The 144179-nt window shown below is 45.6% G+C and overlaps 2 protein-coding genes and 1 pseudogene across 5 annotated transcripts; 2 read left to right on the top strand and 1 right to left on the bottom strand.

The window, feature by feature from the left end:
• Positions 1 to 16346: 16346 nt before the first annotated feature.
• On the top strand, positions 16347 to 79899 carry Pard6g (par-6 family cell polarity regulator gamma). Its single transcript, XM_051163714.1, has 3 exons — positions 16347 to 16569; positions 46559 to 46781; positions 78456 to 79899. Exons 1-3 carry the CDS (start codon positions 16498 to 16500, stop codon positions 79307 to 79309), a joined length of 1149 nt encoding a protein of 382 aa, XP_051019671.1. The 5' UTR covers positions 16347 to 16497; the 3' UTR covers positions 79310 to 79899.
• Positions 79900 to 88484: 8585 nt separating this feature from the next.
• On the bottom strand, positions 88485 to 113450 carry Adnp2 (ADNP homeobox 2). 4 transcript variants are annotated; one of them, XM_051163715.1, is made up of 4 exons: positions 113108 to 113450; positions 104215 to 104335; positions 101139 to 101228; positions 88485 to 92903 (listed from the first exon to the last, which is right to left on the bottom strand). In XM_051163715.1, exons 2-4 carry the CDS (start codon positions 104320 to 104322, stop codon positions 89592 to 89594), a joined length of 3510 nt encoding a protein of 1169 aa, XP_051019672.1. In that variant the 5' UTR covers positions 104323 to 104335; positions 113108 to 113450; the 3' UTR covers positions 88485 to 89591. The 4 variants fall into 4 exon arrangements, with proteins under 4 accessions (XP_051019672.1, XP_051019676.1, XP_051019675.1 ...); XM_051163719.1 differs by having other exon boundaries at positions 113104 to 113450; XM_051163718.1 differs by lacking the exon at positions 113108 to 113450 and adding an exon at positions 109545 to 110222.
• Positions 113451 to 125205: 11755 nt separating this feature from the next.
• Positions 125206 to 125665, top strand: LOC127204490 (60S acidic ribosomal protein P1-like; annotated as a pseudogene).
• The last annotated feature ends 18514 nt before the right edge of the window (positions 125666 to 144179 follow it).

Here is a 144179-nt window from a genome sequence, read left to right on the forward strand (position 1 = left end):
AATGTACGCACAGCTTATAATCTTAAAATTGACCTCACGGCAGATATTTTCATCTCTACAAGTGTATGCCCATTCTGAACTGTGGAGGTTGCACACCACTCACAAACAAAACAATCATTATGAAATTCTTGAGGAAAAGAGGAAATGAGCACTGCAGGCTACCTTTTTTTTTTTTTTACAAATAAATTCACAAAAGACATGGCTTGAGAGTTAAGAAGAATCCCTATTCACACATTTAGGAACCATTCATTCCCTAGGTAAAATAGTGCTCAGTTAACTCGACAGAGGTGTTCCTTAGTGAACTGTTCCCTAACCCTGAGTTGACCTTGCTCTCCTCCTCCTCCTCCTTCATACTTTGTTTCTTTGTTTTTTCTTTCCTTTCTTTTTCCTCTTCTTCCTCCCCCGCCACCTTGTAGAGTTGGGTGACTGCTCCAGGCAAGTTAGTAAAGTGGAATCCACAGAAGATGCAGGTCTGCCAGGAACTCTCCTTTGGGACATGCTAATGACAGGGAACTATCCTCGAGGACCACAGGTCCTTGCAGATAGAGCTCACGTGAGAAACTCAGTTACTGTCACTTCAACATTCTCTCGTCCTCAGAGTCATCATTGTTTCTATATAACCTACTTGAACAATGCATGTGGCTAAGTTTAAAGGACTATTGGAAGCAGTTGGTGCTTAAATAAGATATATCAAAATAATATAGGATCTTGCTGTTGCCCTTAGTTGTCTCCCAAAAACTGAATGTCAGCCCCTATTGCTGAAAACACCGTGTACTTTGGACACGGGACCCAGAGGAATCAAACTGGATCTGACCCACAAGCCTCCTACCTGAGGACTAACTTTCCTAATATCAGAAGGTGCTATGTGAGCTGCCAGTGGAGGAAATAGTTCATAATCCAGCTGTGGCACCTGTGAGCCACAACAGTGCATAAGATACCCATGAAGGTGTAGTAGTGGCACTCATGTCTTTGTGGTGACCAATAGTTGTCTACTTGAATTTAAGGGCTGCTTAAAGGAGGACTATCATGCAATCATGCTTGATTCTGGAAACTACATAGTCAACTAACTGTGACTAGTGACGTCATCAATCTTACTATTGCTTTTCTTTCTTTCTTTCTTTCCTTCCTGCCTTCTTTCTTTTTTGGTTTTTCAAGACAGGGTTTCTCTGTATAGCCTTGGCCTTCCTGGACTCCCTTTCCAGACCAGACTGGCCCTCGAACTCATACCTCTGGCTCCCTGAGTGCTGATATTAAAGGCGTGTACCACCACACGCAGCCTATTGTTTCTTTCTTAAACCAGCAAACCTCATAACTGCACCCTAAACTATATCTTTATACCCACAGATAGGCAAAGCTTCCACCCCTTACCAAAGGGCTTTCTTTTCGCTGCAAACGGAGATGATTATATAAAGGCACAACTAGTGAAAATGCAGAGAACTGGCCATGTAGCGTCCAGCTCCGGCAGATACATCTACAACACAGCCCTTACACGTAAGGCTCAGGATCATCGCGGAAGAAGCGCAGGAAGCTCGGAAGAATAAGATGGTCAGGTGCCTGACTAATTCCAGAACATCTGAATCATCCAGTATTCAAATTGTTGCCAGGATCGGAAAGAAGTCGAAAGTGGCAGTGACTTACTCCAGCCTCTTCCAGGAACCTACGCTTTTTCTAAGATCCGTCTGTCCTGCACCTGATGGATGAATTATTAAATTGTGGAGGATGAGCCCGAGCCAGCGCCACTGATCAGTGAGATGGCTGTGACTTCCTGGAACAGCTGCATTGCTGAGAAGTTCAGCAAACAGCGATGTCACTCTAGCAAACAGGCCTCTGCTGTGAGACTATCACCACACCAGTACATTTGGGAGTCTAGAGCCAGAGACTCAGGATAAAGTTTGTTTTACAAACCTTGTGAAACTTATTTATGATACCTGGCCAATTGTTTCTCAAAATAATACAGACATTAGAACTCCAGAACTGTTATCAAGATGTCAAGTCATTTCCATGAATACTGGTCTGAGGCCAAGATTGAACTCAAACATTCTCAAATTAAATATTAAGGTAGTTTTTATTTGCCCTCTGAGAAACAAAACCTAATTCCCCAAATTTAAATTTCAGTTAAATTTTGTTTTACCAACTTTACTTATTCAGAGCTTGTGTTTACTCTTTATTCTTCTTTCTTTTTCAAGAGGATTTCAGTCCATGGAACTGGTTAAAGAGCCATAGACATCAGTAAGCAGCTAGGTGTGGGCAGTCACTGAGCCACAGGGTCAGGCCTATGACATGAACAGAGGGAGTCTAAGCATTGCTGTGTGTTCATGTCCATGGGATCCAGACACCAGACTCCCACTGTGCACGCATGAGCACCGCTAGACTGTGTGGATCCAAGTAATGCAGCAGTCACCCCTAGAAGAGGCTTAGGCATGCTATTTTAATCTGAAGAAACTAATAATCTCACATTGGCTACAAGGATTGAACAAGTTAATGTATGAAAAATACTTTTTTTTTTTTTTTCCTGAGACAAGGTTTTTCTCTGTAGCCTTTGCTGTCCTGGAACTTGCTCTGTAGTCCAGGCTGGCCTCGAACTCACAGAGATCCACCTGCCTCTGCCTCCCAAGTGCTGGGATTAAAGGCATGCGCCACCACCACCCGGCGGAAAATACTTTTGATGCTTCAAGAATACAAGAAGTTTCTCATGTCTGTTGACTCACCGTTGCCGTTCTTGTCCTCACTCTTACGAGATCTTACTGTCCATGATTTTTGTATGAATATCTAAAAACTGATAATTTTGCCTTTAAAGATTTTAATCAAAATGGTAAGATATTTGAATGATAATGCTTGGAACAAAATAAGACATACACAATGTGAAGTAAGTCCTAAGTATAAGAATACCCTCAGTTCCTAGAAGGCTAAGGCTATTTCTCCATTTCTTCATCTCCAGGTTGGAGGACGCATTTCTTAGCACACAGCTGAAGCTTCAGTAGTTGCAATGGCTGTTCTTGGTTGTCAATTTGACTCCATCTGGAATTAACTAAAACCCAAGTGGCTGGGTATTCCTGTGAGGAAGTTTTGCTTTTGTTTTTTCTTTTTTTTTTTTTTTTTTTCCTTTTTATTTTATTTTATTTTATTAATTTATTCTTGTTACATCTCAATGGTTATCCGATCCCTTGTATCCTCCCATTCCTCCCCCCCCCCCATTTTCCCATTATTCCCCTCCCCTATGACTGTTCCTGATGGGGATTACCTCCCCCTGTATATTCTCATAGGGTATCAAGTCTCTTCTTGGCTACCTGCTGCCTTCCTCTGAATGCTGTTTTTCTTAATTAAATCTTTTGAGTTAGGGCAACCTGCCTTTAATCCTGATCATTTAAGGTGGAAAGGTCCAACTTTAACCTTCTGGTGGCAGCCTATATGAAGGACATAGGAGAAGGAAGCATGCTCTCTCTGCCTTTGCCTGGCTGCCCTCACTCTCACTGAAGAGCAGCTGAGACATCCAGCCTTGCAGACTGGACAATTACTGGCTTCTTTCCATTGGTAGACAGCCACTGTAGACAGCCATTGTTGGATTAGCTGGACCCACAGCCTGTAAACTACTCTAATAAATCGTGTGTGTGTGTGTGTGTGTGTGTGTGTGTGTGTGTGTGTGTGTGTGTGTATGTGTGTGTTTATATGTGTGTCTGTGTGTGTGCATGCATGAGTGTATGTGTATGTGTGTGGGCATGCATGAGTGTGTGTATGTGTGTGCACACATGCATGTGCATGTGTGTGTGTGTGCATTTTATCAGTTCTGTATCTCTAGAGAGCCCTGACTCACACAGAAGTGTTGACTGAAAGAACAAATGAAAGCAGATAGTGTTTGCCTATAGAGAAGATTTTGTTCAACAATTTACAGGATGCAATCCAAGAGCACAGTTGCAAATTCCCCAGTGTTTGAGAATCCAGAAACAGAAATTGAGCACTTTTGGCCCATTGAACACATTAGCAGATCTCAGGAGCCTGAAGGTCTAAATACAATTCCTTCAGGGCTATCGGTGACATGTCATGACGTCCTTCTGAAGTGCATGCCTGGGCAGAAGCTGCTAAGAAGTGTCCCAGTTATTTTGGTTTGGTATGTCTTGAGTGTTTTGTCTTTGACTATTTAAAAACTGATCTTACTAGGCATACTAAACTCAGTTTATTAGGCCCTTTAAATATTTATCTGTTTTTGAGGAGGAAGTTTGAGAATTCAGCAACTAAAATCAAGATATACAGATAGTTAGAGTTGGAAGGACCTTAAATGAATTAACAAACAAGGCTAAGTGATGGACTGGGAGGCATGGGGTACTCCACTTGACCTCATTGGCTCTAGGTACAAATGAAACTGACAGAGCACTTTAGCTCTGCAGAAAGGTTTGGGGTGCCACGCAGGGCCTCCCCCCCTCCTCGTCATCATCATCTTCTTCTTCTTCTTTTTCTTCTTCTTCTTCTTCTTCTTCTTCTTCTTCTTCTTCTTCTTCTTCTTCTTCTTCTTCTTCTTCTGACTTGCATTGAGATGATAGCCTTTAAGATATGTTTCCCCTTTAGCATTTATTTATTCTATTTTGATGTTTGGGGGACCACAACAATTACCATAATAAAACAGTTATAATCAATAATGCAAAAGAGAACACAAAATGAACTAAGATACACTTGGAACATTCCAGCAAAGACAGAGAAAGAAGAGCAAAAGAACAGAACTCAGAATCAACAAATATAAAAGAAAGAGTAATATAATAGATTTAAATCTAAGCATATCTAAAGCTATATTAAATTAATATAATCTCAACACTCTAATGAAAATACAGAGATTGTCAAACAGGACAAAAAGCAAGACCCAACTATATTTTTATTTTTTTATTTTATTAATGAATTTATTTATTTACTTTATTTACTTCCCTGCGGGAAGTTCCCCTCCCTCCTCTCTTCCTGTATCCCTCACTCTCCCCTCCCTTCCTCTCCTCTCAGCCCCTCCATCTCACCTCCCCTCTCTTCCTCCTATGCCCCCCTTCCTTCTCAGAGAAGGGGACACCTCCCATAAGCATCAATCCACCTTGGCATATCAAGTAGGATTGTGTGCCTCTTCTTCTGTCAAGGCTAGACAGGGCTGTCCAGTTAGAGGAAAGGGATCTAAGGGCAGGCAACAGTGTCAGAGGCAGCCCCTGCTTCTGCTGTTAGAGGCCCCACATGAGACCCAACCTACATATGCGGGTTTGGGGCGGAGGAGCTACAACCATCCTATAGATGCCCTCTGATTGGTTCAGTCTCTGTGAGCCCCTATGTGCCCAGGTGAGTTGATTTTGTAAGTCTTCTTGTGCTACCCTTGACCTCTCTGGCTCTTTCAGTCCTTCCTCCCCTCTTCCATAAGATTGCCTGAGCTCCACCTATTGTTTGGCTGTGTGTCTCTGCATCTGTTTTCATCAGCTGCTCTGTGAGACTCCTCTCAGATGACTGCTATGCTAGCCTCCTGTCTGTATGTCCTGGGTGGCAGTGGGCCTCTGGGAATGGAGGTTGAGCTGTGGGCCAGGAAAAGGGTTCACAGGGGATGAGCAGCCATTAATATTTTGTCATGTGAAAGTGTAATTCAGCAGCAGTTTGGGTATTTTGCTCATACCCCAATGGATGGCCATACACTCATGTGCATATGGGCAGGATTCATTGGATTCCAGGCTTTATTAATAACAGCTGTTAAGTAAATAAAAGAAGGATATGAACCAGGAGAGAGATAGAGTGGAAACACCAGGGAGAGTGGGTGGATATGATCAATATACATTGTATAAAGGTATAGCCCTTTCAAAACTATTTTTAAAATGTTATGTATTTAAAGCCAGCCTTAATTCTCCTGGCTGACACCATCCCTTTTCTCACAGCAGTCACCTTAGTAACCTTGTGATTGTGAGTGTGTAGCTGCCTGCTGAAAGGGCACGCAGATCTTCTGGAAGTTAAGAAGCATCTTGGCAGAAGGTTCGTCAAGCACTCTGGGAACATCTTGACGTGTAATCAAGATGGCTTCTGCTCCTAACTCCAGCTTCAGTGGAACGGTAGAAAGTCAGTTTTCCGGGCTCCTGGATTCAGCTTACAGGAGTCCTTTACTAAGGGAATGTATTTATGTGGCTGGTCAGCATGGTTACCACGACAACTGGGGGTAAACTGTATGATGGCAGGGTTGCCAAGTCCTCTTCTTCAAGGACTAGTTACTGTGTGTGTGTGTGTGTGTGTGTGTGTGTGTGTGTGTGTGTGTGTGTTGAATTATATGTTAGACCATATAAAAAAATGAGGATTCTTTCTCTATGATTGTTTAAAAGACCACCTTTGATAAAAGGTACATTCCAGTTTTATGGTTATTCAACATTCTTGCTTTCTGTTTCTTCCTTTATGTAGCATTTTATGGATTTGGGGATTTTTGTATTAAACTCTATTTTTCCCTAAATCATAAGACAATCTTGACACTATCTCTCCCCCCAGCCATGATTTTCAGGCTTCCACTTAGGCCATTCCCACCTGTTAATGTGGCCGACCAAACAGCCATCTGCTCATCCTCTGATTCACACATCTGGACCTGCTGTGCATCTGTCTGCCCATCCTGACCCTAGACTTGCCCTTACCTGCCCTTTCACCTTTCACCTTGCATCCAGATTCACCTATGCACTTTCTTCCTCAGATTTTACTCCACAGGGGTCTGACCACACAGAACCAGTTTCTTCCCTGCAGCTGGTTTGTGTTGAGGCTATTACAGAGATCCAGAACTGGTCAAAATGCAGATTACAATGTCCCAGGGGTGTTCACCACCAACTGACACACCTGCAGTACAGTCCCTACACTCAGGCTCAGGACACATCGCGGAGGTGGGGATAAAAGGATGGTTAAGAGCCAGAGGTCCAGATTGCTGCTAGACAAGTGTGGCAGGGAAAATGAACCTATGACTGACCGTTCAGCAATGTGTTTGACTGAATAAGTCAAATACAATCTCAATATCAGTTGGCAAACCAACATGGATGGGTTCAGTCCCCCAATGCCCTGAGCCCAGATGAAGAACCACAGGTGCTCAGTAGTGGCTAAAGGGAGGAGAATCATTTTTTCCAGGGATGAGCTCCCATATAAGTTTCCCAATCTCACGTGGTCAGCCCAGGGCACATGTACATATGAGCAATAATAAGTGGACTCGGTAGTGTGTGTGTGTGTGTGTGTGTGTGTGTGTGTGTGTGTGTGTGTGTGTGTGTGTGTGCACGCGCGCATGAGAGAGAGAAAGAGAGCGAGAGAGATCAGAATAGTAATCTGTTGGATTCAGGTGTCTGAAGGATGAATGCTTTCTAGTGTCTCTTTTTGTTTACAGTATTTTCTAATTTTTCTTTTTTTGTTTGTTTGTTTTTTGTTTTGTTTTGTTTTTTGCTTTGTGTGTTTGTTTGTTTTGAGACAGGGTCTCTCTGTTAGCCTTGGCAGTCCTGGACTTGCTTTGTAGACCAGGCTGGCCTTGAACTTAGAGCGATCCACCTGCCTCTGCCTCTGCCTCCCAAGTGCTAGGATTAAAGGCGTGCACCACCACATCCGGCTCTAATTTTTCAACAGTAAGCAACAAACATGAAAATTACAACATAAAAAGTTCACAAGTGAATTTAGCCTTTCATATACTTGCCACTAAAAACAAATAAGACCTGAAGTTGGGAGGAGATGTTATATTGGGTCTTGGGAGAGTTAGAGGGTAAGTAAGAGGTAGGTATGATCAAGACACATGGTACACATGCATGAAAATTTCAAAGAATAAATAAAAATTAAAAGAAGAATTTTCATTTTTCAAAATAATTTCTAGCTGGGCTCAGTGGCACATACCTGTAATCCCAGCACTCAGAGAGGGATCTCTGTGACTTCAAGGCCAGTCTGGTCTACAAAGTGAGTCCAGGACAGTCAAGGCTACACAGAAAAATCCTGTCTCAAAAAAAAAAAAAAAAAAAAAAAAAAAAAAGTAATAGTAGTAGTAGTAGTAGTAACTATTATTATTGTTGTTGTTGTTATTATTATTTCTAATCTTAGGTCCTTAGAGATTTGGGTGGAATCTGTGTGAGTTACTTTAGGGCACAGTGGTCTGGGTTCCCCCATTGCTTGGCTGAAGAAAGCTTTGTTCTCTGGAGAGTGGAAATGAGGTGAAGAGCCCTGGCGGAAAGCAGCCTGGGTAAGTTGGACAGGGAAGGAAGTGTGTGCTATCAAAGGCTGCCTGCATCAACACAGGCTTCAGAGCAGCAGGGACAGAAAGGACCAGTAGCTGATGGAGGCAGCTTCTAAGGGAACAGACAGCAATAGGCTCTGCAGTCCTCGAGAAGTGTGAGCCTAATGCATGCTGGGAACCTGCATCCAGACAGGAGCAGGTGAGAGGCTTCTACATGGGAAGCGTCCAGGATGACATGCTGACACTAACGACCAATCCAGGACGGCGTGACAAGAGCCCCTTCACTTATTTGCAGCCTCGGCTGATAAATATCTAGAAAGACCGCCTGAGATTATAACTTAGGATCTGTTACATACATTTGTGTTGAAGAGAGAGGAGAGCCAGGCTTCTAGTCCTTTCTTAACACTTGAGTTTGCAGTTATTCTCTGCAGCTAAATAACTCATAGACACCAGAAGAGGATGCAAAATGTGGAGACGACAGAAAGCATAGCAGGAAAATGAGTCGGGGCACGGAAAGTTCTCAACATGTCCTGAGACCGCACACCACCCTTGGTGTTCATGGTCCTCACTGTGCTGCTGGCTTTGCTGTGTCCTCGGTGTTACACTTGCCCTTTATTGTCCCTGTCACAGTAGTACTTCATGCTAGAAAGATCTGCCCCAGCACTGCCCCAGATGGGCTCTGTATATATAGAGTCTGATGCATTATATAAAGGACAAAAGGCCCTCTTGGCTAGAGGACTGGACTGAAAACTAGTTATTACTTCACTTCCCTTGGGTTAAGAATGGCTACCGAGGGGCTGCAGAGATGGCTCAGTGGTTAAGAGCACTGGTTGCTCTTCCAGAGGTCCTGAGTTCAATTCTCAGCAACCACATGGTAGCTTACAACCATCTATAATGGGATCTGATGCCCTCTCCTGTAATGCAGATGTACAGGAAGACAGAACATAAATAAATAAATCTTAAAAAAAAAAAAAAAAAAGAATGGCTACAGAACGTCAGGCGAGATGGTACATGCTCTTAATCCCAGCGTGCGGAGGCAGGCAGATCTCTGTGGGTTCAAGGCCAACCTAGTCTACAGAGCTAGTTCCAGTACAGCCAGGGCTACACAGGGAAACCATGTCTCAGAAAACCAACCTCCCTCCCTAAAGCAAACAAACAAACAAGAATGGGTACAGAAAATTTTTCTTGGTCATGTCTTCTGGCTGTAGAATACTAGCCTTACAGCAAGTGATTTGGTAAATTCCAGGAGGCTTCTGAAAGTGATGAGGTGAGGAGTTGGTTCTAGAGTGAGTGGCCTCTGCATGCCTGGCCACAGGGTTACTATTCAGCCAAGAGCCCATTGCCAGAGGGCACGAAGGATCCCATGGCATTTGTGTACCCAGCAGATAGCGCCATAGCAAAATCTGATAACTCATACATGCCAGAAGCGGACCCACCCCAGAGCTGTGCTGATGTAGACAAGAGGGAAAGCATCTCCTACAAGGCCTGCAAGGAGTTCAATCCTCCAAACTACCTGGTAGGGGTGCCAAGAGTTAATCAAAAGCTCCACCACTGAGCTGGCCACTTCCCTCTGCCAGGTTACTATACTCAGCTGAATTTCCAATTCAGCAGAATAAAGCTTCATGAATCAACCTCCCCTACACAGACACACACACACACACACACACACACACACACACACACACACACACACACACACACACACAACCTGGAGATTTTAATGCATGGTAATGTGATCCTTGGGATGAGGACGTCATTTCACGCCCTAGGTACCTTTGTTTACATTTTTGAATACTTGCTTCAGAGCCTCAGTGCAAAGCCACAGCGATGAGGGTGATTTCCTCCCTGCCTTTCACTTTCACATACAAACAGCCCCACATGGATCAGTAAGGACCTTCCAAACTGAGGTGGGAGTGCACACTGATTGGGGGTGGGGTGGGACTGGGGGTTGTATGCTGATTCCGGGTCTGTGGAGTGCACGCTGATCTGGGGGCTCCGAGCAGAGCCACTTCGGAGGTTGGGACCAGATGTGAATAACAATTTCCACATGGCTCTGGAATGCGGGGAATTTATTCTTTTGTGGCTGAGAGCGATGTCTGCAGGAGGAGCTGCTCTAGATCTTCCACACAGGCCAAAGCATCATCTTCATCACAAAGGCAGAAATGTCCTCTGTGAGCAGATAAAGAGCAACACCTGGGAAGATGTGTACAAGGATGGTGTTGCTATGACACTGGCTTATTTCAACTACAATAGTTATCGTTTATTTTCTTGTCTCATCCAAGGAACACACATCATGCCCAATGCACACAACCGCACATGATTCAAGCACTGTGAAATGCTTTTGAAGAAAAAAAAAATCGTATCTTAGAGAATAATTTCCCGGGAAACTGTATCTCAACAACCTGAACGTAAAAGACCCCCCCTTAGCCCCCCCCCCCCGCTCTGCCGCCGCCGCCGCTTTGTTAATTGTCAATGACAGTAGATTCTATGAGCAATTAATAGAAATGGAGCTATTAAATAATTGTATTGCTCAAGATCCAATCATCCCATACAGATACTTCACATTTGGGGGGGGAAGTTCAGTGAGATCTGGGGTGCGCATCTACGTGGTTCCTACAGTGGCTTTGGAAGGCCTTCTTCTTGGCCCTCAGGCCTGCAGCAGGAGCTGGAGAGAGGTCTACTCCCGAGCAGCAGTCATCACTGCCTCTCTCTGCCACCTCCTTCTCTCGATGGGCTTCAGAAGTACGATGTGTGGGTCTGTGTTCTGAACTGCTTCTTTTGGGGGACAATCCTGCTGCATCTTCCCTCTGCCACATCATACAATCGCCATTAGAACCTGTTACAGCTGAAAAGCAAAGAAAGAATGAATCTTCATTTGAAATCAGCCGCTTACTCTGACGCCTATGACACATCACCTGCTTAGGTGGGGAGATTGGACCGTATCCACTTGCACAGAACATGCCCCCCATTAAGGAAAGACCCCTCCCCCAAGTCCTAGATCCACTTTGTCTCCTGTACTTTCTTTGATGACCATTTGTGGTATCATAGAACCCTGTTCAACAGGCCCAGAACATATTTAGTTACCTGCCAGGCCACTGGTCAGTCCTTAGCATATCAATCTAGGGTGAAGTGCAGTAGACAGAGAAAGAATACAGTGTGACAAGTGTTGGCACAGGGGACATTAGAGACACTGGGGAAACACTGGAGATAGAGCTAAGGCAACAGAGAATGGAAGGCAGGTCTCCAAAATGCTGTTCCTGGTGTTTTCTTAAAACACACACACACACACACAACAACAACAATAAAAAGCAGAAGCCATCACTTCTTTGAAAACTCTATTAAGTACAAATGAAAGTGCATGGAAATACAACAGACACAGAGCAAGATAAAGTAGACAATCAAGACTAGGGTGGGGGACAGGAAACACCTCAGGCAGGAGATGAGCTCAGAGAACAACCAGAGGAGAGTCAGTGACCAGATGAGGAGACAACGGGAGGCTCAGCAGCACCCACTGTTCCAGGTCGCTCCCATGAAACATTCTCCCTGGAATAACAGTGCAATAGGCTCTGGGCAAAGCTGGGGGTGGGGCATACTTGGATTTAACCAAATGCCATGCCCCACCCCCAGGGCCTTGACTGATCTCAAGCCTTGGCCAGAACCCAGAGCACCCGGGATGTCCAGTGTCCTCTCAGTTGTGACCTCCCAGGCCCTCCCTACATATGCTGATGCCTGATTGGACTCAGTGGAGGTCTGAGTGGAGCACTATGGGTCCTTTGCCTTAAGAGGAAATGAGACTTAAGCCACTGAGTGGATGCCTTGTATTTATAATTTTACTTTCTCAGGAATTCTTACACCAAAGTACTCATTTGAAAGGAACAGTTCTATACTGAGATTTTCAGTGTCTAATCTTTTGTACACAGATGTGCCTTGCATCGTTTGCTTTTCTTTGAAGTGCTGAGGAGCCCAGAGCAGAGCAGAGTCTGATATTTATTTTTATTGGTTTCACAGCAGGCTGACTTTCCCATCTTTATCACCAGACTCAGAGACCAAAAACAAGAGCAGCACATGTCTGCACACTTCAAGCTGTGCAGAGTTCTGCAAACTAAGGTTCCTACAGGGGCCTGAGGTAAAGGTGAAGGAAGAGTGTCAGGGAAGGGACGGTGGGAAACAACAGTTCTTGGCTGAAATTGTGGCTGGGTTGAATCTCTTTTTATAATAAGGGCGGCCCCTCTTGGCACCTCTAGCCTCTGCAGTCAGTGGCACAGCCTGCTTCCCTCACAGTGGATGCCTCTAGACATTGCCAAGTTTCTCAGGGCAGAGGGATGGGCACGGCAAGGTGGTTTGCTTCAGAACCACTGCGCATACCCAGCGCCAGCACTCCTGAGATCTCTGGTGGGCTGCTATCTCCTACCCAGGCCTCTTGGCTGGCACCAACTTTTTCAGTATAGGCAGTAACATGAGCCCCACGGCCTGGACAATCAACTGATTCTCAACACTGCTTCTGTCTATTATCAGTGATCCTAAAAACAGCTCCTTTTAGGGGTGATGTTTATTTTAAAGGCTGACCATCGAGGCTACCATCTCCTTTCTTTATGCTAGAATGTTCTGAGCTGCCACCTATCTAGCAATCTGGGATTTTGAAGCTCTCTGCCGTTTCACTTTCAATGACTGACAACTTAGAGAGTGGCTCTCAACCTTCCTAATGCTGCAACCCTTTAATAGAGTAACTCATGTTGTGGGGGACTCCCAACTATAAAACTATTTTCATTGCTTCCTCACCAATGTAATTTTGCTACTGTTATGAATCACAATGTAAATATTTATGTTTTCTGATGGCCTTAGGTGACCCCTGTGAAAAGGTCATTCAACCTTGCTCAAAAGGGGTCACGACCCACAAGTTGAGAAACACTGACCTAGAGCCTAGAGTCTATATTTGGAATCTACCAGGGGTGGATACGATGTTTGGTTGGTTTGTGACCGTTTCACTGTGTTGCTTTGAGCTCGCAATCCTCCTAGTTTGACCCCTGAATAACTGGGCCTACGAGGCATGATTTGATGGATTATTTGAAGCCATGGCTTGAGAAAGATTAGGCCGGTCTACCCTTATTTTCTTTATCAATCTTCAACTAAAACCAGTCTACCAGTAAGGGTTCAAAGGTTCCTGTGACCCCATTGATATGCAGAAAGCCAGACTGCCAGGCCAGGACCTATAGAGAGTGCCTTGAGATTCTAAGGCTTAAAACACCATTCCCAGGCATGCCCTGGCTATGCACAGGGAAAACAGGCACCAGCAGCTTCCTCCTGAGACTGCCTGCTCCTTAAGCCACACTCCATGGGCAACAGGTGATTAAGATCTGAGTGCAGCCCCTCTGCAAAGCCGCCATGCTCACCAGTTGCCTGGGCATCTCATTCAGGTGCAGTTTTGATTGGGCAGGTTGTTACAGAAGGAACAGGTGAGCACGCAGGCCTTAGTCCCTCCCGTGAAACACAAGATTCACAAAACTGTCTCACTCCCATCTGGCTGGCCAGTTGCCAACCAAGGACTGCTTGAAGCTTGGTTCTTCTTCAGCTTTTCTTCCCAGAGTCCTGACCCTACCCCTCTACCCCCAACAGGGTCTCTCTGTGTAGCCCCGGCTGTCCTGGAACCCACTCTTTATACCAGCCTGGCCTTGAACTCACAGAAATCTGCCTGTCTCTGTCTCCCAAGTGCTGGGATGTAAGGTGTGCACCACGGCCCAGCTGAACCTGCTCTTGGCCCTTCATCCCTACCCTCCACAGGATCTTACTCACCTGTTTTTGAAATGTCTGGCTTACAGGTTGTGTTAGTCCTGCCTCATCTAAAGGACCAGAAGCGGTAGAATTGGTGAATATGAATGAACACATATGCATGAATGCATACATGCACTTTGCACGCACACAAAAAAATTATGAGATTGGTTTATGGGATGTGGTCTGGGTAGTCACACAATGGCTGTCTCACAGAGAGGCAAAGAATCCAGTAGTTGCTCAGTCGCGTAAGGCTGGATGTCTCAGTAGTCCCATTTGGCACTGAAGGCCTAGAGGATCCCTAGAGAGCTGCTGGTCTTCAGTCTACATTAGAAGCATAAAGAACTTGGCTCTAGTACCCGCAAAGTATGCTGCAGCAACAGGGTAGATGAACATGCCAGTGAGGGTGAGGGCGAGCAGGCAAAGAGCAAAGGTTTCTTTTTCCATTGTCCTTTTATCTATGCTTCCACCAGAAGCTGCTGTCCACATTTAGGGTGGGTCTTTCTGCCTCAGATAATCAATCAAGAGTCAATATTTTTTTTTAAAGGCCTCAAAAAATAGGTGAATTTAGCATTTTGGAATAAGTTTAACATTTACAATATCCCTCACAGGAGTGCCAAGAGGCTTGTGGTTTAGTTGATTCCAGATGGAGTCAAGTTGACAACCAGGATTAACCTTCAGGTTACTCAACCCTCACCATGCTCCCGAGCCTCCCCCACCCACAGAACAGCCCTCTGGGATTGAACAGTAAGCCATGCCTGTCGTCCCGGCACTATGGAGGTAAAGGCAGGAACATGAGAAGTTTAAGGTCGGCTTCAGTTGTGTAGCTAATTTGAAGCTTGCTGAGGTTATGCAAAGGCCTGTGAAAGAGGAAAAGAGAAGGGGAAAGGAGGCACTCTGAGCCTGGGAGGGGTTGGGAGAGAAGAAGGATGAAAGGAGGCAGCACTTGCTCAGGCTGCTTTCTGATGAGCATCTCTTGGTATCTTGGGGGCTTACCTCACATCTGCCTGTCTGAGGGTCTTCTGAACAATCTGGACTTTCTTCTAAGAGAAGGATTAAAACTCAAAGCGTCTGTGACCATAGGCACTGACGTCAAAGCCTGCCTGGAACAGAACAAATGCACAGCAGAAGAAAAATTAAAATTTGAGGAGTGCGATATGGCAATCTGTATTAAAAGCTTTAGATGTATGTGTATTTTATGGCCCAATAGTTCCATTTTAATAGTCACTATTTCTTAAAAAGCCTCAGAAATAAGGGAAGCCTGGAATTCAGCACTTATATTAGTATGTATAAAATGCAAACATAGCCAATAAAATTGAGCTGTTAGAAGTGACACCTCTATTCACACAAGCAGCTCTGAGCTGTTACATAGTAAGCAGCTTTCAGAACATTCTCTAAAAACAGCTAATGAAAGCATCCATTATAAGTCAGGTGGTGACGTAAACACCTTGCAAAACAGGATGAATTGTATGGTTACAATTCTATAAAGACTATTACAATGTACACAAAAAGAAATGAAAGGTACCCGAGTAGCACCACTTCAGGTGATTTCGCCTCAATTTTCCACTCCTGTTCGATGACTTATGATAAAGTTTTAATTCTTTGTTAACTTGCAAATTACAAAAACAAACAAACAATAACAGCAGCAACAACAAAAATGCTTAAGACATTCTAAGGTCGTTTTTTAAAGCCTGTCTGTCTCGCCCTAACAACTTCTCTACAAACTCTTAAGGAGTCAGGCTCTATCTTGGGTTTTCTTCTCCCCTCTTTCTAAGTGCTCTTAATCAACAAAGTTTCTATGATATAACTAACAATCAGTTCTGTCTTTTTCCAAACCTATCCTGTTTTCTACCAGCTGTCTTAGAAAAACCCTCGCGGCTCCTCAAACCCTCTTTAAGTGTTTTTCTCGCTTTTTTAAAGAACAATTTTAGTTCTTGTTATTAATACTACATATTAATTTTACTATTAACTACTTTGTCACAATTTGGCATTGGTTTACTACCCTGCCGCCTTTGTCCTGCCTGTGCTAGACTGGGAGTTAAGAGTTCACCACCTCAAGGGCGGAACGACCTGCAACCAGGCAACTAAGGCAGGCAGGTGAAGCCCAATCCGGTCAGGCCTGAGGTGATTCTCATTAGCATGCTTCCAGAGAATCAACGGAGAACCCCTTTCCCAGGCCTACCGCTGTAGGGAAGGCAAACCCTCGAGCCCAGAAAATGGCCCAGGGCTTCCTTTGGAAAGGCACCAGGTGGGGGCGTGGCGTGGGCGAGTCCTGATGGCGCTCTGGGGGCGGGGCTCTGGGGCGGGGCCCAGGAGGCGGGGCTCTGTGGGCGGGGCGCGGGGAGGCGTCCTGTAGCTCCTCCCGCGCGCGGCCCCTGGAGTCCCCGAGGCGCGCGGCCAGCCCAGCTCCGACCCGCCTCACACCGTGCAGCCCGGCGCCTTAGCAAGCGCGGGCCCGGCGCCGGGCCCGGGCAGACGGCGGGGGGCGTCTCCGCCGAGACTCTTTCTGTGGCCCCAGAGCGGCGAGGACGAAAGCGAAGCTGAGTGGGGCCGAAATCATGAACCGGAGTTTTCACAAGTCTCAGACCCTACGCTTCTATGACTGTAGCGCAGTGGAAGTCAAGAGCAAGGTAAGTGCCCGAGGCCCACCGTGGCGGACTGCGCTGGTTCCCGTGGCAAATGAATGGGGCACCCAGCGGAGGGAAAGTGGAGCGGTGTAGGAGGCGGCCGGTGTCGACAACTTTGGAGCTTGGGCTCTGCATGCCTCTGTGCATGTCTGTGGGATGTGCTCCGGGGCCCGGCAGTCCTCCCTGCTCCCTATGCGAACACAAAGCCCCGCGGCCGAGGGCCATGGGACAGTCAGTGCAGGCTCTGAACCCGCTCCACGAGAGCTGCTCTTTTGTTCCACGAACTAGAGACGACCCGGGCGCGCCACACGTTGAAGGGGGGGGGGGGCTCTGTTTCCGGGGCGATCTTGAAGCTGAGGACTGCTGGGATTCGGGTCGTGAAGGGGTCTTTGGGGGCCAGAACCAGAAGTGGGGGCCTGGCTGCGCCACCTATTTGCTTAAAGGAGCAGACTGGCGGTCGGCTCCTAAATCAGGGCCCTGGCCCAGCCTTCAGTTTGGCGTTGGGTACCAGCCCGGGAGCCCTAGGCGCCCTCTACCCCCAAGGCCCAGACCCCTTGATCATACACCTGGCCCAGGTCCAGTCCTCCTCGACCCAGCCCTGAGCACCCTTCCTACCCAGACATCTTTCCCAGACGCTCCCCTAGCTTAGATCCTCCGGGTCTCTAGTGTGCAGGGACCCACAAACTCTCATCTGGGCGAGTGGCCCCCAGACCAGTCTACAGTCCGCTACGGGGCGCGACCCCGGCGCAGACTCAGACCCCCTGGGCGCGCCCAGGCCCCTCCCGCTGCTTGAGCCTAGGCAGAGCGTGCCCGAACTTGCGGGTAGCCTTGTGTCTGGATAATTGGCTGATAGGATCTGGCGCTTCTCCCCTCTGCGGGGGCGGCGGCTTCTTCACTGCAGACGCTTTAGTCTAGGAGGGTCTATGATGTGGATGAAGAAGGAGCTGCTCTTGCCTCGGGTCGGGTGGGAGAAGTCCCTCGAGCCTTTTCCTAACTAGAGATAAGTAGCCTTGTTTCTGGGGTGTTCTGGGTGAAGAAGGCAGAGGCGCTTGAATGGTCCAGGTCACCGAAGGTTAGTTCTCCCCAGCGCTTCTTATGGGCCTAAGACCGGGGATCCATTTGCCTGGTCTCTGGGGTGGGCTGGGTGGGTGATGCCCTCGATAGACTACTGACCAGCCCCAAAGAGTCCTTTGGTGTAAGACTGTTCAGGGTGTCTGTAGAGTCCTGGTGAAGAGGCTGCCCCTCAGTAACAGTGGGGTATTGTTGCAGACCCACCGTGGTGAATTGCAGAGCCTCCTCATTAGGGAATCTCTTACTTATAATGAGACCATACTCTCTTTCCAAATAATAATAATAATTCTGTGACCCCTGCCCCACACCCATCGCTTCAGTTGTTCAGGAGTGCAACCAAATCCCCAGGTTCGTGGAGCCGTGAAGCCAGGGCCCTCAGTTACAGTGGGAGATTGAAATAATTGCCCATTTCTTCAGCACTGTAATATGGCAGCCCCTTCACTTCTTTAAACTGTTTTTGGATGGTTGTACATCCACAAGCAGATGTGAGAGAGAATACAGAAACCTGAGGTCACCTTCCCACGCCCAACTACCGTGTTGACCTCTTGTGTGACTAGAAGGGACCGTAGTAGGGTGTGTGAGCATACAGGCACGCTCACTTGTGTGACCACCAACGCAGCCACGGCACAGCCATGCGTCACAAGGATGCTTCCTGGCCACCGAGTATGGCTTGATAAGCACCAGCCACTGGGTTCTGGTGCTCAGTACCTGTGTGTGGCCCATTATCAAACTCACAGCAAGGCCATGGGACAGATCTGGAGGAAGTGCCCTCACCAGGCCTCATCCTGCAGTTCTGGGCTGTGGTTCACGCAGGCTTAGGGGAGAGTGGGCCACCTGCCTCCATTTCCTGGACTGTGAGCCCAACTGCCTCCTCCAACTCTGCTCAGTGGAGAAATGCCCCTCCGTGTGCCTTAGGTTTCAAGCTCAGATGCTGCTGCCTTGCATGGAGTAAATGCCAAAGCTGAAGTTTGTTCAAGCTAGGGAGACTTTGGAGGGCCCACACTGACCTACTGGCACGGCTGTCCTCCACTCCCCACCCCACCACTTGTCACACTCATTTGCTTGTCCAGAGTGTCCCATGTGGCTCTTCCTTCCATGCCCCACCCTCTTTGTAGTTGATACGTGTCCCTGCGGAGTCCATCTCTTCAGGGAAAGGCTTTCGTCACAGTGCTGGAGGCAGAACCTCCTATCAGCGAGGACTTCATGCAACTTGAATGTAGAACTACAGTTTTGCTTGGGAAAACGGTGTCTAGGGAGCTCAGTGCACCCAAGTTTTGCCACCTCTCTGCATTTGGGGGATTTGAGGCAAATCATTTTGTCTCCCTATCTCAGCCTTTTCATCTGCAGCATGGGTCTATAGCTGAGGCGCTCACCTCCTGAGAAGGAACGATGCGACGGATGTGAGGGCATGTTGGAAGCATCCAGCACCAGCATTCAGGGTCTCATAGCACTGTAAGATGCCTGGCCTGAAAAGTACCACACACCCTCTCAGAACTGCTATCAGTAATCAGCGTCCTGATTGGCCAGGTCCCTGTGCAGAGGGTGCAGGTTCTTGGCCTGGTGGCTCTGCTCATTTCATATCCCCCTACATGTCCCTCAAATCTTTAGTTCTAGCTCATGGTCTCTTCCTCTCCAGAGCCAAGTACACTTCCGATGATGTCCAGCTTCCGCCTGCCCTTCCTACTCCACTTCGACTTTTTGGCTCTCCGACCTGCAGCCAGGAGGGAGAGACTAGAGGTGTGTAGGAAAGGATGTTTCAGACTAAAGGAAGAAAGAAGGGCAGATGCCTAGGCCGCTTTGAAGGATAGCAAGGAAGAGGCCGCTGCTCTCGGGGATGCGCTGGGGGGGTCTCGAAGGATACAGTTTTCCCTCAGCAAGGCTTCTGGGGAAGCCTCTTCCACATCCCCAGCCATACCTTCCTCTTGAAGCACCTGAAAGGAATAACAGGTCCTCCCACCTCAGCAGCATTCCAATGCCAGAATTAACTAAGCTATGGTTCCAGGGCCTTTTCTACACCGTGCGGTGTCAATCCACACCTGCTCTGGCCTGTGCCCCTAAACAAGAGTCTGTGGTTTCCCCCACCCGAGAGTTTTTTCTAGGCTGTTCCCCCCTTCTGCAAAGCCGTCCCGAAGATTCTCACACCAAAGCAGGCTCACTCTGTCTGGCCCCTTTTCTACTCATTTTAAAGGCATCAATCACGAGGCCTACTCTGTAGTATTGAGGACGGAAGGTTTCTTTTTTGTTTGTGACTCCCTAAAAAAACTTGGGGCCGGAGGAGGGATAAATATCACTGGTGATTCTGTCTGCAGATGAGCTTCTCTTAATGCTGCCTCTTGGCCTTTTGATGGCATGTGCACACATCACATTATAGTTTCTAGAATAAGAATCACAAAGACTTATTATGTAGTCTACTTCCAATATGGCAGTATGTTACAAATGTTTCTTCATGCCATTAATATTTTAGAGGGCTTTAAAAAATGACTATATAGTATTGCATGTCATGTCAAAATAATACTTAATTTAATCAATTTTTTTTTGAGTTCCTGCCCTTCCTATAATAAATTGTGCTGTGAGCCATATTGAAGTATTTAAATAAAGCTTATGTAGAATATACAACATACGGGAAATGAAAGTTATTGGTTGTATTAAGTCAGGACAGACTTCTGTAGTCAAAATTACTTGAGATGAAGATGTGCACATTTTAAAGGCTTTGAATCCATAATTAGTAAGTGCTTAGGCAGGTGAGATGGCTCTGTGGTGAAGGCACTTGCCAAGCAAGCCTGACCTCCGGAGTTCAATCCTTGGAATCCACATAAAGGTGGAAGGAGAAAGCTGATTCCACAAAGTTGTTCCCTGACCACCACACGCACACCATGGCACGCACACCATGGCAGGCACACCATGGCAGGCACACCATGGCAGGCACACCATGGCATGTACTCACACACACATGTCATTCACACCCAAAACTTTTCAAAATGTTCTGTGAAATCCTTCTGCTATTTTATACATGCTATTTGATATCCATCCATTTTCCTCCCTTTTCCTTTTTTCCCACCCTCCTCCAAGTTCTGGGCACTTTCTCATTCTTTTCTGATTATGTAAGCAAGGCAATATCCTATTGTGCTACTTTGTATATTTCTTGAGTTGCCGATGAACTGCGCTAGCACGCTCGGTGTCCATCTCTTTCTAGCTTCCCATGTTTATCCTGTATCCTCTTCCCTCTCTCTTTGTGCTGACTTCTGGGAAGTGTTGACTATGAGAGTCCCAGCAGGCCAGGTGAGACTGACCTTTCAGGTTCTGAGGGGAGTTGCTGTCCTTTCACTAGTAGACCCTGGCTCAGACATTAACCTGGGCCCCCTGGGAGGGCTTGTGTGTGAGTCGCACCTAGGTGGCTTGGCTGATCATGTGCTGGCTGGCAAAGCTCTGCTGTGGACAGCTGGGCACACAGTGTCTTCTGTCAGCCTGTCTCCTCCGATCCCCAAGATCTTATCTCTGGCTGATCGAGTTGGCTGCCATAGCCCTGCAGGGACCCACCCTTCCATCTGGCATGAGGCAGCGGGTGGGATGGAAGCTGGGCCAGGCCTCCCTGTTGGATGACTGAGGACTTGCCTCCTGTGGGCCAGTTGAGAACTGCCTGGACACGGTTTGACTCACCTGTGTGTCAGCTACACCCTTTTGAGATTCTGGTTTGTTGTATTTGTGCACGTATGTGTTTCAACAGGTTCTGGGACTCGATCTGAGGAGGTGCGTTCAGAAGAGGCACTTGACAGGGACCCGGGTGGCATGTTAGTTTGGGGAGCATGGATGGTGTCACTACCCCCAGAAGGCTTTCCATTTTTTTCTGGGTGTATGGCCAGGGGCTACTATATCTTGCTAAGTAGTCAAAAGATTGCCTGGGAACTGGGGCATTCCAGAAACTCTGCTGGGGTTTTCCTAAATTCAGAGAAGGGAATGATGTCAGAAATTGCGAGATGGAACCTCTAAAAGTCTCAGACACTCGAGCATCCGTGACGTGTATCAGGATTGACAGAAGGGAGATGCGTCCCTGCTTACAAGGGTCTCCTGGTCCTTTAGGGCCAACACAAAGGGAGCACGAAGTGACGGCAGCAGAGCACGCAGTTGGATTTGCCCAGCTGTGCTCATAAGACAAACCCACACGCCTACTGGCTCCTCACTTCCCTTTGGGCTTAAATCAGGGACCCAAAGTGGAGGTGCTATACTCCTTAACAGTCACTTAACTTCTTCCCAGCACATTTCCAAACCCTGTTGGAAGGCTATACTGGACACACTGGGGATGTAAACGTGGAACAGATAAGGTACTGCCCTCTGTGTAAAGGCTCTCATTCTAAAGCAGGTAACAGTTTTTTAACATCCCCAATACATGTGTGAAATATGTGCTAGACCCGGTATCAAATACATTGAAATTGCAAGAAAGGATCCATCCATCCCCTTTATAAGCTATAAAATGGGCTCTCCTATCACTTCAATGATACACAAGGGGACACTGAACCCCTAGGGACATCTTTGCCCTGCCCAGGGTCTAATAGAGGTTCTGAAACCCAGTCAGTGCCACAGCAACTTATGGCTACTAGTGGGGAAGGCTCATGGCTCTTCGTAGGGACTGTCAAGTCATGAAACCCAGACCAGGACACAGACACCACATGCCAGCTTCCCCCTTTAGTACGAGAGACCCTGGGCCTCTGGATACTGGCATGGTGTTATGGTTTCCCATATGGGATGAGAATCCTGGTTCTCCAGGTCTGGAGCTCGTGGGCACAGCTGAGAATGGATCTTTTGATTTTCAGATTCCTTTTCCCTTGCATTGTGGAAGAAGGTTCTTGATGCATGTCGTCAAGGAAAACCCTCTGTTCAGTAGCTAGTTATAAAATGCTGGTCCTGCCCTCCACCTATTCATTTGTTTGTGGGGTTTTTGCTCTTTTACTGGGCAACTACTGTGTGTCAGGTGTGGAGTCCATGTTGGGGTGCAAAGACAAGAAAGCAGACATGTGTTCATTGTTTTCAGATGAGGGAATATTTGGATGAAGGGGCATGGTGTGTAGTAGTGTGTGTGTGTGTGTGTGTGTGTGTGTGTGTGTGTGTCCTTCATCCTATTATTTGACATGCCACCAGTCCACAATGTCACATTTATGTGAAGCCGGAGGTCAGCAGCCCAGCTGTCTTATCATCTGCAGGGTCAGTCACCATGTCAGCACCCCCTCAAATGCCTTTATCTGTTCTTTGCAACCGTGGGGGTTCCCTGTACCAGGGTGTAATGTTGGGGGATGGTCTAATGTATTTTGATGCTAATTAATAAAAAGCCATCCCACCTAGGCAGAGCAGATAAGATAGGTGTGGCTAAGGTTCCTGGGCTTGGCTTAGAGAGACAGAGGGGATCCTGAGAAAAAGGGCCTGAGGAGAAAGGAGAAGGCCGCCATGGATTAAATGGAAGAAAAGCACATGACTGGCATGGATGGGAGATTCCGCTCAGATGAAGAACATTAGCAAGTATTTGGGATTATGGATGGGAGGTATCTTGATAGACATTATTAGAAGCAGATGGCATGGGATTGGGGCAAGTATCATATACCTGCCCCACTATGGGAAGTAGTTTAGAGGATTAATGTCTGCCCTGCCCCAGGTTAACTAAGGCTATTTTAAAATATAACAGATGTTTGTGTCTTGATTGATTGCTAGCCAGGCATACTGATAATACAGATAATTTAGAAACAATAATAAACAATAACTAGCCCCCTATTGATAAAATAAAAACAACAAGTGGTGCTGATAACAAACATTTATTAGGTCATATTGATAATTTTTAAAACAACAGTGTATCTTCTAGAAGATCCACTAGCTGGGCTGTTAGGCACTGGTCTTTTCCTTGTTTGGAGTTCTTTAGTAACCTGCATCACATTGAGCATTCTAGAAGACCAGTCCGGAAAACCACTGCATTTCTCAATCAAAGTTCAGCATTATAGGACTATGCGATAAAGGCTCACTGATTCAGATGGAAAACAAACGGATTTTCCTTACAGCTCCGACTTCAGCCATGGCTTGTTAGAAACTCTCCACTTTCTGAAGGTGGAAAATATGTGATTGGCAGCAAGCTTTCTGCCCAAAGCAGCTCTCCCGCACCCGGACAGGACAAGATGAGAAGAGAAGCTAAACAAAACAGAGAAACTTGAAAAATTAAAAAATCATCTTGGCTATTGCTGATGTTGGCATCTCCAGGTTTCCATTTGGGTAGAACTGGGTCTCCAAGATTCAGCCAGACCCATGTGCCCCCAGCAGATCCACCCAGTGCGTCAGGCTCACCCCTCGGAGATAAGAGGGGCCTTGCTTCTCCCTGTGGCTGGCATGTTGGCAGTCATTTGTGGCTGCTTCCTCCTGACTTCTCCTTAGGCCTTTGGCTCTGAAAGTTAGGTTGGGTCTCACCCCACCCCTACCTCAACGCCCTGTCAGGAGATAGGGTGGAGTATAGTGTTTTACTTGGGTGAGGAGAAAGCTTGCTTTATTTACTTACAAAATCTGAAAGTACCCACTGTGTAACATCTCACTGTGACTGCAGGACTTCCTGTGTGGACCACCTACATCCAGTTTGTAGCTTGTCTGCTACCCTGACCCATTCTGTGATCTTCCAGCAAACCAAGGCAGTGCCAGGCAGTGTGGCACAGGTTAAGGCTAGGGTCCTCCAGATGTGTAAGATGGCCGTGCTGTGTGTGCGCTGGCGGGTTTTACTTCTCTTCAGGATTTTGTCTGAAGCACAGTTCAGTTCTGCTGCTCTGAGGAACTAAACCAGGGCTCATTACGTATTTGTGGGTTAATCAAAGTCAATCAAGAAAAGCCCCGCCTCCTTCCCTCCCTCCCTCCCTCCCTCCCTCCCTCCCTCCCTCCCTCTCTCTCTCTCTCTCTCTCCCTCCCTCCCTCTCTCTCTCTCTCTCTCTCTCTACTCTCTCTCTCTCCATCTTCTGAGAGTTTGGGGTACCCACTGCGCATGTGTGAGTGCAGCGGCTTGTGTAAAGCCTCGCTGTGGCTGAATGGTTGCTCCTGTGCTTACATTTCTTGGCTTCCCATTAGTTTACGGCTCCAGGTCATTCAGAGACCCCTGTGGTGGGCTGGGTATTGTGGCTGAGTGTGACATGAGATGACTGAGGATTAGACTGGGCCACACACAGTAGATCATAGGCCACCGCTGAGGTATTTGTTCGTCACATATGGGGAAATAGTGTGTGTGTGGAATAAAGACGCCATAGCAGCCTCATGCTTGCTTTGCCACAGAACCTATAGAGCCAAAATCTTGCACTCCACTTTTTCTTCACTACAGGGTGGAGCCTGGGCCTCCCTGGGCGTCTTCTCATTTAATCGCATGTGAGGTGGTTGAGGCCCCATGTCTTGTGAGTCCACAGAGCACTATGGGATTTCTCTGCTCCTCTTCAGAGTCCTGGCTGTTGAGTAAATACATCTGTTTTTTCATTTTGTCATATGGATATGCTTGTCAAAGCTAGATTTGACATTCCACAATGGCAGACCTCCCTCTCTGCCTCTGCCTCTGCCTCTCAGACCAAACAGATGAGACAAAGGTACCCAGGCCCCAAACTCTGCCAAGACAGGGTAAGCAAGTCCTCACAAATATGTCTGTCAGATATATCGGGCCAGAAGGCTGAAGATGATGCTCCAACGTTATAGAGAGTTTTGGGTGACTGTTCAGGTAGCAAACTGTCTCTGTCATCCTCTCATTTCGGAAGCTACTAACCTGCACTGCCTGTATACTCAGGTAATCAATTTTATTCTTTCTCAAGTCTCTGATGGGGTTGAAGGCCAGATAGTTTAGTTTTACAATGAAGCTTAGTTGTTTAGGGGTTAAGATGTTTTTAGGTCTAGAGAGATGTTTTAAGTTGATAATGATGAGATATGATAGATATTGATTTACACTCAGAATTTTAGATGCACCAAGATAGGAAAGATGTTTTCTTCAAGACTGCCAAATACAAATAGCCAAAACACTAAGAATGTAACATTTACATAATTCCTGATTGTTTCATGGTTCTTCTTGCTGTAGGTAGTTTGTTGTATATATGTATGATAATATAAATGTATATGTAAAATATAAAAGAAAATTAATTAAAAAAAAGGTACCCAGGCCCAGAAGCCTCCTTTCAGGTAGCTTTTTGAGGGGAGCATATGATACTATAAAAAGACGCTCAGAGGTGCTATTATGAAAGAGAACCTTGAGGGCCATGTGTGCTGTCATTTTCTAGGTGGTCAGCTGTTGTAGAGGAATTTAGCAATGAAAGTTAATATTAGTATCCTGCTCCCTATGCCTCAAGGGCCTAAGCTACTAGCTGCCCCCACCCCCAATAGGCAATGTGGCCTGACTCCCTCAGTGTTCTGAAATAGCAGGGTGTTGCTCTGGAGCAAATAAGCCTCTTTGCCTGCAGGGCAGAGGAGGTTCACCTGCTCATGACACCCCACCCCCTCGCCCCCGAGGCCTGTCAGTGCCATTGCTGACAGAGATGAGAAAGGAGAGGGGCAGATGCAGTTTCTCCCTGAGGGTGAGCCTGAGAAATTGATGCTGGACATCGGAGCCTGTGTGGAGCTGCCTTATGTGCCCAGTCTGGTGTAACTGCTGTGCACACATGCTCCTTTATTAGAGGTGGGAGTGTTCACTAGAAAGTGACCCTGTTGAGTCTGAGCAGGCAGTTGCCTGACCTACCGCTGTTTCCTAGGCTTGTGAGCCTGCTGGATGGAGCTGGGCAGGACACAGAGGTGCCTTTCTCAGTCCAGGTGGTAGTCACAGCCTGGCCCAAGACGAACACCTGTTGCTTAGGTGGATAAATTCTGCTCCACAAGCACAAGCAAGCCTGTGGGAGAAGCTGTCACACAGACATACCAGCATGTGCAAAGTATAGTATGGTAGCACCTTCTCACCGGCGTGAATGAGTCTGGTGGTTTAGCCTTGGGTAACATCTGTGCCAGGCCTCATTCTGGGCACTTGGCACACAGGGTTTTGTTGACGCTCGAAACACCTTACACAGTACTGTGTTTCCACTGTGGCAATGCGGACCCCGAGGCTCATCAAGGAGGACATGAACTCATGACAAAACCATTAAGCCCTGTGTGTTCAAGTCCAGAATTGGAGTTGCAACATCATCCTGAACCATCCAGTTCCCTGAGCCATGGCTCTCCTTCCTGGGAAACACACAGCACCTGCCTGCTGAGGTCGGTATTCACCCACCTCCCACCCTGCTGTCTCCCGGACATGTGCTCAGGGCTGGGCTGCTTCCTAAATGGCCTCCTGTATCCTGTGAGATCCCCATCCCTCGGCAGCCTGAGCCTTTGATCCTGCCTGTTAGCACAGCATGGGTGCTTCAGGCCTGTGTGCAGTGTGTCTGGCGGATGCAGGGAGCACAGACCAGGAACACAGGCTCGGAGCATTCACCCCTTTCCTTCAACAGTACTTCAGTGGACTCTGTGCAGAAGTGCTACTGCGAGTGTTACTGGGCCCTCTGACCCTGACAGAGTCAGGTCATTTAGCAGAGGCCCATTGAGTCACACAGCTGGGAGGAGAGGCTAGTAACCACCCAAAGCTGCAAGCTCCTGTCTCTTGTGGTATTATTTAAAAACTAACAGCAACAAAAAAAAGTTGTTTGGTTTTGAAAAATGGCCCTGAAGAATAGGCACTTTACAGCAACAGAGGAACAGGCCTAATAAGCCAGGGTATTCTTCAGACGTTAGGAGATGCAGTTCAGCTGATGGAGAGCATTGTCCGGCCCGTAGCACAAGCATCCTTAGGTGGTCTGTTCTGAATATTGCTAAAGTTCGCTGGTTTGGCTCATGAGGAGGGCTGAGTGACAACCCGGTGAGAGCCCGGAGATGCTGTACACCTTCTCAGGCCTGCAGCGTGCGAGCCGAGCTACTCCAGGTGTCTGGCCTCTCCTCCCACACTGTGAGCACAGCACGAGCCTTTTGAGTCCTCACACAGCTTGTACAAAGAGCAGTTCTTCATGCCATGCAGTATACTGGCCAGAGCTATGAAGCCAGCATGGGGAGCAGAGCTGAGAGCTGATGGACTCTTGAGTGTGGTCCTTTCCAACTCGACTCTATTGTCTGAACCTGTGTCGTGAGTCACTAGGACCAGCCAGCTCCCCTTGTGTAGCTCCCAGCCCCCAAAGGCCTGACTCTTCCACATTTCATAAGCATAGGCCAGACTGTTTCCTCTATAGCCAGAGTTCTTGCTGTAGATTTACAGTTCAGGAAAGTCCCGAGGAGGTGAAGACAGCTACATTTATACTCCACCTACCTAGAGTGTCTCTGCCCAGCTACCAAGCAACCTACCTCCTCGCTGGGACTCTTTTTACCTATGCCCGCCCGTTGCTTCAGACCTCTCTTCTCACCTTGTCTACCTTGTCTCAGACTGTCCCATTGCAATGGTAATTTGGCCTCAGCTTCTTTATTCCTAGGCTTGTTACTGAGCGGGTCATTGAATCCTTCTAGGTCAGCAGTTCTCAACCGTCCTAATGCCACGACCCTTTGATACGGTTTCTCACGTGTGGTGATTCCCATTCATAAAGTTATTTTCATTGTTACTTCATAAGTGTGATTTTGCCACTGTTGTGAATGGTAATGTCAGTATCTGCTATGCAGGCTGGCTGACATGTGACCCCTATGGGGGTCGAGACCTCCTGGCTTGTAAAACTGGCCTGGGCAGTGATACCCAACTGAGTAGACTTGCTGTCAGGATTGAAGAGTACACATAGGCTGCCTGGCAGTCAGTGTGCCATCTCTGTCATGCTCGTTTGTCTCTGGCCTCTGTCCCAGTCCTGCCTGCGCCGCGTCCCCAGTGTACAGTAAGTAGCTGTGTGAGCCTCAGAGATGCATGGCCTTCCAGACAGAGCCCACAACAGTGAGAAGTCACCCTGGGTAGTCTCATGCACCCTGTGGTGCTGGTCCAGGCAGTAAAGCAGGTGTGACAGTTTTGCCATCATCACCCTGGATGGCAGTGGGAGGACAGAGCACAGGAAAGGACCAAGCACCACCCTGCCTGACTCACAGACTTATGGCCTGATTCTAAGCTGTATCCCAGGATGTCGTCCAGAGCATCATCTATATTATACTATCTATTATCTCCCATCTGTCTGTCTGTCTGTCTGTCTGTCTATCTGTATATCAATATCTATCTATCTATCTATCTATCTATCTATCTACCTATCTATGCCTCTATCTCTATCGATATGTGTGTGTGCATCTGTCTGTCTGTCTGTCTGTCTGTCTGTGTGTCTGTCATCTATCCACCCAGCCATCTCACCCCCATTCAAGTTGGCCCAGGTTCTCTATCTCGCTTTACAAATCCTGTTCTGACCATGGTCTCTAACAGTCCAAGGCAAATGTCTGCCATAACCTGGATGGAGGCATCATTGGCCATGCCTAGCTCCTTCCTCTGCCCTTAGGTTGTTGTGAAGATGGGACCCATTTCCATAAATAGTGGGACCATCAGAGACAGCAGAGGCCCTCAGCTTGTGCTAGTGACTGCCTTCCTAGTCTATCCTTGCCCTTCAGCACCTAGCACAGGGCAGGGGCCCCTGTGTCTGACCCGAACTGCCCTTCTACTTGCACTGCAGATGAAATGTGTATTCTCCTATCTCCTTACCTGATGATTTACTTACTCCACACCCAATTTAAATTAAGGCCTGGGTTCTCAGTCACTCCCCTAGCATGTCTCAGTGTGTAATTACACGCTGCACGTGTGACTGCTGCCTGATTTCCTGCTGGTCAGCAAACCTGGAGCCACATGAAGGCAGGTGGGTCTTTCAGCACCGTAGACTCACCCCAGCTCAGGGCCAGCCCTAGCAGGCATTGTGTGAACTGTTCCCGAATGAACAGACGCTGAAAAGTAGACCGTAACTGTTGATGGTCCTGGTCTGCAGTCTCGAGTGGACACCTGAGGGCTAGGGACAGCTGGAGTGACAGAATGATTGCACAGCATTGCTGGGAAACCTGGGTCTGATTCTTAGCACCACCTAACCCAGGCATGGCACACGTCTGCAGTGCTAGCATTGGCATGTGGAGGAGGGAGGATTAGTTCTCCAAGGTCATCCTTGGTTATGGAGCAAACTCAAGGCCAGCCTGCGATCCTGACGTTCATCCTGAATGAAGAAGGAAGATGTACCTTCATTTTGACTCTTCGAAGCTGCATTGTCCCCTTAGACCAGGGTGCTGATGCTGTGTTCTCAAAGTCATATCCATGCAGGTACCCTAAAACCATGCCTGGGACCAGCGGGCCAACTTGCCTGGTGTGCTGGACTTCTCTCTCAGAGATCCTTAGGCCAAGCTTCGCTCCTTTGTTGTTTTGTGTCAAAATATTTTTGACCCAATCGGAACCACAGGGCAGATTCAGCGCCGAGTTCCATTGTTCTCACGTATTGTAAAGAAGTTCCTGAATTCTTAAAGCCTTTTTAAAACATCACTTCTCTTTGGCTTTATCTGGTCTTTCCGTCTGTGGCTGTGGCTGTGGCTGTTTTGGTCGGCTGTGTGTGTTTGCTCACTCACGGGTGCCATTTCTCATTGCTGTGAATATTTTGGGTGAGTGTTCTTTGTGGGGATTTCCAGTGCTCATTTGCAGGCCCTGTAGGAGAGTACCTGTGCAAGGCGGAGTCGACGAGGGCGGGTCTCACCAAGAGAGGCCTGAGGGAGAAGGGGCAGTAGAGCAGGGCCTCAGTACAGCTCAGCCCTACAGGGTGGGACCTCGCAGGAACAGGCCTTGTAGGATTGGGGGGAGCAGCCTGCCGAGGTGCAGGACAGATTTTGTTTGGTTACGGGGTTATTCTTGTGTAGAAAGATGGAAGAGCTTTTCATTTATAATAAACCTACTTGAAGATGGTGAGTCCAGCCTCTGCTCTGGCCTTGGCGGGGGGGGGGGGGGGGGGGGGGGGGGGACAGAATGAGAACTACAGGGGTCCCTCCAGGTGTGGGAGGGGTCTGCAAGGTGCTCCCCCATCCCTTCCCACCCAGTCCAGAGTAGATGGTGGCACAGTCAGGCCCTTTCCCCTCTCTCAATTACCTTGCACGCCCCTGTACCTCTGAGAGGCCCTGGCCTGCTGGGAGTCCCTCTGTGAGGTGCTAGAAGTCTCTGGATCTTAGGTGGTTGAATCAGAGTTTAGTTTCTAGGCCCTGAATGCCGGAGAGGAAAGAGGCCCAACCCCAGCGTATCCAGGCTGAGGTGACACATGGGCATTTCCACACCTGTCTACTGTAGAGCCCTCCTTGACCAGCTCACCTCCGCCATCTTATTCGTCTGATGCTCTGTTGGGTATCCAAGTGGGCAAGAGCCCAATGTCCCTTCTGCTCCATGGCTGGGAACAGAGATACAAGGAGAATAATTTCATTCAGAGAAAACCTATCTAGGACTCTCAGAGGTAGAGAGGAGGGAGGGTAGTGAAAGTGGCACTCCAGGCTACAGGGAGCCAGAGAGGGTGTCCACAAGCAGGCAGCATTTCAGCCGTCTTGGGCAATCCGGACATTGTGAGCAACACCCTGTCCCAGGTGGGAGAGACAGATGAGGCCATGCTTTACAGGAACAGTCTGCTGAGACCAAAGCTAAGGCTACCGGGAAAACAGGGCCAAAGAGCAGGCCACAGGTTGGGAGTATAGGCTCCTTCCTGGAGAAGCAGCTGTGTAGATCTCGGAGCCTAAGCCATCCCAGGCAGAACCAGCTTTAGGGGGTGGGCCCGACAGTGCTCTATCACATGTGACCCTGAAGACCAGAGTTCCCCCACTTCTGTTTTCTCCATGATTCTTTTTTTTCTTTTTTTAAAATATTTTATTAATTTATTCATATTACATCTAAATTGTTAGCCCATCCCTTGTATCCTCCCATTCCTCCCTCCCTCCCACTTTCCCCCTACTCCCCTCCCCTATGTCGGTGACTAAAGGGGAACTCCTCCCCCTGTATATGCTCATAAGGTATCAAGTCTCTTCTTGGTAGCCTGCTATCCATCCTCTGAGTGCCACCAGGCCTCCCCATCAAGGGGGCGACCACAGCAACTCTTACAAAGGAAAACATTTAATTGTTTCCCATGATTCTTACTGGCTCCTAACTCACTGCAGAGTTGGCTATTTTCTCCCACTTTCTGTAGGGTACAGGTATCCTGAGGGCAGGCATTTCCTCTGGGCCCTCTCATGTTCTGCATGTGTTGGCTGGAATCTGTACACAAAGATGCCTCAAGAATATTCATTGGAAGCCTAGCGTGGTGGCACACACCTTTAATCCCAGCACTCGGGAGGCAGAGGCAGGCAGATCGCTGTGAGTTTGAGGCCAGCCTGGTCTACCAAGTTAGTCCAGGACAGTCAAATCTACACAGAGAAACCCTGTCTCGAAAAACAAAGAATATTCATTGGATGAATGAAAGCAGGGCTATGTGGTGCATCATTTCTTATTTGATCATCCAGTAAATCTTTTTTGGATGCTGTTGTATACTAGGTCCTTCAGTGGTTAAAATGGAGACCGTGTTTTCTTGTGGGACTCTGAAGCACAACACAAGAAGAAATTGGTCCAGAGAGTAAGCTCCTACATTTGTTTGAAGTTCAAATAAAGAAAAATGTAGTCCCCACCCCACCCCACCCCCAAAAAAGACATTCTGTGATGGTGTCCTGGCCTCCCCTCAGCCCTGATGGCTCAGTAGTTCCTGAGCTGCCCTTTGATGACGCATCCTCAGGTGCTCTCTTCCTAATGTCTGCTCAGAAGGCCAGGACTGTGGCAGAGCCTCAGAGTTCTTGAGAGAGAGTCCCTGTCTGCAGCATGTGTATGATACAGGCCACAGTGCTTGGTGAACTGGGGCTGCCACTCGAGTTGGCCAAAAGCAAATAAGTATGCCAAGGTGATTGATTCACACCATTTCCTTCTTGGGTAATTCTTGGAAGCAAAGCCTTTTTTATTTTATTTTATTTTATTTTATTCAGGTGAGTACCCAGTGCCTTCGGGCAGCTAGGAGGTACAGCTGTAGTCACTTGGCTTCGTTTCTTATTCTTGAATTTACAGTTATTCTTTGAAACATTGCCTCTTTGGTTTTGCCAGGTGTTGGTTGGCATGTGGCTTTGGAAGGGTAGAGAATTTGGGAAATTCATGTGCACCCCGGCAGGGCTAGTGGAACCCATTGCCTGTGAGAAACGTGGACCTGCTTCACAACTTTATGACCTCCTAAACCAGAGCCAGCTTACAGGCTTATATTGACTTTTTGGATTAAAGCTTATTAGCAGACTTAATTCATTAGCTCAGTAAAGGCTTCTCATCAATGGTGAGTTAGGGCAGTTCCTGCTACTTCCTAATATAGATTAGCTTTTTAAAACTTGTGACTACTTGGGTTTGGCAGGTCCACCGGTCTCGGAGCCAGTTCTGGCTGGTATAGACTGTTCATTGACACCCACCTCTTCAGCAAACTTTCGCTACCCAATAGGAGACAGATGGCATCCTGCCCAGTGGCCACTGTAGGAAGCCAGCAACTAAGTAAAAGTAACCCTCTTCAGGTTGAAGAGCATCTGTAATGGGGTGTCTCCTCCATACACTATAACCCCAGGCAAAGAAACATTTTCACATGCTGCAGCCTTGTGGATAGATAGTTTGCCTCTATTGTGTAGAAAAGAAAACTGGGTGAGATGGCTGGTGCTTTGAGCCCAGGATTCCAGAGGTGGGGGCAAGAGAGTCACAAGTTCAAGACCAGCCAGGACTGTACACCAAGACAGTGTTGAGGGGAAGGGGAGGGAAGGAAGTCATGCAGTTCATATGTGTTTACCCTTCTTTGCATACACTCTTTGGAAGATCACATCAAAGCCACAATCATTGATTGCCTTGGGAAGAGGACATGAGTGGCAGGGGCTCCTGAATCCCTTTTGAGTTTAGAATTATGTGGCTGTGTCCCTACTGAAACCATAAAGAAAAGCAAACCACATACTACGTGATCTTAATTTTAAAGAGGTGTGCTTGTTAGACACACCTGGGAGAGGCATTCCTTGGCCATATCCGTTGGGCATTTCTGTATGGCATGTGATGTCTCCATCAGTCATACATCAATGGAACCCTTGAGAGCCAGCCTAGACTGAGGTTTTGCTCCAGCAGGGACACCCTGGGCTCAGGTACACATGAATCCTGTGGTCTCCAGGATGTGCCTGGGGCAGCACCATATACCAGACTGCCCTTCTTCAGAAGGTTTCTTCAATGAAACTGGTTTCTGTGAGTTTGCCCAAAACCATGTCTGGTTATAAGGCACGCTTTCGACGATCTGTCCCCCAAGCAGGGTTATGTCTGGTTATAAGGCATGCTCTTCTCATGGTCCGTCCCCCAAGCAGGCCCTTGTCTGGTTATATCAGTCATCTTTAAAAACCCTGTCAATTGGCAAATCAGCCTCTAACTCATGAACCTAAGGGGCCATGTTTAGATTGTTTTCTAAACCACTGTTTTCTATAGTAAAAGAAATGCATGGGTTGTTGGTGACCAGTGGCTGCAGCTAATGCCTCAGAAAGAACCACAAAGTGAGAGCCAAGAATTAAGGGCCCCACTTCCAGCCAGTCAGCCTGGAATCAAGTCACTTGGAGGCCTGGGAGAGTCTCTCACGCTCTCTGAGCCATCACTGTAGGGGCTTGGAGGCTTCCTCTGAGAGGCAGGAAGCTTACAATTTAATTGAGGCAATAAAGCTAGCTGAGCAGACTTGAAGAATGAACACACCACATTGCTGACGGTAAGACCCATATGAAGATGACTCTTTCTAGGGCCATCCGTGCTCTCAATTAAATGCGTTTCCACACAGAATGTGTGCGTTTAACTATATAGTAAATTTACATATCCTTTGAAGTATCAAGAAAAATAAAATCACAATAGTGTCTTTTAACTCGGAAAGTAAGGAATTGCAGTGGCAATGATGCTATATCTTAAATAATGAAAATAAACTTGAATGACCAGAGCCCTAGGACTCCAGAAACACCGTTTGTATAAATTTAGTTTCTGAATTAGAGAAGACCAGAGGAACATTTGCAGTGTGGGGTCAGGGTGGAGACAGGAGTGTGAGGGAAAAGGCAAGCCCCACCCTGTCAGAGCACCTGTCCTCTGACCTCCTTTCCGTTCAACACCTTAGGACCCATTCAGACTGGAAAAGCTGGCCTTGCCAGCTGAGCTGGCCCAAGCCTCACAGGCCATACCTCCTTCCAAAGCCCAGCAGTCACAGGGCCTGGCCTTCCCTGATCTTTTAACAGTACAACTTTTCTTTTTCTTTCTTTTCTTTTCTTTCTTTCTTTCTTGTTTGTTTGTTTGTTTTGTCTTTTTGTTTTTTTCAAGACAGGGTTTCTCTGTGTAGCCTTGGCTGTCCTGGACTCACTTTGTAGACCACGCTGGACTCGAACTCACAGTGATCCACCTGCCTCTGCCTCCCAAGTGCTGGGATTAAAGGCATGCGCCACTATGCCCAGCAATACAAGTTTTCTTTCTTTTTTTTTTTTTTTTTTAATTTTTTATTAATTTATTCTTGTTACATCTCAATGGTTATCCCTTCCCTTCTATCCTCCCATTCTTCCCTCCCTCCCATTTTTCCCTTATTCCCCTCCCCTATGACTGTCCCTGAGGGGGATTTCCTCCCCCTGTATATGCTCATAGGGTATCAAGTCTCTTCTTGGTAACCTGCTATCAAGTGCTAGACCCTCAGTCTCATGGGGCCTCCTGTTTACTGAATCAGAACCAGAGCCTCCGTGTGGGGTGCCTGTCCAGCGCCTCCCTACAGACTCCCATGTTTCTAATCATAGCTTCCAATGAGCCTTTCCAATTGGCTGTTTTACAGACATCATCTTTAAGGTGAACTCTTCTAAATAACAGCCGTAGACACTATAATTAATATGGAATGAAATTCACACCTATAAATTGTAAAATTCGGTGGTTTTTAATATAGTCTCAGAGTCGTACAGTCATTACCGCTATCTAATTTTAGAACATGTTCTTCACCCAGACAGAGCCCTACTCTTAATTTTTTCTGCCCTTCAGCCCACATCGTTTCCATAATACACTTTTTATCTGTACTGATTTGCCTGTCCTAGACATAATGTCTAAGTACAATGTGCAATAAATGGCCTTTCATGCCTGCTTTTTCTTCTTAATATTTTCAAGGTTCTTGATTGTTGTAGCATACATTGATGCTTCATTCTTCATCACTGAACAAGTCTAGATATAAGCATATAACATGCATTGTATGTATACCCTGTCGGACAATTGAAAACAATGTTGCTATAAACATTTGTGTACAAATTGCTTTGTCTTGTTTTTTTTGTTTTTTGTTTTTTGTTTTTTGTTTTTTGTTTTTGCATGGACACATGTATTTATCTCTTTGATTATACACCTGGGAGGGAAATGGCCATTCATGTAGCAAGTCTGTTCAACACTTTGAGGAACTGCCAAACTGTTTGCCAACCACGAAACTCTTCCAAAAATGTATGAGACTTCATACTCCTCCACATTTGCACTAGGATGGTGAGACCATTTTTTCTTAATCATAGCATCCAAATAGATTTGAAACGGTCACTTATTAGCTGGATTTCTACTACCACTGCAATATACCTGAGGCAAATCACTCAGAGGAGGGTTCACTTTGGCTTGTGATCCTGGAAGTTCTGATCCAAAATAGTGCTCTGAGCCTGTAGCAAAGCAGCAGTAATGACAGGAGCACCTGGCAGGGTAAACCTCTTACCTTATGAGCCAGAAAACAAAAATAAACATCTGGGGTCTCCTGAAGGTATTCCCCCCCCCCCATAACGAACTAAGGAGCCCTCACCGGACCTCACCTCCTTCAGTTCAGTGGCTCTTTGGAGGACCCCCTTCGGAACCATAGGAGTAACTCCTTATAGTCTTTTTCAAGGTTTGAGTTCACTAGTAAAGAGGCAGTGCATGCTTAGGTGAAAATGCAGACAGTTGGGAGAGATGTTGAAGAAAGGACAGCTGTGTGCTCTCCGGAGGACTCGGGCTTGAGAATGCGGCCCCGGGCTTTTTCATCCACATCTCCCCGGTGACTGGCAATGCCAAGCACCATCTGCTCATGTGGTAATTGGCCATCTGTAGACCTTCTTTGGAGAAATGACTATTCCAGTTTGTTGACCTTTTTTTTTTTTTTGGTCGTCTTTCTGCTGTTGAGTTATGTTGTTTTGTTTTATTTGAGACAGGGTCTTTCTATGTTGCCCTGGCCTGGAGCTCTCGCTGTAGACCAGGCTGGCCTTAAACTCACAGAGATCTGTCTGCCATGCACTGTCCTGTCAAGGACATAAGCCACCATACCTGGCAGCATGTTGTTGAGTGTTTAACATTCTTTATGTAATCTTGATGCAATCTCTTAATCAGGTATCTAATTTGCAAATATTTTCCCCATTCTGTGAATAACCTTTCTACTTCCTTGATAGTCTCTTTTAATGTACAAAAGTTTTAAATTTAAATGAAATCCAGTTTGTCTAATTTTTTCTTTCGTTGTTTATGCCTGGGTATGATATCTAAGTAATAATTGCCTAACCCATGTAATAAACATTTGATCCTATGTGTTCTAACAGTTTTAAAAATACCACCCCTGACGTTTACTGTGTGCTATGGTCTGAATCAATTTTCTTTGTTTTTTCTTTTTCTCTATATTCTTCTTGGTTTTTTGAGACAGGGTTTCTCTACATAGCCCTGGTTGTCTAGAACTGCTCTATAGACCAGGATGGCCTCAAACTCATGAAGACCTGCTTGCCTTTGTGTCCTGAGTTCTGGGATGAAAGGCGTTTGCCACCACCATCATCAGCCACACACACTAGGAGTCCAACTCCATTGCTCTCACGTGGATATTCAGTTGTCCCAACACTAGTTGTTGAAGAGATTGTTCTTAACAGAGATCAACTGGCCACAAGTCAAGTGTTTTGTTCCACGTGTTTGTCTTGATTCTGTCCTGTCAGACTTTGGGTCTCTGTGACAAAATACCTGCGTGAGCAACTAAAGGGAGGAAGATTTACTTCAGTGCAGCACTTCAGTCCACCCCCAGTACAGAGTATGTGGCAGGCAGGGCAGCTCACATCACAGTGGCCAGAAACAAGAGAGTACATGCCTGTTCTAGAGGGTTCTTCCCTCCCAGTACATGTGAGCACAGCTCGTGGCACGGGGCCGCCCACACCAAGGCGGGTCTTTCCCCACTTAGTTACGTGTCTCTGGACATGTCCAGAGTGTGTTTTAGTAACCTCCTAAGTCAGTGGTTCTCAACTTGTGGGTCACAACCCCTTTGCGGGGGGTGGGGGGTGGGGAGGGGTCAACTGACCCTTTCATGGGGTCACATACCAGATAGCCTGCATATCAGATATTTACATTGCAAGTCATAACAGTAGAGAAATTATAGCTATGAAATAGCAATTAAAATAATTTTATGGTTGGGGGTCACCACAACATGAGGAACTGTATTAAAGGGTCGCAACATTAGTGGGGCTGAGAACCACTGTCCTAGGTGCTTCTCAATCCAATACAATTGACTGAAAGTCATCACAGGATTAGTACCACTCCAGAAATTCTGAAATGTCAGATCCATTTTTCAGGATTGATTCCTTTGCATAGTCTGTGTCTTTCACATGCCCAAACACTTTTAGGACCTGACTTGCCTCTTACCATCCTCAAGCTGCCGATTTTGATAGGGGTTGTTTGATTCTGTGGAGCAACTCAGACTGCACTTCCATTTTAAGGAAACCAAGTTCAGTAAGCCATGAACATGAATTTGTATCTTCTTAAATTAGTCAACAATATCCTGAGCTTTCACATCTTTTATTTACTTTATTTCTGAATATTGCATCCCTTTACTATGCTATTCGTGGAATTGTTTTTTTAACTTTATTTCCAGATTGACTGTTCATTGCTATACTATAAAAATAAAATTTGTTTTGTGTAGTGACAGAGTGTCTTTAAACTGTACTGAACTCATTCATCAGCTCTAGGAAAATTTTAGATAAAATCTGTCTATGAACAGAATGTTAGGACAGCCTCCTTCTCGCCTTCTTGCCTGTCCGCAACTGTGAAAGTGAACATTCATGATTTCTTCTGACTGCCGGCAATTAAGCCATTAACTACACCGTGAGCTGGGATTGGCCTGGTTTGTTGAGTTTAGTTCGGATTGTTTCTCATGCTGTGATGATCTTGTTGCTTTTGGTCTTTAATAGTGTCTATTACAATAGCTTATTTTCAGCTGTTAACACCACTTTTCATGCCTGTAGTTCACTTTGCTGGCCCTGGTTGTATAGTTCTATTTGTACATTAATGGCTATAGATTGCTGCTATTTTTAATAGATTTTTGTCCTCTTCATGCTGAATTTTGATCTGTAAATTTATTCTGATGATTTTTTTGTGGGGGGGAGGAGGTTATCAGGACAAAATTGGCCTGATCAAATAAGTTAGGACGTATTTCCTCATACTTTTTTGAAGAGTCTGTGAAAGATTTTTGTGGTCATTTGGTAGAATTCATGAGGGAAGGCATTTAGGCCTGAAATTATCTTGGTAGGCGTTTTAGAAATTAATTCAATACCCTTGTTATAAATTACTCTGGGTTTCTTTTTAAAAATCTTTTCTTAAATCTATTTTAGATTGATGAACTATACTCACATTCACACCCATATAACTACACACATATAAAAATTAGAAGCTAAGGTTTGCATAGGAGAGAGAACATGTGGCATTTTTCCTTCTGACCCAGGAGTGCTCAATATAGTATTTTCAATTCCATCCATAAGACCTTAGAAAAGGAACCATGAAATCAAACAGGGGTAAGGTGTAAGGAGGGGAGGAGGGAAGTTAAGGAAACACAGAGAGCCTGGAAATGAAAAGCTGAGCACCAAGAGCGGAAGGGTGCGAGCAAGGGGAAGATGGGACATGGTGTGAAGAGCAAGAGCATCAGCAACACAAGGTAAAGGTGAAACTGCCACAAGGAGACTGCCACTCTGTAGACTAACATCAGAATGCTTTAAATCATTTTAGAACCATTTTAAATTTGCAGAAAAATCGCAGAGAGGATGCCGAGGCCTCTCAGTAGACCACACTCGTTCGCTCAGTGTGGGACATCTAATGTTATTGTGGTTCGTTTTTGCGATGAACGAGCCAATGCTGATACAGCATAATTAGCTGAGCCCCGTACTTTCTTCAAATTTAGTTTTTCCCTAATGTTCGTTCTAACCTAATGTTCCAAGATCTCATCCAGGAAAAACCATGCCACTTATTTGTGATGCCTCCTTGCATTCCTTTTGATTGTGATAATTCCTAAGGCTTTCCTTGTTTTTGATGACCTTTTTTTTTTTCTTTTGAGGACCACTGGGCAGTATTTTACAGGATGTCCCTTGATGGCGTTTTGTTGTCTGTTGTACTTTTCATCATTAGGCTAGGATTGTGACTGTATAACAGAAAACCACAATGGCAGTGTACCATTTCTATCCATCATCCCAAGAGTCCTCGCTGGCCACGGGACTTGCCACTGTTGATGAGAATCATGATGCCCACACAGAGAAGTGCGTCCAGATGCCCCACTGTGAAATCACTCCCCTCCTCTTCTACACTGTACTCTTGGGAGCAAATTGCCTGTACATAAACGATGGCAAACCATGCTGCCCCGCCTTAAGGATGGTGTATCCAGATAATGTATTTGGTATTATTCTGCATGGAAGCTCTGTCTGCCCACTTGTTTACTCTGGCATCTGTTTGTATCAGTGTGGGCTCGTGGGTGTTTATTTTGTGCTATTTTATTTTCTTGCTCAGATTGTCCCGGCTTTGGCCACTGGCACATTTCCCAGTTGGTTCCTGTCTCCTTCAACATGCTCTGTTTTTGTGGGGTTTGTTTTGCTTCCTGGCTTTCCGCTGCTGTGAAATGGCCAGGCTCATCTCACATGTTCCTTGAGCCATGTCCTAGCTCTCCCAGGGATCCAGGTTCCTTATCACAGTGGCCATTGCTATTGGGTCATTCCTAAGAACCGACGACAGCAGCATCCTCTCATTCGTGACCTGAGTGGTTTGGGTCTTCTTTTCTCCCTCTACCTAAAGGTTTTGTTCATCTTTTCAAAGATCCAACTTTTTGTTTTGTTATTTTCTCTATTTTTTTTTTTTCCCCTAAACTCTGGTCCATTTATTTCTGCTTGCTCGGGTTAGGTTTGCAGGTTTTTGGTTTCTAGTGACAGATGTTTATTTAAGTTGATGGGCTTCCCTTTTAGGTTTTTAGAGCTATAAGTTTCCCTGTGCACCCTGCTTTCTTTACATTCTGCAAGTTTGGGTTTAATATATTTTCATTAACCTCTAGGTGTGTTTGGATTTCTCTTGTAACTCATGTGTGTGGTATGTTTGTGTGTAGGCGTGGTTGAGGGAGAGTATTCATCTGGAAGCTGGGGCAGGAGGATGTCTACCTTTATCACTCTCTGGCTTATTGCCTTAAGACAGAACCTCTCCCTGAGCTGGAAGCTCTTCATTTCAAGGTTGGAGGGAGGAGAGATAAGATGGGTGAGGTAAATGGCAGATGGTAGGTTAGTTGAAATAATATGTACTTATAGTATACATATCCCAGGTAATATGTCTGTCTCCCTTTCTAACTATATAATCATCAAGTTGTTGTTGTTATTGTTGAATATGTGTTAAAGGGAATTGAAATGAATTTCACTTTTAGGAGAATATACCTTTTTTGAGACAGGTTTTTACTGGGTAGCACAAGCTGTCCTGGAACTTGTGGTGATCCTCCTGCCTCAGACTCTGGAGTACTAGGGTCAGAAGAATGAGCCACCATGGCCAGTTGAGGATAGTGTACTTTTCTTTTCTGGTCTAAGAACCTTCTCTGTCCCCTTCTCTCAATGTTTACCATCCTATTGCAGAAATAAAGATGGAGGCCACCAATGAAGTTAGTTCTATCAAAATGGTGGAACGACAGCTAAGAAGTTACACACTGTGAGTTTCCCAGTGACAAGTCCTCTTCCTTTAAGTAATACATGATTCTTTCTCTTATTTAACAGTTTTCATAATAATGAATAGATTCCCTAGTACTCTCCAGAAGAAAGTAACAATCTGTGTTTTTATAAGCCCTTGAGTTTACACACATTAGAAGAGGTCCCATCCGCCATGAGTAGATGGCTCAAGATACAAATGAGCCGTGGCTGCTGGGAGATTACTCAGGCCAGTTGCTCCTTTCTTTGACAGTGACGCTTCCGGAAAGGTGACCTTCAGCTCATTACTGTCTTTCCGTGTGCCTAGAATGGATTCCTCCAGGGGAAAAGACACTGCCTGAGTTGAGTGCTGCTGGGAAGAGGGGCTTGCAATATATATATATATATATATATATATATATATATATATATATATATATATATATATTTCAGTGTATACTAACTTGCTTGCTGGCCTAGCTAGACCCAGCAAAGCAGCTTTGGGAGGGGGTTGTGTATCCGTGCACGCACGCACGCGTGTGTGTGTGTGTGTGCGTGTGTGTGTGTGTGTGTGTGTGTGTGTGTGTGTATCTCCACATTCCTGCCTGTGTGCATATCACCACGCCCAGCTGAACTTTTTCAGTGTAGAAAATGAAATCTGAATAGGGTAGTTCAGTATTTCTATTAGACATTTTAGAATAGGAAACACAATCTTTTTTAATGATCAAATTTTTACATAATTCCTTTTTTCTTTGATTTCTTTTATCTATTATTATTCCAAGAGACATTTCTTCTATTCTTATGTCCTACTAATTTATGCTTGATTATCTGTCATTTTTCTATGTAATAAAAAATTTAGATAGCTTAAAGTTAAAATATTTCTCATATGGTTATAAAATCTGTTAAAATTACTCTTAAATTGTTGCTAATGTTATTTTCAGTTTGCAAAGTGGGACATGCTCCAGAGATAGGACCACTGGAACACACTTATAATCCCATCACTCAGGAGGCTGAGGTAGGAAAATTTCTTAAGTCCATGATTCAAGACCACCTTAGGCTACACACACACACACACCACTGTAAGGGGGAGTGACACGGGCATATTTTAGATGCATTGTAATGATCACCCTGAATTGTATATGTGACTGAAATGAGCCAGCTGTGGTGGCATACTTCTGTAATTACCTCTCACCAGGCTGAGGCAGGGAAATCAAGAAGTGAACTCTGTAGGCTCAATTTTCTTAACAAATATATTTTATTATGAACTTATTAACTGAGAGTACCCCACTTACAACTCAACTAACCTAAACAATAGGAAAAGAAGATTAAAGAACACAATAATGAAGCCATAAGAATATCAGTTTTGAGGAACGATTCTCCTGACACAATCAGCAGGATTTCTTCTGCTGGAACCTGGAGCAACCAGAACCGGGAAGCTCAGCAGGAGCCAGAACCCCGAAGCCTTCCCTCAAGCAGTTCTCTCTAGGAGAGTCTTGAAGTGGAGTGATGAACAGCCAAAACTATCCCAAGTCTCCAAAGGCCCCGCCTCTTGTTTTTGGCTCACATTTATACCTCCTCTCAGCATTTGTTCAAGGATGTTTTTCAGCTGCTTAATAACCAATCTCTCCCACATGGTGGTTCGACTTCTAAGGAGATAAACATCGCCTGCTCTCTCACAAGTCTTTTCTCATTCCCCACTTGTGAGCTAAACAAAAAAACATGTTTATCTTTCCTTCAGAATTGAGTCCAAACTGATCTACCTAGCAAGACCCTGTCTCAAAACCAAACAAATAGGAACAAAACAAAACAGTGGCAGATGTGAAGAGTGGCCGCTGATGGGTTGTCTGTGCTCAGTGAATAGTCACACACATGTGCATGTGGCCACTGCTTGCAAAGGAGGAGGACATAAAGGGGCGTGGTATGAGGAGGGAGGCTGGAGGGGTGGGAGGGAAGATTTAGGCTGGATGTGATCAAGATACATTATACACATGTACAAATAAAATTATATATAAGGAAGAAGGTATAAAAGAATTAAAATTTTAAAATACAAACAAAAATATGGGCGATATAGAATTTACCTTTTAAAAGTTCTAGATTGAGTTGTTATAATGTTCATCAAATTATGTTGAGAAATAGCTGTAGGTCATCCAGAATAAGCATCTTACACATCCTTATTTAACAGAAGGTATTGATTGCTCAGTGACCAGGACAAATGTCTTGTTTACTGCTATAGATGTCAACACACCAGCATAAGGTTTGTTTTCGTAAACAGCACAAATGCTATGGAAGTGGAAGTCAAGCCAGGGAGAGTGGAGGCTCCTCAGTGAGCACTGAGCAAAGGGCTCTTTGACCTCTCCTGAGGTCACGTGCCAAAGGCCAGTCAACCATTAGAACCAGTTAGTCTATCTGCTGCAAGTTCGGTGTGAGCAATTTCTAATGATAAAGTAAATAACAGGAAAGCCCTTGGCATGCAAGATTTATTATCTGGTCATTAGAGCCATGTGGTTTTTGTTGTTGGTTTGTTGTTGTTGTTGTTGTTTTGTTTTTGGAAGGTAGAAAAATTCTTTGCATTACCAAGAACTCTATGGCCTTGAGTTGCACCTACTAAACCGTTGTTCAGAGAGGGCCCTTGTTTACTCTGATGGTAAGTGGAAAATAAAATGTTTTTTAAATAAAATTTTTAATTTTTAGATACCTTTTCACATCTCTGCTGGAGATGTGAAACACATATATTAAACACATGTAACAGGCTCTCTGATTGAGTGACAACCAGTCACATGGTCAAACACAAACCAGACTTTCTTCACCTCATGAAAAGTCTGAATTCTTTGTCTTTCAAAATTGCATGGGAAGGTACACATTTTAGGAAAATAGTGAAATATACATTAAATAGTGAAAAATACATTGAGCTGCATGCAGAATGGTTGCCAAGTGAAACTGAGATGGAAGCCTTGTTGGGGAACTTGGGTGTTTGGTGTGTGAGCCTCTGCATGCTGAGTCTGCACTGAGGGGTGTTGTGTGCAAGGAGGAAGGGTGTTTCCCAGGTGAGTGTACAGTCACCCAGCCTGCTGAGGATACCCAAACAAGGACTGGACATGAGGGAACTGCTCCCGGGGTTTCATTACTCATCATGGCAGCCTTTCATGTCTTCAGTGGGAAGCGAGGGGTGTGCTCACACAGATGGAAAACATGAAGGCTGCCTGCTTATAAAATGAGTGTCTTATGGTTTGATTGGGTAAATAAATGAGATGAAATCATATGGAACTTGGGTTGTAGGCTTTATCTCTTCTATCTTAGAATTTTTCAAGCCCTATGAATGAAGGCCAGAGTGCTCTACCCTGGCTGTCATCTGCTAATGGGCATCCTTTGTCAGGTGCTGAGAAGAAAGGACAGACTTGTCTGAGGAAGGGGAACTGGGGTGATAGAGTTTAATCTGCACCTCTGACACCAGCAGAGACAAACAGAGCCCTTTCCTCTGCTGTGTCCAGGGTATTAGTCATTCGTTAATGTGACTAGCCAGACAGTAATGCTGGGCCATACTTCAGTGTGCGTGAGGGCCATAGGTCTCCACTGACTGTGTGTAGGAGGGGACAGGGGACTTCTGACTGCCACTGAATGCAGCGTTTCGCCAGCATTTTGAATTGTTCCTATGTTGTGTATCCTGGGCGGTGCGGGTAGGTAAGAGGTTGGCTTTGTTTTGTGTGACCTGCATGAAGTGGGAACAGCAATTGCTTTTCAGGCAAGTGGGTCTTTCACACAGATCTCTGGAAGTTGATTCCCTTAAGCCACTGGTCCTCTCTCTCTCTGTGGCCCCAGACACCAGCACTGGTTACTTCTGGGAACTTAGTAAAATCATGAATTCCTGGCACACATCCCCAAATCTGAGAGCTTGTAGGTGATTGTTGATACAAGTGTCTTGAAATGATCTGCCCATTGGTCCAGATGTGATAACCGTCAACATTTAACCCTTGTGTACTTTAGAGCCCATTTGTTTACCTCTGAGTTATACTGAAGACTGTTCTGAGCTAAGACTCTCAGGCGGGACTGACTGTGGCTGTCAGTCTTGCAGCCCTCAGGAAGAGGGCCACATGTTGTCCTCCAGAGGTGACCTTCATGGACAACTAGCTCTGCAGAAAAGAAGTTGGCCCTAGGCCTTTGTGTTTGTGGAGCCACCAATTGATGTCCAAGGGTGGAGGGTTATTCTCATTTGAAAGGAAACCGGTTCTTTTTTATTTGCCCCCTATTATTCCTTTTTGTGTTGTTGTTGCAGTTTCATACAGTATACAGTGCACCCTGACGACTCCTCCCCCACATCTCTCTCCCATTCCTGTCGTGACTCTCCTCCTCCCTGACTGATGACTTTTGAGTTGGTTTTGTGACCCATTTAGTTTAAACCATCTGTGCTACCACTAGATTAGAAGTGTCCATTGAAGCCTGGTGGGGTCACCATTGGAGACACAACGGAAGGCAAAGATGCCACTGTTGCACAGTAGGCACATTTTGTCTGGCAGGTTGGTGTCTGAGTTTGTAAGATTCACAGTTAATGCCTTTTCCTCCCAGCACCCTCCATGGCATCTTTATTTTGTCCCCCATGTGTGGATCATAGCTTCAGATCTCTAATTTGTTGTGTTTACTTGGAAGCCAGGAAACTAATAAGAGGCCTTGTGTGGGGGTTGGGGGGTTTACTTAAAGGAAGAGAGTAGAACGTAAGTAATTTGAAAATCAATTCTCTGAGTCCAGGGAGGGATAGAAAATATGGGAAGGATTAATCAAAAACAAAGGGAGTATTTTTTTCTTTAAAGCCATCTAAAAACCTACTACTTTAAAACCAAAGTTAAAAACATACTTTATATTTTAAATAGAATTAGACTTGCTCAGTCATGAGACCACAGCATGGGGCTGCTCATGGCTTCATGGGGACTCAGTTATCACGTTGTTCCATAAGCACACTGTACCTTCTCTCTGACTCTCCCCAGCGTTCACTTACCTGTCTCTTGTCTTGTAGTTTGGGGCCGAATTCCGAAGGTTCTCCTTGGACCGTCATAAGCCTGGGAAGTTTGAAGATTTCTACCAGCTGGTCGTGCACACACACCACATTGCCAACACTGAAGTGACCATTGGTTATGCTGATGTACATGGGGACCTGCTGCCTATCAACAATGACGACAACTTCTGCAAGGCGGTCTCAAGTGCAAACCCCTTGCTTAGAGTCTTCATCCAGAAGCGAGGTAAGAGGAAACGGTGCCACTCTGCTCACTAAGCCGTCACTGAAGGAAGAAATTGACTCTGTCTGTTGGTATGGGACTCTGATATTCAGTTTTCTGGCCTGTAGTAGTGGACTTTCAAATTAATTATCGGATCAATATTAATTTGTTTAAAGGTCTTAAAAGTAGCCACACTGCCTTTTCCATCTCAAATAGCATTGACCTCTGCCTTTTAAAGATGTTTAAAAAACAATAATAATACAAATACTGATAGTCTTTTATGAAGAATAAATAATGCTGATATTTTTGGTACTTTAACTAGAGGCAAGTAAATTCAGTAGTAACAAAGAGGCTTTTGTCAGGATCTTAAGAATTGAACTTGAAGGCCCTAGTTAGTGTGCATTTTTCACATCTTTGTAAGACCAGGGGAAATAATAGCTTTAAATAGTAACTTTGGTTAACTTTAACCTCTAAAATCCTAGCATTGTTGTAAGCAAACACCATTTTGTACTGAAATAAGTTGCTGACATAGGTAGATCAGTGTTGAAGGCAGAGGCGGGGGTGGGAGTGGGGCTGTGCTCTCCTGTGAACCCATCCTGCCTGCCTCTTAGAAGCGCATTTCAGAATTTCTTTCCTCACATCTAAGCTTGACAGAACCTTGTCATTCAAAACTGTTATGCTAAAGGCAAGAACTGGATGCAGGAAAAGCTTAGAAGCAGGGCCAAAAAAAAAAAATTGTAATCAATTTATTACCTCTTCTTCGTGGGGCAGACCTACTTTGAATGCTGTGAGCACTGGCTGGGAGGAGGGTTTCTTTCCTCCTGGAGTGGACCACTGTGTACAGTGTGCGCAGACTCAGGCACCAGCAAAGACCCCTGTACAGCCACGCGGTAGCAAACCGTGGCTGGTGATAAGGGCCACGCCGTAGGTGTCTTTACCCCAGCACCCTCTCGGTATCATTTATGGCCCTTATGAGGCTGGCTTTCCTAGTGCGAGCACATCTGTCATCAGAGCTCAGACCCATCTTATGAGCTGCACAGTCCTTTCTGAGCTTCATGGGAAGAACCAGAGGAAGCCACTGCAGTGTGCTGAGTGAGGAAATGGAAGAGCCGAGGAGTGCAGCTGGCTGTGAGGCTCATTATGGTTGGCCAGGCCTTCTGTGTCCTGCAGAGTGTCTCTTAGTGTTGTTTGCAGAGTGGGGGTGACGGTGGCACTACTCAAGTGTTAGTATGAAGTAACACATTACATGTCAACGGACAGGCTGTGGCCGGTAAATAACCATTTGTTTTCTTCTTACTTGTAGTGATGGGGGCAGCAGAGTCCTGTTTTCTGGTACAAAATCAGAACATGTTGACATCTGTGTTAAAGTAAGATCTGTGTAGTAGGAGAAGCTGCAGGATGCTGCTCAGAGACCAGCAGAGCTGCCCCTTCCTCCTAGTGATCAGCAGGACTCTCATTTTCCCTACAGCCCTTGGTAGCCTACAGTGTCCCTCTTGTCCCTTCTCTATCCTCTGTGGCAGCCACAGCTGGTCCTGGTGTAAACACCTGCATCCTGCTAGCCCTTCCTAGAACCCTACACCGCCCCCCATCACCACTGGAACATCCATCTATTGACACTGTCTTTTCAGAAAGGCCAATTTCAGTCTGCTCTAATTAGCTCGTGTTTTCCTCAGCCCATCTGTCCTCTTCTCTGGGTGTTGCCTATTACAAGGTCTTGGCCACACCACAGTGACCCCAGCTCGTGGCTTCACTCACAAGGTTCTGGGGAGTTGGCACACAGGCAATAGGCCTTACTACCCATCATGAAGGAAGCTAATGTTTTTATCCTTCCTGGCAGTGGAGTGAGGGCTCTGAAGTCGCAGCAGAGGCTGGCTTTAGTGAGGTACTTCCCTCACCATGGAGCTGCTAAGCCTGGAGTGGGGCTGCATGAACACCCGCCACGGCTCAGGTGGTGGCTTCCCCCTCCAGCCTGCGAAGGTCTGGCACCCTTTCAGTATTATTTATTATTTTTCCTCTGCCGTGAGCAGCAACATGGCATTTGCAAAGCTGACTTTTCTAGTGTGAGCACATCTGCCATATGAGCTCAGGTACTTCTCATGGGCTCCACCATCCTTTGTGAGGTGGGAAAGTAACATTTGCTTCCTGGACTTTTGTTGGATTTCTGTATCTATGAACTCTTGGCTGGGCCGAGCACACCAGCCTGGCCCTTTATCACACCTTTGATAGCTCAGCGCCTCCTTGTCACCCTCCTCAGGGGTTCTGACTGGAGTGACTGTGTGTCTGTGGACAGCTGGGCACCTTTGTCTGCAGGACAGATTTGCTGGTCTATAGCCATGAGTATCAAGTGTTCATGGCATTGGGTTAGAAAGGCCAGTTATTATTGTGCCATCCTTAGGGTGCTACCACAGTCCCACCCAAGGCCACTTCCCATATTGACACAACTTTTTAAAAAGTGTGTGTGTGTGTACTCATGTGTTCTTGTAGGTTGGTACATATGAGTGCAGTGCCCATGGATACCAGAAGACAGTGTCAAGTCCCCTGGAGCTGGAGTTACAGGTAGTTGTGAGCAGCCCAATGTGGGTGCTGGGGATCAGCCTCAAATCTTCTACAAGGCAGTAGATGCTTTTAAATGGGAGCCATCTTCCCATCCCTGACTGACATATTTTTTAAGTGAAAAAACTATATTACCATCACCAATGAAAAGTAAGCATTCTTCATAAAAGTTGAAATAAACTCATAACTATGTTTTAAACATTTCATCTGTTACTTAATGATAATTTCTTCCCTCAAGCCATGCAAGTACATAACAATAAAATGACAAATGAGTGTCCCTTTCAACTCCCAGCCCGGCTCAAGTGTGTGGGTACATGTCCACATGAAGACTTGTACACACAAGAGTGCACTTGCCAGTGAACAGATGACCAAGTGTGCATACCCATGCAAGGGAGTGCTACCTTGCTAAGTACTACCTCATGGCAGTGGAGATCAAAACGGGATGCTGAGGGAACTAAGCCAGGACACGGGGCCATTTATGGTCCCATTATTCAAAGGATCTGTAGCTGAGAACTTGTCTGCTTGCTAACATTTATTTGTAACCCTAAATCAATGCTCACGGTGGTTTTCGGTCACTGGAGAACACGCACGGTGGAGGAAAACCGAGTCACTCGATGTATATATCCCAGCAAGGTACTTCATGCTGTCTGAGCTTCCAGCATCCACTTCCCATGCACTCTGTCCAGTGCCACCACTGCCACTTGTTTTTGTTGTTTTTTTTTTGGTGGTGGTGGTGGTGGTGACTTCACTCTGTAGAGTGGCCTCGAGCCTAGGGCTGAATGCTCTATCTCATGTTCTTGGCTCAGGGGGTTGCGGCGTGCCTCATGGAGATGTTATGTTGCAGAAGCTTAATTCAGGCCCACTGGCCAAGAGTTCAGTAAATGCTAAACACGGTGCCTTTAAGCAGAAGCAAGGTGGTTCTTGCCCTGGCTTTACTAATTCGTTGTTCTTAGTGACTTTAAAGAAAGAAAGAACCCTTAGTAATGAGAGTCTCCTGTGTGTGAAAAGACCAAGATGATCAAATTCATAGAGACAGAAAGTTGATTCAGCCTAGGAAGACATGTCAGCCAGTGGAGCGCCTGCCACACAAGCATCGGGTCTTGAGTTTGGAGCCCTGGCACCCATGAAAAACGCCAAGTATGGCAATGTGCCCATGGCGCCACTGCTGGGGTGATAAAACACTACGACCAAAAGCAATCTGGGGAGGGCCTTTCAGCTTACAGTTCCACAGCACAGTCCAGGACAGGAACCCAAACAGGCAGGAACTGGGAGGCAGGAGCTGATGCAGAGACAATGGGAGAGTGCTGCTTACTGCCTTGCTCCTCGTGGCTTGCTCAGTCTGCTTTATTATATACCCCAAGACCACCCACCCAGCGATGGCACCACCCACCATGGGCTGGGCCCTCCATGTCAATCACTAGCCAACCCAAGGCTTGCCTACAGGCCAGTCTGGTGTGGGTGATTCTCACAAAGGTTCCCTCATCCCAAACAGCTCTAGTTTGTCAATTTGACAAAACAAATAAACAAAACAACAAGCCATGTCAAGGTGGATCCCTGGATGGCAGCCAGCCTAGCGGAACTGACGCACGCCGGATTCCGTGAAAGACCAGAGTCATCAAGGAAAGACATACAATGTCAGCTGCTGACCTGTGCATAAACATGCCTGTGCACCTGCACCCACCCACACTAACAAGAACATAAGCTACACATGCGCATCACAGGTGGTAAAAATGTTTCATAATTAGCGATCTCTGTGAATATGAAATGGTGCACTGTAATAAGTCAGTTTCATGCACTACATCACAGCAAAGCTGGGTACCAGGGTTCGCTGCTAACAGTAGTCATGGCACTCTCTGCTCTGAGATACAGTCTTTAGCAAGGGACCAGGTTTCTCTCCAGCCATTATTTCCAAAATTCAGCCATTTTTACTATGTGTGAATACTTTGACTTTTTTTTCAAGGTGTGCTGTCATGGAGACATTCAAAAACTCTAGTCTAATGTGAGTCATCCTGCCCAGAATAATTTGACTTTTTAATTAACATATTTTCTTGAAAGTTTTAAAAAATCATCTCTTCCCCCTATAGTCAGACATTCCCTGGGTGTTTCTTCGGGTGTGAGCCATGCCCAGGTGTGAGCCATACCCCAAATGTGTGCTGAGCCCAGCTGTGACCCTTGCCCCAGATATGAGCTACACCTGGGTGTGAACAGGTGTAAGCCTTGTCTGGTGAGTGTCAGCCATACCGTGGTGTGGTCTAGACCCAGGTAGGAAGGGGTGGGTCCCAAGTGGAGCCTGGTCCAGGTAGAAGATTTGACATTATTCTGAGAAAGTGTTCTTAAGCAATTTTATGGCATGGCGTATGGTACATACAGGTCCAGGGTCCCCACTTGTACAGTCCATCTGGGGCCAGCAATGAGCCAGGAACAGCCTGCCTTTTGTCTTCCTGGGTTCTGGTCAGGGGATGTTTTCTTGAAGACTATGACATAGCCTTTTTGTCCATGGCTGGTTGGGAAGGGCATATGGCAGGCCTTTGGCTCCAGACCCACCAGCTTCTTTCCCACTACTTCCTTCTACATTTGTCAGCTTCTGCTGTCCTCTTTCCTGGGCACCTCTTCAAACCCTGGTCTTCCCCTTTGGTAGCTGTTGGGTTCTGCTCTTCACGTTAACGCTCTGTCCATGTGAGCGAGGACTGTGGCAGGCCCAGAACAAAGAGGGCAGAGCGCATGTGTGCATGCCTGGCTTGCAGCCCTAGTGAGTTTCCGTGGCTTGTTTTTCTGTTCACCTGCCTTTTCCCTCCTGCCCTCCCTAGTGGGTAGGGGAGCGCTTGGAAGCTGCTGCTGGTAGTGAGAGAACAGGGGACTGAGGCCAGTAGAGATAGTCATAGTGTCTCCTATTTTTAGCAGAATAAACAGGAAGTACAAACACTAACATTATCACCACTAATGCATCAAATAAGTCCTTTAAACCCCAGTGACGCCCATGATCTTGTCTACCTCCAGGCCATGCCCAGGGCAAGGTGGGCTAGGGGGGTGATGGGGTGGGGGGGTTCCTAAAATAAGCATACACATCACACCTCTGTGTGCGGTTCTCAGCTGTTCTGGGCATTTTGGGTCCTCAGAATAAACAAAGCACACTGGCAAATGCTTGGGTTTATCAGAAATTGTGTGAGGTTATGTTTGTTTTATTTCATTTAATTGAGTTGCTTTAAAAATAATGGAGAATGCCCTTCAAAGTCAGTGGCACAGCTGTGACTCGGGTTCCAACCCTCCCAGGGTTCTGAAGCACAAAGCCTGAGGACTCTGCTCCCAGTGATTCCCTTGGGTGCTTATGTATTGGCTCTTGGTAGGAGGGTCGCTTAGCAGAACACCTCAGTGAGCGGCCTAACTCCCCAGAGGCCACCTAGTGCTACTTCTGAGGGACACTTAGCTGCTGGCCGCATTGTATCACTTTATCCCAGTGCTGGGACAGGTGAGGAGCTGGCTCTCGCCTCTCCGGTGGAAGGACCCCTCCACACACCATTGTACTCCATGGATTCTCAGAAGCTTTTGCCTGGTCAGGAGATTGCCTTTCTCTGTCTTTTCTTTTTTTTAATGCTGGTTTTTGTTTTGTTTTGCTTTTTAAAAAGGCCTAGAAGGTCTCTCGCTATAGTACTGTGGGAACAAGGAGAGAACATCAGGCCTGCAGCCCTGGCTCAGAGTAGGCGTGGAGAGAAAGTGCTGAGGCAGCATGTGAAAAGCACACAGCACAGGCGCCCACCACCCAGAGGAGTGTGGCTGTCTGGGAGCCCACGCACAGCCACCCCATAGCCTCAGCTTGTCATCTGCCTGTGCCCTTGTGTCCTCCTCATCTAGCCTGTCTGTGCTTAGCATGTTCTCTGGCAGCTCCAGCAGGGACCTGATGTGCAAATGGTGATATTTCACACTCAGTGAACTGGTGCTTTTACACGGTCAGCCCTAGTATGTTTATGATTTGGTTTCTTGCTTCGAAATGTGATATGTCAAAAATATACCAGATCGTTGAAATGCTTTATAAATTTTTTTTCAGGAGTTTTCTGATTGTAACATGACATGGAGTAATCCCCATGCCCCAAGACAACATTAGCATTTGGCAAAATTGTCCTAGACCTTAGATATGGTATCATATAAGCAGGCATTGTATCCACGCCACAGAGATGGCTCTGGCCTGGCATTGCATTTTTATCTTTTTGCAGCTGTGTATAGATGACCCTCGCCTTGTCATGATGAACATAGGTGCCACCAGCACCTTCGTAACTGATTTTCTCCGGTTTTCTTCATTCTAAGCTATGCTGAGCAAACTTACAGAGCTGTCAGTTTCTCTCTTGGGATAAAAGAATTAAAAATATTCTTGCTGGAATAGATTAGATTACATTAGCAGAGGCATGTGACTCCAGTGCCCCTGTGCTCAGTGTGATATTTGAAGCGTCTTTGAACACAGTTATGTCCTATGGAAAGTTGTGGTTTTTAAATTTGTCTTCTCAGACACAATGACAAAGGCCAACCTTCCTGTCAGAACGACTGAAACTACGCAGATGGTGGCTGTCCCTAGGCTTCCATGAACCCTGGGATCCTGCCTCCCCTGGCTCCTGATGTTATTTCCACAGATGTTCCTCTTGGGCTCACCTCTGTCAGTCTGTGGAGTTTGACCTTTTGTCACATGTCATCTGGCAGTGTGGATACATCTCATGTGAACAAGTCACATGATGGAGTAATTAATTTGCTGTCACTTGACCAGTGTATTAGAAAGCTGAAAACTGTCATCTTGTTCTCCTCTCCGACATTAGAATCGCTCACCGAGTGGCAGTAAATACAAATTTAGGCTGGTGATAACCTGGAGTCAAAGTGATTGGTTTTCAGACCTATTTCAAAGACAAGATGTCTATGACATAAATCTCTTTGAACAAAAATAATGTAATAGGTAATCTAAGAGGGCTGTGCTCCTCATCTTCCAGAGCATGCTGGGGTCGGGTCATGTGAGCTATTGGCTATTTTAGATCTGAGGAATTCTTCAGCCAGCTACAGTGGCTGCTGGGTAAACCTGCACCTCATCTGGGCTCAGAGGCCAGTGGGGTCTCGTCTGATGGTGAGCTGTCTGAGATGTGTAAAGTGGAGCGTTTATCCGTTTCCCCAAAAGCTTGGGAGTCTCTCCTGGGTACTGTGGTGAGCAGGTCAAGTACGGTGTCAGCTCTCGCGGCACAGGGCTCTGCTGATGGGACCACACGCTAGAGTAAAATGGGCTGTGTGAGTTCAGTACTTGTAGGGGTTGTGAAGAAAATCGAGCATACTGCTGTGCATCTCTGAAGGCCACCTGCAAAACGGAGGAGCAGGCCTGCGTGCTGGGAGTGAACCTCCCTAGAAGGGCATGCAGACTGTGCTGTCCAAAGGTGTCCATTGGGGCTCCAGAGCTAACCACGTGATCTGATAGCTCAGGGGACCCAAGTATACCTCCCACAGACCCCACTCTGAAAGGCCCTTCCTCCTTCACATTTAGAAGGCCAATGTGTAAGCTCCAGTTGGTGAGGTTTGGCAGAAACTCTTTACCCTGACAGGAATAAGTAACAATTCAGCATCCCTCCCTCCACCCTCAGAAGGCCTTTGCTCAGCCAGGGTGACTGAACCTTCTAGGTCCTTGCTGGGTCAGTGACCACAGGTGTTGGCTGGGGTCATTTGTTTCAGCACAGAGATTTTGGTAACAGGATATCTCAAAAATCACCTTCTTGTTTTGTCCCCTTTGACCTAGATGTCGGCTCCTAGGCCAGTGAGCTCTAACTGTATACCATAAAACCTAGAGCCCTACACACACACACACACACACACACACACACACACACACACACACACACACACACACACAAATCCCAGTGTGTAGGCCATCGTCATCACCGTAACAGAGCTCCCACTTCTTGCTCACCTATGTGGTCCACCAGCTGCATCCCCTGGTGGACTTGTCATGCCCTCTACATCAATACCCACATCTCTGAGGCTTCCTTTCTCATTAAGCACCCACTGTATGCTCAAAACTCTGCTGCCTCCCAGGGAAACAACGGCTGGTCAAGGCTCCTGCCCTTGAGTGGCCGATAGCACTTTGTCCTGGTGACAGGTGCGGTGCCCAGGATAAGTAGGGCATGTGTGAGGGCAGGCAGGGAAAGAAGGTGACAACATCAGACCAGCCCAGGAGGCTTCGTGAGGAGACAGTGCCCATGTCATTGGAGACTGGCCTATGGAGTGAGAACACCTGGAACAGGCACAAAGTCATGAGGTGAAGGTTGGCTTAGGGGTCCCAACAGAAGTGTGCACCAAGGCCTGCAGACAGTAGGTGCTCACTAAGGAGCTGGTGGGAGAAGTTCATCTTCACCAGAGGCTTCTGAGACAGCAGGGTGTGAGGCTCCCACGGCAGGCCAGCAGGTCACCAGGCCTCCAGGGAGACCTGCGTCTGAATTGCCTTGACCTGGGGGCGTTTGCGGCTTGTTCACAGTGACTACCTGAAGCTTGGCTTGTGAAGGGAGGCACGATGTGTGGCCATTGATCTTGCTCTATGTTCTATTGGACATCTGTGCCATCTTTTTCAGAACAGGGTACCAAATCCTCATGCTGGCACAGTTCTCACAGAGGCTCCCTGTTACCACACACCTGTGTGTGGCTCAGGCTCAGGAGCCGTTTACATACCAAGTTGCTGGTAATTCTGAATCCAAAGGCAAAACTGTTGGAGAAGAATTGGGTAGGTGCTGGCTCCACAGTTGGTCCCTAAGGGGAGAGATGGACACTGTCCCCATGTGGTAGCCTACTCTGTAAGCCCAAAGAGTTTATAGTGTCAGAAAGATGCCCTGGTCAGATGGTAGCCAAGGAGCTGCCAGTCAGTGGAGGTGCAGCCAGGCCCATGCACAGCTCACCAGAAAGGAGGAGGGCGATCATAAGAAGCCATGGGGAACAGGGAAGCTGCCTCGGACCATGGTTTCCAGATTCCCGCCTAAAGCCACCCGGGTGCCACCATTATTCCGTCTGGTGCTGAGCTTGACATCAAGGTATTTGCTTGCCTCTTCCCACTCTCCTTGCATCAGTTCCCAGACTCCAGCCTGTCTTCGAGCATCGTGGCTTTGCTTCTCTCGGTCTCCAAGGATAGTCCTGGACCTCAGCTAAACTGGACTGGTCTCACCGTGACTTCTTTATCCTGCTGTCACACAGCTCATTCCCGATGACAGTATCACAGCCTCAGTGGTCTCCCTCAAGAGAATTCACTGAGCATGCCCCAATGAAAGTGTCACTCTGAACCTCCACAGGGCCCTCAGACTACCTTACCTCAGTTTCTCTGTCCCATCTGTGTCCTTCCCAACTCATTCTCCCAAAAAGCTGTCACCTTCCAGAATTCTCCTCTGTAAGAACTCTGACTTCATGACCCCCCTCAGTTATGTAATCTGGGTTCACCTCAGCTCTCAGCCCCAGGAATCTTGGGACATAGCCTGCAGCCCATCTTCTCTATGACTCAGCACACTTAGGGTTGTAAGCTGAGAGCCTTCAGAACCCTTATTTCTGTGCATTACGGTAAGGATTTCACAGCAGGCATGATTTCCTTCTCCTGGTGTAGAGTCCAGGGACATAAAACTTTCCAACATGAACTCCTTTTTTCCAGAAACATAAGGGAGAGTTAGATTTCCTCTTAGGCAGCACTTTTCTCTTCCTGTTTTTCTTATCTGTGCTTCCCACCTCCCTGTGGGAAAGTGGTTCAGCACAGGGGTCACCACCTGTGCGCGCTCATCCTCCCGCCCTGCTGCAGCAGACACGGAGCGTAGGGGTGGGGGCTGGGGGACCCCTGGAGAGCTCAGACCTGTTGACTTCAGTGTTGTTTTTATGTGGCAGTGATCTGGGGTGTGCTCACCCTGGCTTTGTCCAGCTGCACTTCAGTATTCCCACATGGAGCCAGCTACAAGGATGTAAGTGAGGAAGGACCAGAGGGAGATCATGAAATTATAAAGGGTAGTGGTAATGCTAGCACGTATTGGTTTGCTTTTATAAAATATGTACTATGAATTTATCATGTTAGCCATTTAGATAGTGTCTCAGTGGTATTTAGTGTGTCCACAATGTTAGGTGGGCATCTCCACCGTCCACCTCAACTATCTTGGCTTTGTACCTCAAGGTCCAGATCCCTAAAAAAATATCAGTGGAGAGCATTTATAATTTATTGGAAACTCCGGATCAAAGACAGGAATGGCATTTTTCAATTGAGCTACCCAAACCTCCTAGAATTACATCTTTCAAAAAGCAAATCATTTGAGAGATGATTGTCTCATGCTAAAGAATTTCTCAAGACCCCAGCCATTGCCCACTGACTGTGGCCACTGTGTCTCATCCCCAGGTCCTGTGCACAGACACGGCATGGGGAAGGCATGGGAAATATGGTGCTAGTACCTCTGTGATTTGACAAGGTTCACAGTCAAAAGCCATGTGAGAACATGCAGAGCACTAGCCGCTCTCGCTATCATGTCCCTGGGCCTTTCTGAACCAGAACAGTATCCTCTCTAGCAGGAAATGAGTTCTGGAGAGTCCAGTATTCCACACTGAGTTTGCAAGGAACAGGGTCCAGAAGTGACAGCATTAACATCCCTGTTCCAGAAAGATCTGTAGGATCCATCGTCTACATCATCCTCCTCCCTCCCAGATGGGAGTGAGGGGAAGACCACACCCAGATCACAGGTCAAGGGCTCCAGCTGTGTCCTGTAGTCAGGCTTGCCAGTTCCTGTAGCTGGGGCTGGGACCTTGCCAGATGACTTCAATGGAGAGGGCAGGCTCGGAAACTACCCCCAAAAATGCCCTTAGTTGTGAAAATGGGTAGAGGATCCCCTTGTGGTACACGGCCCCTCTGTAAGATGCACTGCCTCAATTGTGACCTCTCCATCTGCCAGGGTGTTTTCCCCCAATACTAGGGATAGAACTCAAGTGGTGCGTGCAAGGTAGTTCTCCACCATGCAAGGGACTGGTCCACCATGTAAGAGAGTATGTCCCCATGTAAGGGTGTGCCTCATCATGCAAGGGAGTGCTCTACCATGCAAGGAAGTGCTCCACCATGAAAGGGAGTGCTCCTCCATGAAAGGAGGTGCTCCACCACTGAGCCAAATCCCCAGCTGTCAGGATTGTCAGTGATCCCTTAAAGATCAGATGGAAACATTTGTGTGGTTACTCTGACTTTGCACAAAACGATGTGAAGCACACGTCTTTGGTGTTCAGGATAGCCACTGGCACACACATTTACACAAAAATGACAGCGTTTAGGCTCAAGGCTTAGACGGCTGGGATGTACATGCTGGAAAACAAACCTAAACTTGAAGCAAGTCTTGCTGATACTGAATTCCACCACAAGCAGCTCTTCTATCCTCAGTGTCCAGTGTCTATACCTGTGCACATCTGCACTTATGATCTCACATAAGCACTGAGCCTCCTGCTAGTCATAACCATAGCATTGTGAGGTTTCTAGGAGGCTAGAGGCTATCTAAGACAGCTTTCTTGTTTCCAGGAGGCAGCTGAGACCTAATGAGGCTATGTAATGGCCTTCTGTCCCCTGGCAAATGTGGTCACACTGTACACTGGCATTTGTAGATTTGACTTTCTCAAAGACCATAGTCGAAATACTTTAAGTATCTTTAAGGCATATTATTTGAGCATAGACCAAAGACCCAGTAGGACTCCCTGCACCCTCATCCTGTGGCAGATGCTCACGTTCACAACACCTCAGAAACACTCGTGGAGGCTGCTGTCCGTGAGCTGCAGGATGCATCTGGGCCTTTGAAGTAATGGTTTGTTCTCACCTCTTCCCAGCTGGGCAAGGTTTTTCTGTCTGTGAAGCTCAAAGAACCATATACAAGGGAGGGAAAGCGAACATGAAACACCATCATGGAAGCAAGTTCAAGCGTAAAGTGCTCAACAGGGCCACCTCTTGGACTATGCTAAGGTGAGAAAAAGAGACATAGTGGTGACAGGGGTCTTAGTCCGTCGCCCACTTGCAGGGATGCGTGCAGCAGGAGCACTAGGCAAAAGAGTCATTCTGTCATCCAGGCTGGTGACAAAGGAAGCTTTCCCTGTGCCTGTCCCCAGCTCTTCCAGGAGGATGCTGTTTCCTCTGACAGGCTTCAGCTAGGGTCCCATGCCCCGCAGCTTCTTTGTAAGTCCTAGGGAGGAGGCCAGTGCAGCACAAAGAGGGCACAGATGTGTTACTATTCTTGGTCCTCTGGGTTTGCCAAAGAAATCCTTGGAATAAGCTTTCATAGACCTTCTTTCCTGCAGCAAGGCAGGTCTCACACTAAAACTACATGAGCTTTACTCTGTTTAGTTGTTCGGTGTCTATCCAGGCAATGCTTCAAGGCCATTTCTCACCCCCATAGTGTGTGGTTGTTTTCCAGCATAAGATGGTGGGGGGCGGGGGACAAAACCTCAGGGCACATGGGAGGCCCATAGGTGGCGGTGCTTCAGCAATCCTGTCTCATGGGAACGGGCACATAGCTACTGACTGTTGTCCTGGGCACAAGGGCCAAGGGATGGGAATGAGCTCTGCCTCTTGTACATGGATGAGTTCTGTTGGACAGCCAGGACCTCGGAGAGTGCCAAGGGCTCCTTTCCTTAAGAGGTGCCACGACCCCTCCCTGCAGGCTCAGACACACCCTGGCAATGCCAGCCCCCACCTATATTCTCCTTGAGTACAGGGTTCCCCCACGTAGTCTTTCTTAGAAGCGGAGTTGCTGCTTTTACACAGGACAAAACTGAGTTCCAGAGAGGCCATGGGACTTTCTAGAGAGACACAGCATCAGGTGATGAGCCAGGATCGTACCCGAGTCTGCCTCTGGGGTCTTCATTCCTTCCACATCCTCTCGATGCTGGGCTGACAAATTGTAGACTACTAGACATGTGTGCAAATGAGGCCACCTAACTTCACTGAACCAAATGTCTGTGGGTTGCATAGTGCCCTTTGGATGACAGTCTACACAAGACATAGACGTACAATTATGCCCAACCCTGCCACAGCTGCCCCTCCCTAAAGGCTGCCGCTCAGGACCTGTCCCCATGGATCCCTACACCTGGATCTGGATTGTCATCCTGCACTGAAGACCTCCTTGAACAGCAGGAAGAGGCTTAGTTAGGAAGTGAAGCCTGGGGTCTTTACAATAGTAAGTGGCAAGCACAAAGCACACTACCTGCTGACAGGAGGGAGACCCTGGGTCTACAACCAAACCAGCTCTAACTGTGTAAACAAAGAAACAAACCCTCTGCAACAGCCTGTCAACCAGGAAAAATCCCCGCCTGGGGTGGTTAGCCGAGGATAGGGAGGGGTGCCCTTAGTTCTGAGTTCCTTTTAGGGGTGATGAAAACCCTCTGGAATTAGACTGTGGTGTTAACTGAGCTACTCCGAATTGCTGCAAGCCACAGAACTGTACGACTCAACAAGGGAGGGTGGTAGCGAAGCCATGTTCTGTAACTGTGTGATAGCACAATCTGCCGCTTTCCACATGCTCTGTCAGCAGCATTTCTGAGTTTTCGGCCACTGAGGTTTCCTTCACTCTCCTCATCCTTGGAGAAGTCTGGTCTGATGAGAGATGAGAGAAGAGCCTGAGAGTGAAGGGTCTTCTTCGAGGACACACTAGAGTGTCTCTCGTGGGAGGGGGCCTTGAGCCAACAGGGAGTTGTTGCAAAGTACCACCCGAGTGCTGTAAAGCCAAAAGTGGCCTGAATTGACCCCCGGTAGTGCGTTTCAGATTGAAGGCCTTAAAAGTTAGCAATCTTCCTGAAGGAGAGAAAAAAAAGTGGAACATTCTTCCCACTATGTCCCATGGATCCAGAAAGAACCATAGGCAGTCTGCTGGTGTCGCCTATGTAGCAGAGCCTGCTGTCCTGCCTGTCTTCGTCTCACCTTATCAAAGGAGATCCAGGCTCACAGCTGAGGATGGGCGGGGCCTGGTGGCCTTATCCTCCTCGTTCCTTTGTGGGACTTCTGCAAATCTGTCTGGACTGGTGACTTCACAAAGCCCTGGGAATTACTGAAAGAGGTTTGCCCTAAATATGGGCTTTTCTGCCAACAGTTATTTTCAGTTTTTTCAATTATGGTTGTGCTCTCTGGTAACCACTGCAGTATCTCATAAATACAGACTGAATCACAGCCAAGCAGCAGAGCCAGCCCTAGGGTGGAGACAACATGTGGATGGCCTGGAGACTGTCTTCTGCCCACAGCCTGGGAGCGTCAGGTCAGGCAGCCCACCGAGCAGGCCTGGGCTGCGTGGTCCCAGCAGCCATACAGTGGCCACAGAATTATTTCTCATGCACTTCCTGTTCCTACTTAAAGTTGCAAGGGATGCATGGCCTAGCATCCCAGACTGCAGGGATACATTCTATCCTCCCCCTCCTGGGCCTATTACCTGCTGTGCTGTGTCCAGCAAACTTAGGAGGGCTGTTAGCCAAGTCCCTGCCTGCCTCTCCCTTGGATCTGTACAAGAAATGCAAGACCCATGTCTCCTTTATCTCTCCTCCGTGGCAAACATTTGAGGAACCGAGGGAAGCCACCGCTCTTAGACAGAGTGAGAGTCAGAAAGTGAAGATCTCTCTAGTGCTTCCCACACAGGGAAAGGTGGGTTGGAGAATGGGCTGCTGCAGCTCAGTTCTTAGGAGAGCAACTTGGGGAGACAGGTTGGCATGAGGAGGTACCTCGCTCTCAGTAACTTGCTTCTGGTTGACCTCTCTGTTAGGAAGAGGAACTGGGAGCATTCTGGTTGGAAGAAGCACAAAATCTGGCATCCACCTCCCCGTTCCCCAGACATCATGTGGGTGCAGTGTGCAAACCTGAGTACTCAACACAGTAAGGACCCTTAGGTGCCAGGCTGCAGGATGGGAGCACAAGGGTGTGTGCCCTGCCCTCCACAGTCCCACCAAGTCCTGTCATCTAATTAGACATCTAGTTAAACTGCAGTGGAGCCTGGGGAGGGATGGAGGGGAACCTTGGTGCCGCATGCTGTTAGTTAAGCAGATTACCTGATAACAGCACCCAGACTCACACCCTCAGAGCCACAAAGGCCCTGGCATCAATCAGTAGCCATGAGGCCTTGAACAGGTCATGTCGGCTCCCTTGTGCCTCAGTTTTCTCATTTGTTAGCTACAGTTCTGGGAAGATTGACTGAAGTCTCTCTCAAGGATCTCATGAGTGTCAGCTACTGTCACTCTGGGATGAACTGAACACAGTGAAAAGGCTGTGCTCACACAGCAGGTGTGTGGGTACAGGAAGGCACCTTCCAGCCACCGAGACGCTGGGTGTAGGCATACCTGGTTCTCAGCACCGAGCTGGAAAGGACTGGGGTAGCCTATAGTGCTTTCCACACTCTCCTGGCACTGCAGTCAGCCTGCCAGAGTGGAAGGCCGAGGCTGCTTTGAAGTAATTTTTATGTTTTCCTCACACTCACTCCCTGTGGGTCTCACTGCACAGCATGTAGCACCCTCACGCCTTCTGTCATGAAAAGCAGAAGCTACATTCATTTTGAAGCAAAAATCTAAAAGCCAGTGAAGCCTCTTGTCTCCCAGACTGGTCCTCACAAGCAAGAGCCTGGTGCTGCTGCTCACCTTACTGGAGCAGGAACAGGATGTAGGCCTTGCAGGGCCACACACAGTTGGGCATGGCCCATCTGATGTCTTTGTGGGGAAGCCCACTGGCCTCAAGGACAGTAGAGAGATTCTGCAAGGAAGCTCTTTGATGTCTTGGATTGCATCTACCACCAAGGTCTTCGTTTGCTTTCTATTGCTGTGATAAGGCCATGACCAAAAGCAACTTGGGGTGAAAGGGGGTTTTGTGGCTGACCCATCCCAGTCACAGCCCACCGTGAAGGGGAGTTGAGGGAGGAGAGCTCAAGTATAAGCCTAGAGGCTGCCACTGAAGCCAGTGCTGCCGGAGAGCACTGCGCACCGCCTCACCTAGCTTGCTTATTTATTCAACCCAGGACCACTTGCCCAGTGTGGCACTGCCCATAGTGGGCTGGGCCCTGCTGCATCGGTTATTCATCAAGAAAGTGGCCCACAGACTGGCCTGGAGGAGAGTGTGATGGAGGCATTTCTCCAATTGAGCATCCTCTCGTCCCAGATGACCGTAGCTTGTATTGAACTGACAGAAAACGAACCAACACAGGCAGGAAAGATAAAGATGTTGGTTGAGGAGGTTCAAGGACCAAAAGTAAGTTTTTAAATGTTACTTCTGATGTTTTAAGATAGGGTCTCTAACTAACAATCCTCCTGCCTCCATCTTCTGAGAGCTGGGTTTACAGTCACAATACAGTAGGAGGAATAGAAGCAAAGGGCAGCCAGAATCCTCCCAGCACGTGATTGGTGACTGGACTGAGAGCAGCAGCATGTATGCTGAAAGAGCATAGACGCAGCTGTTTATACATATATGTAAAGGTTTGTGTGTGCACACAAATGGTGAATGCGCGTGAGGTTGTGTGAGAATTAGGGTATGTACACGTGCATGTCTCACTGTGGATACCAAGAAGTGTTTGCTTGTGTACCTAGAATAACTGCACCTCAAGGTGCTATGATGTTCAGGCACTTTTAACTCCAAGTTTGCATAAGGAGGCCAATAGAATCTAGTGTGCTGTCATTAAAATGAGTTTTAATCACTTTACAATACTTTAAAATCTGTTACTTCTGAAGATCCAATTGGCTGTTGAGGGTGAATCCTTAAGAGCAAGGCCACACATTTGCACTCGCACAGCCCTCACCCATTCTTATTAGTCAGGGTTCAACAGTCAGTGTTTGACTGGGAAATGCCCAGGCTATGAACCTAGACTGCACAGTGTCACCCACTCACAGTGTGAGCTGCAAACTCAGCCCTTCTGCATGTGTGCGAGGAAGAATGCGTGTATGAGCATCACACTTGGATCAGGGAGCTGACAGCAGGTGTGAACTTCACTCACACATGTCTGTGCACAGGGCTGAACTGACCTCTGTTCTTGGTGTGCATCTGGCTTCCACTTGAAGGCCCTTGCTGCCAGATCCAGCTAGACAGCATGAGAGAGTGGCTCAGGAGACATGCCTTGCAGCCACTGGCTTCAGCTTTCCAGATGTCACTACAAACCCCTCTGGCTTGAGCCCCTCTGCACTGTCACCTGATTAGTTCTAAGCATAATGCTGATTGGGGGCTGAGAGTCTTTGAGCCAGTGTCATGGTCTCATGTCATACCCTATATGGGAGGAGTGGGGCCATGCACTGGCCATGTGGTGGGGAAAAGCCTTGTAGATAGAAGGTGAGTGGACACCACTCTTGGAGTCCCCAAGCTGCCAGGGCATCACTGAAGTGCTAGGTCCAGAATGAGTGAAGAGCTGATCTCTTCCATCTTGGATGTACATTTTTAATTCTAACCCTTTTTTTAAATTAATTAATTTATTATGTATATGAGTACACTGTCTTCATGCACACCAGAAGAAGGCATCGGATCCTATTACAGATGGTTGTGAGCCACCATGTGGTTACTGGGAATTGAACTTAGGACCCCTGGAAGATCAGCCCTTAACCCTGAGCCATCTCTGGCCCTGAATTCCGGCTCTTTCAGTGTTACCTTACCAGCTTGTAGCTTACAAGTCTTGTACAAAGATGATATGATTGTATTCATCAATGTCTGATAAGGGTGTGATTGGCACAATGAAATAGTGTTAGCAGATTCCTGAGAGCGGCAGACAAGAATGCCCCTATGTACACACCGTGTCATTGACATGACAATGGCTAGCAGCTCCTTTTGTTTCTCTTAATCATGTGCTCTGACTGAAGAGGCAGGCAAGGGCCTGGGGTTCACCCTCCTGACTGGGCAGCACTGTGTGCAGCTGGGCCCAGCAGTCTCAAATTGCTAAAAGGCCATTGTAACCAAAATAGAAGCAACTGGGAGTTGAAAGTATAAAGAGCCTCCAGCAGGAAGGCACAGCCATACTCAGTTTGACTAGAATTCCCAGCTAGATAGCCAGGCCCTGGGCAGCAGTCCCCTTGGGGACTCAGGCCAGCTCACGAGCCATGCTGTAACTCTCTCATGCTGGGAGACAGCAGACACAGACCTGCTTGGATGGAAGGCAGCTATCCTAGGCTAAGTGGCGTATGTGCAACTCCTGCTCACAGGTAGAAGGGTAGAGCTGATGCTTTCAGGTTCGGTTTGTTAGTGTTTAAAGGAAGGCATGTGAACTAAAAGCAAAGCGAAGGTTGGGCTCCCTCAATCTCTCAAAGGCATCTGACACTGCAACGGGTCAGAGCACACCACGCAAGCAAGAGCTTTCTGGAGACACAGTTCATACACCATGTCACTGGCCTGTCCAGAGTATCCTACTGGGTGGTTGTCAGTGCCTTCTCAGCGCTACGCAGCCATGGCCACAGTAAAATTTAGAGCATCTTCATCACCCTCCACAAAAAGACAGTCCACATCAACAGTCACCCTAACTCTTCGCCGGCCCCTGAAAACCACTAGTCTACCTTTAGACTGCATAGCTTTCCTATGCTGGACGTTTTATATAAACAGAACCCTGTAGCCCGTGGTCTTCCTTTACTCAGGACGTCGTTGTCAAGGTTTGTCCGCATTGCAGCATGCACCAGGGTTCTGTTGAAGTAATGCTGCTGTGGGTGGAGCGCTGTCTTTGTTTGCTCTTTTTGGTCGGCACGCATTTGGTCTGTGAGCATTCACAAGTGTTTGTGTGGCCCTGCGCACTCACTCTGGTAAGCTTGGTGGCAGTCAGTCACAGTAGAGCACACAGCCCACTCCCAGAGAGATTCACTGCCCTCTGCATCCATCTTCTTTCCTTTCCTTGCTTAGACACTAAGACTAGAAGGGTAAGGCGAGACACTCCTATCCTGTTCCCGCCCTCACAGCTTCTTGTGGATGCCCACCTCTGGTTAGAGGCCTGGCACCCCATGTCATCCATGTCAAGTAGACTGACTTCATTTTGTTTAAAAAACAGAAAAGGCTAAGGAAAAGGAAGGCGTTTGATCACTAACATTTATAAAGTTCACAAGAAACACAAGTTAGGAACTTTTCAGCAGTGCTCCCCCCCCCCCCAACATGTGGCCACTGAAGTCATAATTGCACCACCATCTGCATGTACGCCTGTGCATGTTTTGCCCTGTGTGTCAGGCTCTGTGCCCGGGGGGGGGGGCAGTCTACATCTACTCTCTAGCTAAAAGACTAAACTTCACTTGAACATTTCACTTATTTCTATTTCCCCTTCTTTACTAATTAGAATTTTATAGAAACTGTTACAGCCACTTTGAAACAAAGGGCCTATTGTGACTGGTTTTGCTCAATTTAGACGATTGTGGTCTGGAAGGCAGTGAGCACTGAAGCCAAAGGAATGCCTCTGCAGAAACAGCTGACCATTCTCCATGCAGAGAACCTGACAGAAGACAAAGCGACCCCCAGCCTGCTTGGCATCTGGAGAGAAAGCTGCTGTGGGTTGCAGTGAGCCGAGGCTTGTGTGCACCTTACCTCTCACTCTTCCTTCCCTTGCTGGCCTGAACCCTCAGGAAAACTTCTCTGCCAGTGGGAATTTTCAGGGGACTGATGTTCAGTTTTAGAGCAGTTGAAAAGACAGACATGTGGTCCTCCTCTGCCTGTGTGGCATTTCCTGCCCTGTGCTCACTTGTCACTCATTTGCAAAAACCTGACCCTTGTCATGCTCCATACTGAGAGTTCAGGTGGCATCAGGACACAGGAAGACTGGCTCCTCAGGCATTAACTAGCAAAGACTGTTTTAAAACCTTCTTTTGCCTGGGCAGTGGCACACACCTTTAATCCCAGCACTTGAGAGACAGAGGCAGGTGGATCTCTGAGTTCAAGGCCAGCCTGGTCTACAGAGCGAGTTCCAGGACAGCCAGGGCTACACAGAGAAACCTTGTCTTGGGGTGGGGGGGGGGCAGAACCTCTTGTCTTTTTATTTTTGCAAATGAGAGTGCACCTACTTCCCCAAATGATTCCAGGGTTCGGGAACCTGCCTTTCCCTGTATCAGTGAGTTGGGACTGTTGTCAGTGAACAAGGGAAGAGGCAGTGGGAGCCAGCATGAGGGCTAGGTGCTTATCAGGGACAGTGGGTGGGAACAGAGGGTCCAAGGCAGATGGCTCTGCAGTGGCGAGGGCTGGGAACAGGGAAGACACGTTCAGCCCACTCAGCCCTTGGAGCTGGGCTGTCGCAACCTCAGTTTCATGCCTAGCAGGAAGCAGGCAGCTGTGCAGAAGCAGCTGTGGAAGCAGCATGGAGTGTGGGGGCCTGTGGGGCAACTCTTCCAGTTTGCACAAGAGATGCTCCTCATGTGCACGCAGCCCTTGCACCTTCCCCAGCTGTGAAAACAGAGGCACTCAAGCTGACCTCTCCCGGGCCTTCAGGCCTTCTGGCAGGAGGGAACAGGAGAGCAGTTTGGACATTGGAAAACACGCAAGGAAGAGCGAGCTCTGGTGGGCCCCTGTGCGAACAGCATCCCCAGCAGACTCCTGGCTGAGGATTGAGCCTCTGGTGTCTGCATTCCCCTCCTACCTGCAGAGGCTAATTCTCAGCTATTTCCTGTCACACAGACTGACCCTGTAAGAGTTTGGCTTGTGAAGGGCCCTCTTTGTTGTCCGGCATTATAAAACAGTCTTTGCTTTTGCACAGCTTATCTGCACTCCTGGCCTCTCCCAGGGAGGTCCCAATAGTGCTCCTACTGTCACAGCTACCTCAGGACCCTGCCACTTGAGAGTCTGGCTGTGCTGTGCTGGCTCTCCTGAAGGACTGGGAAGGACAGCAAGGCCCCGTGCTGCTTTGTGACCAGCTCTCTTGCATCCTTGGGGTTGGCCCTCAGCTGCTGGCCCTGCACATTATTATCTTTGCACGGCTTCATAGGATGCTGCTTCCCTGCCGCCTGCACCCCTCCTTCCTGGGAGGAGTGAGCACTGGCCCTCTGGCACAACCCTCAAGGGGACACAAAAAGGAGCACACATTTGAGGAGACTGAAGCAGACCCAAACCTACTTCCTTTTGTTGTTCCAACTTTGCCCTTCTCTCCTCACCTGTCTCCACCATGCAGCTCTGCTGACCACTGTGTGTCACATGGGGAGACACCCTTAGGTCTCCAGGCACTGTCCTAAAGGGAACATCTGCCATCTGGCAGGCTCCACCCCTCGCAATCCTTGTGAGAACCACAGGCCATGTGCTGACTCATCTTGGGCAATCTGTAGGGAGGCCCGGGGCCATAGAAGGTGTTTTAACAAATTGCCATGGTAAAGACAACCATAAGGTTGGGTTGGGCATTTGTGGGGGCAGGATTGCAGCTGCAGCTCCCTGGGCTCTACAGGGACCCATGTCTCACACCTTCCTTGTGGAAGTTCAGTCCCCCAAATGACAGAACACTGGAGAACTTTTCCTTTCTTCAGAGGAACCCATGCTCTGACATATTACTGAGCGAACAGGCCCTGTCTACCCAGTGAATTGGAACTGACTCCTGGCTGGGGAAGATTTTTAGGGCAATAAATGCAGCTGTGAGGAATAATCCCATTTCCCCCGAAAGGAGTTACCACCAGAATTCACACAGATACAGTTCATGTCTCCACGAATGACCCGGATGACCAGACTCACTCAACTTGCCATCACGTGATTATTTTTTAAGGGACAAATCATGACTGTCTGGTCAAACTGAACCAAAAAACAAACAAAAAAAAGAAGAAGAAATAACTAACTTTTCCTTATAGGCAGTTGCTTATCTGGCATGTGCACACACGTTTGTATGGGTGTGCCCTACTTCTCCTGGCTAGTGAGGGTTAGATAAGTGTGTGCTCACGGCCCTGTTCAGCTTCTCCTAGTCTGTTAGCATTGCATCGCTCTGTGTAAGAGTCAGAGAAGCTGGGTCCTGCAGTCATATTGTAGCCTCCAGCCTCAGTTTCCCTTCTGTCAGAGGATGTCAGCCACAAAATCAGAAAGAACAGTGAGGAGCTGGATGGGCAGCTCTCACTGTCCTTCAGGAGCTCTGCTGGGAAGGGTTCGGCCATGACCTTGCTTCCATACAAAATACAAAGTGCCAGGTACAGACAGAAGTGCAAGAGGCAGCATAGCTAGCCTGGTCTCAAGTCATCCTTGTTATAACTGGGCTTAGACATGGCAAACAGTTCCTAAAGGCCAGCAGACTCCAGCACACTAGAAAGTGGCTCTTGGCTTGACCAAGCAAGAGGGCCTTTGTGCCCCTGGGGCCTAGGAGCGGGAGCATGCAGCAATGGCCTTACTCACCACCCGGGACTTTTGAATCTGTAGAGAACTTGGGGGCTAGACTCAAGATGTGTGACAGCACACTGGCTTCTGAGTACAAGTGGCATGAGCTTCAGGGGCTCACGAGAGCCCTCACCCCAAAACTCAGGCAAGCTTCCTTTGTGCAGAGAAAGTATCATCAGCACTTGGTACTCTTTTTACTTGGCAATTTTCAAGAGTCGTTTGAAGAAACGTATTTAATGGGGGCAAAACCCCCACCTATTTCTGCTTTCTTCCCCTTCTGCACATGAGCATCTCTGGGATGTAGCTGCCCTTCCCCATGGCTGTGGCCCACTCCAAACAGGTTGTTTCAGTGACATTCATATCCATGCTTCCTACCCCAGGAGTTCTGTATATTTCCATCTTCTACCTGCCTGGTAGATGTTTTTTCAGCAGCCCAAAGCAGCACCATTCCTGATGTGCAGTGTCTCTATATGAAGTTGGAGGCACTGATGGGTGTACATGGTGGCCCTGGACCTCTGAAACTGATCCATTCATTTTTTACATCATGCCACTTCTCTTAGCACTTGGCAGAGTGCTAAGGTCCCTAAGGCAGATGGGGAAGCACAGAGTGATGCTTGCATGTTTGTTTCTATAATCCAGGGCAACAATTGCGTGTTTGGTACATAACAATGGATGAAGCATAGCTTTGAGTCTGGGTGGTCCCTTACATTTCTAAGGGAGGAAGGGTTTATCTTGGTTCATGATTTGAAGGTAGTTCATTGTGCTGGGAAAGGCATGCTGGGAAAGGCATAGTGACAGCAGTTGCTTTAACTGTGGTAGCAGGTATATGAGGTGGTCGGGTGTATTTTATCCACAGATAGGAAGCAAAATGATGAATGCTAGTTCACTAGAGATGATTTCTTTAATACAACACACACACACACACACACACACACACGAAATCTAAATTGAACACCAGAATGTAAAACATGATTTATACCAAAGGACACTATTGAGAAAAAGAAAAGACATGTTAGAAAATGAAAGAAAATATTTGTAAATCCTCCATCTCGAGTGCTGTGATCAAAGACATGTACCACCGCTAGGGACTTGTATCTAGGATATGTAAAAACTATTCATATCAGTGATAAAAAGAAACAACAATGGAAAGTGAGCAGGCATCTGCCCACAGAGCATACAGATTGCCACCGTGCTCCTGAAAGATGAGCATCACTGGTCATGAGGGAGATGCAAACCAGAACCACTCCACACCCACTGTGCTATCAGCAGGCAGACCAAAACCAGTACTATCAAGAAGACGGAGAAGCCATGGCATACCCTCCCTCCCCTTGAAGAATGTTGCGGCCACAGTGGGGAACAGTCTACCTGGTTCTTAAGACATTAATCTGCAGCTCAGTGGCAGAGTACAATGTGCAAGGGAGTATGGTGTCGTCCCCACTATGGGGTCATCAGAGACCCTAAGGAACCCTGCAAGGGCCCCTGTCAGCACATACTGCTATGACAGGACACAAGGCGGGCAAGACCTTCCTTGCCATGCCATAGCCTGTCTTCTGGTACTTAGCATCACACACTGTACAGCATGGATGAGCCTCCTTCCCAAGGAGACAGAGGACTGAAATGCACATACCCTGACTATGACCTCCTGTTTTCACTATCCCGTGGAGGAGCACTGAGCAAAACCAGCCAGCTTCAGGAAAACTCCAGGCATGGCTTCCTGGAGAGACAGCCCTGCTCCAGAGGCTCCTCAGAAGAGCAGTTCTCAGGATGAGCGGGCACCTACCATGCTGAGTCAACTGGTCCAATGTTTTCAGCTTGGTGAGCCACCAACCTTCTACCACACAGCCACCATTTCCTCCCAGTCTGCCCTGGCTTTGAGTCACGTTTTTGGTCTGTGTTGTTTTGTTTTCTTTTTAAAGGCAGGTGGCCTTGGATGCTTGCCTTCCCCCCCCTCCCTCCCCCCCGAGCTGAGGACTGAACCCAGGGCCTTGCACTTGCTAGGCAAGTGCTCTACCACTTGATCCTGTCTCAGCCTCTTGGTGGTTAGGGCTACTGGTATGAACCACTGTACACAGCAGGCTGCTCCTTGAAACCCTTACTGTTTGACTGGACACTGCCCTGGAAAAGCAGCCACAGCAGTAGATCACTCATGTCTTCCCACAATCCCCAGCTTGGTGGCAGAGTCCAGCAGAACTGGAGGTGGTTGTCTGTCAATGACATTAGGGGTAGTCCACATCCTGGCCCACAAGAGTGAACCTGCATCATTGTTTCTTTTTCGTACTCCAGAACGGATGTGAAAGCAACCCTTGGCCTGAGCATTGTACTGCATTGCAGCTCTGAAACGGCAGGGTCTGTGTGCTGGTGCTCACTAGCCCTGCCCTGTGACTGGTGTTCAAGGCTGCCCACACAAGGGAAGTCCATAATGTGTCTTTCTGCACCCCTATCTTTGGATGCCCGAGGGGTTAGGGGTTGAATGGAAAGTAGAAGGAAGGCAAAGTTGTGGGGAAATAAAAACTGCCGGGAAATCTGGGCGGTTCCTTCTTAACATAGGGCACATTTTGCTTTTCAACTTCTGTGACAGGCTTTAAAAATATTGATGTCTCATTTTGTTGCTAGAAATAAGATCTTGTAGCAGCTTGTTTTGCGTGTGGTGGTGTGTCTCCTTTAGATGTTTCCTGTATGTCTACATTTGAGTTATGTGGAGAGAAAAGCCGGCTGGTCTCGGGCTGCCCACAGACAAGTTGAGGCTGGGGGACGCACATGTGTAGGCATGTTGGCCAAGCAACTCAAGTCTTGCAAGTCTCATCCTTCTGACGTCCTTGTGAGAACAAAAGGCATGCCCTGTCTTTCTGTTTCCTCCCTTCTGCCTTCCTTTCTTCTCATTTCTCAAAACCATTCCCTTTTAAGCTAGCAGCCCTCTTCTCAGCAGCCAGTACAGCTACCTCTGCTGTGCTGAGGCCATTTGCTATGCTACAAGCACGTAACAGGTTGACTCATAACTCCAGATTGCCCTTAGTATTGGTGACGTTCTCTTGAATTTACTTCTATGGTTGAATTAGGCTGTATAGGGCCCAGCATAACTTCAAATAGCTAAGATGTGTTACTTACACTGTCCACAAGGAGACTTATAACAGGGACTGGTTTTCAGGCCACACTCAGTAACATACACAGACAGTGGCCCCTGCTTCATCATCACTGTTAGGGCAAACTGAAATTTAACCAAGTGTCTGACAGCAGGGTGGGTTAAGGAATAGCCAGGTGCCGTGGTGCATGCCTGTAATCCCAGCACTCTGGGAGGCAGAGGCAGGCAGATCGCTGTGAGTTCAAGGCCAGCCTGGTCTACAAAGCGAGTCCAAGACAGCCAGGGCTGTTACACAGAGAAACCCTGCTTCAAAAAATGAGGAATTCCCATATGTTGGAATCTTAAAAATGTTTCCAGGTGAAATATTCACTGAACAGATAGCCCCCATCTAAGCATTAATGAGACAGCACTACATTGTGTGAGCCACATGCACACAAACACCAACATAAATCAATGCCTTTGTCCCAAATTGTGAAGAGCCAGGTGCTGTGATGTGACCTCGTGTGTGACTCGCTTATCTGACAGTGGTGAACATGCTTGGGGCACACACCTTTAATTTTAGCACTCAGAGGCAGAGATTGGCAAATCTCTGTGAGTTCAAGGCTACCCAGGGCTACACAGCAATACCCTGTCTGTTTGTTTTTTTAATTTAAACCAAAATTAATTATATCTAAAACAACTGCCACAGGACAAGTAGTTGTGGGAGATACAAGCCCTTCCAAACTAGGGCTATCCTGAATGGGCCAAGCACCTCAGGCAAGACAGGGGAGACTGGTTTCCTCGCCCTATTCCCCAAGATGTCCCCACACCTGCTCCTTGGTGCCTCCTGGTTAAAGTGTCATTGAGTGAGTTCTGTATGCAAACATATGGCAGAAGCCCCTATCAAAATCTGTTCGAGCCGGGCCTCCTAGTCTGCTCACAGGTACTCAACTTGTGCGAGCCATGTCATTCATGGCTGTAGCTCTCTCTGCCCCACCTGCAGTGTCATCTTGAATGAGTATCAGTGCTCAGAGCTCATATCTAGGGACACAAAGCCCCTTGCTTGCTTGTTCTTCTGTGTGGATAGTTGGTATTCCCAGTCCAGGGGACATGCAGACACATGTTCAGGCTGCTGCTCTCTGGGAGACTTAGAATAAACAAAAGGCAGAACTGATGTCATCCACTGTTCAGGGACCAGGTCCCCGGGATGGGTGTAGAGATCACAGTGTACCTGCCTGGCCTGCCTGTTGTTCCTGATGGATGATGAGAAACTGTTTCCTTGTATTTCTGTTTTCTCTGGGAATGGGAATACGAGAGATACAACTGTCCACAGCAAGGAAGCACTGGAAAGCATCCCAGAAGTATGTGACCCCATGAGCATGGAGCTCTGCCAAGAGCAGAGGTCGTGGGGCAGATGGTCCTGCTCAGCCACGGTGAGGCCAAGACAGCAGGCCCAGAGCCTGGGTCCTGGCCGGAAGCTCCACATTGCTTAGAAACAGCCTGTTCAAACATGCAGGTGCTCCAGGGCCTAGACCAGGATGGTTGGTGATTCCAGATAGTTCTGTCTGCTGCAGCCAAGAGTCCCAGGGCAGTGGAGGCTGAAGTGGTCAGGTGAGTCTCCCTGGGAGCCAGGCTCTGTAGTCCTCAGCAGCTGCACACAGAAGAGTGCTGCCTGGGGCTGCCAAGCTGCCACAGGCTGGCTGACTGGCTTTCATAGTGCAGGTTGTGGGTCGCCCCGCTGCCAGAGTTGGGACCTCACTACCACCCGATGTTCGACGTGGTATCCGTGAGTCACCTTTTCTTGAGCTTTGTCTGTAGCCATGGTACACATCAGTAATTTGAATTAGACTTCGATGCCCATTCTGATCCTCATCCAAAATGCCTAATGAAAAATTAAAAGGGGTCTTTATGCAGAGAGCTCAGTAGGCCCAGCCTGACACCAAGCTGTGGGTTCCCTGGTCCCAGAGCAAGCCCTCGCATTCCTAAAGGAAAAGAGCACATGAGGATAGGGCATCTTCCTGCTTCCGTCCTTTGCCAGAGCCCAGGAGCACAGCACCAGAGGCTTCTGAAGGATTTAGGCAGATTCCTCCTCACCAGGAAAAGGCTTGGCTCAGGGTGAGGGACAGTTTAACTTTGCCAAATAAGTGTATGCTATAAGGGATTGTCTGTAACAAAATATCTCTTTAAAAATCTTTTTTGAAGAGCTGTAGTGGCCAGAGTTTTACAGGGTCGAACTTCCATTTCCTTTTATGTCCTCTAATTGAAGACATCTTGAAACAGGAGTTTAAAAAAAGAAAGAAAGAAAGAAAGAAAACATGAGGGAAAACAAGACAACATTATATTCTACTCAAAAAATGAAAAATCTTTTCGTTGTTTGGGTGTAGAAAATGAAAGTTTAGCATGTTGTTTAGTGAACAAACTATGACAATTTTGCTCTTTTGAAAGGTATTTATTTCAGAAAGCAAGGTTGGAATTTTAGGAATGGGGCATTCCTTAGAACAAATTTTGTTTTTAGGAGAGTTTGGGATTTTTTACAAATAAAGTCCATGTGTGGTGGTTTATATTTAAAAAGAGATAGAAACACGTTGCTGTCTGAAAATCCTGTGTGCAAGTCTGTGGCTGCAGCTCACTGTGCTCCCGCAGTTGGTGTCCTAGAGCAGGCAGGGATGGGGTACCTCCACTGCAGTCGCTGGGGAAGGCCATCCAGGTTAAGTTTACACTGGACGCATCTCTCTATGTGCCAGTGACAGTCTCTGACTTTCCAAATCCATGGTTCTCAGGGCAAAGCTGTAACCTGGTGCATAGCCCTTCCTCGCTCATTGGCTCTAGGCCTGGATTGGCGCTCTGGGCCTGCTGGCTGGTCTGTGCGCCCGGTCAGCCTGAGGAAGGACCATCTGGAGTACAAGTGATCGTTCTGCTGAGACACACATCCTTGGCAGTCACAGACCCCACAGGCGACAGCAGGAGAGCATCTGAGACAGGCCACCATCCACCGTAGGATTTGTTCCCAGAACTGACCTGAGGGAGGTCAGTGTGGACAAGTCAGGCAGCCATAGTGGCACCTGCTCTATCCTTGGCAGAGCCTCTTCCAAGGGCTCCTGGACGTTAGAGGCAGCAGTGAGGCATTCTGGTACCCAGCTAAACATTGCCTTTCTTGGGGTTCCACACAGCATCTGCCCACTCCATAGACACTGTCAGGAGCACCAGCTCTAGGCTAGCTACCCTCAGATGTATGATCTACAGCCGTACCACCCTGGATGTGCCTAACCTCGTCAGATGCTATGTTCAGAGCTGTCCCCTACCCCAAGCCCTTCCCAGGCGTTGGGTGCACATGTCTCACATGTGCTATCACAGTCTTAGGAACTGCGACAGAGGTCGTGCAGTGGAGCGTGGCCCCATACGTTCCCTTTCACTGTTTCTGTGGACCAGTGTCTTACCTTGAAAAGTGAGAGGATTCTGTGGGTCAACATGATGGTCAACATGAGGGAAAAGCTGCCTTGTCAGACAGAACCTCTAGCTCTACTGAAACGTCTCCTGGTGCATAATTAAATAAACATTGGAGCTGGAAATCCAGGGTCAGGGCTAGAGAAACAAGGACTGGACATTAGGGGCCAGCCAACACCATAAAAGCCAGAAGGTAGGCAACCTGGCTTACTGCATCTTACTGCTTACAACTGCAGGCTCTCTAACGGGAGAGGGACGGTGCATTGGTGCCCCAGGCCCCACATTACAGGAGAGGCAAAAACACATAATGCTTTTGCAAAAGACAGATAAAACGTATCCATTTAATTAGGTTTCCGGTGAGACATTTAAAGTACATTCCATGTGTGAGAGCAAAGCCTGGCCAGGTGGCGCTGTGGGGCTGAGGAGAACCTTTAGGTTCGGTAAAATTTGCAAGTCTCCAACCTTCTGCTCACACTGCCCTGTGCAGTAAGCTCCCACCCCCTTTTCCACATCTTGCATCTCGCCTTCCTGGCTTCCCAGCTGCTGCTGCTTGACAGATACTGCCTCAGTGTGGTGTCTGGGGAACTTCACATCACAGATACTGGTGTTTGTTGAGATGCCAGTGATAGGTTTCTGGTGTGTTCTGTGCGGAGCTCAGCTGAGGCAAGGAATTGAGTCACACGCCACAAACCATTGTTTGGCTGCCTCTGGCTCCGTGAATGTTTTAGGATCTCCCTGGAAGATGCAGACGCATGGTGGTCCCATGTGCTACCTGCAAGGCTGGTCATGCTTGTAGCTTCAGGCATTGTCTACAGGAACTGATGGCACTTCTTAGAGCTTAGTTAGCCATGCCACCATTCATGTTACCAACTAGTATGTGACCTTAACAGGAGCCTTTTCCTCCCAGCCCTGTACTGAGTAGGCAACTGCTGCTTCTTGCATGTGGCCATCAACACACTACCAGATGTAGATTATCTGCCTCAGAAAGGTCGCAGCTGCAGTGGGGCTTCTCTTTGTTGAGCTTTGCAACCTACAAGTTGTCCCTGCCCTCAGCTCTAGCCCTCCTGGCTTCACATTTCTTCTTCATGTCTAGCTTTTGGATTTCCCCACAGCCTTGTTCCAGGAAGAAAGACAAGTTTCCCTAGGTGTTGAGAGAATTGTCTTGCCAACTCTCAGGACTGTTTCCAGCTGGTTCTCTTTTTCTTTTCTCTTATCCAGCCTTCCCTCCCTGTGACCTGGTTCTTCTTACTCCATCAGTTTTTTGTCTTCTACAGTCACGCAAGTGAAGGAGGCCAATATTAGCATCAAGGGCTGTTGAAAGACCATGGAGGGGCAGTGTTCTGCTTGCAAGGGCATGGGCCTAAGCAATGGTCAGCCTTTCAACAGACAGGGACTGGGAAGAGAAAGTATTCTGCTTGGGTTTTTGTTGGCAAAGGAAGGCACCACACCACCCCAGGTCCATGCAGAGGCAACCATGAGGTGCAGACTCCACAGGATCAGTGTGCAGAACACAAGACTTTGTTTATTGGGAGGCGAGCCATAGACCTCTGACCTGAGTCCAGATGTGCTTTTTTGTATAGCCTCATGTGTCAGATTTAAAGCTTAGTATAAAAATTAATGCAGTCTGTTTTTCTAAGCTGGGAACATGCTCTCCTTAGTGTCCCAAACAGCAGTCCACTCCCTTTCATCATCTGCAAACAGCTTTAGACCAGGCTACTCAGCATATGCCTGTCTAGCTCGTTCGAGCAGTGGCCTGTCACCCTACTGGTGCACGGTGTTGTGTCACACCTCATCAGCCACTGACCAGAAACTGGCCAAAAATGATTCCCTGAGAAACGCCTTGGTGGGCCTGAGCACTGCTTACACCATGGTGCTTATACAGAGAAGAGCGGAGAGTCTGACGTTTAAGGAACTAATCCAAGACAGACCCAGTCCTCTGCCCTAACAGCTGGGAGAGGAGACAGCAGGGATCAGCTAGGGACTGGGTTGGATATGCTTAAGAAGTCCCCCAGTCCAGTCTTCTGTCTCTGTGGATGTTTCCTATAGCCAGGCCGTGCTGTGGGTTAACCAATGTTTTCTATTTTGCCAGCCTCACAGATGCTTCACCCTTCTTTCTTTTGCTAAGGCTCTAAGTTCTTTTGTTCCATTACCTGTGGGCCAGTTTGGAGATAGCCCCCTGGGAAGTAAGGTAATTGCAAGTCACCCCAGTGTCTTCTGCACATCGAGTCCCAGGTATAGTAGCTCTTTCAGGATTCAGACTTGGGGAGGCAGTTGCCAGGCAGGTAGCAGAAAGAGCTGGCCTTTATTGAGGACAGCAGACACAGACTTCTTGACCCTGCAAAGATACCAGTCTCTTTTCTGCCTGTGTGTGATGTACACCTCTCACTTTACTCTCTCTGGACTGTTTCAGAAGAGGCAGACCATTACAGCTTTGGAGCAGGCACTCTGTCAAGAAAGAAAAAGGTGCTGGTGACCCTGAGGGATGAGGGTCTGCGCCGGCGTACCCACCTCAACATCGGCATGCCGCATGACTTCCGCCCAGTGTCATCCATCATTGACGTGGACATCCTCCCTGAGACACACCGCCGAGTGAGGCTCTACAGACATGGCTGTGAGAAGCCACTGGGCTTCTACATTCGAGATGGCACCAGTGTGCGTGTGACCCCCCATGGGCTAGAAAAAGTGCCGGGCATCTTCATTTCCCGCATGGTGCCGGGCGGCCTTGCAGAGAGCACAGGGCTCCTGGCTGTGAATGACGAGGTCCTGGAGGTGAATGGGATTGAGGTAGCTGGAAAGACACTGGATCAAGTCACAGACATGATGATCGCCAACAGCCACAACCTCATTGTCACCGTCAAGCCTGCCAACCAGAGGAACAATGTGGTCCGCAGCAGCCGCACATCCGGCAGCTCTGTCCACTCTACAGACAGCACCACCAGTCACCACAGCCTGTCGGCTCATGTCCTGCCGAATTTCCACCTTGAAGAAATGGAGAGTGATGAGGAAGCTGACATCGTCATTGAGGGGGCTCTAGAACCTCAACACATTCCCAAGACGCAAGCTGTTCTTCCAGGCAGCCTCTCACGGGCCAATGGCAGCAGCCTTGCCCACAGGCTGCACAGGGACCTGGTCCTGCACAATTCTGGACGAGAGAGCAATGGCAGTATCCACAGATTTCTCAGCTCCCTGAAACCAGACCCCCGACACAGCCTGGTCCTCCCCCAAGGAGGGGTGGAAGAGCATGGGCCAGCCATCACACTCTAGGGCTCGCGCCCCTCAGGCAGGCTGAGACTGCAGACTGTGCGGCAGCGAATACTGAACAGCGCTGTAGATGCATAGTGACTCCAAAGGGAAATACTTTAAACTTTTATGTCAATTTTAAAATAAGAAAAACAATCATGTACTTCATCTTTTTCTTTCTTTTCATCATCATTCCTACAACCTGATTCTTTATTTAATCTTTTTGAACAAGAATACTATTTTTATAGGACTTTTCACAGAACTTAAAATTATACACAACTGCAGACACTCTGGGTCAGGCCTCAGTGCATATCCAGAGCCTTTGCAAAGTGAAACAAAACACTGAAGTACAGAGAGTATTTTTCAAAAAAATTTAAAGACCTGTTTTTAAAATGAAGCTTTATAGATAACTTTTTTAAAGTAGTAAAATTTGCATTTTTTGACTAATTCATGTAAAAGTATCTTGTGTGCTGCCTGAGCGCTCTACTGACCCAGTATGGCTGTGACAGGACAGTGGGCTCTAAGGATGGGTTCCATCACAGAATCTGTTCCCACATTGTTTACAACCAGCTCAGAAAGCCCACTGGCCTATATGCAAGAACTCCTGGGCTGCAGTGCCTGTGTCCACAGAGCTGCCCTGCCTTGCTGGCCAGGCAGTCACTGCTACCAGCTTCTTAAAGTGGGCTTAGGAGGCCAGCAACTCTGCTGGGTGGAAGGTGAGGCCCAGTGATGCCATATGGGATTGAAAGCCAGTGTTGTCTTTGGGTTGACTGACTAGGGCAATTTTAAGATGTCTTCAGTAGAACTGAGAGGCATCCCACCCCTCTGAAGCCCCACAGAACGGGGATGGTTGTATGTCAGCTTTGTCTTTAAATCAGCTGGGTATTTTATAAGAGTTTAGAGCATGTCAGTGCCCATTCCTAGAATAGTAGTCGGTGCAGGAACTCTCTTCTTTAGCTACAAGAAGTCACATGGAACTTAATAGTTTTGACAGACCTCTTTTTGTTGGCCTTCTTAGAAGCTTATTGATGTCTAACCTAATTGAATTTTACATGAATTGTGTTTTCTAATTGGATAAAATGATGGGGAAAGAATATCACATTGAGAACAAACTCACCAAGTGATGTAAATACAGGTTTAGTGTCTTCCCAACCTTCCAGGAGGAGAGCTCCAGCTGCTGCCCTTATAGTCTAGCGCCACCTGCTGGTCAGAGGCAAAACTGTCCTGACTTCATGAATGCCAAATGGAGACCACATCTCAACATTGTCCTTTGTCCAGAATTCATTGAGCATGAGCGAGAGAGTTCTTTTCCTTTGGGCATCTGTTTACTGGCCATTAGTGGCTTTTGCTGAGGATGGTTTCCTCAGCCTGTGTCCATTTCTCAGTTGTGTGCTGAGCATCATCGACACAAGAAGGGCAAGCTGCACCGAGTCTCAGTGAGGATCCAAACACCCAGAGCCTCTGTACTGCTGAAAGCATCCTGTGCTGCTGCAGCAGCCTGGAATGTGTGTTACACAACCAAAGGCCTGATGCTCGGTCACTACAAGGCGTGTTCTCGGCCGCTCTGTTGCTTGGTGTCTTGTGTTGAACACACTGTTTGTGCTACCAAGAAGGAAAGCTACGGTTCTTACCGTGCTTAAGTTGTTTGGCAGATGTGAATCAGTTTTTTCAAGGGGAAAAACACACAACACACACAGAGGCTTCCTCTGACCTCTGTGAACTGTTACCTGTGAGGAATTACATGCACTTAACAGACGCTTGAGTGTATTTTTCTAAACAGAACTCTACTCCTACTGTTTTATTTCTTCTTTCAAAAAAATCTGTCATATATTAATTTTTTGGTTTTATATCAGAATAAAAACTTTTTTTCTTTTGAGTTAACGTGTGCTACTGATACACCTCTCAGTTACCACTCTATTTCTCTGAAAAGACACTATGACCAAAGTGGGGCTTTTCTAGTTTGAGAAGGTAAGTCTGTGACCATCACGGCCAAAAGCACAGCAGCAGGCAGGCAGACATGGCACTGGAGCAGCAACTGAGAATTTAGAGCTGACTCACAAGCAAAGGCAGAAATGGTGGGAGCTCTGGAAAGCACAAAGCTCCCCTCCAGTGACACACTACCAGCAAGGCCACACCTCCCAATCCTTTGCAAACTTTTCCACTGAGACCAAGCATTCAGATATATGAGCCTGTGGGGACCTTTCTCATTCAAACCTCTACAGATAGTTTAGTTGTGTCCAGAATAAGGGCAGAGTTTTGGTGGCAGTGACAAGATGACCTGACCACACAGGAAGGACTAAGTGGCATTTGTCAAGGCCTAGCATGTGCCAGAACTGTTTCACTTCACCCTTGCACATTCTCTATATTGCTATTGCTATTTCACAGATGATTAAAAAATAATTCAGAATATTCCTATGAAGTCTTGGGGGAAAGTTTTCCTTAGTCCCTACACAACTTGCCCGGCATTTACCCTCATTTGCAGTTTTCACCAACATTGTCCTAACATTACTAAAACTGTAATTCTGTGCTCATGGTTTACTCAAGTCCCAAGTATGATGCTGCCCCAAGCACCAGTAATCCCAGAGGAAGCACACATATGCTATGAATGATAGGGCTATTTTTCACAGGAATTATCTTCATGGTGACCTCGGACTATGACCTTTCCAACGCAGAGCTGGGAAAACTCAAGCATCTGCAGCTCATGCTAGCAGTCTACTGCAATGGGGTTGCCAGGCCCATGCCAGCACTTGATACTCTCTGAAGTTGTTGAGTTTTGCAACGTCAGCTATCAGAATGGATAGAGACTGTCCCTGGTGCCCACTCACTTTCTTCTAAGGATGACCGTACAGTCCTGACCACTTGCTCACAATCATCTCCACTCCGTTCAGACATCCTTCCTAGAGTTTGCTAGTTAAGATTTCCTGTTACGCTGGGTGTGGTGTGCACCTGTGATCCCAGCACTAGGGAGGCAGAGGCAAGCAGATCTCTGACTTTGAGGCCAGCCTGGCCTACAGAGTGAGTCTAGGAGAGATTTGGCTGTTACACACTTGGCTGTTACACAGAGAAACCCTATCTCAAAAAAAAAAAAAAAAAAAAAAAAAAAAAAAAAAAGGCAGAATGGTTATTTTCACATTAATTCTGTTTTGTGAACATGGGCTATCTTTCAATTTTTTGTATCTTCAGAAACTTGGTATTTCCATTGTAAAGGTCTTCCCCCCTCCTACATTAGGTTTATTCCAAGACATTTTACTGTGTTGGAAAATGCTGTGAATGCAAGTGTGCCCATTTGTTTGGGGGTATTATACACTGAAGTATCCTCATGGCCTCTCAGCAGATTTCTTGTTTAGTGCCCAAAAAGGCTATTTCTACGTATTTTTCTAAGGTGATTTTGGATCCCACCACTTTGCTAGGACTCTCTGGAAGTTTTCCGGTAGAATTTTGAGATCTCTTATGTGTATCTGCACATAGGAATGATGTCCCTTCTTTTCCTCTCTGCCTCTTTTTAATTGCCATATTGCTCCAGCGAGGCTTTTGAGCACTGTGGCAATAGTGGACAGCCCTGTCTCATTCCTGTCTTTAATGGGACTGCCTTAATGTTTTCTGTATTTAGGATAATGCTAGCTGTGGGTCTGACAGTTTGTATTATGTTGAGGTGCAGTCCCTCCAGGCCTACTCTTTTCTAGGACTTTTATCATGAGAGCATTTTGGACCTTGTTAAAGTCTTACTTTAGCTGAGATGACTTTTGTCTTTTAAGTCTATTTATATGGTTTATTATATTTATTGACTTTAGTATGTTTAATTATCCCTGCATTTCTGGGCTAATAATGCCAACTTGATCACAGATCTTTCTGATATGTCAATTTCAGTTTGCTAGCATTTAATTGAGAATTTTTGCATCTGTGTACACCAGAGATATCAGTCTGTAACTTTGTTCTTTTGTTGTCTTTACCTGGTTTTGACAGTAGAATAACACTGGTTTTATGGAGTGATTTTGGGACGGTTCTGCTTCTTCCTTCCTTCCTTTCTTAGTGATATAAAAATTAGATATAGACCGGCTTTAAATGTCAGGACTCTGCTATAAATCCATCTGGTCCTGAGCTTCTTTTACTTACAAGGCTTTTTTTATTGCTATTCCAATCCCTTTGTTTTGGTGTGTTTAGCTTTTTGATCTTCTTGGCTTAACTTTGGTAGTCTGAACCAAGAAATTCATCCATTTCTTTTAGATTTTTCTAATGTAATGGAGATTTAAAATTAAAAGTATTACCTTCCAATATTCTGAGTTTCTTTGGTGTCTACTGTACTGCTTCCTTGTTTGTTCCTGAGTCAGTTACTTTGGACTGTGTCTTTGTTTTGGTTAATTGGGCCAAGAGTCTGTCTATATCATTTATTTTCTCAAAGAAACAGCACTTTCATTCAATGGTTTTGTTTTTGTTTGTTTGGTACTTCTATTTCATTAATTTCTGCTTTGACTTTTATTTCTTTCCATCTACTCAATTTAGGTTTGTTCTTGTTTTTCCTAATTTTGTGTCTTTGTTTGAGATATGGTCTATGTAGTCCTGGCTCTCCTGGAACTCACTATGTAGAACTGGCTGGTCTCTGTAACAGAGATTCACCTGCTTCTGCCTCCTAAGTGGTGGGATTAAAGACATGTGGCACCACATCCAGCTATTTTTCCAATTTCTTTAGTTGCAACATTATTTATTTGTGCTCTTTCTGCTCTTTTAACATAGGCACTTCAAGCTACAACTTTCCCTCTTAGAACTACTTTTAATCTGTCCCAAAGGTTTTGCTGTGTTTCTATTTTCATTTAGTACCAGAAATTCTCACTTCTTTCTTGATTTCTTCTTTGACTCATTCATCATTTAGTAATGAGTTGTTTAACTTCCATGAGTTTCGGTGCTTACTAGAAACATTCTGATCTTAATGTTAAGTTTTATTCTTGACAATTTGATAAAATACATGGAATTATTTTAGTTTTTCTGAATTTGATAAGGGTTTTTTGGGCATATTTTTATATTAACAGGCTTAATGAACTCCCAGTCAAAATACTCACCAGCCTTCTTCACAAAAATAGGAAAAGAATCCTAAACTTCATATGAAACCAGGAAAGAGCCCAGACAGCCAAAGCAATCCTGAGCAAAAACAATGCTGGAGAGATTGCCATTCTAGACTTCAACATATATTAGAGCTGTAGTAATAAAAACAGTGTGATAATGGTACAAGGACAGACATGACACCAATGAGATAAAATAAAATGCCAAAACATGAGTGTATGTACTCATCTGGTATTTGTCAATAATGCACATTTATACACACATATTCATATATATATATTGTATATATTCACATATATATTATATATCCATATAACAATTATATATTACATATATTCATATATATCTACACATACATATATTCATATATATGTAATTAGATCCATGTCATCTTGCACAAAAATTAACTCCAAGTGGATCAAAGGCTTCAATTTTTACCTGAGGTGCTAAACTGCTAGAAAACAAAGGCAGCACCTACAGAATATAGTTATAGGAAAGGATTTTTTAATAGGGCTCCATTATGCCCAAGAATTACAGCCAGCAATTGACAAGTGGGTTTCTATACAGCTAAGGAAATTATCTATTTATTGAAGAAGTCTTTGGTAGCTGTACATCTGCCAGATGATTAATACCCAGAACACACACACACACACACCCTCAATAAAACAAATGACCCAATTAACAAACGGTTTTTGGACCAGGTGGCAGTGGCACACACCTTTAATCCCAGAGCTTGGGAAGCAGAAGCAGGCAGATCTGTGAGTTGAAAGCCAACCTGGTCTACAGAGCTGAGCTCCAAGACAGCCAGGGCTACACAGAGAAACCCTGTCTTGAACCAAAAAAAAAAAGGGGGGGGGACATGGATCCAAACAGAATTCTTAACAGAAGAAATTAAAATGGCTAAGAAAATACCTCAAAATGTGTTCACCATCCTTAGCAACTGTGGAGATGCAAACTAAAAGAACTCTGAAATCTCATCTCACCCCAGTCAAAGTGGTTAAAATAACAAAACAACAGATACTGGGAGAGGGCTCAGAGGGAGAAGACACATTTACTCTTGGTGAGAAAGCAAACTGATGCAGCCTCTTCTAAAGTCAGTCTAAAAATAAACCTACCACACAACCCAGCCCCAAAGACTCAACACCCTTCGCCACAGATACTTGCTCAGCCATGGCCACTGCTGCCCTAATGACAACAGCCAGAGAATGGAAACAAACTAATGTCTTTCAGATTATTGGAAAATGAAAATGTGGCACATAACAGAATACTATTCCACCATAAAGAAAGAGGAAACCCTGAAGTAAATGGACAGATCTAGAAAAGATTGTATTGAGTAAGGTGACCCAAACACAGAAAGACAAACACTGTATGTCCTCTCTCATCTGCAAGTCCTAGCTCCGAAACTCCAGATGTAAGTTATCTAACATGGAGTAGCCACAGAAACCAGGAGAGAGAAAGAGAGAGAGAGAGAGAGAGAGAGAGAGAGAGAGAGAGAGAGAGAGAGAGAGAGAGAGAGGGAGAGAGAGAGAGAGAGAGAGAGAGAGAGTGTGTGTGTGTGTGTGTGTGTGTGTGTGTGTGTGTGTGTGTGTGTGTGTGTGTTGGGGAACAGAGGTGTTTGAAAAGGGAATAGCAGGATACCTGATAAGAAAAGGGAAATGGAAAAATATAGGGAACTCGCTCTCGGTGGGGAGAGAGGTCAATATAAGAGGGAGAAGAGACAACACCAAAGTTGTTTGATGAAACTTTAAGGAATCATTTTACATTTACCTATAATTGTAAATTATATATAATATATATACAATAATATATGCATATGCAATTATATATAACACACATGCATGCCTTAAATGAAGATATGCAACTTGGGATGACAATGCTGCCCACAAGACCATAGGTTATCTAATAAATACTCCAGTAACAGACATGAGGAGCTTCTATTTGTGCTGTTGGTCAGGGTTGTCCAAGTAACTCCTAAAACACTGTAGGTTATTGCTGTTCCCCTTAGTTGCCTCTCAGAGACTGAAGGTTACATCCCTATTGCTGAAGAATCTAGGACTTGGGAAACCTGATGCAGATGTTTCAAGCTAGATCTAACTTGCAAGCTCCATAGTACCAGAAAGTATTAAAAGTATCAAGGGAAGTAGGAAAAAATAAAATAAAAAATTAACAGTACCATTCAGCTGTGATGCCTGGAAACTACAATGACCGGTGCAAGATACTGACAGGTGTATGTGCTTCAGTCCTGAATGTACAGCTTGCCAGAAAAAGTCTCAGCCATCCCTAACAAGAGCCAGAGTGCCAGCAGTGAAGATTACCCTGCAGCATGGAGCTCAGTCAGGAGAAAGCTGTCGATTTCCTAGCAGGTAAACTTGGCTTAGCCAGAAGACTAGCCTTAGACTTGCTGTAACAGAAGCCTTGGCTGCCTACCTACCTACCCAGGCTTTTCTATCTTCTACCCAGTGTAAGGACAAGGCCACTTGATACTTCCTAAGTACTCTTGGAAGCCTTGTCAATCTGATCTGGTTATGTATGTCATTGTAAGTCAAATGCTTTTATTCCCATCATCTGAAAGCACACATAATGTATAGATAAATTTAAGCTTTTAAAAATAGGTAAAAATTATCTTCAGAGCAAAATGTCTTCTTTTAAAAATGATCTCTTATAAGCTGTTGTGGTGGCACAAGTCCACAATTCCAGCAATCACCAGGATCTCTGAGTCTAAGGCTAGCCTGGCTATTCAGAAGACCTTGTTTAAAAAAAAAAAAAAAAAATCCCTGGGCAATAGTGATGCATGCCTTTAATCCCAACACTCAGGGCCAAGAGGCAGGGAGGTCTCTGTGAATTCACAGCTAGCCTGATCTATAGAGTAAGTTCCAGATCAGTCAGAGCTACACACAGAACCCCTCTCTAAAAAAAGAAAACAAACAAAACAAGAAGCTGGAGAGATGGCTCAGCCATTAAGAGCACTGGCTGCCCTTCCAGAGGTCCCGAGTTCAACTCCCAGCAGCTGCATGGTGGCTCAACAACCATCTACAGTGATCTAATGCGCACTGTATACATAATAAAAAATCTTTTTAAAAAACACTTCATTTTTCAAACTAGATCCTTTAGCACCTGTAGATGTTTAATCTTGTAGTTTAAGTAATATTAAAGACAGAATAATACTGGCAGTTATCAAGAACTAAATAGTTCTGAGGCTGGTCGTGAAGGTAGGCATTAACATTAGCAGCACAGGCCAACAGTGATGTCCTGCCAGAGAATCACAGGTATAGTGACCAGTAATAAGAAGGTAAAGTGGGCATGGGCTGGGAGCAATGGGGCATTTCCAGCATTTCACTGCTGGGAGCTTTACTTTTAAGTAGTAAAGTTGGCCTGGGACTGCCTGCCTGATGATTGGCCATCCTTTCATTGCTCATTAATTATGGGTACCCAGATTTAGAGTGGTGCCTAGCACACAGTAAGTATTCTAGAATGATCTCCAGATGGTTTGTATCCCCAGAAAGATGTCTCACCTCAGGATGTTCTGCATACTTGATATTTAAGGAGCTACACAGAAGCCTGAAGACGGCATGGCTTCATGTCCAACCCTGGGCAAATAAACCCAAGCTTAAGAGACTGACAAACTTGTCCCCATTTGATGTTCAAGTTTTAGCACAAATCCAGGAAGTACCTCAAATCCTGAACAGACTAGACCACTGATTGTTTACATGAACCTTGGCTGCTTCTCTGTAAAACACAAGTTGCAGAGTAACATCTGCATGAAAGGATACAGTGAGGCTTACAGGGGAGGGAACACACAGTGCAGTAACACATCAGTCAGGCACACAAAGCCTCTCTGCTTCTGGAGTAGCTTGGACCACAAGTATACGCCACCCTGCTTGACTCAGAGCGTGCTTTAATGTTACAAGAATTGAACAGTTCTATTTTCAGTGGTTTAACAACTTTTAATTAAAAATAGACACTCTGAAAATAATTAAAAAAAGATAAAGTCGAACAAGCTGAGTTTACAAGAGTACACCAATAGTCAGAGACAGCTGCCTGTAAAATGCACATTAGAGCAATCGCATGCAAGTACTGCATCTTAAAATGCTATACAGCAACACTGCAGTGCTCCCCAGAGACTGTCACTCTCTCACATTCTGAAAGTGTGCCATCCCCACTGCTTGCTGCGCATCACCCAAGGGATGATTCTGACCAGAGCTGGCTGGTCCTCATTACCAGTTCTAGTGTTTTACATTATTTCCTATCATGGGGAAAAAACATGATTTGGCATCCAGAGAACTGTGAAGATTCATCAGTCCACCATCCCCTTCACCTGAACACCTACCGAGGCCAGAGGAAAGTCCATTTCTCCAACTCTAACACACCAACCCCAAGCTATCTGACCCACAGAGCTCCTGGTCTGCCCGTCACCTTATGCCTGAAACCCACACTCCACCTCAAGCTGTGTCTACATGCAACAGCAGGGATCCCGTGTGTGTCACGGTCCTTCCTTCCTAGGAAGAAAGCATTCTCACTGTTCTCAGTTTATTCTAAAGGCACTAAAGATTTGTCTTACCTTTAAATGGAAAAATGACTTGTCATTACAGCAAGAGACAGTTTGCACCATAAAGTATTTCTGTTCCTACAGAGACTTTATTTATAAAGTAACACTTGATTATCACTACACACCAAACCTCAGGCTCAGAATAGTTTTAATAAATGGAAACATTTGGTTTTTTATGAATTATAATATTAAAAAAATAGCTGTCGGGGGGACACCTGAAAAGATGTAAATCAAATTTGTACTTTTAAGCAGACAGCATTCACAGTCAGAAGTTAATGCTTAAAAGAGTGTCCTTAGGGAGCCACATACTCCTCTCAACATGTACTGTCATTAGCTGCTGTCTGTAAACTGCAGGGAAGCAATGCTTTAATTTCCTATTAATCAAGTATTCTCAAACAAGCAGAAATTTCCTAAAATGAAAAGCAAGTATCTGTAGGTTTCAGGTTGTTACTACAGCAGCACTGACACTCTTGGGATAACAAAGCAAGCGTGCATGGAATACCAAAGATTCAATTTACATGACAGAAGGAGAAACTCCAACAGCTGCAAACCGAACTGCAGAAAACAGTACATCTGTGGAGGTGTGTGCTTCCGTTTCAGGCTGGCTGAGCACCTGGAACACCTTGAAGGGCCACAGACACTTAGAACACAAGAGGGTGGGGGTGGGGCTCAGTCCAAAGTCAGCCAGACTTCAGACTTACTCTCCTACAGGCTGTGTGATTCACACTCAAAGTTCAGTCTGTGTTTGACATTTTTAAGTTCAGACATATCAAAACCTAGAAGTACAGAGGGCTTTTGAGTTTTTATTGCTTTCATGCAAATATACCTTCTTTTCAAAAAAAACGAAGGGACGTCAATTTTCCACACCCACAGCAGTGAAGACAGCAACTCCACTTCTTTTCTACTAGGGTATGGTCGCTTGTGAAAATAATCCCTAAGAAACTGTTTTTTGTCCTCATAGGATCGACTTCCATACTGAGTGGGGTCTAATGCTAACACGTGCAGTGAGTCATCACTGGCCCCTGAGCCCTCTGTCCTGCTCTCATTCTTCTGTCTCTTCAAAGGCACAGTGCTCAGCCCTTGCTCTGGCCCTGGACTGGCATCAGTATCCAGGGTGAGCTGGGGCTCCTCACCACCTCTCTGGTCTTCCACCCCTACCTGGCCTTCTGGCAGCTTCCTCTTTCCAGGGAAGGTGGAATCAGGGATCACTTCCCCATTGACCAACAGCAGTTCACTGCTCTCAATAAAACCTGGCTGCACTTGCAGGTCTGAGCTGCTGTCCTTGGGAGCACTTCTACAACGGAGCAAGTGGACAGCAATGGCTCCTGAGGTCATGTTTCCAGTGTAGACCCCACAGCAGTAGATGCACTTAAAGGCTGGAGACCTGAGCATTGTGTGGACTGTGGGCATGACATGGTGCCTCTCCTTCAGATGCAACTCATAGGCATCAGCAGCCATAAATGTGCCAAAGCAAAATGGGCAAGTCAGCTTCTGTTTGCTTGGTATCTTTGGTGCAACCTCCGGCTGGGGCCTCACCTTAACATACACAGGGACCAAAGATTTGGAGTGTATTCCAGCAAGGATAGCCAGGTAGACTTCTCGCTCGCCAAGTTTCTCTCGTGGAAGTATGGTGATAAAATCGAGATGGGGGAACAGCAGGTTCCCGTCAGCATCCAGGTCCAGCTGGAAACCTCTGTTACTATAGTCCATGGACAGTCTCTTCTTGCCCAGGTGCTTAGTCCTGCTGTGCTCCACAAGGCCCCGGACATCATGAAAAGTGCACGGGCAAAACAGGCACCCCAAGCCATGCATGAGCAGATGGTGCATCAGCTCCTCCTGTGAGACCAGGCACTTACACGAGAGGCAGCGCACGGTCTTCTCTCTCATCCACTTCAGAAATGGGGCACATGCAGCAAGCTTTTCAGGTTCAAGTTTCTCACCAGACTTAGACTCACTCTGCTTGTGAGCCACTTCCATGTGAACCTGGTAGACATTGACAGGGAAGAGCTCATTGCAAACTGGGCAGAGCTGCGACTCGTTCTGCTTGTGAGCCACTTCCATGTGAACCTGGTAGACATTGGAAGGGAAGAGCTCATTGCAAACAGGGCATGTTTTCCACTGCTTGGCCTGTTTGAGTGCCTGATTTGCATCTGCCACAGGTGAGGTAGCCTGAACAAACACACTAGGGGCAGGGCTCACTAGCACTTGTGGAGACGGCAGGCTGGACAAGGAGCTGGCCAACTGTGTGCCCGAGCTTGAGGGCAAGAACTGCACAGGCACCTGAGGTGCTGGTCCAACAGTTGCAAGGCCTCCACCAGAGGGCACAGGCAGAGTGACAGACACTGGGGCCAGTGTATAGGTGGGAATTCCATTCACCTGTTTCCCAGTCGGAATGAGCTGTCTGAGAATAGAGCCTGAAGTAAGGAAAGTAGTGTTTTGTGACGTTCCAGCTCTCACTGGCTGACTCACAGGCAGAATGCTGGTGCCGACAGATGGACTGAGCTGCAGTACACCAGGCCTTGCTGGTGGGCCCACAGGAAGGACTCCTGATGTTACGGGCTGACTGAGCTGAAGAACACCAGAGCTCACACCCTGATTCACAGGGACAACACCTGAGGGGACAGTCTGGTTTGGGGAAAGCAGCCCAGGTGGTACCACCTGGCCTGCAGGGAGAACCCTCAAGGGGCCAGGAGGGAGAACTCGAGATGGAGCTGTCTGGCCAACAGGAAGAACTGATGACTGGACCACTTGACCAGCAGGCAGGACACCAGAAGTGGCTGTCTGCCCAGGGATCACAGCAGCAGGGGTCACCTGGCCTGCAGGAAGGACTCCCGATGGAACTGCACGACCCACAGAAATCACCCCTGGAGATGCAGCCTGCAGAACCCCCGAGTTGACAGAGGGACTCACAGGCAAGACACCAGGCCCAACAGGTCTGTTTATGGGACCCACATGTCTATTTGTGGGCCCCACAGGCTGAGTGAGGGGCAAAACTCGAGGGCGGACAGCTTGATTCATGGGGCACATGGCTTGATTCGCAGGAAGGATGCTTGCTCCAACAGACTTATTCACAGGCCCGCCTGGCTGAGACAGAGGCAGCACAGAAGTACTCACAGGCTGATTAAGCGGAACACTGTGTGAGAGGAAGACAGGTGGGGGAGCTGACGGCTGCAGGGTGAGGCTACTCTGGCACACAGGCAAAGAGCTGGAGACCAGAGCTACATGAGACTGGGCAGTGGTGGGTGGGGAGTGTGTAAGGCTCCCAGAAGTGCCTGGGGCCACAGTCACTGGCTGTGCAGTGCCAGGCCTTTGACTGTTCTGTGACAAAGCAAGGTGGAAGCAGGGTGGAGGGACTGTAATGCTCGAAGCACTGCTGTTTGGTGGTAAGGCCAAGTGGGTCACTGGTTTGGGAGCAATATGCATTTGCTTCAGAAACCCAGTCCTCTTGATATGCTCTGAAATCACAGACCTCAGCTTATTCTCCAAGTCCCTATGTGCATCTGATGTCAAAATGTGATACATCAGGGCATCCTGACTACTGGCAATGGCGTTGCATTTTTTACAGTAGTATTTGTCAAATGGCAGGATTTTATCCGCAGAAACAGGTTCACTTGCTGCTTTTGGTTGCTCTCCTGTTTCCTCAGTTCGAAAACCAAAGTAGGAGTTAATTAAGTAATGGAAATGGGCCACCAGCACATGCTTCTTCATGCTGTAGTACAAAGTGTTGGAGAAGTTACATTTTAAACATGTGAAGCTTATCACATCACTCCTCGATGTCTTCGCCTCACCCAGAATGTTGACTGTGTAGCTCTGCACTTTCCGAGCAGGTGCATGGAACATCCGGAAGTGCTTGCCCACCACCCTGGGCTGTGAGGCAAACGGGCAGTTGGGGCAAGGGATCATCAATTCCTGGTCTGCCTCATCTTCATGATAACGATGCAGGTGATTTTTTAGGGAAGTGAGCACCTTTGTTGAGTACCTACAGAGACTACAGCAGTATGGCTTTGTTCGGTATCTCTGTCAAAAGAGAAAAGAGTCTTAGGCAGAGCAACACGTCACTAGGCTTCCCTTCTACACTCTGCCTGTCCGTGTGCTTCACTGCTAACCGCGTACCTCCAAGGGCAGTGCGCTCCCTGTGGATGCTTCTGACTGGGCGGCCACGTGTGCGGCACCCTCGGCCTCCACCAGAAGGCTCTTGTGTAGATAAAGGGTGCCCTAGCAAAACTCTGCTTGTGGTACTTAGTCCAATCCCACATAATCTTCACACGCCCCAGAAAGCATTCTCTTAGGCATCTGTTTCTTAACATTTGGAAAACTGTCAACTATCATTAACCTATGGACTAAACAAATACTGGATTTAATCCTAAACTCCTGGTTTGCTGACTCTAAGCTGTCACTTAAAGCCACAAAGCTCAGTATTCCATCTTGTACTCCATACTATCCTTTTAATAAAATACATCAACAGAAATAAATTCAGTTAATTTTCTACAACTAAATTATTTTCCTCCTCCTCTCCCCTTCACTATTCCGTTAGGTTTTCACTCCAAATTGTAAAACTAGGAACATAACTACAAATGACCTGGCTTCCAACTTCTTAGACCTTCTTAACTGCCTTTATTTCCCCATTCCCTGAGACAATCAAAAGCTAGACTACACGATGCACTGGAAGGCAGGTCTGTTATCACAACTACTCAAGATGCCACAGGGTAGAATGCACAAGGCCAGCCTTGGCAACGTGGTAAAACCCTGTCTGGGATAATTTAATTTTATTATTATTATTACTATTATTATTATTATCATTATCATTATTATCATTATTTGCTTTTTGACAGGGTTTCTCTGTGTAGCTTTGGCTGTCCTGGACTCACTTTGTAGACCAGGCTGGCCTCGAACTCACAGCAATCCACCTGCCTTTGCCTCCCGAGTGCTGGGATTAAAGGCATGCGCCACCATGCCTGGCAAATTAATTCTTGCTGTGATAAAAACACCATAACCAAAAAGCAAGCTGAAGAGGAAAGGTCTATTTCAGCTTACACTTCCAGGTTAACAGTCCATCACTGAGGGAAGTGAGAGCGGAGCTGACAGAGAGGCCATGAGGCAATGCTAGGTTCATCGTGGCTTGCTCAGCCTGCTTTCTTACAGAACCCACATGGGCCAGGCCCTCCCCATCGATCACTAATTAAGAACATGCCTAACAGCATTTTCCCAACTGAGGTTCCCTCCTTTCAGATGACTCCAGCTTATGTCAAGCTCACATAAAACAGCCAGCACAGAGGAAGTCATGGTGGAAGGGGCTGGGAGGAGTAAAATGGGGAGCTCAGGGTGAATATAATCAAAATATTTTATATACACCTTCGAAATTCTCAAACAATAAGTAAAAGTTTTTTTTTAAGCTGACAAGGCACATGAGGAGAACTCAACAAATTCAGGGCCCAAGAACCACCTTCCTTAAGGAGAGCTGTCACTTTCAAACAGTGACAGTTGTTGTCTGGAATAGCTGGATGTAAGTTTATGAAAGCCTGCAGTCTCACCAAAGTCAGGGGCCAAGAGCATATAAACCATACCACTCTTGTCCTGCACTAAGATGGGAGCAGACTAGGTCTCCTAAGGAGGCCCACAGTGGGCAGGGCCACTGCAGCTGTAGTCTTATAATCACCCTAGTAAGCAGACAATCGCTCTACTCCCTAAGAATACAGTCAGATAAAGGTGGATGCACACATTCAACACTGTATTTCTGATTTTCAGTAGTCAGTTAAACTAGGCTCTAGGATTTGTGAGGAGCTACAAGAGCCTTAGGCAACAGTCACAACCTGAAGGCTAGAGACTGAAGGGAAACCAGAAATGTCCAATATTTCTAAGAGACACTTTTTTATATTTAGCATATTTGAAATCCAGACTTACTTCAGAACTGAATGAGAAGTACACCTGCAGTTTCAACAAAAGCATATAATTCCAGGAGTCAAGCAAAGAGCTGAGGGAATGGCTAGCAAGTGCATGCTACATCTACCAATGTTGAATAAATATTTAAGGATTACAGAGTTTCCAAAATGCCCATAAGCATGATTAACAAAAGGAAAAGATGAGTCTATGGGAGCAAGAAGCTTCAACTCCTTGAAGTCTGTTTTAGGTCTAAAAGAGACATGTCAAATGTTGAATGAACCCTATAAAGACCCAATAAAGATCAGATGCCCAGGACACATGGATCAGGTGCAGATCTCAATACAAAAGGACAACATTTAAAAACCTTACCAAAGACTTGTCTCTGAGCCTCAGCAGCACGATGGAGACTGAAGCAAAGGCGCCCCATCACAGCATGCTCTCAGTGGAGCAGCAAATGAGGAGGCCTTGTGACAAACAGCCTGGCAGTGCCAGTTAGACACCTACCCACAGAAAAGAAAGGTGCACAGAGCATCTGTGCAAGTGTGTGCTTCTGTTTCAGGCTGCTGAGCACCTGGAACACCTGGAAGGGCCACAGACACTTAGAACAAAGGGGGGTGGGGGTGGGGCTCAGTCCAAAGTCAGCCCCACTTCAGACTTACTCTCCTACAGGTTGTGTGATTCACACTCAAAGTTCAGTCTGTGTTTGACATTTATAAGTTCAGACATATCAAAACCTAGAAGTACAGAGGGCTTTTGAGTTTTTATTGCTTTCATGCAAATATACCTTCATTTCTCAAAAGATGAAGTGCCGTCCATTTTCCACAAACCGACTTTATCTAAGCTATGCATGTTTGCTGTCATTTAGGGGAGTTGGTCTCAAGTTTTAATGGTCTTATTCAGAGAGCAAACAAACTTAGACTCAAGAGTTTTCTCTCTTTTCCTTTTTTTAAAAAAGTCTGTTTTTCCTAAATAAGGAAAAAGTGGTTGAAAAGAAATAAGGGGGAATACAGGAATATCTTTATAAAAATGATAGGACAAAAGGCAGATTACGGAATCTACTCCTTAATTGGGAGCCTTAATTGTAATTCTCAAATAAGGTTATTTTTAATTCATTGGTATAGAATTTTGTATATTGATACAAAAGTAAGTTTATTTTTGATATGTTGGTATAGAATTCAAATTTAAGGTTATCTTTGATATAGATACACCCACACATACACACACACAAGTTTTTACTCTGGTATGAGGTACGGTACCCATATAAATACAAAGTTTACTTCCAGTACTTTTTTTTTTTTTTTTGGTTTTGTTTTGTTTTTTGAGATAGGGTTTCTCTATATAGTTTTGGCTGTCCTGGACTCACTTTATAAAGCATGCTGGCCACCTACCTCTGCCCCCCTGAGTGCCGGGATTAAAGGCGTGCACCAGGCTCAGCTACTTCTATTTTTTAAGATTTATTTATTTATTATGTATACAGTATTCTGCCTGCATATGTGCCAGCAAGCCAGAAGACGGTACCAGATCTCATTAGAGATGGTTGTTAGCCACCATGTGGTTGCCAGGATTTGAACTCAGCACTTCTGAAAGAGCAAACAGTTATTCTTAACTGCTGAGCCATCTCTCCAGCCCTACTTCTAGTACAGTTAAAGCTGCTATTGCAGGCTGTTTAGGATATTAGATAATGCAAGTCAACTGTTAGTTGGTCAATTAACAACTAGTCAGATACTAGTCTAACTTTTCACAGAAGTATGCTTCTAGCTACTTACAACAGATAGACAGATGTGATTCTGTGGATATGTAAAAATAAGACAGAAGTCTTCAAGAATCTCACAGACCTACAGAATATGGCATTTAAAGATCTTTTTTATTATTTTAAGGATTCTTTGACAAGACAGGTCAACTCCTGGCAGCACCTAACCTACCTCAAAGACATTATGAGCATCAGGAAACCTCTGTATGGAGTTATTTTTGTGTGCCAAGGCAGCCACCAGCGCAAAGAAAATGTCCTTGTTTCTATCACAGACAGAATTCTGCCTATAATGGGCAAGCTTGGATGCAGGCTGAGCCGACCTTCATAATTCCTGCTTCACAAATATGTCTATCAGATATACTGGGCCAGAAGGATAAAGATGACGCTCCAACATCATAGAGATTTTCGGTGACTGTCCAGGCAGTGAACTGTCTCTCTCATATTTATTTTTATTTTGGAAGCTGGTAGCCTGCATTTCCTGTTACTTAGATAATTAATTTTATTCCTTCTCAAGTCTCCGATTGGGTTAGAGACTAGACAGTTATAGTTTTACAATTATGCTTAGTTACTAAGAATTAAGATGTTTTAAGGTCCAGATAAATATTTTTAGGATGATATGTATTAAGATAGGATAAAAAATAATTTAGGAACAAAACATTAGACTATCCTAGATAGACAGTATTTTCTTCAAGGTTGCCAAATATCTTTAGATTAGACAATATGTATGTGTGTATGTATATGTGTGTGTGTGTGTGTGTGTGTGTGTGTGTGTGTGTGTGTATCTTACCTATTGCTTTTTATAATTGTTCTTACCTTGTATAGCTTATACTAAAAAAATAGCCTTTTTACATAGACAGAAAAGGGGAATTATAACAGCATGTCTGGTGCTTTCTATTTGATTATTAACTATGTTACTCCCTGAGGTCTGCTTCTGTCTTTTACAAGTAGACACTCATGCCCCAAATATTGCTGTGTAACTTTGCCTCCCTGACTGGCTGAATAAAAGGCCTACTATACTTGGGCAGAGCAGTAGTGAGGGACAGAGCTAAGGTTCATAGGTTTTGGGGATAGAAGGATCACGGGAAGAGGGGAGAGGAGGAGGGGAGAGGGGAAGGAAGAGAGCCACCACGGGGTAGCGTGTAGACAAGCACATGGCTGGATTGGCATAGATGAAAGTAAACAGCCCAGATGAAGAACATGTGCAAGTATTTATGGAATATGCATGGGCTCTCACCCAGATAGAAATGATTAAAGCAGATGCTATGGGATGGGGGCTGAGAGATAAGGAGATAGTGCAGGTGAAAACATCTGCCCAGCCCCAGGTAAAATACAGTTTATTCTAAAATCTACCAGGTGTCTGTGTCTTTTATTGATTTGATAGCGTGTTGAATAATGCCACCATAATAATTATAGGCTTTTAATAATAACATCACGAGCCTTGATCTTTTAATTTTCTACAACATACAAAGCATGCTACAAATAAGAGGATATTCAATTTTTTTTTTTTGAGTTAGAAAATTCAGTGGGGCTTTGAAACTCCAAACTCCAGGACCTCACTCCTAAAAATAACATACTGGAAGCCACAAGCTAGACTGTGCGAAATAAATCACAGTAGTCTCAAGGGATCTTGTTTATATAACTAGCAAGGTTTCAAACTTCTAGAAATGTTTCTTTTTTTAAAGATTTTCATTATTTATTTGTATGTGTGTGTATGCGCACGTTTGTTTCTGTGTACATATGTGAGAGAAAAGCGGAAAGACGGGGAGATGGAAAAATGTTAGGATGAAGATTATTAAAATAAGGATGTCAGCAAGCATTGTCAGTAAGCTAAATTGGAAAAAAGTATGTTCTTTTTCAAAATGTACTACTCCATTTGCTGGCCCAGCAATTTAAGAAGGCACTGTATCTTAGAAAAGGAGCTGGGCTGACCTTCCTTCTCACTGTTCCTGTAGTGTTCTGGCAATGTGGCTCTCACACACTGGAAAGCCCTCAGTCTCTCAGTGCCGGATCAAGTGTGCCTAAGTTGTACTCTGTACTGTTGCTCCCAAGACAGCTTTGCCCTCAAACCCTGTACGTAGGCGTCCTATGTGTAGGTGTCCTGTCCTGTCCTTCTCTGTCTTGGTGAACTTGAAGCCAGACTGGAAGTCAGCAAGTCCAGCGACCCTTTTGTCTTGTCATTGTCCTTCCATAGCACTAGGGTTATAAACCTGTACACAGCCTGAAGACTATGTCAGGAGGAAGGATGCAAACTTGGGTCTTCTGCTTTCATAGCAAACACTCGCCCACTAAGCCATCTCCCTAGCCTGAGTCCTCAAACACTTTGAGCTTGGCCTTGGCCAACCAGCACTGAAAGTCCATTCAGACATGTTTCCATAAGAGAAATCTTTCTTTCCATTGTTGTTGTTGTTACTGCTGCTGCTGCTGCTGCTTGATGAATTTTTTGAGACAGGGTTTCACTGTTCACTATCAGAAATCTTTAAGGCAATATAACCATACAGTGTTTAAAGAACCCCATTAGAGTGAAGCACTGCTGTACTAACCTTTAAAATGCCCACTGGAACCCAATCATTTCTATTACTGTAACAATAACTAACTTGCAGCTCTTCAGCCAACATCTGCGTGAGGCCATTTCACAAAGACAACTCTCAGGCCCGCCAGACTGCCCGGTGGGCAGAGACGCTGGCCTGCCAGGCCTGGCAACCACAGTTCATTCCTTGGAATCACATGGTCAAAGGAGAGAGCTGATCTCCACAAGCTGTCCCCGACCTCCACATCAAACGTGTGCCCCACACATACAAACAAATACAGGTTAAAAGCAAGAACACAACTCTCAAGAGTTAAGTCTTAGGAAATACTTTTTAATTTTCAGAAATCTGTTTTCTGATCTAGTCAAACCCTTGCTGGTTTTCTGTGGTCAAGAGCTGATCATTTTCTGGAAGGCACCACAGTAGTTCTATTTGTGTAGGCGGCCCAAAGATGGAGTATGGGATGCACACTCTCTTAGACATACAAAGCTCTGGTTTCAACAACACTGTTCCTAAGCTGTGATCTCCCTGCAAAACGAGCCCCGTGCTTTATCAGCAAAAGCCCATTTAGATCAGATTTGCAAACCAAATCCACAGCCCAGGGTGCTACAGTCCTCAGATATGTGATTGTACACAACACTCCACACTTTCCTTCTTTGTGGAGGCCATATTAACCTGCATGCCCTTCAGGCAGCCAGAGAACACTGTTTTCTCTGGGCGGCTTTAGCCCTAATCAATGAGATCCTGTACAGTTCTCTAAGAACCTGGTTCTGCTGCTGCCCTATAAAGTTAGTATTTTAGCTTTAAAAAACAAAAACAAAATAAAAAAACAAAAACAAAACAAAAAACAAAAACCCCACAAAGATCTATGTTCTATGTATGATAAAAGAAACTGCTAAGCCAGACAGTCACTCTGCCATATCAGGAAGGATGACACTGGGACACTGGGACACTGGGATGTGAAATAGAAGGTGTCAATCCTGATCCCAATCTTATCAGGCCTCGGCTGAAGAGTACGAGAGTGAGAGAAGGGGAGAGAGAGAGGGAGAGAGTCTGCATGCACACGTGCATACACAGAAAATTAAAAGTAGGTAAAACATATGAAATAAAGGTATAAGGAGAGAATATTTTCATACAAATGTGTGGTATTTGTATATGAAGCTAATTCTTTTTTTTTTTTTTCACAAAAGTTAAAAAGTTTAAAAAGTCAAATTTATAAAGTGAAAATATTAAATTTAATTGTTAAGGATTTTTAATGTAGTATAGCCTAAATGTACAATATTCAGAAATCTGGCAGCAGTCAAGAACTAACTCTACTGTCTCATCCAGAACAACTTGGAAGAGGGCTGCAAGCTCAGTGCCTGCAGAAACATGAGCTTTTAAAACCTTTATACACATAGTGTTTACACAGTGCCACTTCTCTCAGCAGATGTGTTCAAATAATGACCACTATGTCACCAGCTGCCCACAGAGCTCAGTATAGCAGCATGCTCTACACATCTATAGATGGGATGTATGCAGGCTGTGCTGTGAACATCTGGGTAGGTGGCTTATCTGAACAACAACAGTATCACCTGAGGACACATTTCTAAGAACGCATCCCCATCCTGTAGCAATGCATACCTCCCTAAACCAGTAACAGTCTTAATTATCAAGTCTCGAAAAAACAAAAAAAATAAATTTTTTTAAAAAGTAGCATTACCACAAAAAATTGCAATGTATCACACTGTCCTACATCACTAAACAACAGCTATTTTCAGTTTCATTATAATCACAAACAATCACCTTTGTATATGTGGTCTCCCACTGACTAGGATGTCACTAATGATATGTGAGCAAGGCATTTATTATAAAACTTATTCAAGAATTACTGGACAAAGGTTCTTCTTATACAGTCACTTCTAATCACAAAGTCTGGCTACATCCTCACACTGTGCATGTGGAAATCTGTCAGCACCAACAGTCTTTCAATGAACAGTAACTCTGAGCTCTGCTTCCTCATGAACAGATCTTCCCAATTAGCAGTCCTAGCAGTCATGGTGTGCCTCAGCCTTAGTTCACTTGCCCCTAATGAAAACAAATTATGAAGATACATACTGCTTTCTTTCCAGAAGGTTCCCAAAGAGAAACATCTCCCCATGATGTGTTATAGAAGTACTTCTCTCCTGGATCAAAGCCTTTAAGATCCTTATGAAAAGAAAAGAGGAAAAAGAAAAAAAGAATTAGAAGAAAGAAAAACAAACATTATGTGACAATTTATGAGTTGCAGAAGTATTTAAAGCTAGAAGTGATGGTGCATGCCTTTAATTCCAGCTACTCAGGAGGCTGAAGCAGGAGGAGCCCAAAGTTCAAAGCCAGCCTGGGCAACTTAACAACACCTTGCTTAAAAATAAAAAGGTTAAAAAGGGTTTGAACAATGAGGCTCCATGGTAGAGCATTTGCCTGTGTCTGTGCCCAAAATATAATCTCCTCCTACCAAAACTAAATCCATGATCGAACAATCTGGCACCTAATAAGTCTATATATGTGAAGAAAAATAGAAGTACAGTCATTGACAAATTTTGACATTTAAAGTATGAGTGATCCACATTAAAACTACAAATTTATAGGCTAGGCATGGTGGTACATGCCTTTAATCCCAGCACTCTAGAGGCAGAGGCAGGGAAATCTCTTTGAGTTTGAAGCCTGCCTGGTCTACAAAGATAGTTCCAGGACAGTCAGGGCTGTTACACAGAGAAACCCTGTCTCAAACTACAATTTTATAAAAAAATAAATGGAGATCTCCCAAAAGAAAATATTATCTATAACCTGTACATGCAAAGTGACACGCTTTCCACCTTGGCAGCACAGCTCATTCACAAAACACTTCAGAATGTGTCACGAAGCAGATAGAACTTCAAGGTACGCACTGCCCTCTGAGTCAATCCACAGAAGCCAGAACAAGGCCCATATGGAACATTTCAAGGACAGGCCCTCATCACAGTACCCTGGGCCTAGCAGGGTTCACAACAGCACCAACAGAACCACATGCATGCTGTAACCTTTCGGCATCAAAACAGAGAGCAGAAATATACTACAAATGGAAGGCCAATATAGGGCTCAGAAAAGCTTGAAGAAAAGCAGCGTCATGACTCACCATCTGGAAAGAGTACTAACTACTGTCAAAGGTGACAGACACTTCAAAAGGATGAAGAGACTCTGTGGTCACTGAGGAAGGCATGGCTAGGTAAATGACAGCACGAAATGAGCCTGTCATCAGCAACACTCCCAACCCCTGAATGTGGGCCAGTTAGTACAGTACATACTCAGGGCCAGACAAAGAGAAACAAAAAGTCGACAAGAAGTTACCACCCAGCGCAAACATTTACAGTGCTGTCCTTATAAGGCTTGCCTTTAAAAACCAAGAAGGAATTAGCTAAGTCAGATCAATGATAATGGATACACTGCCGTCACCTACACCAATGCTAGTATCCTGCCTTGTGGCTTGCTCAGCCTGCTTTCTTATAGTAGCCAGGACCATCAGCCCAGGGATGGCACCGCCCACAATGGGTTGGGCCCTCCCCTATCAATCACTAATTAAGAAAATACCTTACTGCTGGATTTTATGGAGGCACTCTCAACTGAGGTTCCCTCCTTTCAGAGGATTCTAGCTTATGTCAAGCTGACATACACCTAGCCAGGACAGCAGGAGAACACAAAATCCAGCAATCCTAAAACTCATCATGTTCAGTGTCCAACCCAAACCTTTCAGCTACCCAGCAGAAGTGACTCCTACCCCAAACCAGGAGCACAAGCAATGACAGGTAACACGAACATATGGGCCAGGAAGATGGCTCAGCAGGTCAAGGCGGAAGGAGCGGGGCTGGAGAGATGGTCCCATGCCTAAGAGTTCTTGCTGCTCTTCCAAAGAACCCAGCTTCAGCTCTCAGCAGAGACAGCTAACAACTGCCTAGAACTCCAGGACCAACAGACCCAACACACGCTTCTGACCTCCACGGACATTAGGCACACAAATGGTAGACAGACAGACATGCAAAATACTCATACATATAAGATAAAATTTAAGTAAAAAGAGGACAGGTGCAAAAGACATGGCTGAGTGGCTGAGAACAGTTGCTGCTCTTACAAAGGGCCAGGGTGGATTCCCAGCACTCGTAAGACAGCCTCAGGGACAGGGAATCCAATGTCCCCTTCTGATCTCTGCAGGCATCAGGCACACACACAGTATACATATATACACAAAGGCAAAACCTCCAACACAAAGTATAATTTAAAAACCTAAAAAACAAGCCAGGCATGATGGCACACGCCTGTAATCCCAGCACTCTGGGAAGCAGAGGCAGGTGAATCTCTGTGAGTTTGAAAAACAAAAAAGAACCAAAATGAGACTTGATACCCTATAAGCATATAAAGGGGGAGGAAGTTCCCTTCAGTCACAGTCATAGGGGAGGGGAGTAAAGGGAAAATGGGAGGGAGGGAGGAATGGGAGGATACAAGGGATGGAATAACCACTGAGATGTAATATGAATAAAGTAATAAAAAAAATAAAAAAGAAAAAAAAACACACAAAAAAAAAAAAAAGAAAGAAAGAAAACAGTTTACTAAAAAGATTTATGTTTAAGAAAAATCTAAAAAAACAAACTGGAGCGAGAAAACCGAGTTTTTAAGGCCAGCCTGGTCCACAGAGGGAGTTCTAGGACAGCCAACACTACACAGAAAAACTCTGTCTCAAAAAACCAGAAGAATAACTAAACAGTATAAACATCTCTTCCTAAATTAAGAGGCATCATTCAGGAGGCTGAGCCAGGGGATAGCTTGAATAGCTTACAGACCTAACTTACAAAGACACAGGTACGTACTAAAGGAGGCTTTCATGTAGGTATCTGAAGCATTAGGAAATCCTGTTTTTGTTTGTTTGTTTGTTTGTTTGTTTGTTTTGTTTTTTGAGACAGGGTTTCTCTGTGTAGCCTTGGCCATCTTGGACTCACTTTGTAGACCAGGCTGGCCTCGAACTCACAGGGATCCGCCTGCCTCTGCCTCCCGAGTGCTGGGATTAAAGGTGTGCGCCACCACACCCGGCGGAAATCCTGTTTTTTATGGAATTTTATCCATTCTCAACTCTCCAATCTCAGCCCCCACATCACTGACATCATCATTACTTGTGCACACTTACCTTCAGCAGCTCCTTGCAACTCTCAAGTCCAATATCCACAAGGATGCCTTTCACCCTCTTCCGCACCTTTCTAATGTTGTCAAGATTCTGCACAGGAATTTGAAACATTTTTGATATTCTCCTTTTAAAAGAAGAAAGAACTGTCACTAATATGTACACACACAAATATAACTTTAACAGAGCTAGTAAAACACACACTAGCAGTACTATTCGTAGCCAGTGGTGCTGTGGGAAGTATACAACAGCCATACAAAAGAATGACACTGACCTGCCCTTACAGAATCACAACCCTAGCATTAAAACATAAGCTAAAAAAAATAAATAAAAACCTATGCTAAACTATAGACTCTTAGATGAAAACCTAGGCATAAATTGATGGCTTCGAATTTGGCAAGAGTCTCACATATGGCACCAAAAAGCACTCACAACAAAAGAAAAAAATGTATTAGCCAGACTTTAACAAAATAATGTCTCCAGGGCACTGTCAAAAAAAAGGAAAATGTCCCAAAGAGAGAAGGGGAATATTTTTTAATCACAGTTCTGATATATCTAGAATAAAAAATTCACTCAATAGTATTGAAGAGATGGTTCACTTGTTGCTCCTGCAGAGGACCCAGGGTCAGTTCTCAGAACTCATGGCAGCTGTCTACTCTGCACATATGTAGTACACAAACACATGTGGACAAAACACACATACACATAAAGTGAAATGAATCTTTAAAACCAAAATAAACTCAATTTAAGTAACATCTAAACATATTTTGCAAAGCAGAGGAAAGGATGCTGCAAATCTTAGTAACTTTAAAAAGCAGAGCTTAGGGAAACCAGAGCTCACATGCACTGCCAACGAACCGCAAAGTACACAGGTCACCAATTCTCAAGGAAGCCTGAATCCTCAAGGGTGTAGCAACTCCTCCCAAGAGAAGAAGTTGGGAGAGGACTTCCCAGATGTCCACCACATTAAGAAAGTTGTGTACAGCCATATCTTGGACCATAGAGAGAAGTACCAATCCATGCTATAGCTTTGAAAACATTCTGCTGAAAGGCCAGACACAATGGACCAAATATATACATAATTATGCTTCCATCTATACATAAAGTGACAGAACAGACCTAGCTAGAGATAACAGTGGTTGCCTTCAGCCAGAGAAAACTGGTTGATGACAGTTAAGGGGATTGGGTTTGTTTTTGCTTTGGTGAAAGGGATAATGACAACCTTCAAATATCATCTGTAAATAGGGTAATGATGCATGTCTGTAATCCCAAAACTTGGGAGGATGAGCCAGGAGGGTCACAAGTTGGAAGGTAATTTAAATTATTTAACAAAACTCTGCCTCAAAAAAAGAAAAAACAAAATCCAACTTAGAGAAGTATTCTCAACTCTGTGAACATGCCAACAGCCACTAAAGTCCATCTTTTCAATGGTAAACTTCACAGTACATGCACTGCCTCTCAATAAAACCAATTTTAAAATATCTGGAAAAGGTATAAATTAAGATAAGCCCTGCAGCTCTTAACTAATTAGGAGGCACTAATGTAACATTACCGTTTTCAACATATATGCTGATATAACATGGACAAAAATATTCATCTAGGCAGATGGTGGTGGCATACACCTTTTAAGTCCTACACTTTGGGAGGCAGAGACATGTGGATCTCTGAGGCCAGCCTGGTCTACAGAGTAAATTCTAGGACAGCCAAAACTACATAGAGAAACCTTGTCTCAAAAAAGCAAAACAAAGAAACAAAAAATGCATATGTTTACAGTCCTCATCTCTCTGCCCATGAAAGCCTGGTAGCAGTCACACACCCAGCCAGCAGCAGACATACACATGAAGCCCCTAATCTTAATTTCTAACTACCACCTTCTACTAAGAATAAAAAGAGTTGTTCAGTGCTGGCCCAGGTCTTTAATCCCAGCATCAGGGGGGTAAGAGGCAGGCCAATCTCTGAGTTAGAGGCCAGTCTGGTCTACAGAGTTAGTTCCAGGATAACCAAGGCTACAGAGAAACCCTACCTCAAAACAAAACAAAACCCAACAAAAAAGAGGGAACAGGGCCTAGGGGTATACTTCAGCTGGTTGAGTGCCCACCCCAACATGCCTGGCACTCTGCATAGCATAGCATAAAACCAAGCAAATGCCTAGCATCCCAGCACTTTGGTGGTGGAGGCAAGAATCAAGAGTTCACGATCATTTCATCTACATAGCAAGCTCAAGGGCAAGCTGTACTTTGTGAGACCATGTCTCAAAAAGAGGACAAAAGTAAGGAATGGAAAGAAAAGAGGAAAAGAAACAGAACGCCTTGGAGAAAGAATTACCGTATTTTTTAGATCATAAAATGCATTTCCCCCTGCAAAAAGGGGGGAGGATGGGGAATGAGGGTGCACCTTATGGTCCAATTGCTGTTTTTACTCTTTCTTGTTTTACTACTCTAAAAACTGGGTACGTCTTACGGCCAGGTGCGTCTTATAGTCCGAAAAATACAATAATTCTACAGCTAGAGCAAGGTAAAGACAAGATGTAGAGAAAGACAGTTGCTCAGTCCCACAGGCCAAAGACAAGACAACTGAGGCATCAAGCAAATGACCATGGCAGCTTTCACAAAATTTATGACACAGAAGTCACAGCAGTTCCTCTTATGACAGAACCTGAAACACCTACCAGAATGCTATACAGAACTTTGTGGCCAAACCAATCAAGTAAGGCAGGAACAATGCCATACAAATGAACTTGGAAAATGGATGGTTTAAAAGGCACATTTCTTTCTTAAGAACTGTTGTGGAATCCAGCTACATTTGTACACACAAACGCAAGAGACCATATGGGAATTTCACATCCCTCAACACAGAGTAAAGACACTTCTGAGTTTTTTTTTACATGAAAGTTCTGTAAAGCTTCCAAATCAACACTCAGTCTCCTCGTGCAGCAGAGGATGAACTATCTCCTCATTCTATACCAATGTCTAATTCAAGACTAGTGAATCTGTAATAAAACATCTGTTTCACAAGTGCTCTTGAGGTGGTCTGTTATAACACAATACAGCCCCAAAAAATATAAAGTCAAGTCCATACCAATATAAACTAAAAATGTAGTAAAGAATGGGACATAGATGCCTTTTAACAGTAAGCCTTCATTTTTAGTAAGTATGGCATCATAGTACAGGCACAACAGATGCTAAAACAAAAAGATCATAGTTCAACGCCAATTTTAACTATATAGTGAGGTCCCGTGTCCAAAAAAATAAATAAATAAATGAAGACAGAGTCCAGGATGATGGTGGTTGGGGGTTAGATAGCAGGAGTAGCAGCTAACTTCAGAAACAGAGACACAATTCAGTGCCCATTAAATGGTGCACAGATAAGCAAATGTGCTATGTACAAAAAGAGTAATGCTGACTGGCTGACTGACAATAAAAGGGAGCTGGTGCAAAAACATCATGCTCTGAGGAAAGACCTTAGGTGCAGAGTCCTTCTGTGTCGTCTGACTATGCATGAAATGTATGTAGAAAACAAGGCTATAGAGGGGAATGGGTCAGTCAGGGCTGTTGGAGGCAATAAGTAAACAAACTGACTTTTAGTGATACGAGAAATGTTCTAGTATTAGACTGTTCTGAGAATTGCACATGTAAATTTTCTTTACAGGCCAACAAATTTCGCGTTTTAAGAGCTATCATGAGGCCAGTCTACCATTGCCACAACAAACTCAAGAGCACGAGAAGCTTGAGGCTCGCACAGGGGAGCACGTTGAAACTGGGGCTTGTGCGGAGGAGGGAGAACAGGACACACCCAGTGACCACACAGAAAGAGACCATGTGTGCGCACCTTTATTCTGCGTAGAAATAAGGCCCTGAGCAATGTCATCACTTTCTGCATTTAATGGTTGCACCTCTGAGTGAAACTGCAATCTCTTGTCTTTTGGTTGAAATATGAAGTGTGCTGTCCAAACAGAAAGCAGTAATCATCTGACCTTTATCATGAGGACAAGACATCTGTTTTCCATGCCTGTAGAAGACAACCAACTCCCGCAAGCTGTTCTCTAACTTCCACACTCACACAGGTGTGCAATTATACAAACACACAAACACAAAATTATTGTAATTGAAAAAAATATAGAATCATGAAAAGGGAAAAACGAAGGGAACTATTCCAGAATAAAGGAGCCTAAAGATGACTAACAACACAAACCTAACCTGAATCGTTTTGTACAGATGACATACCAAATCAACTCACAAGTTTCCAAAGGACTCTGAGGTTAAACAGTATGCTATACTACCTTCTTGGTTCTGATGACTTTGTTACTTACAGGTGTATAGGATGCTCCTGTTCCTATGAACATTTTTGGAGATGGTTATAAATCTTGTTTTACAACTTCATCTCAAATGACTAGGGGAAGCTCCCTGTACTGTATATGTGACTCTTCTGTAAATCTGTTAACTATTTCAAGAGGTATCTTTAGGGCCAGTGAGCATCTCCGTGAGTAAAGGTGCTTGCTGCCACGCCAGACAGACCCAGGGCCACATGATAAGGAGGAATGGACTTCCCTAAGTCACTCTCTAATCTCTATTATGCAAGTGACACACACAAATAAACATAACTTTTAGCTATTTTTAATTGTGCACACTATAAAAACTCTAGAAAGTATTAGTCAAATTCAAGTGGTGGAACGTTTTAGTTATTAACTTCACAACTAAAGAAAGGCCATATAAAATAGCTAACTTTTCCCTCACATATTTTTAAGACTGATAATTTTACTAGAGTGGTAAATATTTGTCTATTTAAAAGCTATCTGGTACTATCTTACAAGACTCACAGTAGCTTCTGGGTCATCAATCCTCCTGCAGCCTCTGTAACCCCTATCCAAGGACAGGTTATCAGACTCAAGTTTCAACAGGAGTACAGGGACACCTCCTGCAGCAGCTCCCCTCACTGTGTTGCCTGTTTCCCTAAGGGACTGAACTTCCTACAAGGGCTGTCACAGTACACCACAAATGCTAAGTAAACAAAACCCACAAACTTTTAAAAGCATCATAACTACATACAGACCCAAAGTACCACACAGGCTTTTGTGTTAAGGAGGAAAAGGCTGTGGCTGGATACAGATTGTGGTCCAACACATTCCAGACAAACAGATTACATCAACAACACCAGCGAAGTAAAGGAGAATGCTCCAATCTACTTAACAACTGTTAAATTAAAACTGAAAGCTAAAAGAATCAAATCAGGGAAGGAGGAGGCAGATGGTTAACAGGAAGATAATTTTTAGAGATAACAAGGAAAAACTGTTTTTGGAGTAGGCCAATTTAAAATAAGTTTCTTGTCAGACCATTTACCTAGGAAAGACTGTCTCAGACCTCTAGGGACCATTAGCAGGGCAAAACACAGGACCCTAAAAAGTAAAAATAAAAATAAAAATTTTAAATAAAACGCAATTTCAAAAATTACACTATCAGAAGATTTGTTGGGGACCTCAATGATGCATTTCAAAACATCCCCACAATCACTATGCAGAACAGACTGGCCACAGCAACCAAAGCAAGGCAGAAGAAAACTTTGGTCAATTATGTTCACCTGCTCTCTCAAGTGAGTGCCTATTTCCTCTTTCAAGCTCCACTACTATCTTCTAGGGCTTTTCACTTTCCAAATGCTGATGGTTCTACCCCCATCCATTCAGCCCAAACAAAAATGCTAACTTGACAGTTTGCAAACAACAGTGTCAAGTCACACAGCAAGACCTAAGTCTTCATTTGGGATATGGGAAGCAAGGACCCAGGTCCTGACATACTTTCAGAAGAAAAGCATTTGGAGACTAGGTGGCTCTCTGAAGCACACACAGGGGCGCAGAGTGAGTCTGTGCATGACCCAGCAAGTTCTAAGCAGGTTCTGCAGATACTTGTTCATAGCTTGGGAACAGGGCCAAAAACTGTCAGGTTTTCTTCTTTAATTTTCAAGAACTTTTCATTTTCAACGATAAGTGGCCCCCATCCCTTGTTACTGTGGCTTCCCAAAATAAATAAATAAATAAATAAATAAGCACACTGATACTCTATTTTAAAAGGGTTTTGTTTTATTTTGTTTTGTTTTGATAACTAGCTGCTTTAGGAAAACCAACTGAGGGAACAAGAAACAAAGTGGGCCATTACAGAAGCAAGCAGCCCTTCCAACATCCCTGGTCTACTGTGGACAATGACTTTAGGGAGGGCGCTTCTCTTCACAGGTCCTATCTACTCTAAGACACAAGACTCCACACAGAATACTCACTGGGTTATCAAGGGAGGAACGGTGCCATTTCACATCTGCGTATCCCCCTCCTGGGCAGTTAACTACTTTTCCCTATCCACTGTTCACAGGAACTGAAATACTTCAAGATACCCAACTCCTACATAGGAGAACATCTCCTAAGGAGATTCTTTTATTGCTTTTGGTAACATGCCCATGAAGGATAGTTCTGAAAAACATGTACTTTATTAGTCCTTTTATTTTTAATATTATAATTACATAGTTCCCCCTTCCTTTTCCTCTCTCAAACCCTCCCAGATTGCACTCCTTGCCCTTCCAAAGTCAAAGTTTTTTTCATAAATTGTTGTTACATACATATGTATATGTAATATACATTCCTAAATACAACTTGCTCAGTCTGTCTGTTAGTTTATGAACATTTTCAGGACTGACCATCTGTTACTTGGTAATCAATCAGTGTGCTCTTTCCTGGGAAAGACTCTCTCACTCTCAGCATTCCTTAGTACTGTAGTTCTTTGTGTAGATGCCTCACTCCCCCATACATTTTACTATGTCTCTGGCTGTCCTTGTTCAGTTTGTGTTTAGGCAGCCCAAAAGAAACGTACAGGGCTGGAGAGGTGGCTCCATGCTTCCATGCATGTTCTGCTCTAGGAGAACCCAAGCACCCACGTCTGTTGGTTCACAACCCCTATCTCCAGGGCTTCCAACACTGTCTTCTCCCCTCTAGAAACAACTGCACTCATGTGCACAAACCAACACACAGCACACACATAATTTTTAAAAAAATTTTAACTGGTCCTTTCAAGACATAGAACATCTCAGTTCCTGTGCCATCTGGTTTTTAAAATGGTTAGCTAGAGTGGCAACACAGGAAGGGGTGGTCACAGCACAGGTTCTGGAGCTCATTCCTGGGTGAACCCAGCTCAAGCACCGTATATCTGGGTGAACCCAGGCAATCACCCAATCTGTCTGGGCCTCAGTTGCCTGCACCTGTGAAACTATGCAAGGAATTTACTTCATGAGCAGCTGTCAAGATGAGGCCACTGGGAAAACACTTTACACATAATCATCAGGAGTCTACTATAATCAAAAACTAAATGAAATGCCCCAACTATTAGGACACGGGACTTTCTTCTAGGAACTTCCAAACATTATTAATTCAGAAAGTCCACCTCAACCCGCAGAAAAACCCTTTCTAGCCACCTGACCTTCATCAATCTGCTTTCTCTAAAGAGCAGGTCAGCAAGAGCCAAAGGATTTGGGTGCAGTGTGGAAAAGCTAAGCTCTGCTCTCCCAGAATATAGGGAACCAACAACGCAGCAACGGGACTTTGCAAACTTGATTTCAAGTTAAAGTAATATCCTCAAAATCCCAAGAGAATTTCAAGCTAAAAACTGCCTTAACTGTTATCCCCTAAAGCCAATGATCCAGACCTCTCTTCCTCCCATTTCTCAACCAGCTGCCTAAAATAGCCTGAAATGACTTCATTTCCTGCCTATCCTTTCTAAGCACAGTTCTATGCTTAAGGACCTCTACCTAAGGACCCCATGGATCAATGCTGTCTTCTGAGCAGGGCCAAAGCATTGGTATGTGGCCAACACCACCACTACCTGTGGTATCTCTGGACAATATGGGTAATTTCCAACCAGAGCTTAACATTGCACTTTTCTTAACTACTTTGTACACATGCTGTCCCCCTACTCCCACATGAGACTAGACCAGTCCAAGCCCCCAACAAATAAAAACCTACAGGCAAAGGTTCCATCGGTACCAGTTTACACTGTAGGCTACCTGTATGGGAGTGATCATCCATCCTAGTCGCGTGAACTTTAAGCACTACACTCAAATTCACGCATATTTACAAAAAGTATGTGTTGTTTTACTTTCAACCTACACTTTCCTTGTTTATATTCTTGAGGAAAATCTTTGTAGAAATTGTGTGAACAAAATCTATCTCAATCATTCTAAAATGGCAGACGCGAAGCCAAATTTTACACCCGTCATCTGCCTGTCAGTCACCAATGCGGCAGTATCTTGGAGAAAGAGACAGGGATTTGCCCTCCGCAGCGCCTTAAGCCGGCCTCTCCTTAGGCGCTTCAGATGTGGCCACAATCGTGCCCTGCATCCCGCCATCCTCGCCAACCCGGCTGATCCTCAGGCTTCAGCTCGATTCCCGGGTCGCCGCAGAGGGGCGCCCTGCCGGCTCCCGCGCCGGGTCCCCACCCCCCACCCCCCGCGCCTCCCCGCGGCGTCCTCTCCCACCTTCCCTCCCAACCACTCTCACTTGCCACGCCCGGCGGCCCGTCCCTGCCCCGCCCCCTCTCCCCATCCATGCCCGGCCTCTGTCCCCGGTGCCGCGGCTCCGCAGGTCCCCTTCCCTGCCCAGTCCACTCCGCCGTCCTCCCCGTCCCCTGTCCCCGCCCCTCCCCCTCCCCAGAACGGCCCCGCTCCCACGTGACCCGAGAGCGGGCGCGTCGGGGACCCGAGTCGCGCACTACAATGTCCGGGATTCCGAAGGCACCGAGGTAGCGACGGCGCGACAGGCCACGGAGGGGACAGCGCAGCGGACAGCGGTGGGGACGTCGGGGCGGACCCAGGAGTGAGAGGCCACGGGGAGGGCCGAGGGTGGTGCAGGCCGGGTTGTGGCCGTACCTACCGCGGGGCGCGAGGAGCGCCGCGTCCCGCCGCCGTCGCAACACCGCCGCGTACCTCCGCCTACGCGGCGGGACCCCCGCCCCGCGCCCGTCCCTCCTCCCGCGCGCCAGAAAGAGAAGATGGCGCTCAGCTGCCTCAGGAAGTGACGTTGTCTTATTTGCATGCCGGCGAGGCCAGCCAATGGGTGTAGAGTGTGCCTGGGGACCCCCTGGGCTCTTTGCACGGGCCCCTCCAGGCCCCTAGACCCCGCGGGCCTCGAGGCTCTGGAGGGGGTGGAGCCTGCCGCAACCCCCTCCCCTGGACCCTCTGGGTCTAGTGGACTGCCTGCCACCTCTGGGCAAGCTCTCGTGAGAGTTTGAGTTGGTGGTGATGTCATTGGAAGGGTGGGGCGAGCCCGTCACCGCCCACGTGACCAATCACATTGCCCCACCAAGCTCTGACTTCTTTTGCATGGAATGGGGGTGGAGCCAGTGGCAGCCAAGTGGTAGCCCCGCCCATAACTACAAACCAATAAGAAGCCAGCTCTGAGGATACTGTCTTGCCATTGGAGGATAGGACTTAAACTCTAGTAACTTGGACCAGTGTTCTTCTGATTGACATATCTTGGTGAGCCAACAGGATAGGATCTCCTGACTCATCAATTCTTCTTAAGAAAATTTGTGTCACACCTTTTGAGAGTTTTCACTTTAAAGTTGTACATCCATACCATATTGTGTGAGATGAGGGTTAATTGCATGCATTTGCATAATAATAGAATATTTCTCAAATTGGGTTGTTCATGGAGAAGGAGCTTTCACAGTGTTTTCTGAGTCTCCATCCATGGGGACACCAAGCCCCTCCTTACAGAAAGTCTGTCTGCTGTAGATACAGCCCGAGGCTCAGCAGGAAATTTTGGAGAGGGCAAATAGAAACACCTTTTAAAATGCTTTGCAGTCCTTTTACAGGCCTGTCTCCTAGATTTTGCAGTCTGACGACTCCTACCCTCATCCACTCTCTCTTTCCACAGAAGGTCATGTATCCGTCCATAAAACTAAACCAAGACTAGGCTCCCATCAACCACCATCACCTCAGGTCTAGATTCTACCCAGGTGGTGTGCACCATGTTTGCTCTGCCCTGTCTGAAACCCTTCTTCTCCTGCCTCAGCTGCACCAGTTTCACTCTGCCTTCTGTTCTACTCTACTCAGTAAGTGGCCACGTCCGTTTTTAAGTGTGTCCAATGTTGGGCCGATGACACTGAACCATATCTGCTTTTATTTCCTACATGGCCACAGGTTGTCATGGAGATAGAGCCAGCCCATCCCATTTGCCATAACTTGGTTCAATCGTGCTGTTACAGCAGCAAGTGAACATGGTGCTCCTGTCCACCTCCCTAGAGAATCTGTGGGTGAAATGAAAAGTTGGCCACAGCCTTCCAGCCGCCCTTCCTGCAAACTGAGATGCTCACAAATGTCTCATCTCGGTTCTTCCCATTTCTTGACGTCTCTGTCCCTTCCCTTCACCTGCCCTTGACTCCTCAACCTCATCCGTTGCCTCCTCAACGCCACTACACTGCGGAAACTTGGTCCCCACTGATTTCCCAGGGGTTGACTCCAAGTGACTTTAGTCTTCCTCTTCTTGGACCCGTTCTTCATCTGTAACCACTATGGGAACTCTCTTCCTAAAGCCCGGAACACTCCTTTGTGGTGAATGCCAGTGCTCACAGAGTCTGCCTGTTCTTCATCACTCAATACGTATTCACTGCCTACCTCCTGTGCCAGTGTCTGCACTAGATATTGGAAATCCATACTTTTCATTTCTTGGCATGTTCTCCCTCTGTTGAACTCAACTACAAGCCTCATTATTTTAACTTCAAGTCCTTATCTTACCAGGTTTAATGGTACAGATCTACAATCCCAGTACCAGAAAAGCTAAGGTAGGAGGATTACAAGTCAAAACCAACCTTATCTCAAAAAAGGAAAAGAAAAAAGGGGAGGGGAGAGAGAGGAACTCCAGCTCCCCTGTAACAGTGGGACCCATTCCACTCCACCACAGGCTGTGTACTGACCTCTCCCACACTCAATTCTCCATGCACATGTCCTAAATGTGCCTCACATCTGCTGCCCCGCCACTGCTGTGTGTGGTAAACCGAGCCTGTTGTACACTGCTCCTGGTACCCTCCAGCTTGTCCCCTGGGGGCTTGTCCCCAGTCAGTCATCTCTGCAGTGCATCAAAAAGCAGGTATGATCAGTCAGATTGTATCATGCCCTTCTTGTCCCCAACTTCAAATAAAGGAAGGAACTAGAAGGAGCCATCTGGCAGCAGGAGAAAGCCAGGGTCACCTTCTAAGAGTAAGAGGTGCAGGAGAAATGGGACCCTGGATATGGGGATGGACATTTTTCTCCTGATAGAAAGAAAACACTCTCAAGGGACCCTTAGGTAGAAATAGGAAGTGAACTCCTCTTCTGATCTTCTTGGTGTCTTGAAGGAAGGAGGTAATAATAGATCAGACCTAGAAGTGTGAAGCTCCCACCGGGTTTTACTTGCATACTAACATGCTGGGCCTCAGTCTTAGTACCAGCATGTTGGGGCCTTAGGTTTGCTTTAGAAAGAAGGAACCTTACATCCAGTTGTCTTTTAATTTATGGGAATCTTTGGTTCAGGTGGCCAAGGTAGGATGGCTCTTGATAAAAGGTAGCATAAGTTCTGTGGTGATGACAGCTCTGTCACATGTGTATGGTCATCCCATGATGTAGAAGTTGGCATGTTCTAATGGAGAAACACAAAAGAAAGCAGGTTTTTAGCAAGTGTAAGGGCTGTAGCTCGGGGGCAAGTAAATGCTTCAATCCACCCTGAAAATAGGCATTAAGTAAAACATACTTAAGACCAGAGACGGAGCAAGTTGGACACAATGTACCTGGAGGTGTTGAAATCACTCTTGGGGCTTAGTGCTAGCAAGGCTCTTGTTCGATTATGTTGTGGAACTGTATATAAACTCAACTGTGTCTTTAAACGTTTCCCACCAATACCGACTTAGTGCAAAGCCAGTTTGTCTTTACTGTGACAAGCACTTTCACTGGGATTTGCATGATTATGTACTTGACACCACCTGGTACCAAGTGTCCTTTGGAAAGTGTCAGGGATTGACTAAGAGGGAACAAGCAGCTTCTTCCTATCTTCCTACTCAAAGCTAGGGCTCAAGATGCCTCTGCTGGCCTCTGGGGCTCCCTCAGGAGATTTCTCCCTCAGGAGTTTAGTCAATACCACAACCTTGTAAAGCTGACAGGCATATGACCTTCTGAAGAGCACGGCCCTCGATTTGTATGGCGCCTCTTCTGGCTCCAGTCTTTGTGACAGGTGAGTGCAGTTCACTACAGAGTGGGAACAAGCAGATGTGAGAAACACTCTTGCTTCCAGAGTTTTCCAGAGTGATGTTCTAACAATATGGAGGAACCAGAGCAGTCCTTTCCTTGTCTCTTCTCTATTTAACAATCTCTACAGACAGTTGGCTTGTTTGTTTTGTTCTGTTTTCACTTCTAGTCACCAAGAACTGTAGGGGAACATCTCCTAGGCAACTGCCAAACAGTTGTGCAGTGGATACCACCTGGGTATCCTCAAATCTAGTTCATTTTGACACTGTCACCCTAGAGATCACCCAGGCTCACACCACTCCACTTCCAGTCAAAACACCTTGCCGGTCACTTCACCGCCACCTGGTAGAACCTGGCTTCCCGTCATTGTGTGCATCTCCTCCTCCAGGCTTTAATTGATTTGGAATGGTGGCTCTAAGAACTGGGGGAAACATGCCTATTGGTTTATTTAAAGGACATGGCAGAGGATGCTGGTGAACACCAGATGGAAGCGATGCCCAGGAATTTGGGGAGAGCAGAGCTCTTTGCCCTCAGGAGGAGTGTGAGAGTCCAAGAACTCTCAGATGTTCTACCATCAAGATGCTCCCTGAACCCAATCCTTAAAGATGCTCCCTTCTTACAGAGGCATTACCACGCAGGTGTGATAGAATAAATCAATAGCCACTGGTCATCGGCTCAACCTCCAGCCTCCTGCTCTGCTGAGGACTGAGGCTGATGTCAGATTCTCATCCTGGCTTGTATCAGACACCACCCTGAAGGTATGCTGAGACTGCTAGATCAACTGACTTACTAGCATAACAAAAAGATACCTAGCACTTCGGAAATTCCTTGCATTTTAGGAGTTGTGTACTCAGAAATATCTGCCGGTGTCATAGAGTACCACCCTCCTGCCACCTGAATTAAGTACTCGCCTCTGACTAGTGCAGCTTTGGTTAGTGCTCCGAATCTCCAGAGATGCATCCTAGCAAGCCTGAAATGAGGCATAGCATATCCTGCCTGGTGACCTGCAAGTTTACGCTGTACAGAATTCACAAGTTATTGTACCTTACAACAATGAACAAATTAACATCATCCAAAATGATGCCCAACCCCCCATCTATTCCTATAATTAAAGATTGCCACCTTCCCCACCTGTTTCCCCAGTGAATGTAAATGGAGCAACACCTACTGCTAAGGTGGTAATCCAAAGGCTTCTTTCTTTGATGGGACAGCAGTGACAGGTTAACAGATGTGACACCACTAGGCAGAATGTGAGGAGACAGGCTCACCGGCTCTCAAAGGTAAGCTGGCTGGCTGAAGAGCGTGTGTCCCACTCAGCACCGTCATTGGGCTGCACCAGGGATCACAAGGTTAGAAGGGAGACAGGACTGAGCCAGCATCAGTTGTTGTCTTGAGATAGTTGAGCCTCTTCGCCTGCATCCTACCCTCGAAAGCGTCTCCTATTATTCTGTAAAAATTCTCTTTTCTGCCCTGAGCTCTGGTTTGCCGGAATTCATTCAAGGATGACAACAGGTCAGCATCATAGACCTGTTTTACAGCTAAGGGCTCAGGCCACAAGACAGAAAAAAAAAAAGTTGGTGGGCCACTTGGAATACCTACAACCTTTGTGACATGTTCACTAGGGAAATAACTGGGTGAGGTGATAGTATTCAAAGTAAGAAGAAAAAGCTGGGGTCACAGGAATGGACGGGGTTGACCACCACGTTGGGTAATGTTAACTCAGTGAATCTGCCTTGGGTGTTAAGAGTACACCAGAAATATGAGAACCTTCTTCGTGGTAGCACACTTGCAATTTCCTCTAAGATAGGATGATCCTGTAACAAACTGGTGGTTTGCATCTTGGTGAGTATAAAGCCAAAACCAGCACAACCTAGACATTAGAGAGTGGAGGATGGCTTATTATCTGCACCAGGGAATAAGAGCACAGGAGATTTCTTTTGTTTTTTTCAAAACAGGGTTTCTCTGTGTAGCATTGGCTGTCCTGGACTCACTTGGTAGACCAGGCTGGCCTTGAATTCACAGTGATCTGCCTGCATCTCCCTCCACACAGGAGTTATTTTAAAAGCATGTCCTTGGCCTTGAGAGATGGCTCAGCGGTTAAGAGCACTGACTGCTCTTCCAGAGGTCCTGAGTTCAATCCCCAGCAACCACATGGGGGCTCACAATTACCTATAATGAGATCTGCTTTCCTCTTCTGGTGTGCAGGAGTACATGCAGGCAAGAACACTGTATACATACTAAATAAATAAATCTTTTAAAAAAATGTCCTCTCCAAACAAAGGAAGTTTGGGGATTTCATTTGGGGTGTTTAAACATACACATATAGAAAAGTAGGGACAAGCACATTGCTGAATATGCACACATGGGAGTGTGTCTTAGCATTTCTCTGTTAAAAACCTATGATAAAACACCATCACCAAAAGCAACTTACAGAGAGAGGTAAGGGTATATTTTACCTTATACAAGTCCATAACTGAGCCAGGCCAGAGCAGGAATTTAGGACTGGACCTGAAGGCAGAAACTGAGGCAGAGGCCATGGAGGAGTACCACTTACTGTCTTGCTCAGAGTGTTTTTTATATCACCAGGACCACATGAACAGGCATGGCAGCACGCACTATAGGTCAGACCTTCTAACCTCAATCACTAAGAAAATTTTCTACAGACTTACTTACAGGCAAATCTTTTTTTTTTTAAAAACAGGCAAATCTTATGGAGACATTTTCTCAATTAAGGTTCCTCTTCCCAAATGACTCTAGCTTGTGTCAAGTTGATATAAAACTAGGCAGCACAAATGCATTCCTGAGAATGTTCAAGGTCAAAGTTTAAGAATGAAAGATCCTAAGGCTCTGGGAACATCACAGAAATGAGGAAGAACAGCTGTAAGAGCCAAAGGACCAAGACTTCTGTTTCAAGATAGTGTTTTCGATATGGTCTTCTAACATGGACTCAATACCAGTGACTCTGCAGGATTCCCCCAAGCTTTAAGTTAGGATTCATGAGGCATCTAACCTCTTGTGCTGAGCATCTACTAGGTATCAGCCTCTCCTGAAAACATACAGCTGTTGTTGAACTACCCAGCCCCTATCATGTAAGATAATCTAATCCATATATGTATAAGATCTATTGTACATATATATAATTTCTATTGGTTTAGTGATGAACTAATCAATGTTTTGAATCATTGATTAATTCAAAATTTGAATGGATTACCAGGAAATAGTGGAACTTAGAAAGATAGCTCTTAGATGGAAGTCAATGAGGAAGTCAATGAGGTATGTCTTTGAAGGGCTTATTTTATCTCTAGAGCCTTTCTATTATTCCTTTCTCCTTCCCAGCTGCCACTGGGTGAGAAATTCTGCACCATGATGCCTCCCTCTGCCATGTTCCTCTGCTTTACCTTTACAAATCTTTCCATGTTTTAAAATTTTTCAGGTATTTGTTATAGCAATAAAAGTCTGCCTAATACCATTCTTATTCAACTTACACCACTTAGAAAGATGGACACAGAAGTAATTATGGAATCTAAGGAGAAAGAATTTTCCTGTAAGAGCAAGGGTCCAGATCCAAATGTCTCATAGAGGCTAAAGATTGTTTCAAGTGTGATGTACCAAGAATGTTAGCCATGGTCCCCTGCAGTTGGCAGAGGAATCAAAGCATCCTAGGCCTGCAAAGCTTTCAGAGGAAGGGAGGGCTCCAGGAGTTGATTGGTCAGAGGTTATAGTCTGCATAAAGAATGTATAGTTGACACTCAGACAACAATGTCAGGGTCACTGACCCCACTGCACTAGGAAATCTATATGTACTACCTTAAAAAATGAACAGGAGTGTTGGCATAGGGTAGATTAGAATATTACTCTGTATGACTCTGAAAAATGTGAAGAGTCTGGGTGAAAAGGGGAAATGATATTCTGAATAGAAAGGGACAGTAACAAGAAAGTGAAAAAAGTATGGTATCTGTTGGTTCTGTTTTTCTACTTTTCTTTTGTGTCTCTGTATCTATGTGTGTTTTTTCCTTTGGTTCTTTTTCTTCTGTTGTTTGTTTGTTTGTTTTTCCTATCCCAATTCATTTGTTTTTTGTTTTGTTTTATTTTATTTTATTTTACTGTTGTCCTTTAGATGCTAGTTAGATTCCAATGAGAGAAGGAAATGGTGTGGATTCAGGTGGGAAGGGTTTGGAGGCATTTGGAGAGGGGAAACCATATTCAGAATATATTGTGTGGGGGGGAAATCTTTCAACTAAAGAAAAATAGGAAAGAAAGGGGTTCTAAGATAGGTTAAAGGAAGGGGAAGCAGAAAAGTCATTCAGAGTTTAGTGGGTACTTTTGATAAACCTGAAAGAAGGCACTTAAAATAGCGATGATGAGTTTGCCTCGCAGCTCTAAAGAACACATCCCATACTGGTGGAGGGCGTGGTGGCAGGGTCTTGCTCAGGTCTGCGCATTTCAAGAAGCAGAGATGAAGCAAGAAGCAGAACCGGGCGAAGGGCTCAAGGCTCCCCTCCAGTTGCACTTAGGGTACCTTTCCTAGAGCCCCAGTGTCAAGCACGTCAGTTCCCTTTAATGGGTTAATTGCTGTAAGAACTACAGATCTGCTGTCTACATACACTGTAGCTGCAGCTTCAGGCTTATTCATGCCTTTTTCCTTTATAAATGTACAATGTACTTGTATTCCTGCTCTGCTTGGTGATTTTGTTCACTGTAGGCCTGGCAAAGGGAAGTGAGTGGTAACTAAGTCACCTCCTCAATGCTACACTATATTGAAATTTCCTCCACCAAACAACTTAGTCCATTACTTGTCCGTTCAGCATTACTGAAGATTTTAAGACTTTCACAGAACAGTCAGATTATTTCTAGAATGTAACACAAATGTCCTTCTTTCAATTCCCACAGAGTCCTCATTCTTCTTTGAAACCTCTACTGTCAGAATTTCTCTTGACACTCTGGTCTTCCACAGTCCCACCAGAATGGCCCATTACATTCTGCCTAGGGGAATCTAAGGCTCTTTAGCCTGCATTTCCAAAGTCTTCCACATTCCTCCAGGAAATCATCCCATAAGGCCTATAAATCACATAGTTCACTGCACACTTCTCCTGGTCTTGACACCAATGTTCTGTTTTAATTACAGTTCTTGTCACTATAATAAAATGCCTTCAAAAGAAAAGCAACTTCAGGGAAGAAGGATTTATTTTGTCTAACAGTCTGAGGAAACACCGTCCATCAGGGTGGACCACAAAGAAGATGCTCACATCTAGACAGATCATAAAACAGAAGCAGGAGAAGATACAGCGGCTGCCTGTGAGCACTGCATCCTGCCCCTAGTGACCCACTTCAGGGAAGTTCTACAGCCTCCACAGACAGCACCTGCTGGAGATCAAGTGTTCAGACACATGGGTCCATGGGGTCTGTTTCACATTCAAATCACATCACAGAGGGAAAGGAAGAAAGAAGAAGAGAGGGGACCCAACTGAGTCTACATCACTAGCCCTAGTGCCCTTAGCACAGGGAAACCTGAAGGTATAATAAGGTCAGACTGGGGAGCTCAGCCCTAAAGGCTGGAGAACACAACAGTTCTTGAATAGCTTTAAATCCAATGTTGCATTTAGTGTGGCCATTACTTAATCTGTAGTGCATCTGGAGTCAGTGGGAACCTCCTCATCTCACAGGCCACAAAGTTACTTGGAGCCAGCTGCATCTCCTGGTACTCAAGAAAAGATGCTTCTAAAATGAATGAAGCCCTGTCCCTGACAGCATCTCCTTTACCAGCCTAGTGCTCAGCCCCCATAAAACATGAACCAATACAATGGGAACACACAGGAAATGACAACAAACCTGAGCTACAGTGCACTGCAATCCCACCCACTCCCATCTGCCCTCCCCCCCCCCCCCACCGAGCCAAACTCAGGGGTGTTCCCAAAGTGTATTTCAGAGTGGAGAAGCAAAAACACCAGAGTTCTACACTAGAGAGGCGCAGACAAGAAACACAGTGCTCTGCCTACTAATCTCAGTAGTAGACCAACCCATGGGAGTATCTCCATTTCTTCAAAGTTGTGTGTGTGTGTGTGTGTGTGTGTGTGTGTGTGTGTGCGCGCGCGCGCAGGTGCCTGCAGAGGCAAAAATAAGTCATTAAATCCCCCAAGGCTGGAATTAACAGACAGCAGTGGGGCACCTGATATGACTCTGGAAACCAATCTTGGGTCTCCCGGAAGAATATGAACTGAGGCATCTCTCTAGTGCCTTTTCTCAGTTTTTACTTTGCTATTTTGATAAAACTTTATGGTAGTCTTTTTATTTGTTTTAAATATTTTAGACTCTTTTTTTTTAGGCTCTTATTTTTTATTCCTCTTCATATGTTCATGTTTTTACTTTGCTTTCAATTAGACTTTTTACCTTGTTCTTTTTTGTTCCTTATATTCTTATCCCTTTTTCCCTTTTATGTAGCCTTGCTCCCTTTTCTTGTTCTCCTATCCCTGTCCACTCATGTATTTAATTATTTTATTATTGATACTTTTACCTTTATTGATCTTTTCAGAGACTTTTGTGCCTTTTTTTTATACATGGTCTCATGTACCCTGTCTTGGCCTTGGCCTTGAACTCACAGTTGGGCCGATGATCACTTTGAACCCCCAATCTCCCTGCTTTCCACTTACTGGAATTATGGACATGTGCCACCATGCCTGATTCTGGGGTTCTTGCCCAGGGCTTGGAGCATGTTACACTCTACCAGCTGAGCTACATCCCAGCCCCTGTTCCTTTTTTATAAGTTATTGATGGTTTCTTTCTTTCTTTTTGGTTTCTTCGTTTGTTTTTCTTTTTTTAATTTTTGATTTCTTGTATATATAGTGGTCTGTCTGCAGGCCAGAAGAGAGCATCAGGTCACACTATAGATGGTTGTAAGACACCATATGGTTGCTGGGAATTTAACTCAGGACCTCTGGATAAGCAATCACTGCTCTTAACCTCTAAGCCATGTCTCCAGCACTGTTTGTTTTTCAAGACAAGGTTTCTCTGTGTAGCCCTGCCTGTCCTGGAACTCACTCGGTAGACCAAGCTGGCCTCAAACTCACAGAGATCTTCCAGCCTATGCCTCCCAAGTGCTGGGATTAAAAGCATTCACCACCACTACTCAACAGCATAGTAGCTTCTTAAATAGTCTTTAAATCTATGTCTAACTTTGATGCTGTTGATGTTACAGTGACTTCTTTCTGAGTGATTCTGTGGATGGTACCTTGAAAACCTCCATGTAGAACCAGAACAGATTGCCATCCTTTGAGGTACAGAAATAGTAACAAAAAAAAAAAAAAAACAAATTTGAAAAAAACAACACAACGTGATTCTTTCCAAAAGTCAGTAACTCTTAGGTGGCTTGAAGACACTGAAGTATCTACAATGTAAATTCAAAGAACTCAAAAGTTTAGTTTTTAAAAAGCACCAGTGGTTGGCGTGTGGATACACACCTAGCATGTGCAAGGCCCTGGACTGAAGCTCTGGCCCTGGAGGAAGAGGTGGTGGAGGACAAGGAAGGAAGAGAAGGAGGAAGAGAAGGAGAGGAGGAGGAGAAGAGGAGTAAGAAAACCGTGAAGTGCACCAAAGAGGATTCAAATAAACAGATGAATGAAAAAAGAACTCAATTTGAGACTTGGATGAAAGACAAGTAACTGGATGAAAAATTTAACAGTGAACGACAAATAAAACCAAATAACTTTAATAAACTAATAAAAATAACTCGATAATAAAAAGTGATAAACTAAAGTTATAGAAAACCTATAGAATTATACTATAGCAGAAAGTTTCCCAAATCTAAGAAAGAATTAAGCATCCAGATATATGAGATATTTCTAACCACAAATAGGTAGGACCAGAAAGGAGCCTTTCTACTTTATATTATACATAGTGACAACACTGCAGAGTAAGGAAATACTAAGAGCTGAAAGACAAGCACCAAGCTACTTATAAAGTCAATTCCTACCATAGAAACAGCAGAACTATCAACAGGAGAAACTCCGACAGTCAAGAAAGCAAAGTTGGATGGCTCTCACTCCGGAAGAGAACCTGCCAGGCAGCATTTCTCTGCTTAACAAAGTTATTCTTTACAATCAAAGGAGAAATAAAGATTATCCAAGATGAGCATAAGCTAAAGCAATTCATGATCACTAAGCCAGCATTGCTGAAGACACTTAAATATTATAAACAGAAAAGGAAGAGATACACAATTGTGAGAGCTTGGGGAAGAATAAATTTACCTAGAAAAAAAAATATATATATATACATAATTGAGAATTATAAAAGTTTCACACATTATGAATAGAGTAAACCAGCAAATATGAATAAAAAATTTCAAAAAGGTGAGCAAAAATTAATAGATGCTTTTTAAAAAGAACTCTAATTGTAAATGGCCTTAATTCTCCAATTAAAGGATGATAAAATGGAAAAAATATTTGCCATATGCAAGAAACTGATCCCAGTAGCAAAAATACATATAGAATGAGAAAATACAAAAATGGCATTCCACCCAAAAAAAAATCAGAAAGCAAGGAATAATAGCTACAATCATATCTTATACAAGAAGTTCAGCTCACTGACAAAGCTTTGCATAGACTCAATGAGTGGAAAGTGGTATTTCACGCAAAGTGATTAGAAAGCAAGAAGTTACTAACTGCCTATCTGACAAAGCAGATTCTCAAAATTAATCAGGAATAATAAAGGTTGTGACATATTATTAAAAAAAGAGCTTTTCCTCAGCTGCCGCCAAGGTGCTCGGTTCTTCCGAGGAAGCTAAGGCCGCGTGGGGTGAGGCCCTCACTTCATCCGGCGACTAGCACCGTGCCGGCAGTTCACAACATGGCCTCCATCTCCGAGCTCGCCTGCATCTACTCCGCCTTCATTCTTCACGACGACGAGGTGACGGTCACGGAGGATAAGATCAATGCCCTCATTAAAGCAGCCGGTGTCAACGTTGAACCTTTCTGACCTGGCCTGTTCGCAAAGGCCTTGGCCAATGTCAACATTGGGAGCCTCATCTGCAATGTAGGGGCTGGTGGGCCTGCTCCAGCCGCGGAAGCTGCATCAGCAGGAGGTCCTGTGTCAGCCACCGCCGCTGCTGCCCCAGCTGTGGAGAAGAAAGTGGAAGCAAAGAAGGAAGAATCTGAGGAGTCTGATGATGTCATGGGCTTTGGTCTTTTTGACTAAACCTCTTGTTAACCTGCTTAATAAAAAGCTGAACCTGTAAAAAAAAATCCACTAAGAAGATACAATGGCTGTAGATGTGTGCAATTGCACTCATCAACTTGATGATGAAAACAAATACTACTTTGAATGTGCTATTTTTTAACTCTGTTTTCTTTGGGGTCCCTTAAGCCTCTACCTCCCTTCCAACCCTTTGACCTTTGGTAGGAGAGAAAGAAGGTTTGAGGGGAAAGGGGGTGGAGTTCTCTTTAGACTTAGTTCTGGATGGTTAGGGCCGCTGAGTTCTTTAGGAAAATACAAGTCTCAGCCCTCAGGATCGATATCAGTCCAGCAACAGCAAACAGCAAACACAGCAGGGCAAACCAGCACCCTTCTTCTTTCTCCATATGTCCTCTCTCTGCACTCTGGTATTTATACTCTCCCAGAATCCTCAGAGTTCCACTAACTCCAGCTGGCAAGCCATGCTGACCTCTGAGCCATACCACTCAATTATCAGCTGTGGGCAAACTGAAAACAATTCCATACCCCACACTTGGGATTAAAACAAAAACCTGTTGACAAGACATAACAGATTTTTTAAAGAAACGAAAACTTCCACCTCATGACTTGATAAAGCGAAGCAGACAGGTCAAAACACAAAGCAATTGGTTACAATAGCCCATTCTCATCAATGGACACATCATCTAAACAAAAGACAAAAAGAGAAAAGGAAAAAAGAAATGTCACAATCATGTTACATCATAGATCAAATGTATCTAAAGATATCTACAGAAAGAGACCCAGTAACTGTGGAATACAAAGTCTCTTGATTATCCCAAGGAACTGTCTCCAAAATGGATCACATTTTAGGCCATAAGGCAATTTGTATCAAATACAAATAAAAAATTCAAATAAATTCTCGTGTCTTCTCTGACCACTATGCAATAACCCGAGAAAGAAGTACAGAGGAAGAGGGGCTGGAGAGCTGGCTCATTGGTTAAGAGCGCATTGTGTTCTTCCAGAGGATCAGAATTTAGTTCCCAGAACCCATGTCAGGTGGTTGTAACTCCAGCTCCAAGAGATCTGGCACCCTTTTAGCCTCTGCAGGCACCTGCACACAGCTGGCAAACAGGGAAAGATAGATATACACATAGACATAAATAAAAAATTTTAATCATAATTTTTAAAAAGAACAAGAAAAACCAGTAAACAAATACATGGGGATTGAACAATACATTTTTGTGTGCGGTTCTGATGATTGAACCCATATCTCTATTCATGTTATACAAGTGATCTACCACTGAGCTGCAACCCTAGCCAGAATAATGTATCTCTGAAGGATCAGTAGGTCATTGAAGAAGTTAGGGAAAAATTTAGTTCATAAGTTGAAATGCAAATGAAAACACAACATGCAATAATGTTTGGGATAGACTGAAGAAATCTGTAAGAAGGGCATTGTGAGTACCTACACTGAAAAATGAAAAAAATCTCAGATCAAGAACCTAATGGTGTATCTCAAGGTTTAACAATAGTGAAAATAAGCCAAATTCAAAATTACTAGGTAGAAATAATAAAGGCCAAGGCACAAATTAGTGACATAGAAACAATACAAAGAATCAATGGGGGCAAAAAGTTGGCTTTAAGATGAACAAAGTGACAAGCCTTTAATCAGATTAATCAAAAGAATTGGAAGAATCAAACTAGTAATTTTAGAGTCAAAACCCAGAGGATCACTGGGAAATACTTTTAAAATACTATATTTCCGTAAACTGGAACACCTAGAAACGGATAAATTTCAAGATACATCTGGTCTAGCAAAGTTGAACCAAGACCTATTTTTAAACTGCAAGCATATAAATAATAATAATAAACAATGCATTTAAATCAGTAATTAAAAGTCTCTCGCCAAAGAAAAGCCCAGAACCAAAGGAGTCAATGATGAATTCTACTAAACATTTAATCCAGATCTAGTAGCAGGCAGGTGTTTATGCCCAGCACTCAGGAAGCAGAGGCAGGCAGATCTCTGTGTGTTCAAGACCTGCCTGGTCCATGTAGCACGTTCCAGGTCCAAGGCTGTGTAGAGAAACCAAGTCTCAAAAAGAAGAGAAGAGGAGGAGGAGGAGGAGGAGGAGGAGGAGGAGAGAGGAAAGGAAAACTTGTAAATCAAACACATTAGGAAGATCATTCTCCATGACCAGGCTTATTTCATTTTAGAGACAGAAAAATTGTTCTTGTAATGATCTTGTCTCTGCAGCAGGTGCTGCTAATATTAAGCCACCTGGCCACACAACACCTGTGCTACAGGAATGGGCAGCACTGAGCACCAAGGGCTGTGGGATCTCAGCTTCTATGCACCGACGGACAAGCAAGTTACCATGATGACTGCCCAGGCATTCAGTGGTGATGGAGTGCAGAGGTGATGGGGTCTGTGATATGGCATGCAATAGTAATATGCAAGGTGTGAAGTCTGTGGACATATGACTATGTTCAAAATGTGCTGGTGGGTGTCTATGATGGTGACTTCCTGGGGTGTGGTGGTGATAAGTAAGGTCCAGGCAGTACAAGGGTGCTGCTGTGGTGGTGGCTGGAGATCTCAGAGCAGCTACTCAGAGTTTCTTGTCTTCTGCTCTCTGCTCCTAGTCTACATCAAACCCCTTGTCACTTTTAACTTCCCCAAACTTATGACTAACCCTCCGCTATTGACCAGAGATGTTTGGAGAAAACAAACATTTGACCAACATATATTTTATAGTGTGTGTGTGTGTGTGTGTGTGTGTGTGTGTGTGTGTGTGTCTGTGTGTGTGTGTGTGTGTGTTATACAATGAGCCCTGAAATACTGATTTTTTTTTTTTACCAGTGTGCTGGTACAAGTAATGATGAGGACACACTTGCAAAGTGTGAACTCACTAGAATGACAACAGGAGGTAACTACAGAATCCTCGGAGCGGCATATTGTTAGTGCAATTAACTTTATGTAGCTGTGGCTAACAGTGAACCTTTACATTTGATGACAGTCCTCTAGGCTGTGGACACCGCTATATATAGTCTTCGTGGGCATAAATGTTGATAAAATGTATTACTAATAATAGATTTCGGTACACTTTGAAGTATACTTAAGTGACCAAAAACACAAGCTTTATTCATTCATTTTTGTAGTTAAGTTTTGCCTGTTTTTTGTAGTCCTAAGGTATATGAGTTTTTCACTCCAAAATGTGACAAATACACAAGAAAAACACTTAAGTGAAGCTATTCCTGTTGCAATAATATTGAAAGTCTTTACAAATGCATTGAGGTTAGGCGTGGTGGCACATGTATGAAATCCCAGCATGTGGAGCCAGTGTCAGGAAGCTAGGAAGTTCAAGGTCTTCCTAGGCCACTTAGCAAGCACAAGGCTGGCCTAGGTGCATAAGGCCTCAACAAAGAACAACACAACTGTGGAAGACGGCAGGTTAAAGTCAGAATGCACATGGCCTGCTCAAGAAGTGGTACCCTAAGAAAAACATGCTCGGTTTCAAAAAAGAGTAAGGAAGGAAGAACTTCAGAAAGCCATAAAAGATTGATATTACAGCTGAGAAGTGTGTCAATTTGACACAAGCCGCAGTCATTTAGGAAGAGGGCACCTCAACTTTGAAAACGTCTTTACCAGATTGGCCCATGGGCAAGCCTGTGGTGCATTTTCTAAATTGATGATTGATGTGAGTGAACCCAGCCCATGGGCGTGGTGCCACCCTGGGACAAGTGATCCTGAGTTGTATAACAAAGCAGGCTGAGCAAGCCAGCAGGAGCAAGCCAGTAGGCAGCACCCCTCCATGGTCTCTGCATCAGCTCCTGCCTCCAGGTTCCTGTCCTGACTTTTCTTGGTGATGGACCATGATGTGGAACTGTAAACTGAAATAAACCCTTTCCTCCTTGTGGTATTTTATCACAGCAATAGAAAGCAAAAGCAGGTGACAACACAGCTCCAGCCATGTAGCTAGCTCCAAGGCGGTGAGAGGGGATGCATAACCCTGACCCGACGACCCAAACCTCTTACTGTTTTATTTCTTCCTTATATTTATATAAATTTCATTAAATTTTTTGATTATTGGAAAATATTTTATTTCACTTTATGTTTTCCTAAATTTTTTTCCCATCATAACATTCGTCTCTATTCCTCTTCTTTTTTTTTTTTCCTATTTTTTTTTTATTAATTTATTCTTGTTACATCTCAATGTTTATCCCATCCCTTGTATCCTCCCATTCCTCCCCCCCCCCCCCCATTCCTCTTCTTTTTCCTTTAATTTTGCTTCTGCCACATTTCTTTAACACTTACACTTTATTTTTCTACTGGTGTGACGAGACACCGTAGCCAAGGCCATTTATAGAAGGAAGGGTTTATTGGCGTTCCAGATGGAAAAGAGTACAACATAGGGGGAAACATGGGAACAGGCGGGACGGTGGCTGGAGGTGATAGCTCGCCATCTGCAATCACATGCAGGAAGCAGGGAGCAAATGGGAAACGGCATGAATCCCACCCGCAGTGACACCCTTCGTCCTAATCGTCCCCAGCCAGCACCGCCAGTGGAGGACCAAACAGTCAAAGGCCCGAGAAGAAAAGGTACGTCTCATTCAAGCCGCCACCATCCTAAGCAATTTTAACCTTCCTAGCACTGTCTCAGTTTTGTCATTTCCTACTTTATGGTTGCGGATGATACATTAGTGTACCTCGGTTAATTTTAAAGGTATCTGTATCTTGTACAGTTGGTGTCATTGCTACAACAGCAGATTGTCTCACGTGTTCGGAATGGAGCTGGGGATTGAATCCTCAAGAAAATCTCCAAGGGGAGAAAAAAACGGAAGGGCTATCCGAGCCAGCACAGAAACACAGAAACAGAGACATGACGGTGAAAAGCAGCATGACTTCTCCAGAAGGCTGTAGCTCAACAGCTAGATGCAAAGACAGTGAAATGGGCGAAATCCCGAAGGAAGTCCTCAACCGTTTACTAGCAGAATGACCAGTGAGCCCATAAATAATACAAGCAAGCAGATAAAGGAAGTGCCGAAGTGGGTGCAGGCCTCAGAGAGGAAATCCTGCGGCATAAAAAATCACCAAAATGGATGAGAAAATCAGTAATACAGATGAAAGTAGAAAAGTTCAACAAGGAAGTTGAAATTCTGAAGGGAAAAAAAGCCTCCCCAAAAAGAAACATTAGGAATGAAGTAAAAAAGATCCCACGGTGGAAAGCACCACCAGTAAGTAACTCAGGCAGGCATACGGAAAAGCATCAAATGGAGGGAAACAAAGCAAGACCGGCTAGAGATGGCTCAGCAGTTAGGAGCACTTCCTGCTCTTCCAGGAAACCCAGGTTCTAGTCCTACCACCCACACACTGGCTCAGAACCAACTGTAATTCCAGTTCCAGGGGATCTGACGCCCTCTTCTGACCATCTCAGGCACCAGGCAAATGTGTGGTACACAACTATAAATACAGAGGGGAAAAAGACCCATACACACTTAAAAATACTTTTTAAATTAAGATTAAAATTTAAAAAGAAATACCATCTTAGGGTTTCTAGTGCTGTGAAGAGACACCATGAGCACAGCAACTCTTACAGAAGAACATGTTTACTTGGGGCTGGCTTACAGTTCAGAGGTTTAGCCTATTATCAGCATAGCTGGCAACATGGCAGCAGGCAGGCACACATGGTGCCTGAGAAGGAGCTGAGAGTTCTACATCTGAGTCAGCTGGCAGCAGGAAGAGAGAGGGAACATTAGCTGTAGGCCCCAGCTTGAACTTCAAAGCCAACCCCTAGTGACACACTTCCTGCAACAAGGCCACGCCTTCTAACACTGCCCTTTGAGCCTATGAGGGCCATTCTCTTTCAGACCACCACAGACATTTACATTTAAACATGACCAATAGAAGATGCACACCTGTTTCTAACTCCAATTTCATGGGATCCAACATCCTCTTCTGACCTCCACAAGTACCATGCACATTAAATAAATGTTAAAAATTTGAAAAAAAAAAGAAAAGAAAAAAAAAAAACAAACCAACACACACACACACAAATGTCTACATTACTAAAAACTCAGGGATGCAATCAAAAAACAAATCCTAACAATCCATAAAGCAGAAAAAAGAAATTGAAATATTAAGTAAAGGCACACACAACTTATTCAATGAAATTATAGCAAAAATATTCCCTAATCTAGAAGAATTAGACATTTAGGCACAAGGGACATTTAGAATTCCAAATAGATGAGGTTAGATAACAATCCCTCCACAATATGTCAAAAATGCAAAGCAACATATGCTTAATATATATACACTATAAATATATGTAATAAATACATACCAGACACACACACACTATAGATTAAATGCTGTAAGAATTCCCTTCCTACCCCCACCCCCACCCCTGCATCCTCACAAGCACTTTTCTTGGTGGTAACCAGTCTGACTATGGAAAGATGCAATCTTAAAGCAGTTTTGATTTGCATTTCCCAGATGGTCCTAAAATTCTTTATTTACATGCTTGCCCCCTGACACACACACACACACACACACACACACACACACACACTACAGATGTGACAGAGAGGAAGGAAAGGGACTGACAGGGAAGAGGACAAGAGGCCTGAGGACACCAAGATGGGGTGAATATCATCAACCTAAAAGATCGATGTGAAACAAACTGCCTTTGTGAACTGCAGCACTATGTACATGCCAATAAAACTTAAGGGAAAAATAAGTGTCTGTATATTGTGTTTACTCTGTGGCCCAATAACTTTTCCTTTCGGAATTTGTTCCAAGGATAAATAAACATGGTGATGTGTTCTTCTGGAGCCTGGGTCCTGCTTCTTCCTTTTGGGGTTTTCAGGCAGCAGATGAGTACACATGCTGGCAAGCTGGGCTAGAAGGAATGACGCTTAGCCCGGCAGGTGGCTTAGCAGGATCTTGGTCCAGCAGTGAGTGCCCAGGGTGGGGGGCAGGGGTTTCTCTAGTTCTCAATGGAGCTTATTCAGTGATATAGCTCTCTTTATTGGGGGGAATACAGACTATATAAACCTTGGGGAAATTGGTTGGAGTTTTGGGGATGAGTGTACATCATTGGCTGGGACTGAGGTGGTAGGAATGCTTTATTTGCATGGAGAGGAATTCCGGGTGCTTGCTGGACATGTCCATGTGAGGAAATTTGAAACCTGGCCACCAGGCTATGTGACTACCTCAAAGGTGGCAGAGGTGGGGGTCACAAAACTGTGTGCATCGGGACATGCAGGCACAGAATAGGAAGGGAGCGACCGTTACTCCTGCCAGTCTTAAGATGATATCTTCAGGGTTTGGACACATCTCAACCTGATTCTTGCTCCAGGCTGATTCCCCACCCCCACCCCCCAGTTGTAAGGTCCACGTGTCCCATATAGTAATGAACAAATGTTAGCTATAATCATATTCATTAATGGCTTAATATGTGTGCAATTGTTTTAATTGTTTAACCTAAAAATCAAGAAATGTGGACTATCAAATCATAAATAAAAAACCATGAATGAGCACAGATAAGATGCCATAACTAAAGTAACTTACAGAAGAAAGAGTTTACTTGGTATACAGTTTCAGTTGGGGAGACCGTAATGGTGGGAGCCTTGGCAGCAGGTGACTGAAAGATCACATCTTCAACCCTAAGAATGAAGCAGACAGACTGAACTGGAAGTGGAGCAAGGCCACAAGCCCCCAAAGCCTGCTTCCTTCAGCCATGCTCTGTGGCTTTCAAGTTCCACCACCTCACAAAACAACGCCATCAACAGAAAGCCATATGTTCAGCCTGACCTAAAAGCAAGTCCAGGGCAGCCAAGGTTATGCAGAGTTTGAGGCCAGCCTGGTCTACAAAGGAAGCCATATGTTCAAATACCTGAGCCCATGGGGGACATTCCTCACTCAAACCACTACAATATATAAACATATATTGCAGGTGGACTAACATAAAAATGTAAGGCTGGACGTGGTGGCGCACATGGACATGGAGGCAGAGGCAGGCGGATCGCTGTGAGTTGGAGGCCATCCTGGTCTACAAAGAGAGTCTAGGACAGCCAAGTTAACACAGAGAAACTCTGCCTCAAAAAAACCAAAATAAATAAAATAAATAAATACACAAATAACAATGTGAATAGTAAAAATTTGCAATGACTTTTTTTTAAACAATACGACACACAAGGGGGAAAAAAGCACATTACATATTGAAACTCCACTAATCAACAAGATAGAACAAACACAAGCATGTATCCACTGAATAATAGAACTCCAATGAGAAATACACTTTTTGGGGGAAAGCAGTTGTACAATAGCAGTTTAGAGATTTCAAAGCCTTGTTTGGTAGGGTAGATCATCTGGACAGAAGATCAGTGAGGACGTAGAAAACGTAAGCACTATAATGAAAGGGGACTTTGAAGAGATGTGTGGAGCCCTCTCCTTAGCAGCAGACCACACATTCTGAAGAGTGTACAGACCACAACTGGTAAAGACACTTTTATTATTTTTCAGTGTTACATGGATACCAAAATGACAACTATAAGACTGCTTCAAAAACAAATAAATATAAGACTGTGGTACATTTACACTATGGAATACTACTCAGCTATTAAAAACAAGGAAATCCAGAAATTTGTGGACAAATAGATGGGACTAGAAATGATCATAATGAATGAATTAACCCAGAAGTGGGCACTAGCCCAAAAGGCACGTCCCACAAAAGTCTTCACTTACCATATTGGGACAGATGTGAGGACATCCTACTAAGACTCTAGGTAAGAGAAATATAGGAAATGGGGAAATAGAAGGATCCAGAGGGTCCTAAAAACCTACAAGAAGAACATCATACTGGGTGGATCGGGGCCCAGGAGGGTCTGCTCAAACTATTGCACTAACCAAGGACAATATAAGTAGTAAACATTGAGCCCCTACTCTGATCTACCCAATGGACAGGACATTCTCCACAGATATGTAGAGAGCAGGGACTGACTCTGACATGAACTTTGGTGCTCCATATTTGACCACCTCCCCTTGGTGGGGAGGCCTGATGGCACTCAAAGAAAGAATAAGCAGGCTGCCAAGATGAGACTTGATAGCCTATGACCATATAGTGGGGGAGGAGGTTCCCCTCGGTCTTAGACCTAGGGGAGGGGAATAGGGTGAAAGCAGGAGGGAGGAAGGAATGAGAGGATACAAGTGATGGGAAAACAATTTAGTTGTAATCTGAATAAAATAATAAAATTAAAATAAAAACCAAAACAAATAAATATAAATATTCTCAGTAAAAAAATAAAAAACAAGCTGGGTATGGTGGTGCATGCCTTTAATTCAAACATTCAGGAGACAGGAGCAAGCAGATCTTTCAGCCAGTGAAGACTACATAGTGAGACCTTTCTCAAAACAACAACAACAATAATAAAACAGAATAACATATACATATATACTGAATTTCTGTACTGCACTGCATTGTTTTGAACACAATGAGTGGAGGTTGATGTCCTCAGTGGGGGAATAGCACTGGACTCTAAATTCCCAAGAGTTAGGAACATCACCAGAATCCACCCAAGCAGCCCTGCTCTGACTCTCAGGCCCCACCCCTTCCTAATCGGCACCTTAACTTCCCGGTAAGTGAGCCGCAGAGAAGCAGGGAGAACTGCTTGGCTCTTTGTTCTTCAGCCATCACATGGGGAACTGACCAAGAGAGCCAGGAACAGAATGGGCTCTTTTCGGCCTGTTTTTCACTAAAATCATCAGCGTTTATGAAAACTCAACTGAAACAGACGTATACCGAGGACCATGAGCCTTTCGGATAAAGAACAGGCGCCGAGTCCTGTGCTAAGAGCCCTCCCAGGGCCCAGTCTCCTAGGACAGCGCTGTGGTTCTTCCTGTCTTGTCACGTCATGCATGCTTAATTGGGAGCCTACAAAAATCAGGATAAAAGCCGGGCACAGTGGCGCACCCTGTAGTCCCAGCACTCAGGGAGGCAGAGACAGGTGGATCTCTGCGAGTTCAAGGCCAGGTTGGTTTAACAAGAGAGTCCAGGATAGCCAAGGCTACCCAGAGAAACTCTGTCTCAAGAAAAAAAAAAATCAGGATAAAGGTCTGACTCTTAGGAAGTACGATGGTAAAACAAAAGAACCTGTGTGAACAAGATAGAGGCGGGAATGACAGTCACAGAGTGTTTTCCCTTTTACACAGAAGTACAAAGTCACTGGGGTTCCCAGTGCCTGGTGCTTCAGAGACAGGCAGCAAGACTCAGAGACAGAAGCTACGGAGGGCAGACAGTGGCAGCTTGGGGTCATGACAAAGCAAGCCACCCTGCATCCAAGGAACAGGTGGAAACACAGTCCTCATAGGCTCCAGATTGCAAGAAGCAGAAAACCTGAAAAAGCAGAACCCAGTAGCCGGACTATAAATTGAAATATGTCATTAACACAAACTTTCTACCAACAAGGTAGCGAGTGCTCATCTTCCCACAGTTGCCTAGGCTGTGCCAAGAGCAGCAATCCCTCCAGCTCCCAAAGCCCCGCTAGGGCTAGAAGGTACCAATCTCTCTGTCAGCTACAGCCTCAGCCATGTTCTACCTTCTTGTCTCAGATTGCCCGAGAGACAAGTGGCCTTAGCGTGGTCTCTTTCATATCACACACTCATGTTTTGTGTGCTTCCGGTTGGTTCTGCAATTTTAAGTTGTCACGAGTGTAGGAGGGAAGTGCTGTCTAAGGCCCTTAGCACAGGTGGCTGTAGCATGCCTCATGGAGAAGAGGCATGTGTGTAAGACACTTCATTCAAGCACATGTGTGGCTGACTATTGTGGGTCTTCCCTGGGGGACTGTTGGTCATCAGCACACAAGGGCAGGAGGAGCGCAGGGTGCGGAAGGCCATGAGCATGACAGAACAGCCTCCAGGAACCACGTCAGCCAGATAGCTCAACTTTATTCCAGATGAAGAAAGACTTATGGTCTTTAGGGAGCGGGGAGAGGGAGAGCTCCCAGGATAGGTGTGCATACTTGGAGCTAGGAATTCCAAGGATGCTTGGTTTTCATCCGGCAGCATGCTCCTCTCGTATGAACAGGAGCACGTACCTAATTATCCTATAGGTGAAGGGAAGGCAGAGGTAGCAGGAAACTGTGCAAAAGGCCACATACTAGATATGGTTAGAGACATCTATGCCTAAAGACTCTCTCCAGATGAGGTCAAGCAGAGAGCAAGAGGCCCTGCCAGGGAGAGGGAGTCCTCCATCTAGGGCCAAGCTCAGAAAGGCTATCCAGACTGGGAGGACTGCACCCTCAAACAGCAGGGGCCTCCAACGGGCTGTGGGTTTAGTCTTAATGATTCCGCAGTACATGTGAAATAAGGTTTCTTTAAACAATCCAGTGTCTACAGTGACCCTATGAAACGGAACCACTGCAAATCATGGGAATCGACTGCATCTGCCTCATGGAGAACAAAAATGATTTCTAACATACAAACAAACTATAAAAAACCAAGCTCAGGCCTGATTTAGACATGAACAAAAGCCGCTGTGTGTGTGTGCTTCCTAGGCCAGGACTCTATAGACAGCAGCAGAGAGAAGCATCGGGAGCTGGACTTAGGAACTAGAGGTTGGACAAACCACAGCAGGCAAGTTTGAAAGATGGCGTTGTGACAGGAAGATTGTACATGGTAGGAGAAAGGGCATCTTGAAAGGGACGGCACACGAAGATGGCAGATGACATCCAATCACAGCACAGACTGGCCCTAGAGAGAGCTGTTAGCTAGAGCTCTGTGCTGGGTGCCTTCATTCCCTCCAAGCACACTTTTTACTTTCCCAGGCTCTCCAGAGCACTCTCATGAGCTGTTTTAACAGGATTCATCCTGCCTTAAAAGAAACCAAAGGAACATTTGTGGCTGCTGATCTCTTGACAACATTGCTAAGCTTTTTTTAAAAAAAGATTTATTTATTATTATGTATACAGTGCTCTGCCTACATGTACATCTGCAGGCCAGAGGAGGGTACAGATCACATTAGAGATGGTTATGAGCCACCATGTGGTTGCTGGGAATTGAACTCAGGACCTCTGGAAGAGCAGTAAGTGCTCTTAACTGCTGAACCATCTCTCTAGCCCAAGAGGTTGTTCTGCACAATCTTGCATCTAAAGTCTTTTTTGTTTGTTTGTTTGCTTTGCTTTTTGTTTTTTCAAGACAGGGTTTCTCCGTGTAGCCTTGGCTGTCCTAGACTCACTTTGTAGACCAGGCTGGCCTCGAACTCACAGCAATCCACCTGCCTCTGCCTCCCGAGTGCTGGGATTAAAGGCGTGCGCCACCACGTCCGGCTTTGCTAAGATTTAATTAGAAGGCCAATCCACAATATTTGTAGCCATTTTAAAAAGTTAGCATTGGAGAGCTAGAAGGATGGCTCAGCAGCTAAAAGCACTTGCTGTGCTTGCAGTGGACCTGGGTTCACTTCACAGCCAGATTAGGACATGTACAACTGCCTCTAACTCCAGGTCCATGGGATCCAACCCCCTCTTCTGGCCTCTGCATGCACCTGCACACACAGGGTACACATACATACACTCAGGATCACAAATATACACATAAAATAAAAATAAATAAGTAGGCCAGGTGGTGGTGGCACATACCTTTAATCCCAGCTCTCCGGAATCAGAGGCAGCCTGGTCTACAGAGAGAGTACCAGGACAGCCAAGGCTACACAGAGAAACCCTGTCTTGAAAAACTAACTAAACAAATAAACAAACAAATAAATAAGCTTTAAAAGTCATTATCAAAATTAACTAAGTAAAAAAAATTAAAGAGTCATCATGAAAGAAAGAAAGGAAGCAATGAAGAAAGAAAGAAACTAGCTTCTACCACATACTAACCCAGGTTCCCAAAACTAAAAAGGTAAAGAAGGAGAATGGAGTTCATGTTTAAGCCCCACAACAATGCATAGAGATGGCATCATGTTCCTTTGCCAATGAAATGTAGCTCAGAAAGATAGTGGTGGCTTCAGACAGTCTAGATGTCCCACAGATGAGAAAACAGACCTTCAACATAGCAGTATGGCTTCTACAAACTATGAATACAGACTAGAAAGAAACAGAAGGGATAGTCCAAAACCCAAACGTCAGTTTGTGTCACAGTTTCTATACTAGCTAGTTTTATGTCAACTTGACACAAGCTAAAGTCATTTGAAAGGAGAAAACATCAGTTGAGAAAAACGTTTCCTTAGGCTGTAGGAAAGCCTGCGGGGCATTTTCTTAATTAATGATTGATGGGGGAGGGCCCAGCTCATTGTGGGTGGGGCCATGCCTGGGCTAGTGTCCCGGGTTCTATAACAAAGCAGGCTTAGCAGGCCACGGGGAGCAAGCCAGTAAACAGCACCTGGCCATAGCCTCTGTATCAGCTCCTGCCTCCAGGTTCCTTCCCTGTTTTGAGTTTCTGTCCTGACTTCCTTCAGTGATGGACCATAATGTAAAAGCGTGAGCCCAATAAATCCTTTGCTCCCCAACTTGACTTTAATCATGGTGTTTCACTGCAGCAACAGAAAGTATAACCAAGACAATTTCCTAGGCTCATCTTCAACTGTCTTCTTTCTCTCTAACTTATCTTCACTTTCTGGCTTTTGAGCAGACTTGTAAGTTGTTAGTAAATGACACTGGGATGTGGTCTCCCAAACACTATTTCCCTATGCCCCTTTCAAGATGTCCTTTCTCCTACCATGGTACAATCTTCCTGTCACAAGGCCATCTTCCAAACTTGCTTGCTGTGGTTTGTCTAACCTCCAGCTCCCAAGTCCAGCATCCGATGCTCCTACCTGCTGCCTTCTATAGAGTCCTGTCCCAGGAAGCACACACGCACAGTGCCTTTTCTTCACTTATGAATCAGGGCATGCTTCAGCTTGAGCTTGGTTTTTATTGTAAGCTTATTTGTTTATTGCAGTACTGGTGATGGACCTCAGCTCCTAGAGCATGTTAGGCAAGCGCTCTCTCACCAAGCGACATCCTCAGCTCTGGGCTTGCCAGATGGTAGGGACATTCTTACGATGTATTTGAAGATAAACTTAGGGTGATTCTTTTTGTTTGTTTGTTTGTTTTTGTTTTTTGAGACAGGGTTTCTCTGTGTGTAGCCTTGGCTGTCCTGGACTTGCATTGTAGACCAGGCTGGCCTCGAACTCACAGCGATCCGCCTGTCTCTGCCTCCCGAGTGCTGGGATTAAAGGCGTGCGCCACCACGCCCGGCTCTTAGGGTGATTCTTGCCCTGAGGACTCAGACTTAGGTCCTGAGATGTGTGAGAGTTTCTCTCCATGCCAAGGTTGTCTAGCAAACAGGCCAGTCAGTACGAACCACAGACATACTTATGCCCTTTGTTGCCTGTACAGAGTGTACCACTGAACGGCTGTGAAAACCTCAGAAATTAGTCATTCACAAAATGTAAACTATACATTTTGTATAGAAAACAAGACAAAACTATATAATTCCTAATTCAGACTCTGTCCTTCCCATAATAGTCATTTAAATATATTCTGGTTTTCTCACAAAATCAAAATATTTACATTTTTAAAGCAAGTACGACTTAGAACCTAGGATTTAAAATAAAAATAAATTTGCCAAACATGGTTGTATACACTTTTAATTCCAGAATTCAAGAGGCAGACTGGTAGTTATACATAGTGAACTATAGGTCAGCTAGGATGACATAGTTTTAAGGCATATTTCAAAAAATAAGAAGTAAGGTGCTAGGGAGATGGCTTAGTGATTAAGAGTACTTGTTCTTGCAGAGGACCGCGGTTCAACTCCTAGAATCTACCCTGCAGCTAACAACTGTCTGTAACTCCCGTTCCAGTGGATACAATGCCCTCTTCTGGCCTGTATGGACAATGCACACACATAGGGCACAGACATACATGCAGGCAAAACATTCATACACACAAATAAAAATAAATAAATCTTAAAATAAATTTTAAAATAATAACAATACATTCCCTCACTCCCTCACTTATAATTAACATATCTTTGGCTGGTCCACTTATTTCTGCTTCCTCAGTGATTTTTTTCTCAGAGTCTTCTCTTTTGATTTTACTGTCCTTTGTGTAATTCCAAATTAGAAAGTTAGAAGCAAGCACATTTCTGGCCTTGCCTTGGCACACTGTAGGTCTTAGAAATAACAAACACCGGTTCTTTGACCCTGACTGGCTTTGTGTTCTCAGCCATCTGGGACTCAGTGGCAGCTGCTTACAGGCTAGTGTCCAGGCACAAGTGTATGGCCATGAGGGGCAGCCACAGTCAACAGCACATTCCTACTTCTGTTTCGGTGTCACACTCTAGTGTCCATTTGACAACTGAGCCAGACCTAAACTCTGACCCACGGACAAGACTCAAGCTCATGTGCTTTACCATGGCAACAGAGCCAGCTGCCCATAGTCTGACATCTGTGAAAACCTGTCAGAATCATCCTTCTTCCTTTGTTTCTCTTAGTTAATTGTCACGGTGACATTTAAAAAAAAAAAAAAACTGAGTTGATATTTTCGCATGTGCCTCATATATAAAGGACAGCCCTGGGTCATGTTGTACTGCAGAAACACCAGCAGGTATAACTGTGGACTACCTAGAATCTGCAGAATGTTAAATAGTATTTAGTGATTTCCAGCATGACTTCCTTATTCAGATGAGGAGGGTTTGGGTCTTGTGATATCAGAGACAAGCACTCAGAAGAGGCCTATGCCAGCAGCATGATCTATCTGAGTCTTCCGCCTACACACGTCATAGCACTGCACGTCAGAAATCCCTGAAGCACGGATGAGGCCAAGGTCAAAGCTGCTGGCTGACCATCAGATGCTGAGGCATAACTAATATGTGAGAGCCATCCAGCCCCCTGCAGAGAGACCGTAAGCAGGAGCTGAAGAAAAACTACACTGATGGATGACTGGCAGGGGCTCTGTGTTCTTCTAACAGGGCATATCTTTGCTGGAGTCAGTATTTCTGAAGCTAACATATGAAAGAAATGCCAGCCATCACTTCCTAAGCAAGAGAGCACATGCCTGCACCTTGCAAGTTCTTCTTTCTGTTCACTTAAAATAAAACACTGAGGCCTGGTGTCGTGTCATGCTGCACATCTGCAATTCCCACACAAGAGGTGGAGACGTAGTATCAGGAGTTCAAAGCCATCCTTGGCTACAGAGAGTTTGAGGCCACCTTGGAGGAGAGAGTTGCACATCTATCATACTGGGTATCAACTAATATAGATTAATCAACTGGACTAAAATGCAAATAAAGGCAAATTAGTCATCTCGGGTTAGCTCCTCTTCCCTCACATGTGCAGCACAGGAGCCCCTGCCTCTCAAGCTTCCTGCTCATCATCAGACCTGGAGCCAGCAGAGGGCAGGTTTATACCACGGGAGGCTACACACAGAAATCACACTTCTGAAATGGGAAAGTGACGAACATTGCAAACACCATTTAACTGATCTCTGAAGGAGGAGGTTTGGTTTTGTATTGCTTGTGTGTGGTTTGTTTGAGAGAGGGTCTGGCCATCCTGAAACTCTGACCCCCTTTCAACCTGTGGCCTGGGATCACAGAAGGCGCAGAATAAACATGGGAAGGTGCTCCAGGGACTGTGTGGCTCTGTACCTTCGTGTTCCAGTGCACGTAGTCTTTTGACCCTCACCTCTGACATTCTTGAAGCAGTCACGTAGCCCAGTGACTGGGACACGTGGAATTCCTCTCCGTGCAAATGAAGCATTCCTAGCACCTCAGCCCCAGCCAAAGGGGCACAACTCGCCTGGAAAGCCCCTACTCTCCTCCCCAAGGCTTATATAGCCCTTATTCCCCACAGTAAAGGAGAGCTGCGTCACAAGAAGGGCTGTACAGGAGAAGCATTTCTCCCCTCGGGGCAATCCAGTGTCAACGTGCATCCCTACATGGATGGCCTGAGGGAAGGAGGAGGAGTGACAATGGAGTCCCCAGTCTGGGACAGGTTCTAATAGTCTGAGTATAAAAACACCATTTAAGTGTTCCGCCACAGGAGTATAAAGTCCAATATGGAAGTAAGGCTATGGAAACACACATCAGTTACTTGTTTGGAAGAGTCTGGTAATGAAGAGTCCAGCTTGAACTGGGGACAGCAGTGTCAGATCACTGTGTGTGGCAGGATGGCCAGCTTGTGTTTTAAAGTTTTCCACTACCTCAGGAATGTACTTACCCCTCCCAATTGGGATAATCCCTGGACACTAGGAGACTAGCTTCCTTCTTTTCTCCTGCCTGCGACATTACTTAGCCAATCATTTTAAAGGTCAACTAACCAATCATGCTTGTATTCTGTAAGGGTATTTAAACCCTCCAGCCATTACAGAACGAGGTCTTTCCATCTCCCCGGAGTTTGGTGGACCCTGACATGTCAGCTTAATAGATTCCTTTGCTTTTGCATCAACTCTGGACTCCTGCTCTCAATTCAGCTTCCAGGAATAGACTCTGACAATCAAAGTCTAACAGTTTAAGGTAAAATAATATGGCGAAGAGCATCATCCTATTTCCTAGATATTCACAGTTAAACAGGATACAAGTGGAAGCAACTGGTTCCCACAGACACTTGCTCAAAGTCATGAGTTTTAAGCCATCTTTGTAACACTGGATTCTTGACTTAAGAAGTGGGAGAGCTAATTGAACATTTCTGGAGTCAGAATTACTGGGGTAAAGTGGGGCCACTTTGGCCAGGCACACTGGGAAGAGTACAGTGGTGAGGCTGTCCACAGATGCCTGTTTCTCAAAGAGGAACAGTCTACATCTGTGCTAGGGAAGGAAGGAGGTTACAGATTTGCAGCAGGAGGAAGACAACACAGGTTGTGGTAGGATTTGATATGGCTTGCCACCCAGGCTCCCCTAGAGAAGACTTCCTCCTATTCTATTGCAGAGGCGTGGTCAACAGGTACCCATAGTTAGTGGTTAAAATAAGAATGGTGCCTATAGGCTCATCTATTTGAATGTTTGGTCATCAGGGAGTGGCGCTACTTGAGGGGTTAGGAGGTGTGGCCTTGTTGGAGTGGGTGTGACCTTAGAGAAAGTGTGCTACTGGGGGTGGGCTTAGTACATGCCTTTAATCCCAGCATTCTGGAGGTAGAGGCAGGAGCAACTTTGGGTTTGGGGCCAGCCTGGTCTACAGAGTAAGTTCCAGGACAGCCAGAGCTACAAAGAAAAAATAAAAATAAAAGGCCTAAGCCAATCTCAGTCTCTGTCTCTACCTACTGCCTGTGGATCAGGATGCAGAACTCTCAGCTCCTTCTCCAGCACCGTGTCTGCCTGCGTGCTGCCATGCTCCCCACCAAGACAATAGATGATAAACCTCTGAAACTATAAGCCAGCCCCACTTAAATGTTTTGCTTTATAAGTTGCTGTGGTCATGGTGTCTTTTCACAGCAATATACACTAAGACACCATCACTTATAGGGGAGTCATATTCAGAAGATCCAAAACACAAGTTAAACTGAATTTTCTGCCCAGACATATGCCCACACAGTTAGGCAGCCCAAGACCCCTGTGCCCACTGTCTTTCTCACTCACTGCCTAGATGCTGGTACCC

Source organism: Acomys russatus, chromosome 20, assembly GCF_903995435.1.
Source record: "Acomys russatus chromosome 20, mAcoRus1.1, whole genome shotgun sequence".
Lineage (NCBI taxonomy): Eukaryota > Metazoa > Chordata > Mammalia > Rodentia > Muridae > Acomys > Acomys russatus.

What these genes read in the sequence shown, in the direction of transcription:
- Pard6g (XM_051163714.1), top strand. Translation starts at nt 16,498, where the DNA reads ATGAACCGGAGTTTTCACAAGTCTCAGACCCTACGCTTCTATGACTGT. An exon ending in CAGTGGAAGTCAAGAGCAAG is followed by an intron (nt 16,570 to 46,558) that starts GTAAGTGCCCGA and finishes CTTGTCTTGTAG; the next exon opens with TTTGGGGCCGAATTCCGAAG. An exon ending in AGTCTTCATCCAGAAGCGAG is followed by an intron (nt 46,782 to 78,455) that starts GTAAGAGGAAAC and finishes GGACTGTTTCAG; the next exon opens with AAGAGGCAGACCATTACAGC.
- Adnp2 (XM_051163715.1), bottom strand. Translation starts at nt 104,322, where the DNA reads ATGTTTCAAATTCCTGTGCAGAATCTTGACAACATTAGAAAGGTGCGG. An exon ending in GTTGCAAGGAGCTGCTGAAG is followed by an intron (nt 101,229 to 104,214) that starts GTAAGTGTGCAC and finishes TCTTTTCATAAG; the next exon opens with GATCTTAAAGGCTTTGATCC. An exon ending in AACCTTCTGGAAAGAAAGCA is followed by an intron (nt 92,904 to 101,138) that starts GTATGTATCTTC and finishes CTCTTTTGACAG; the next exon opens with AGATACCGAACAAAGCCATA.